At 45.0% G+C, this 144,179-nt stretch overlaps 2 protein-coding genes across 3 annotated transcripts; both read left to right on the top strand.

Moving 5' to 3' along the window:
• Positions 1–28,390: 28,390 nt before the first annotated feature.
• On the top strand, positions 28,391–92,806 carry Cpd (carboxypeptidase D). The gene is made up of 21 exons (XM_051158000.1): positions 28,391–29,160; positions 35,247–35,494; positions 59,832–59,974; positions 61,282–61,451; positions 62,202–62,551; positions 63,417–63,608; positions 65,618–65,785; positions 67,814–67,923; positions 74,743–74,845; positions 75,253–75,395; positions 76,141–76,310; positions 78,989–79,312; positions 80,852–81,047; positions 83,768–83,903; positions 84,695–84,826; positions 85,546–85,641; positions 85,745–85,809; positions 89,153–89,284; positions 89,662–89,847; positions 90,303–90,402; positions 91,931–92,806. Exons 1-21 carry the CDS (start codon positions 28,406–28,408, stop codon positions 92,155–92,157), a joined length of 4,146 nt encoding a protein of 1,381 aa, XP_051013957.1. The 5' UTR covers positions 28,391–28,405; the 3' UTR covers positions 92,158–92,806.
• A 13,397-nt stretch (positions 92,807–106,203) lies between these two features.
• Gosr1 (golgi SNAP receptor complex member 1) lies at positions 106,204–135,168 on the top strand. 2 transcript variants are annotated; one of them, XM_051157996.1, is made up of 9 exons: positions 106,204–106,305; positions 108,613–108,733; positions 113,537–113,624; positions 113,886–113,993; positions 115,798–115,889; positions 118,049–118,123; positions 130,052–130,081; positions 131,110–131,192; positions 135,036–135,168. In XM_051157996.1, exons 1-9 carry the CDS (start codon positions 106,275–106,277, stop codon positions 135,158–135,160), a joined length of 753 nt encoding a protein of 250 aa, XP_051013953.1. In that variant the 5' UTR covers positions 106,204–106,274; the 3' UTR covers positions 135,161–135,168. The 2 variants fall into 2 exon arrangements, with proteins under 2 accessions (XP_051013953.1, XP_051013954.1); XM_051157997.1 differs by having other exon boundaries at positions 108,613–108,727; positions 135,036–135,162.
• Positions 135,169–144,179: the final 9,011 nt, after the last annotated feature.

Below are 144,179 nucleotides of genomic sequence, written 5' to 3'. Positions count from 1 at the left end.
CCCATAATGAAGAGCAGCTTATAAAGATAACCTTGGCTAACCAGGCATGGCAGTGCATGTCTATAATCCCAGCAGTCAGAGAGGCAGAGGCATGCAGATTCAAGGCCAGCCTGGTCTACAAAGTGAGTCCAGGACAACCAAGGCTACACAGAGAAACCCTGTCTCAAAAAAGCCAAAAATATAAAAATAAAATAAATAAAGAAAAAGAAAGAAAAAAGAAAAGGAAGAAAAGAAAAAAAGATAACCTTGGCTAAACAGTTTGAAAGTCCATTGCCATCTGCTCCAAGCAAGTGTCAAGTGATCACAGAAATTTGAAACTGAAAAGATTCTCAAGCCAAACATCAGTGAGGTCTAATATAGCACAGAAAGATCCCTTCCATTTATACTCATCGATTTCTCCACAGATCAATGTTGGATACAATTGCACGGATAGCAGGCACTAACTTAGTCAGCTCTCCACCATGCCCAGCCATTCGCTCCACGTCATCCACGAGCTCTTCTGTGGGGACTTCCTGTATGTCTCCTACTCTGATGAACTCAATGGGGCTGGCTCAAGTTGCTCGGCCCTTCTCACGGTCAAGGAAGGACTAAGCTCCTCTGTCCCTGGCATCACTTACTGAGTCCCTGAGTCCAGGAAGCCCCATGTTGGCATGTGGCTGCAGCCACAGCTGTTGTCTCCACCCACCCATGGATGCTGAGGGAGGCCCTCGCTGGGCAATCCACCTCCAGCCTAGCACAACCTTCTTCAGGAAGGAAACGTACCTTGCTTCATAAAGATCCTGCCCCACTAAGGGCTTGGCTGCCACCAATGCTCTGTAACAGTCTCAGGTACTTGCTTAGTCAGCTTCTTTCTTAGGTCTCGCATAAACACAGTCCCATCCCGACACGAGATAAGAATTCATGCCTACCTCATTCCCACAGGAGTGTCTGCTGGTCTATTGCTTTCAAGTTTCCCATAGTCAGAGGCACCTCACCTGGAGATGACTATGTGTCCCTGATGGCTCGTATGAGCTGACTCATCAGGCTTTATCTTTGTAGCCTTTGCCTGAAGGAGGGAAGGTGCAGCTGTAGTCCTCAGCTCTAACTGATCCCGTGTGTCCCATGTCCCACACCTCAAAACCCAGGCCACCATGGGCTGTCTCACTGCTTGTTTGAAAGTCTTTAGTGAGAACTAAAGAGTTGGCTCAGCAGTTGGAAGCTCTTGCTCTTGTTGGACCCTCACGCCCAACTTGGGAAGGGGGTCGCCGTGAGAGACCACACGAGGCACAACACACTGATGCAAAAGCAAAGGTTTAATGCTGACGCGCCAGGGTCCTACAGCACTCGAGAGGCTAAGGACCCCGAGTGACTGTTACAGGCTAGTTTTTAAAGGCTAAAACCGCAAAGCAGGTGGGGTTGCTTATCAAGCTAGACCATATGGGCATTGGCGTTGGGAGACCTCTTGTGGGGACTTGGGTGTGGGTCCCTAGGGCGGTTACTAGAAACCGTATGAGACCTTTGATAGTGGGGATCTCGCATGTAGCTATTCTGGGAACTAGGGTGTAACTCCTGAGGCTAGCAGTAACGAGAACTGGGAGAAGCCTCAGGTCTTACATTTTATAATTTTATAATTTCTCATTCTCACAGAGGGCCCTGGTTCAATTCCCACTCCCCACCAGGAATACATGTGGTGTGTAGACATACATGCAGACAAAAACACTCATACGCGTAAAGCAGTACTTTAAAAAATTCTCAAAAGAAAAGTTTAGCTGGGCGGTGGTGGTGCACGTCTTTAATCCCAGCACTCGGGAAGCAGAGGCAGGCGGATCTCTGAGTTCGAGGCCAACCTGATCTACAGAGTAAGTTCCAGGACAGCCAGAGTATTCCTTCTCTCCAACAGCTCTGATGCCAGATGTTCTGGTTACCATGGATGCCAGATGTTCTGGTTACCATGGATGCCAGATGTTCTGGTTACCATGGTCCGCATCTCAGACCGTTGTCAACCCCTCTATCAAATGCTGGACCACAGATCTTTCTTCTCTCTGCATGAAAGGACTTGAGGAGTGTCTTCTTTCACTGTGAATTACTCTCCTTCCCTTATTGCTATCTGACTTGTCCCAAGAATTCCATGTTTTGTGGTCCCATAAGGGACTCTACATTATTGGTCTCATCTAAAACCCTTCCCTTATTGGCCCCCAAGCCATATAAAAGTAGGGCAGGATTGCATACAGCTGGTTGATGGGGGAGACAACATGAGATAGTTGGATACTCAGGTAAGGGTTCCTTCCATGACCCTTGACCTCTCCTATGAGGGGAGGTAAACAGTCAACAAGCTCAGCTGAGGTGGTATTCTGTAGGAATACCCCAGCTGAACTCCCAAAGATGGCAGCCGTTTGACTTGGGGGTTAATACAGTACAACAGCTGTCTTTCATCTCAGCCTGCTTTATCATATTTTACACACTTACACATACTTAGAAAATAAAAGTCACTCACCACAGGCTTTCAGAACCGAAGACCTCAACTAACAACGGGGATAAACTATTTCCATACTTGGATCATGCCTGTGATAATAATCATCTTTACATCTATTAGAATCTGACAGTCACAGATGTGAAATGGCTGAATTTCATGAGCTAAAGTAACTAACCCTATAGGGCTATAGGCAGAAAACATCAGTCATTTGTAGTAGGAACAGCTATTCCTGTAAAGCTGAGTTCCAACCTAAATCATAGTAAAGGACCATGCCAGCACATAACAGAGTGGTGCTTACAGTTCAAAAGAGAAATTAAGCAGGCAGGGAAGCAGAGGCAGGCAGATCGCTGTGAGTTCAAGACCAGCCTGGTCTACAGAATGAGTCCAGGACAGACAGGGCTACATAGAGAAACCCTGTCTTGAAAAACCAAAACAACAACAATAAAATGAGAGAAGCCAGGAGTAGTGGCACATGCCTTTAATCCCAGCACTTGCGAGGCAGAGGCAGGAGGATCACTGTGAGTTTGAGGCCGGCCTGGTCTACAAAGCGAGTCCAGGACAGCCAAGGCTACACAGAAAGACCCTGTCTCAAAAACAACCGAGAGAGAGAGAGAGAGAGAGAGAAAGAGAGAGAGAGAGAGAGAGAGAGATTAGTATTATCTAACAGTTTTATACCCAGCTAAATTTCTACTTGTGCATAAAGGCAAACAAAGCACAGCATCAGGCTGGGGAGATGACTCAAATAGCAAAGGGCTCCCAAAGTTTGGATTCCAACACCTATGTAAGACAACAACATGTACCTATAATTCCAGTACTGTGGAGGCAGAGACAGGAGGATCCTTGGGGCCTGCTGGCCAGCCAATCTAGCAATATCAGTGATATCCAAGTTCTGTGAAATCAGAAAGTAAGATAGAGACATCCAGCGTTGACCTCTAGAGTCTATGCACTTGTGTGTATGCATTGGCCTCACCACACACACGCACACTCGGGTGCGAGCATGCACATTTACACGCGCTTTAAAAAATCAGTTTCAAACATAAGTTTATATATAAATAAAACACTTTTTGAAAGTTGCTTGATGGTGAAGTTCAGCCAATGGGAAAAAAAATCCCAGGACCAAAATAACTAACTAACTAAATAAAAAAAAAAAAAAAAAAAACCTAAAGAATACAGACAGTATAGCCCATCATGAAATTTCAAACCATCAAGTTTAGGCAAAACAATGACAGCACAAATTGGAACCCACCTAGATACGTAAGGAAGATTATCTGCAAAGCAAACTGAGGTGGATCTCTGTGTGATGATGTGGCCCTGAATGGAGCCTTAGAATGTAGGGAGAGAAAGGAGACAGTCATTCAATGGACTGGCTCAGCACGGGGTGCCAGTCTGCCCCCATCCCTTCGTTGGAGGGACGCTTTCAGTGTGAAAAGTAGGAGCCTGGGCAGGGTGAGGACCTGGAGGAGCGCTGGTGGCTCAGGGCAATGCCAGTCTGAGCTGGGTGGAGAAAGTGCCCATTACATGAAGGTGATGTTGGTAGATCCTAGGCAGGCCATACGGCCCCAAGGGCTGGGCTTGGAGCAAGACAGGTTGAGCACAGTGAAAAGGAAGTCTTGGTTTTGTTTTGTTTTTATGAGCTGGGGTGGACACTAACTTCACTCGAGCAGCCCGTGTGAGGCCCTGGGTCCAATCTCTAGCATTGCAATTTTTAAAAGGTTTTATTTATTTGCCATTTTTCTGAAACTATGTGACTGATTTTAAAAATACGCTTTGGAGCTGGGTGTGGTGGTGCACGCCTTTAATCCCAGCATTCAAGGAGGCAGTTGCAGGTGGATCACTGTGAGTTCGAGGCCAGCCTTGTCTACAAACTGAGTCTAGGACAGCCAAGGCTACATAGAGAGACCCTGTCTTGAAAAAACCAAAAACAAACAACAACAACAAAAACCAAAAAAAACCCCTGCCTTGGCTGGGGATTTAGCTTTATTGGTAGAGTGCTTTCCGGCATAAACCAGGTGTGGTGGCAATGCCTGTATTTCCAGCACTAAAGAGGTCAAGGCAGGGGATCACACAGTGAGTTCAAATTCAGCCTGGGATACATTAGACTTATTTTCATTCAATGAAGAAAAAATGGTTTTTTTTTTTTTTTTTTTGAAGGTTTATTTATTTTTATGGTATATGAGTGTTTTATCTGCAGGAGTTAACATCATAGATGGTTGTGAGCCACCATGTGGTTGTTGAGAATTGAACTCAGGACCTCTGGAAGAGCAAGCGGTACCCTTAACCATTGAGCCATCTCTCCAGCACCAAGAAAAAAGTTTTTTGTTTTTGTTTTTTTAAGAAAAAAGTTTTAACTCACCAGATTTTTTTTTTTCCTCCTTGATATTACAGATAACTAACTACCTGGGGGGAAAAAAACAACAAAAAATATATTTAAAGTACTGTTTGACACACACATAGAAATTCAAAGTATATCACCTTTAATTGCATAATTCCTTTCAACTTGCTTTCCTAATGTACAATTTTAGGTGTACCAGTGTGGAAATGCATTATAATTTTAAAAACATTTTAGAACTACTTTAAGGATACGAAGAGATAGAGACTGCACATACAGAACCCGAGACCTCTCAGACCACCTCAGCTTGCCACGTCCTGTTGAGGGAAGGACTGTAAACTTTGTCACAGGTGAAAGCAATCTTGGCGGGCTTTGCTCTTGGACACACCATGGATACTCCCTGAGATTAACATTGAGATAGACTGGGTGGAGCCATCCTGGGCCTGGAATTCAGGAAGGGGACCTGGGGACTCCACCTGGACTATTGTTTTTCTAATCGACCCTCAATGGGAGAAAGAGACCACCCTTCACACGTAGAGTGGCAGGCGGAGAGGAGAGAGCAGCAGCAGGCTCAGATTGGGCTTGAGCATGCAGGCCAGAGACACCTAGGGACCCGTCCCATGGAACGGATACCGGAAGGTTCACTCTTTTATCCCTTTAAACTTTTTTCCCTCTTGTGCAAGCTAGTTGGGTTGTATAATAAAGTTTAATTGTTAAAAAGCAGAGCCTACAAAAAAAAAAAAAAAAAAAAAAAAGAAAGAAAGAAAGAAAGAAAAGAAACAGAGCCTACATCCCGTCACCTTGTTCCCCGCCACTACTAACAGGCACACAAAGCTTAGTCACCGTGTGGACTTTCAGAGTTTCTGGGTTGAGCGTTAGAACCAACTTTTAAATTCCTTTGATTTCACACTTGTTATTTTCTTCTTTTTTGTGGTACAAGGCATCAAACCCGACGCCCGTACATGCGAGACAAGCGCTCCACCACTAAGCCACACGCCCAGCCCCCTCAATTAGCTTTCGTTTCGCGCTACCCTGCCGCCACCACACGGATGGAGCAGGCTGCCTCGAGCTCGGGTTGCTTCATTTCCTGTCTTCTGAGAAGCCACAGTTGCAGGAGCCGTGGCTGGGGGAAGCTGGTGCCACATTAAAGGCACGCAAGTTAGCTGCAGGCGGGCCAGAAGAGCAGCGATCTCAATGCGTTAGGCAAGAGTGACCCAGTTGCCTCAGCGGGTCCTCTCGGCCTTCGGGCTTCCAGTAGCTGCCTCTGGGACATTTCCGCACACTTTTCTTCTATGCCTAATGAAAGCGCTTCTAGGACACTGAGAAAAAGATACACTGGGTCAGAATAATGGTTCAGTGGGCTCAGAGGTTTTTTTTTTTCCATCCGAGGTACTCCATCAACTCCCTTTTGTTGTTGTTTTGTTTTGCTTTTTTCGAGGCAGGGTTTCTCTGTGTAGCCTTGGTTGTCCTAGACTCACTTTGTAGACCAGGCTGGCCTCGAACTCACAGCATCGATCCGCCTGCCTCTGCCTCCCCGAGAGCTGGGATTAAAGGCGTGTGTCACCACGCCCGGCCTCCCTTTGTAGCTGTAGTAGTTCCAAACTCTGATCCAAACTGCAGTTGATTGGGAAAAAAATGTTTTAAATTATTAATCTATGATTTAAAAAAAAACAAAAAAACAAAATAGTATAACAGTGTGAGAGAACCCATGCAGGGTTCTCTAGAGTAACAGAACTCATTGTGTGTGTGTGTGTGTGTGTGTGTGTGTGTGTGTGTGTGTGTGTGTGTGTGTGTGTGTGTGTGTGTGTGTGTGTGTGTGTGATGGAGTTTATTAGAATTATTTACAGGTGGTGGTCCAGCCAATCCAACAATGGCTGCTTACGAATAGAAATGCAAGAATCTCGCAGCTGTTCAGGGCATGAAGCTGGCTGTCTCAGCTGGTCTTCAGTTCACCTTGGAATCCTGACGAAGTTGGCTCTAGCACCAGTGAAGGGACGGACTTGCCCGAGAGGACCGAGCAAGGGGGCAAAGGGCAAGCTTCCTTCCTCCACGTCCTGCGCACAGGCTGCAGGCAGAAGGTGGGGCCGAGATCAGCGGTGGGTCGCGTGTCTCCCCACCTCAAAGATCCAAACTAGAAGTGGATCTTCCCACTTCAGATGGTTAAGTTAAACAAAAACCCCTCACAGGTGTGCCCGACCTTAAGAGTTTTAGTTAATTCCAGATGCAGTCAAGTCGAGGATCGAAATAGCAATTATACCAGGTGTCATTGTTAGGAATGGATTTGTATTTACTTTTAGGCTATGTCCCCCATATGTTGTTAATAGAAAAGGCATTTGTTGCGCAATAAAATGCAGGTAGTAAACGCTGGTTGAGTTGCTTCTGGGTCTTCATCCGGCAAAGTGCAAAATAGGCAACATCACCTTTGTCCTGTGCGACTGCTTTTTAGTGCTTTCTATGGATCAGTGGTGTTAAGTTCATTTCCCAAGTTCTTACCATGCAAAATGCAGTCTATACCTGCTAAATACCTCACCCCTCCTCTTTACCTACAGCCCCGCGCCAACGCTCAGCTCTTCACCACTGTGAACGTAACTGCTCCAAATGTATGCCGTGGTTTAGGGTATGACTGAATCATTTTACTTAGAGTTAACATGTAGGCTTGGATTTTCTGCACCTACTTTATTTAGGGTCCTTAAACACCTCAGCCTCACTTCTAACCCACTGCCCAGAGGAAGGGGAGAAAGAATGTTAATAGGAAAAGGGGAGTTTGGACCTGTTTATATGTAGTTCCTTGGGCCAATATCACTCTGCGTTGTCAAGATACCAGCAGTCCAGTCCAATAGCCAACACCAAACAGTCACACAAATCCATAACGATGACACAATCCAGAACAAACCTCCTCAAGGTTCCGCCAAGTTGGCACGGACCAGTGGAAGCAGCCTCTCTGGGACTTTTCTTTCTGTGAAGCGAGGACCAGCAAATTGTTGCACTGCAGGGTAGCAATGCAACTGTCCGGTGGGTTCTATTTATACCCTGCCGAACATCAAGCGTCCTCTCACATGTCTGGTCCTAGCAAAAAAAAGTCACAGGTCTTCTCACAAGAACTGGTCCAGAAAAACATCACGTGACACACCTGAGTCTTCAAAGAGACCAGGAACTTGCATTTCGGTACCGCCCTCCAGGCTCATGGCTGCTGGAACACACGCTGAAATGGTCTCCGCTTAGAGCTAATACCCCGCTGTCTGCATCTAATACATTTTTGTTTTGTTTTGTGTTTTGGTTTTTCGAGACAGGGTTTCTCTATGTAGCCTTGGCCATCCTGGACTCACTTTGTAGACCAGGCTGGCCTCGAACTCACAGCGATCTGCCTGCCTCTGCCTCCCGAGTGCTGGGATTAAAGGTGTGCGCCACCACACCCGGCTCCTAATACATTTTTGTATCTATGCATCTGTCGATCCGTCCGTTGTCTCCGTCTCTTCACCACTGAGAATAATCGTGCTCTAAACACAGATGTTTGGAAATTCTTTTTAAAACCAAACAATAATTAATATACAATCAAATGTATGGATTCCTTTCCTCTCGGTTTTAGGTTTCTTTCAATGACTTATTTATTTTTTGTGCATTGGTGTTTTGCCAACATGCATGATGCCTGTGTGAGGGTGCTGGAATTGGAGCTACAGACAGATGTGTGTTGCCATGTGGGTGATGGGAATTGAACCTGGGTCCTCTGTAAGAGCAGCCAATGCTCTTAACCGCTGAACCATCTCTCCAGCCCTTTAGGGTTTTTGGGTTTTTTTTTTTTGTTGTTGTTGTTTTTGTTTTTTTTTTTTTTGCCTTTTGTTTTTAAACGAAGTTTCAGGTAGCCAAGGCTGGACTTGAACGCCGTCTTCCCGCCCCTACCTTCCCAGTGCTTAGAGAACAGGCCTGCGCTGCCGTGCCAAATGAAAATGTACACACAAGCCGTTTGACACACATTTATTATTGACCACTGTAAATGTCACCCAACCGACAATACTAAATCATCCCAGGAAGTCCCCTGTGCCTCTTTTCAATCAATCAATCAATACCCCCCCCAAACAACCCCTGGCCTGACTTTTAACATGGACTAGTCATCTTGTTAACTTGATATAAATGGAATTCCACAGTGTCTGGCTTCTTGGACTCAACTTAATGTTGTTAGATTCAGCTTCATGGTTATGATTCAGTCCTCTTCCCTGTATACCATTTTAAAAACTCATTGTGTTGGAATCCCGGGTAAGGACATTATTATGCCTAAGCTACAGAAACTCTGTGTGTGTGTGTGTGTGTGTGTGTGTGTGTGTGTCTGTGTGTCTGTGTGTCTGTGTGTGTGTGCACCTGTGTATTGCTGCTGATGGTACCTAAGCATATGCTCTACCACGGAGCTACATCTCCAAAATTCTTGTAGCTACTTTTTCAGATGTATTGATTTTATTTTCTATGGATGAATATTTTGCCTGCATGTGTGTATGTGCATCATGTGTGTATGTGCATTGTGTGTGTGTACCATGTGTGTGTGCATCATGTGCGTATGTGCATTGTGTGTGCATTGTGTGTGTGCATCATGTGTGTATGTGCATTGTGTGTGCATCGTGTGTGTGCATCATGTGTGTGTGTGCATTGTGTGTGTATCATGTGTGTGTGCATCATGTGTGTATGTGCATTGTGTGTGTATCATGTGTGTGGGCATCATGTATGTATGTGCATTGTGTGTGTATCATGTGTGTGTGCATCATGTGTGTATGTGCATTGTGTGTGCATCGTGTGTGTGCATCATGTGTGTATGTGCATTGTGTGTGTATCATGTGTGTGGGCATCATGTGTGTATGTGCATTGTGTGTGTATCATGTGTGTGGGCATCATGTGTGTATGTACATTGTGTGTGTGTGCATCATGTGTGTATGTACATTGTGTGTGCATCGTGTGTGTGCATCATGTGTGTATGTGCATTGTGTGTGCATCAAGTGTATATATGCGTTGTGTGTGTGTATCGTGTGTGTGTGCATCATGTGTGTATGTGCATTGTGTGTGTGCATCATGTGTGTATGTACATTTTGTGTGTGTGCATCATGTGTGTATGTGCATTGTGTGTGCATCGTGTGTGTGCATCATGTGTGTATGTGCATTGTGTGTGCATCGTGTGTGTGCATCATGTGTGTATGTGCATTGTGTGTGTATCATGTGTGTGGGCATCATGTGTGTATGTGCATTGTGTGTGCATCATGTGTGTGGGCATCATGTGTGTATGTACATTGTGTGTGTGTGTGTGCATCATGTGTATATGTGCATCATGTGTGCATGTCTGGTGCCAGGAGAAGTCAGAAGAAGGCCTGAAGCAGTGTTAGAATACTTATTTAATTATTTTTAAATCATATGTGTATATGTACATGTACATGCCCACAGAAGTCAAAGGCATTGGACTCCTCGGGTCTGGAGGTACAGGCAGTCGTGAGCCACTTGACATGACTGCTGAGAACAGCTTTGGGGGCTTCTGCAACAGCGCTATACACTCCAAGTAGCAGTTCTAAGTCGTAATGCTGCAACCATGGAGCCTTCTCTCCAGCCACCCCTTTTTTGTGAAAGAGAGGATCCTGAATGGCCGAGGCTAGCCCTGACTACAGGCCAAGGCTAGCCCCAACCTCACTACATAGCCAAGGATGATCTTGAACACTGATCCTCTTGCTTCTACATCCCAAGTTCTAGCGTCACCACCGTTCACCACCACGCCTGGATCTATGCACTCCTGGGGCTCTGACTCAGGGCTCCGCGTGTGCTGCACAAGCACTCGGCCAGCTCCACACCCCAACCACTCCGGAGGCTTCTGCTCTTATCCTTTCATTTCCTTCTCTCTCAACCGTGCACGAGTTTCATTTTTCCTCACAGTTCACAATTTGGTATTGTCCGCTTTTAGAATTTTAACCATTCGTGTGTGTGTGTGTGTGTGTGTGTGTGTGTGCGTGCATGTGTGTGTATGTGTGTGAGTGAGTCTGTGATTGTGTATGTGAGTGTATGTGTGTGAGTGTGTGTGTTTATTCCTGTGCAGCTTTTTGTTGGCTCTACCAATCAATTACAAAAAGCACTCTGGTGGATTTGCTAGGGAAGAACTTTTTGGATAGAGGCCGAAGAATCACAACTTAGTTTAAGCGGAGACTAGAACTTGTTCAAGCCTCCTGTCACCAAACCATGGAGAGTAGAGAAGACACAGCCTTGGATGGCTAGAACCACCAGGTTCACTCCTTCCCTCACACCTACACCACACACACACACACACACACACACACCTCACCACTTTGTTCTCCACATGAGCTCCATTCACATAGCTGAGCTGGAGCCCCAATCGTGGAAGCCTGTCTTGGGGCAAAGCTAGGCTTTCATTCAGTTTCCCAGCTGCCCCTCCCCCGACAGTTGCCACTGATGAACTCTGACTACCAGGGCATGGGTGATCTCCAATCCTGTCACACAGTGTTTAGGGTGAAGACCGGCCTGTAGCAGCCTTGTTGGGAACTTTGCACAGAAGGTTCTCAAAGAAGTAGCGTATTCTTTGAGATACGTAAAACAATAGAGATTTAATTTGGTTTCCTGTTGCTTTTAAAAACAAGTTTTGTATTTCTGCAAACTCCAAAAGCTTTAGAATCCTGTTCTTTAATCTACTGATAACCACAGGTCAGGGATGTAATGTGGACAACATTTCTAATCTCGGCATCAATCTCTCTCGGAAATGAGCTTATGTAAACCACCCACAAACACACATTCTGTTAAGGCTTGCCTAGGGGAACCTCTCGCTAACTTACAGGGAGGGGAGCCTGGAGAGATGGCTTCTGGTTAAGAGCACTGACTGCGCTTCCAGAGGACCTGAGTTCAGTTCGCAGCACCCACACTGAGCATCTCACACCTGCCTGTAACGCCAGTTCCAGGGGATCCATTGGCCTGTTCTAGCTTCTGTGATTCTGTGGGTACACACACACACACACACACACACACACACACACACACACACACACACACACACTGGTCATGATGACGATGATGACATCTTTAAAGAAAGCAAACTGGGGAGAAATGACTACTGCTATGCAACGTTTTGGGGTGGGGTTTGATTCAACCCGGGGGGGCGGGGTCAAGAATGATCTCTAATTCTAGTGTTCAATGTTACGGTGAGAATACAATCGTATCTTCACAATTTGTGTCCTGTTACCTCCCAGTTTTTCTATGTTTCTCAAAAGTATTAGTGAGATGCTATGGTTCCTGCTACACTCTTCTGGCTTCTGACAGTTTGGTGTTCTCAAAACCTTTTCCATTCTTTTTTTTTTTTTTTTTGGTTTTTCGAGACAGGGTTTCTCTGTGTAGCCGTGGCCATCCTGGACTCACTTTGTAGACCAGGCTGGCCTCGAACTCACAGCGATCCGCCTGCCTCTGCGATCCGCCTGCCTCTGCCTCCCGAGTGCTGGGATTAAAGACATGTGCCACCACGCCCGGCTCACCTTTTCCATTCTTGAATCAGAGCCACCAAGAGTCTTGCAGCACCCTGATGTGGTAGTCCAGTGATTTTATTTTATTTTATTTTTTTGGTCAGCAAGTAAACTGGCCTCTTTAAAGAAAAGTAATTCCACTTTCTATTGCTACCTTTACTCTGTGAACAACCATGGTGGCCAACAGAAATTGATGAAGAATAGCATTGGTGGTTAGAAAGACAGATTCCCCTAAATTTGTTCTTTGAGACAGGGTCATGCTATGTTGCATAAGCTGGCCTTGAACTCTTCATCCTTCTGTCTCAGGCTCCTGGGTACCGGGTTTAGAGGTGTGCACTATCATCTGCACTCAGTTTCATGGGCATTTTTTTTTTAAAGATTTATCTATTTATTTATTTATTTGTTATTATGTATACAGTGCTTTGCCTGCGTGTACACCTGCAGGCCAGAAGAGGATATTAGATAACGTTACAGATGATTGTGAGCCACCATGTGGTTGCTGGGAATTGAACTCAGGTCCTCTGGAAGAACAGACAGTGCTCTTAACCGCTGAGCCATCTCTCCAGCCCTTCATGGGCATTTTTTAAGGAGGGGAAATGTCTGTAACCAGTCACCCCTTAAGGGAGAAAACAAGAGTGACAGAATGTCCGTCTTTAATTAGTAAAATCTCAACTTCATAGTGTAGAAAGGACCTATTTTAATTTTAGCATATAGGTAAGTGTTTATGTCATCCTCAAAATAACATTTTATCTAGATTTCTTTTTCTAGGAAGGGATACCTTCTTTTTTTTTTTTTTTTTAATAGCACTGAAAGCCTCCTAGGTTCTAATTAATCTGACCTGTGTGTTCTTTACTTCCAAATGCCCACATAGAGACAGTGATTAGCCAAGACCTGCTGTGTGAGCTACTCTGTGAATGGGAGACCCCGGAGGGTGTAACTAAGGACCAGGAAATGATAAAGACGAGAGGTGGGGGACAGGGCAGTAAGCAACACTGGAGACTTGACTTCCGAAACATCAGCTGCCTCAGGAAACATGCTGTAATTCCTGCTAATCTTGTCTTATCTCTGCTTGCACACGTTTCTCTAATTTTTTATCTGGATTCATCATCTGTTCTTTCCCCTCTTTGAGGATTTTCCACACGTGACGAGCAATGAGGTAGTAATTGCTTCCCACGAGGTGCTTCGGCAAGCCTCCTGCCCTGCTCAGCCTCGCCGCACGCAGGCTTTCTCCAGGGAGCAGAGCATCACTCTTCTCCCAGTCCTGTGACCGAGCGGTGGCTGCACATCATTCCCATAAATAGCACCAATTTCTTCACCTTCTGGTGCTTCGGCTTGTCCTCCTGAGACGGAGTACAGCTGGCTGGGTAGGAATGTGCTTGTGCCAACTGAGTCTCAGCAAGCATTTCCATCAAAGTTGGAGGCTGATACTATCAGCTTCAGGAAGGATTACCGTTAGTAACCGAACATTTGAACTGGTTTACATTTACATCTTGGTATATGTGGCTAAGGGGTTGTGAGTTGCACTCTGGGGCTCTACAAGCAACAGAACGCAGTTCTGATTTCTTGTCTTTTTTTTTTTTTTTTTTTAAGTTGGAAAATGCTTTTGGCTGTGGGGATGCTTACGTACATCTGGGCGAGAGAACAAACACTTGGTACCATTTGAATGTGTTTGTTGCTAGAGTCTAGGGCCAGGCTCCGCCAAACCTATAAAATCAATATGCGATTCGAGCGAAGCTGTAACCTGGCAAATTCACACCTAAAAGAAATCCGGATCCACACTTATAAATGCTTTAAAACTAAGCGTGGAGAATATTCACTGCAGGTGCTGTGGGGAGTATGAGGAAGGAAGCTCTGGGGACAAAGCCACCACGCCCCAGCTAGGTCAACCATATTAAAGTGCATGCATGGTCCAGTAGTGTTTAATACACTCACCGCCGGCTCTACAGAATTCTATAAAGTTTTATTGTCCTAAAAGGAAATCCTGCTTAGCAGTGTCCCTCCAGCTATGGTTTCATTTTCAGTAGTTTGTTGTGGTTAATTTAAAAGTACAGCTTAATAAATACTTGTTACAAGGCTATAGTTATGACTGCTGGTTTTATCTAATCGCTTTTTACAATCAATAATGACACAGATACAGCTGGGCAATGGTGGTGCACGCCTTTAATCCCAGCACTCGGGAGGCAGAGGCAGGTGGATCACTGTGAGTTCAAGGCCAGCCTGGTCTACAAAGCAAGTCCAGGATAGTCAAGGCTACACAGAGAAACCCTGTCTCAACAAAACAAAACAAAACAAAACAAAACAAAACAAAGGACACAGATACTGGATGATTTTAGAATAAGCCTTTGCCTGGGGCAAGGCAGATATTATCTCTTAAGCTAGCCTCCATTGTCTCCCAGTCTCCATCCCATTCCGTCTGCTTCTAATAATGTCTATTTGGTTTCCCCCAATCTATAATCCCAAAATACTTGCAAAGGTTGTTCATTTTGGCCATCTCTTTCCATGAGGAGCTTCAGAGTTCTTCCTCTGAGCCCACATGGCTCTTTTCCTGTCCCATGGCCATTCTCCTCCTTCTTCCTCCTAGGTCCCCATCTGCTTCCCTCCCAAAATCCTCTCTGTCCTCAAAGGCCCTAGAACCTTAGCCACACCTATTCCATTTGCCTGCCCATGTGTGGCTTTTATTGGTCAAACAGGAACACGTTTTTAGGCAATGTAACTTGGCAATACTTGGGGCACATTAGAAGACAGCAAGCACCAATTCATATCAAAATACATCAGACCAGCCTCCAACAGTAGTTTCAGTTACCATAGTGAACCAAGATACGAAAACACGAGATGGAAAATTCTAGAAATAAGTGATTCAAATGTTTTAAATTGCATCCCATTCTGAGAAACATGATGGAATCCCACGTTGTCCTGCTCTGACCAGCTTGGGACATGAATTATCCTTTGTCCAGTTTCCACGTTGTAGATGTTACCTACCTACCTGTGGGTCAATTGATGGACCCTTGGGTTATCAAATCCTCTGCTATAGGATTACAGTGTTTGGGTCCAAGTAACTTCATTTTGTGTAATGGTGGTCTCAGAGCATGAGAGTAGGGACACTGACAAAATACTTTAGTGAGGAAAGGAAAACAAACAAACAAACAAACAAAAACCATTCAAATGCTAGGCTGGGGAGATGGCTCAGCGGATAGAGTGCATGTCACGCAAACATCATGAGACCCCGAGTAAGAGCTGGGCACAGCGGTCAACATCTATAACTGTAGGGTTGGGAGAGGCTGAGACAGGAGCATCCTGGAGCTCATCTTTGGTTTTAGGCACCTGCCAGGACTCTTAGGCTCACGAGAATAAGGAGGACCACTGACCCCTTGAGCTGCCAATCTCCACATCCCACTGAACCCGGCTTTGTTTCTAATTACGTTGGTTAATTCTAAAGGATAACCAGGATGGAAATTGAGCGGATAACCATGACTTACCAGTAATCTAGTCTTCTCCGAGGCTTTCCTACATAGAGCTCCACCCCAAGCCAACGGTCCACTTTAGAACTATCACATGGTCCCATAAGTTGCCCATAACAACTGAGCTTTGGGGAAGTCATTATCCACAGCGGGGGTAGGGGGGACTTTGGTGGCTTAGCTAGGGTAATGTTGCCCCAGGTACTCTCAGTCAGTCCTCACCCATGCTCTGTAAGGAAGCCCACGAAACTGACAGTTTCACCACGCTATATACTTCCGTGGGATCTTTATGCCCATCTGTTGTCGGTGCCCTGTGTGGGTAAGTAGCTGTTTGTTCACATTTCCCAATGAAAAGGTCACACAACCCCATTCCTAGATATCAGCCGCCACATTCTCAAGCCCCCTGGAGGGTTTGCTTTTTTTTTTTTTTAATGCCTTTAGATTTATTTATTTTATATGTGCACATGTTTTGCCTCCATGTATATATGTGGTGTTTGAAGCTTCCAGAGAAAGGTGACAAATGTGGTGCTGGGTACCAGCTACTTAATCTCTTAGAACCTGTACTCTCACCTGAAAAAAATGAGAATAATTCAGCCCTCCAGGGGTTGTGTTTCAATAAGTTGTAGCCCTAAGAAATTAGCTCTGGTTGACAATGCTCTCATTACAGGGATAATGGCTAGCTAAGGCACGGAGCAGTTGCCTGGTATGCACAGGGGTTAGCCCTGCCCAAAAGAAAAATAGTAAACAAGTAAAATTGGTTTCTCCGTAGGTGGTCTGAGATGATCTGCAAAGAATAGTTCACTATTTACTTGACCTGGCGAAACCCCACAAAACCATGCCTAACTAGAAGCCCGAACTGCCCCTGAAGAGAAGTCGGCACCGAAGGGGGAAAAAAAGAGATTCCAGAAGATCCTAAACATTATGGCATAGTAAAATTCCTGCTGCTGTGAAAAACACTGAGATGAAGCCAGTCTAAAAAGGGAGAGGTTTTACTTTGGCGCACGGGTTCAGTCTCTGGTTGGCTGGCCTCTTGCTCTGAGCCAGCAGTGGTGCCGCAAGTAATGATGGGAGCATGTGACAGAGGCTGCCTGTTCAGCTTGCTCTTGACTCTTGTTCAGAGGTTCATCTGTTCAGCCATCTGTTCTTGACTGCTAGGGACCAAGAGCGGAAGAGACCAGTGTCCCCATATCCCCTTCAAGGGCAAAGGCCCAGTAGCCTACCCTCTTCCATTAAGTCTCTTCTCCTAAAGTGCCTGTCAGCTCCCAGCAGTGCTTTCAGCCTGGTGACCAACCCTTAGCACATGGGGCGCTATTTATGACCTAAACCACGGCAGCACACGAATACGTTCAGCTTAAAATAAACACGAAGAAGAGTAAAAAGACACTGACTCATTCGTAGATGTGCCAGATGATACACACAAATAGGAGCGGGTGTTAAGTGGCAGAACTCAAGGTGGCTACAGTCGCCGCCAAGTGCCATCTGCTGTGGCTGGTCCTGCCATCACCTCCGGCTCTGGAAGGCAAGTGTCCTGTTTTCCGGGTTGCCTCAGAAACAGTAGCCACGGTCTCTGCTTCTTTACGTCACCGGCTCCCGGTGTGAACTCTGTCACCTGTTCATCTGCTTGGCTAACTGTAGGCTATACACCCTGTGCAGGCAGAGCACGCCTGTCATTTCAGTCTGAGGACTGGGAGACCGCCGTGCTGCCTAAAACTCCCAAGGGGGAGGGTTGCCCTAGCGGGGGAGGGGCTTAGATGCTGAACAGCCAAGAAGAGGGCATGTTTCCTTTCAAAACTGTGGCGACTAGCCGGGCGTGGTGGCGCACGCCTTTAATCCCAGCACTCGGGAGGCAGAGGCAGGCGAATCGCTGTGAGTTCGAGGCCAGCCTGGTCTACAAAGTGAGTCCAGGATGGCCAAGGCTACACAGAGAGACCCCTGTCTCAAAAAACCAAAAAAAAAAAAAAAAAAAAAAAAAAAAAAAAAAAACTGTGGCGACTATCAAGCTAACCTGTATGAAATGTATATTGTAAGCTAGTTTGCTATATAATTGCTACTTACTTTGCTGCACTTGCCCCACTGCACTCAGTCAGCCGACCCCCCAATCCAGGCAAGGCACCTTGCTAGATTTTAACACGAGTTAAGATGCTCTGCAAGTCGATGTTTACAGGCGGCCCCCCCTAGGTTCTGTTCCCCCGCCAAACCCTTGATTTCCACTGCAGATCCAGGTGGCTCATGGGAATCAGACACTACCACCCCTAACCCCAGCAAAGCCCAGGCGACGTGACTTCTCCCCGGCCACAGTGATTGGTTCATGGGTAGGCGTGAAACCAGATATTTGGCTCTCTCAAGGGCGCGGTCTGCTTTTCTTGCCAGGTGTGAGTGAGAAGGCAAGTGGCCTTGGGAGCTCCCAGCAGCCTTCTTGGAATCACATGGGGAGTCAGGCTTAGAAGAAAGCAATCGGGGCAGAAGGCAAGGCCAAGGGGCAAAAATAAACTCGGCCGTTGGACGAAGCAAAGCCTGAAGACAAATTTCTCCGTCAAGCTTCTCAGTTATATGAGCAGATACGTTCCATTTATTATTTAAGCAAGATCGAGTTAGGTTTTCTACCATGTACAAATCAAAGTGCCGGATCCCTGCTTCCTTCCTTGTCACTAGGACAGATATTGCCCCCCGCTGGGGCAACCCTCTCTCTTAGGAGTCTTAGGCAGGACTGTCTCCCAGTCCACAGACTGAAAAGACCGAAAAGTTTCCTCTGCCCACACAGGGCCGAATAGCCTACATTTTGCCAAGCAGACGAGCCTGTGACAGAACTGTCCCTCTCGTGTTGGCTCATAGTCTTTCAAAATCACTGTCCTGGTTTCAGGATTCAGTGGCAGTGTCCCATGCCCTGGAAACTAGTTCTAGCTGACATCTAAAATAGGGATGGGTGTGCCGCACATTCGCTGCAAGAGCATTTGCCTAGCCCTGGCTTCTATCCCCAACACTGAGAAGAAAAAAACACCTTTTAAGTAGGCGCTTAATAGTCCTATCTATGGGCTATGTGATGAGTCCAAGGCCAGCCCGGGCTACTGTGTGAGACCTCATCTCTAAATAAAGCAAAACAAATGAGGAACTGGAATAGGGCCCACTTAACCAAAACCAAACCTGAAACGCCAATAAACACATTTCAATTCCCTTTGGCATAGCAGGAGGAAGACTCAAGGGAATTCAGAATTTTGTCAAACAAGCCAACCGTCGTGGTGCGGGCCTTAAAACCCCAGACTCAGGAGGCAGAGGCAGGCAGCTTCATTGAATTTGAGGCCAGCCTGGTCTAGAAAGCAAGTTTTAAGACAGCCAGGGCTGTTTCACAGAGAAACCCTGCCTCGAACAAACAAACAATCTGTCAAACAAAAAAAGCCACAGAAGCAAATGATAACATCAACAAAATATAAAGCAAACAAAACAAATTCCAGTTTTAAATTTTTTTACATGTATGTTTTGTCTGCATGTATGTATGTATGTGTACATACAAGCACCAGCGGAGGCTTGCAGAGGGCGTTGGATCCTCAGAAACTGGAGCCACAGGCAGTTGTGAGCTGCCATGTGGGTGCCAAGAGCCAAAGTCAGGTCCTGTGCAAGAGCCGCCAGTGCTCTAGCCCCTGAGCCACCTCCCTAGGTCCACACCCGGCTGTCTAAACACAGGCTCCTCGCGGGAGCATTTCCTGAGGCAGGGATGCCTGTACACACGATTCACTGGAGAGGTGTCATGGGGAGAAATCTGTGGACGCTTAAAGGAAGTAGGATAAAGGGAGAAAGCTAAGCAGGGAGGGACAAACAAACTCTAACTGCAGTCTGATTCCATAGAAAGTGTCGCCCCATCCAGAGGCAAGGCTGGCCTGGACCGTGGCAAAGAGTGGGCTGAAAGCGAAAGCTACGCCTGTCAGGTCAGAGAAACCTTTCCAGGACATGTACCAGTGGAACTAGGAGGTGGGTTAAGGGCAAGAGTGGGTAAGCCGCAAGGATTGCCGGGCCAAAGTCCATCCTGAGTTTTCCCTTGTTTAACAACTCCCTTTCACTCTAAAATCACTTTCTTTTCCTGCTTGCAACAGAGCAGCAAGGGCATGAAGATTCTGGCTGAGCTGCATGGTCTCCTCATCTTTTCTCTGTCAGCTCCTCTCACTCTTTAAGCTGATGGGGCTCTGCAGTGCCGAGTTGAAGTCTTCAGATTTCTTCCTCTGTGGGCACTAACCGCGTACAGGCTCACCTGCATATTGCATTTCACTTCTTTCTTACTGATCCACTGACCCTTAAAATGATTCTCGCATTCCTACCATGGTTCTCACTGACCTGCGTCTCTGTTGCAGGCTTGGCTGTGATCGCCCTTCATTTTTTTCTCACTATGAGTCATCTGTGTGTATGATATGCATAGACTTCAAGTGGAGCAAAGTACAACGAACCCCGTGGCGTGGTGATAGGGGCACCAGAGAGGTTCCACAGATGGGGCTGACGCCTGCAGCTCCGTCGTGTGTCGTGTATTCTTGCCTGAGCTAGCCAGTAGCAGCCTAAAACTGAGAACCCTTTCAGGGTGCCTTGCTAGCCTGCAGTGTTGCTGTGAGCATCGCTTGGGCTAATGTACTCAAAAGCACACATAACTATAAGGAAATGCTATTACACAGATTATGATTGACATGATAATTTTCTTTCTTACCCCAAACTTGTTTTCAGATGCAAGGATCGGGAGTTGGGTGTTAATCTCAGCTATTTATTGAGTTTAAGGGACAGCCTGGGCTACCTGAGACCCTGCCTCACAAAACAAAAGAAAATTCACTAGTAATCTCTGGACTGCCAAACTCAGTGGCATAGTTTAGTCCTGGTCGCACTTGCCCTCTGAGTAACATTTAGCATAATCACTTCTTTCTCCTTCAAATTCCTTGTTCTCCCTCAACTCTCTCTCTCCCGCCTTCCTTCCTTCCTTCCTTTTTTCTTTTTCTTTTCTGAGCCCGGCAAACTGGCCTGAGCTCTTGTGTAGCCCAGACTGGCTTCAGTCTCTCTAATCTCCTGCTTTACCTCTCAGGTGCTGGGATTACAGGCACCCAGGCCCACACCCAACAATGAGACACATCCTCAGGCTTCCGAGAACTCCTGCTCTGCCGACGTTTCTCCCACTTTCTGGCCACTCTGAGGCTTTCCTCTGTCCACCTGCACACATGGAAGCACCGCAAGGGGATGGGGTGCAGTGTTCACATGGCCCTTTCCGGCTCTCTTTCCTCCCCCGCCCTCTGCCCCCGCCTCCGCGGCAGTCTTGCCTTAAAGCTTAAATGTCTCCCTACCAATACAGTTTCAGCTATTTCCCCATAAGCCTGCCTGTCCTCAAGTCTTCCTCCTCCAGCAAATGGTACTCTGCTCTTTAGTGTTAGTTGATTACCTTAAATCCTGGCGTTATCATTAATTCTTCTAGTTCTGTCACACTAGCCCAGCAATGAATTTTATCATTCTACCTTCAGGATATATTTAGAATACTATTTCTTCTCAACATTTCTGTGTTACCACGACCTGTCCCAGGCCATCTATTGGCAAGGACCCTGCACTGAATAAAAATAAAAAAGGGTGTGTGTGTGTGTGTGTGTGTGTGTGTGTGTGTGTGTGACCTGAGCACTGCCGTTCTTCTCCGCTTCCTGATGGCAATGCAGCATTACCACTTTCCTCACACAGTTGTCACCGTGCTGTCCCACCATGATGGACCCTATCTTCCTTGTATCATCACCCCCAAACAATCCATTTTTCTTTAGCTGCTTCTGCCAAATATGTCACAGCAGGGAGAAGAATAACTAATACGCTGTCTAAAAATTTATTTTGAGTACTCACTTTCCATCTGCCTCTTAGGTTATATAAATTCTCCCAAAGGCAGGCTCTCTTCTTTTTTTTTTTTTTTTTTTTGGTTTTTTTCGAGACAGGGTTTCTCTGTGTAGCCTTGGCTGTCCTGGACTCACTTTGTAGACTAGACTGGCCTCGAACTCACAGTGATCCACCTGCCTCTGCCTCCTGGGTGCTGGGATTAAAGGCATGCGCCACCACACCCGGCGGCAGGATCTCTTTTATGGTGATGGTGATTCAGGCCCCATGCATGCCTATTCCACCAACCAACTACAACCCCGGTCCAAGTGCCTTCTGCTAGTTTTCTTGATTGCTGTCAATAATGTCTGGTATATATGATGCATGTGTAATAAATGCTTATTAAATAAATGGATGCAGTGTGGTTACATTTAAATTGAGACGTCTTAGAGTGGCAACTTTGACCTGTGAAGAGAGCTGCTTGTGTTCAGATGGGGCCACAGTATCTTCCCTACACAGACTTAGCCGTCATCCAGCCTGCTCAACTCACTTGAAGAGCGACTTCGGGGACACCACTTCGGAAATTGTTCCCTTCCCACTGTCTCCTAGACATGCCCATTTCCTCTGAGACCCGGTCTCACCACACACACACACACACACACACACACACACACACACACACACACACATCTGGAACTCAGAAGTTAGAGGCAAGAAGAACAGACGTTCAAGGCCATCCTCGGCTACAGTTGGAGGCTAGCCTCAGCTACAGAAGACTCTGTCTCAAAAGAAAAAAAGCTAACATATGAAGAGGCATGCCCGCTCTGGATTTCACACAGGCACCTCAAGTCTGAAAGCTCTCAAGCCCAATGCCCAATTCCTTTCCCACACTTCAAGCCTCTTCTGCTTAGCTTTTCTTCTGACATCTTTCTTTCTGCTAACGGCAAAGTCACCTTCCTGGCCATCCTGCCTGGTCCTGTCATTTTCCTCTTTTATATTCTTCCCTTTGTTCTTTTTTCAGGCAATTGTTACATGTTGTAAACCCAACAACCTAAATACCCACCCCCAAAGCTTCTTTCCTTATGGTTTATTTATTTTATGTGTATGACTGTTTTCCCTGCATGTGTGCGTGGTGCCTGTAGAGGTCAGACAAGGGCGTTGAGTCCCCTGGAACTGAAGTTTATGGATGGTTGTGAACGACTGTGCAGGCACTGGGAACAAATTTCCAGCTTCTACAAGAACAGTGAATGCTCTTAATTGCTAACCCATCTCTCCAGCCTACTCTTTTTTTTTTTTTTTAAGATTTATTTATTATTATGTATACAGTGTTGTCTGCTTATACACCTGCAGGCCAGAAGAGGGCATCAGGTTACATTATAGATGGTTGTGAGCCACTGTGTGGTTGCTGGGAATTGAACTCAGGACCTTTGGAAGAGCAGGCGGTGCTCTTAACCACTAAAGCCGTCTCTCCAGTCCCAGCCCACTCTTTTTAAAAACAATTTTAGCTGCAAGTGTGTTTTGTTTGCATGTATTTATGTGCACCATATGCATGCAACACCACTGGAGGCTAGAAGGGGGAGGCTGATTGCCGGGACCTGGAGCCAGACAGTTCTGAGCCATCGTGTCCGTGCTGGGAATTGAACCTGGGTCCTCTGGAAGAGCAGCCATCTCTCCAGCCCCAAATCCTTCTGCTTTTCTGAGTTTAGCAGAATCAGCTCTTGTCTAAATGGAGCTTCTCGTTAGCCTACTGCACACACTTGGCACGTTCTTGCTAAAGCATGGGTGTTATCTATCCCACTCTCACAACAGCTCTGTAGCTAACACTACCCCTACTGCCCAGCATGGCGTTCCAGGTCGTTCATTATTTGGCCATCCTACCTTTGTGGCTTTGCCTCTTATTCTTATTGCTTCTCCCAATGTGTTTTCTGTTTTAGCCACTGTTCCCTGTATAATTTGCTGGTCCCTCTCCCTGGAGTGCTCCCCACCCCCCACCCCCACTCTCCTGCTTATTTCTATTAAAAACAAAACTAAGGCTGGGGACATAATTTAGTAGTACAGCATTTGCCTAGCATGCACGAAACTGAGGTTTCAGCCCCCAGGGCACTGGTATGCGCGCGCGTGCGCGTGCGCGCGTGCGCGCACACACACACACACACACACACACACACACACACACACACAATGACGGTTTGTTATACATGTAAATCATCTCAGTTGAGGTCAGCGGTTCCCAACCTTCCTAACGCTGTGACGCTTTAATACAGTTCCTCATGTCGTGGTGACTGACCCTGAACTATGAATTTATTTTCGTTGCGACTTGCTAACTGTAATTTTGCTACGGTTATGAATTGTAATGTGAATTTCTGTGTTTTCTGATGGTCTTAGGTGACCCCTGTGAAAGGGTCATTCGACTCCCAAAGGGTTTCCTACCCATAGGTTGAGAACCACTGCTCAAGGAGAAGAATCTAGAAAATGACTGATAAGAACTGGGTACGGACATCAAAGCCAACGGGCTAATAACACGACGGAGGTGTTCTCTGACTCACCGTAACCACCTTTTCTTTTGTATTCTACCAGCAGGCGTTCGTTTTGAAGATCATGACACAGATCTTTTTCTTTCCTTTTTTTTTTTTTTTTTTTTTTTTTTTTTTTTTTGGTTTTTCGAGACAAGGTCTCTCTGTGTGGCCTCGGCTGTCCTAGACTCACTTTGTAGACCAGGCTGGCCTTGAACTCATAGTGATCCACTTTCCTCTGCCTCCCAAGTGTTGGGATTAAAGGCGGTGCAACCACGCCTGGTTTGCAGCCAGATTTCTAGAGCTTGCCCGCCCACTGCCGTGACCTTGTGCCTCCATGTCTTCAACTTTGAAACTGAAATAGTTGTGCCTGCCTCTTTGGACTGTGTGTCCTCCTGTGCTGTTGCAAAAATGCCCGCTATAGACTTGCCCTGGTGGCGCATACTTGTCATCTGCTGCGTCTGTGTTCTCTGGTCCCTCAGAGGTTCTGCTTCTGAGACAGATCTCCCCTACTCACCTCCCAATGCTCTTGAACTCACAAAGTGGACCTCGTAATAGCTGTGTGCTCCATAAGTGACTGTCAGAATGAGTTTATAAACATGTAGGTGTCATGCCAGACGAGGCATTTACAAGTGTGTGATCATGCTGTCTTCTTTTTTTTTTTTTTTTTAACATTTATTTACTTATTATTATGTATGCAGTGCTCTGCCTGCATGTACACCTGCAGGCTAGACAAGGGCATCAGATCACATTATAGATGGTTGTGAGGCACCATGTGGTTGCTGGGAATTGAACTCAGGACCTCTAGAAGAGCAGTCCGTGCCCTTAACCTCTGAGCCATCTCTCCAGCCCCCCTGCTGACTTCTTAATCATCTACAAATCTTCTGAATAAGGTTGGCTACCCACTAGATTCTGCCCTGTTTTTTAAAGATCCAGATTACTCCCACTCAGCTACTGTAAACAAGAAGCCATTTAAAAAAAAAAAGCATCCCCCAAGTTTGGTTATTTGTGAGCCAGTACTTTTGTGGGAGGCGGAGTGAGAAAGGGACACCTGTCACAAGCTCCCAGCCTTCTGAAACAGAGGGTGGTATTCAGCTGTGGGTAACTACAATGCCAGCCCTCTGCCCTGCTGTTCCCCTTCACGGAGCAGTGACCTGGTCTGTAGCTTTGGGTTTCATGACTTGCCAAGTTGTACTTGGAAGGAAGAAGGCTCCAGCCTTTTCAGAGCCCACAAGTGCACCGTGGGAGGCCGAAAGACACCAGGGAAGGCACTGGCTCAAGTTACATACCTTTATTTCACCAACGTTTGCTTATTTGTGCTTTGGCCACTTTCCCTAGTTGAAGCTGCCCTTCCAGGGTGAGGGGCCATTCAGAGAAGAGAAGGAAATGACAGAGAAGGAAACACTTGATTAGAAGTTAATAAGCCGGGTATGGTGGCGCACGCCTTTAATCCCAGCACTCGGGAGGCAGAGGCAGGTGGATCGCTGTGAGTTCGAGGCCAGCCTGGTCTACAAAGTGAGTCCAGGATGGCCAAGGCTACACAGAGAAACCCTGTCTCGAAAAACCAAAAAAAAAAAAAAAAAAAAAGTTAATAAGTCCCCTGGGCTCCTTTGCTTTGGGTGATTGCAAGAAATGCGCAGTGTGATGGCGGAGCACTCTGAGAGGGGAAGAGGGTCTCTGCAGGGAGTTGGCCTTGACTTCAGATGAGCGACAGCTGTTGTGCACGATGCATGCACGATGCAGCCTGGACTAAGAAGTGGGGCATGGAGAAGAAGTGTTCACAGAGTCAGAGTGACAGTCTAACATCTTCCTATGAGATTTGGAGGGAAGCCGCCCTCTCGGAGGACGGTTCATTAAGAGGCAGAATGTTAAAAGGGGAGGTGACACTTCCCCTCCTCCCGGGAAGCTACATTAGTTCTAGAAGCAAACACTTCTTTGGGTCCAGGAAGTTCCTGAAACTGACCAGATGTACCAGACTCCTCTCCCCTCCCCCATCCCCAAGCATAAAAACAGTAAAGGCTGCAGAAAGACGCTTTCAGACCTGCTAAGCTGCCTGGAGGAGACTCTAGGGGGAGGCAGGGGCCACCTGAGGAACCTAGAAGATGCTAGAAGAATTGACTAGAAGAGGCAGGGTCAACCTGTTGGGGTGGGCTTTTGGTGATGCACCTGTTGTCTTTCCCTCCATTCTGCTCCTGTAAGCAACCCCTACTCGTATTCCCGTAAGTGACCACTATATAACTAATTGGCTCCCCAAGTTGGATTTTAGTGGTGTCTCTGGCATTGGTCCCATATCCGGGGTGAGCAGCCATTTGTTGGTGTCTCTGTAGGAACAGTGTCCCACCACACTGCTGGTTACCATGGCAAAGCACTAGTTCAGTTTGGAGCCAGCCTGCCATCCCACTTCACTCATTGGCATTCTTTCCACTTCCACCAGATCTACTCTTGTTCAAGGCCTGGTCATGCCTTTCTGGAGTGTGAACATCTTGAAGGTCTCTTGGCCTCACGTCTAGGCCTCGATTGCTTATTCCATTCTCCAAGTTACTGCCAGATGGGGATTTTTCTAAATTAGCTTCAAGTCCATCCTTGGCTCTCTCTGGATCCTGGATCAAGTGTAGTGCCCCGGTCTTAGTTTGCAGGGTCCTTCTGTTTTGGCCCCGTGTCCCTGGCTTCTTATTACCTCCACATCTCTGATCCCCATCACCAGCACCTTGGACCGACAAACAATTCTAGAACCTACGGTCTCTGTTCTCAAACTTCGCAACCTTCTGTGTTTGCTTCTCCTTCTACCCGGAATTCTTTCTTTCCCTCTTGGCTCCTTCCCCTTGTCTTTCTGTTTTCCTCCTACTCAGGATGGATGAGATTTCTCTCGAGAACGCCTCCACGGATGTACTGCAGCATTTATCACAGGCTGCACCGAGTCTCTAGCTAGGCGAACGATGCATTGCTTCCCAGCACCCAGCTTTTGAAATTCTGAATTTTCTTTTTATTTTATGTGCATTGGTGTATGCCTGCATGTATGTTTGCATTAGGTCCTACAGACAGTGATGAGCTGCCATGTGGGTGGGGATTGAACCCAGGTCCTTGGGGAGAGCAGCCAAGTGCTCTTAAACTCTGAGTCATCTCTCCAATGCTCCCCACCCCCCAGCATGCAGCTCTGGCACACATTAGTTACTCATAAATACCTGCTAATCCCTGAATTCCACTGGTCCTATCAAGATTCAAGTATAGTTCAGAAAAGAGACCTTTTCTGATGATGATGATAGTTATCACAATTATGTTGTTAGATGGGTTAGAATTTCACACTTGATAAAAGGATTGCCAAACTTTCACATTTCTTCAAACTAAAGTGATTAAAGCTTATTTGGAAGGTTAGGTTTTTCTGGATTTACCCAAATACCCGAGTGGGGAATTACACTTGCTGAGCAGGTATTTCTAGAAATGCCAAATCTATCTCTTAAAAACAGCATTACGAAACTATAGCTATGGGTGTACAGAGGTGATCTAGATGTTCCTACTCAAAATCAGTGCTAGCCGGAGGGCAAGATACTCTAAAATGATTCTCTCTCCAATGGGAGCCGAGACCAGCGCACATAGACGACTGACTGCAGCCCAACACTCTTGGTGCACTGAAACAGACCACATTAACAGAGGGAGCCTGCCACGGCAGTTTCCACTTCATAAAGGAGACATCTAGCCACGCGGCAAATCAAAAATAGAATGGATTGCTTTATGAGGTGCGCCAGGTGTCTCATTCTCGTCAATATCATGCAGGCAGGTGGGCGCAAGCCCAGGAAGAACTCCTCACCAGGGAAAAAAGGTGCAAAGAAGATGAACCTTTGATTCTTCAACGTGGATTCTTTCTAACTTACTGATTTTCTCAGGAGTCCTTGAAATCTTGGGAACCTTTTGATTCTTTCGATTATCGGCTCTAAAGCGTTTAAAGCGTGGCTGAGAAACGGTACAACAAAGAAGGGGGTTAGTGAAAGCTCTCAGAGAAAAAGGGAGAAGAATTTCCGAGGAGAAGCCATAAAGAAGAGACTGAACGCAAAGAGGGGAAGCCCAAGAGCAGATGTAGAAGAGGAAATAGGGAGGCAGGGAGGACAGAGAGAGGAACCTTTAGTGAAGGAAGGGAACGTGACTAAAGTCTCTAGGAACTGGTGGAGTGGAGAAGGCACGCCCGGAGGGAATCGTCCGCTTTAAGGAAGACCCTGCCCCTTCGCGTGACGCCCGGGCATTCCGGGCCACGATTGGCTGAGGCTCGAGGGCGGGATGGGGTTGCTAGGCGCGGAGGGGATCCGGCGGGCTGCCACCGCCCGGAGTGCGGAGCCGCAGGAGTGGAGCGGCATTAGCGGCTCTGCTGGAAGATGGCGAGCGGCCGGGATGAGCGGCAGCCCTGGCGGCTGGGACGCCTGCGGCTGCTGCCGCCGCTGCTGCCACCGCTGCTGCTGCTGCTGCTGCTGCTGAAGAGCTCGGCCCAGGCGGCGCACATCAAGAAGGCTGAGGCGACCACGACGACCGTCGCGGGCTCGGAGGCGGCCGAGGGCCAGTTTGACCACTACTACCACGAAGCGGCGCTGGGCGAGGCGCTGGAGGCGGCGGCGGCCGCGGGGCCGCCCGGCCTGGCTCGTCTGTTCAGCATCGGCAGCTCGGTGGAGGGCCGGCCGCTGTGGGTGCTGCGCCTGACGGCCGGCCTGGGGCCGCCGCCCACCGCCGCCGCCGCCGCGGGGCTGGACGCCGCGGGGCCGCTGCTGCCCGGCCGGCCGCAGGTAAAGCTGGTGGGCAACATGCACGGCGACGAGACGGTGTCGCGCCAGGTGCTGGTCTACTTGGCCCGTGAGCTGGCGTCGGGCTACCGCCGCGGGGACCCGCGCCTCGTCCGCCTGCTCAACACCACCGACGTGTATTTGCTGCCCAGCCTGAACCCCGATGGCTTCGAGCGCGCCCGCGAGGGCGACTGCGGCCTCGGCGACAGCGGCCCGCCCGGGACCAGCGGCCGAGACAACAGCCGAGGCCGCGATCTCAACCGCAGTTTCCCTGACCAGTTCAGCACCGGCGAGCCGCCTTCCCTGGACGAGGTGCCGGAGGTGCGCGCCCTCATCGACTGGATCCGCAGGAACAAGTGAGTGTTGCCTGACTCTGCGCTCGCACCCACGCGAGGAGCCTTTCAAGGGCAGGAGGCTTATTTTCTGACACCCAGTAGGCGCTCAGGCAAAGCTTGCCAGCCAAAGGGGGAGGGGTGGTAGTCGGTGTGGAGAGGGACACCCCGTAACTGGAACTGCTAATAGAGAAGCCTGCCCGGGGCTGTCGTTTGTGCCGTGCGTAGCCAGAGGGGAAAACTTCTTTCTGACATCCTGTCCCTATTTTTGAAGGACCAACGTACGGGAGCAGTGGGTAAGATGTTAAGGGTTCCTAAGTGTGGACCTTCATTACGTAGCTAAGCTGTCAATGTCATCACTAGAAGCACTGTGGCAAGCACTTTCTGTGACTGCGTTTTATCACTTGATGTTGACCACAACCGGGCGACCTAGACGCCACTCATATCCTCTAGACAACACTCATACTCTTGTTTTGCATACGGGGGAAATTGAGGGGCAGACCGGTTAACTAGACCCGGGGGGGAAATCGAAGCGTGGTTACTCAGTGCTCCACAGCCAGGAAGACAGAATATAGCTCAGAAATAGCAAATGACCCCGTCGCGCCCCCAGTCACTTCCTCTGATAGTGGGTAGAAACCGATTCTCCTGCTTTAGTTCTGATTGTGTTTAGGGGAGTTTGGAATAAGGGGAACCCCCACGGGTCAGAACCGCTTGGTTTCCGATGCCAGCTGTGCGCCTTCTCACTGGGGAGCCCAGCTAAGCATTTACGTGGATAACATTTAAGCATTGTGCGGGATTTTTAAGACGTGAGACGTAGAAGTGTGAGGGCCTTCGGAAACTAGTGTGTAGCGAGAGCAGATTATAAATATTAAACGAGGTGTTTATTCAGTTAAAACTTTACAGAAAACTGTTCCCCCTGGCAAACTGTGCGTGAGCCAAAATCTTAAGGACCATCTCTTGTGGACTGTGCTGTGAGTCTTCAGATACCAGTAGTAAGAGAAAGGGGGTATAAAGGCAGATGGTACTTAACTCCAGATGGAATCTGTGGACCTCTTTCCTTTCACAAGCACAGCTTTGCCAGCACATGCCCATTTTTGTAGCTTTATGAGGCAGTAGTTACCATCTTTGTATCTGCATTTGAAGGCTTTTTGATGAAGGCAGATAAAGCAATGTAAAAATGAGCAAAAGAAGTTTGTCTGTGAGACTTGGAATCATTTCTTATGTAGCCCAGGCTAGCCACGGGCTGGCTGTGTAGCCAGGTGTGACGGGAGCTTCCTGCTCCTGCGGTAGCTGGGAACACAGGCATGTACCCCACCCTTGGTGTACGCCATGCCTGCGGTCGGCCCAGGGCTCCATGCCTGTTAGCAAGTGCTGCACCAACTGAGCTGCGTCCTGTCCTCCTGAAATCATCTCCTCTGTGGGATGTCAGTCATGTGTTATGAGGCCTGGGAAATCTGTGGACCTTGCGATGGCTCCAAACGTTTTTTTTATCACCCACCTTTAACTTTAACGTTCAGAAGGTCCCTCGTAGATGCTTAATTTGTTGAAATGTTCTAGGATGGCTTTCCCTTCCACACCATGTCAGATCCCTGCACATCTGCATAAATTTGATTTTGACATAACACTTACCTTCAGGTACTGTGGCGAGCAGGGCTCTTTATTTTATTTTATGTTTGTTGTTGTTTTGAGACAGGATCTTGCTGGGTAGCCGTGGCTGGCCTGAAATTCACCATGTAGACCAGGTTAGCCTCAAACTCAGAGAGATGCTCCTGCCTCTGCTTGTCATTGCCAGCTAAGGCTTTTTTTTTTTTTTTTTTAAAGAAAATATACCACATTGCAGGATTTTTTTTTTTTTTTTTTTTTTTTTTTTTGTCTTTGGTCATTCTGGCCAACATGAAGGATTCCCTTTGGTGTAGGTCACTTTGAGGCTATCCTGAAAGTCTCAAGCCAGAAATTCAGTCTCCGTTTAACTCTTCCAAAGTGGTAGTTGTATCATTTGGTGGCCACGAGTTATGTCAGGATCTGTGGCTTCACTAATAGGAGCGTGTGAGGTTTGTGAAAGCTCCTGGATCAGTAGGTATTGCATGGGGCAGTGGTTTGATTAGCCTAATCAACCCCAAATTTGTGTTGTTGTTGTCTTCAGACATTACTCTAACCAAAAAGGAAAAGTCATTTATAAAATTAACCCAAAATGCATATCCTTTAATGATTAACAGACCATGCTGATATATAAATAAAATTAAAAGTACAAACACACAATTAGAGATTGAGAGACCAGAGGGGTATTAAAAAGAAAAACACAGCCATTAGTCTATATGAGCAAACTACACTTTTTTGTTGTTGTTGTTGTTGTTTTGGTTTTTTTTTTGTTTTGTTTTGTTTTGTTTTTCGAGACAGGGTTTCTCTGTGTAGCCTTGGCCATCCTGGACTCACTTTGTAGACCAGGCTGGCCTCGAACTCACAGCGATCCGCCTGCCTCTGCCTCCCGAGTACTGGGATTAAAGGCGTGTGCCACCACGCCCAGCTCGCAAACTACACTTTTAAATGTGTTTTGAGGAATAAATTGTTTCAATGACTTCCTGATATCCTTTTTACCAGCTATATTAAATTTTTGTTGTTGTTTGTTTTCAAGACAGGTTTTCTCTTTGTAGCCCTGGCTGTCCTAGAACTCACTCTGTAGACCAGGCTGGCCTGGAACCCAGACACCTGCCTGCCCTCTGCCTCCCAAGTGTTTGGATTATAGGCATGAGCCATCCCCTTTTAATGCTGGGATTTATAGTTCAGTAGTGGAGTGCCTCCCTCACCTGTGTGAGGCCTTGAGTTCCACCTCCAGCACTGAAAGATGAGGGGCAGGGGAAAAAGAAAGAAAAATTTGCTGTTATTTTGAATATGTAAAACTCTAAGACTTATTTCTCTGGTTGGTGAAGGTTGAATCCCAGGGCCTGGAAAATATTCTACCACTGAGCTACACCCCAACCCTTGGGTGTACTTGTAAAGAGTGTCATCATGTTGAGGTGGATACAAATTATTTTTTAGTATTGTTGTATATTGAGGTATAGTTTTGTGAGTCTTTATTGTTATTCAGATATCAAAGCCTCACAAAGAGGCTATTTTTACGGCTATGGGAAGAAAATAATGTTAGAGTTTTTTTTTTTTTTTAATACATAAAGACTCTTATTTTAATATGATGTATTTAGCATCTTCTTTAAATCTTATGATACTGAAGTCAAGCATGAGAAACACTTAAGGATTTGAATGGGAATCTTAAAATATCTTTCAAATAGGATTGAAATTGATACACAAAGCTGCTTTGACAAAGATCCTAAAGAGTAGTCTTTACACCTACTGTGACAAGTACTGCTTTGTTTTGAAATTGTCCCCAGAAGAGTGACATTGTATCTTAAAAGCATAGATTACTAATATATTCTGGTCACAAAAGTAATTAAGATGTCAAGTCCTCTTTATGATATTTCTGAGAAATGTTGTAAGAAACGTTGAACAAAATAATCTGTTTAGTAGAGTTTTAGCTTAACAATATATAAAATAGCATACCCCACTTACACGGAATCCTCAGGGCTTTTTTGTTGTTGCTCATATGTATTCTTTGTGCCTACAATAGTATTCACCTCATAGTTAATATGTTAAAAATGTTTGCTGCTAAATGAAGTGTCTGAACCAGAAGAGCCTTTTTATAGTTTTCCCAAAGTCAATGAAGGAAAAAAAAAAAATACTTGAGTTGTTTAAAAAATACAACCAGGAAGCAAATAGCTAGGTAGAATTAGAAAAGTAGTGTGCCACCTTCATTGTTGCTCTGTGTTGATTTGTCACTCAGAGAGTGGCAGGGGAAGTCAGAAACCGAATGGAAATCTGACCCGGATGTTAGACGGCTCCAAAGAAATGGCCGTGTGCTGAGAAGCTAGCACATTCCTGAGAGGTAGATAGAATATTCCCATTTGATAGATGAGAGAGAAATGGGGATTTGGAGGCAATGACTTCTGATCACATTCCTGCTGAACAGCAGCCCTGGGCGACATTTGTCCAGCTCTAAAGCTTGTGCTAACACCACTTCCCCAAATGGCGTTCTCTGGGGTCTGGAAGGGCACTAATGAAAATTGTATTCATTTTAAACTCATCTCCTTTGTCGTCAACTGCCTTTACCATCATTAGCTAAGTTCTTTCTTCTGTTATAAGTAACTGTCATTGTTTGCTTGCCTCAGAGATGGCACTGGTCACGCCTAAAGTAGTCTTTCAGGTTACCCGTATGATAGTTTGGGTTTTATTTCAAACATATAGAAAGAAATGTTTAGAATCTCTAAACATCAGTTTATTTCAACTACAAGTAAGGAGGCTCAGGAAAATTCTAGTTAGAATGCAAAGAGAAAATACTTAATCTGTATGTAGTAATGGTCTGAGCTGTTACCTAAGGGGAAGATGCGCAAATAGGATGTCTATGCCTTTACTTTTAGTTTCCTCCTCAAAAGGAGCTCTTGCGATTTTTCTATGTCTATAAATTGAGCCACATTAGTGGTTCACTTAGAAGTAGAAATGAGGCTGGGGCTGTAGCTCAGTGTAGCGTGTGGTTGACATGAGCATGGCTTATTTGATCCCTAGAACTGATCCCTGCCCCAAGTGGAAACACACACACACACACACACACACACACACACACACACACACACACACATACACACACACACACATACACACATACACACACACACATATATTAAGTAGAAGCAGCCTTGTCCAGATCAGTCTCCTAGTCAGTGGCCCAGTCAGAAGCCTCCGTGGGTGTAGCAGAGGATGGCCCTGGTGCGCTGTAGCAGAGGATGGCCCTGGTGCGCTGTAGCAGAGGATGGCCCTGGTGCACTGTAGCAGAGGATGGCCCTGGTGCGCTGTAGCAGAGGATGGCCCTGGTGCGCTGTAGCAGAGGATGGCCCTGGTGTGCTGTAGCAGAGGATGGCTCTGGTATACTGTATTGTTTTTCTCTGGAAGAAGCTCATTGTATCAGGTTGTTTTTCCCTGAATCTTTTCAACTTTGAAAATATAATTTGGTATAAGGATTTTGTGAAATTGTGTTTTAAATGAGATGCTTTAACCTAAACATTTTCTTTGGGCAGTAAGTATACAGAACATAATGTTATTAACTTAGCTGTTGTGTTCAACAAGTACTGATTAGCAACTTTTGTTATGAAACATGAGCTTGACATTATGCTATATGAAATCGTCACTTCTGTAGGTGGGGGGGCAGGGTTTGAATTCTGGCAAGTTCCTGTAGGTCAATCTAATCAATGAATTTGAAACTCCTCGCATAGGGCATTTCCTAACCCTGTATGTTAGTGCTGTATTATTCAGTAACATGTTCAACGATGGAAAACTCTGTAAAACACTGTGGTTAACTGGAAATGCAAAAGCAGCCCCGTTTTTACGTCTTGCTTATTGGTTGTTAGAGATCAAACCCAGGGCTTATGCATGGTAAGCAAGTACTCAGCCATGACACTATAGCTTTAGTTCTGAAATTTTAAGTAACTTTTTCTATTTATTTATGTGTATAGGGGAGTACACATGCCACATGTGCGTGTGGAGGTCGGAAGATAACTTACAGGACTCAGTTCTCACCTTCCACTATTGTGGATCCTAGGGATTAGATGACGGGCACTAGGCTTGGTGGCAGGTATACACTGAGCTATCTTGCCAGCCCCAAGATAGGCATTTCATTTATGGATAGGTCATCACTTCATAGAGTCCGTTGTAACCACGTGCCTAGCGTGTGCCCAGACTCTGGGCTCATCCTCAGGACCGACTGACTTGACTGACTGAGTACATAAATAAAAAAGGATAAAGAGGAGCCAGGCGTGGTGGCGCACGCCTTTAATTCCAGCACTCGGAGGAAGAGACAGGCAGATTGCTGTGAGTTCGAGGCCAGCCTGGTCTACAAAGCGAGTCCAGGGCACAGAGAAACCCTGTCTCAAAAAAAAAAAAAAAAAAAAAAAAGATGAAGGAAGAAAGAAAAAAATGAGTTCATTTAAGAAAGGTCCTGTGGAGTTTTTAAATGCTTGGTATTTTCTGTGTCTTTTAAAGTGATGTGTAATTTGATTGTGTTTTCAAAGGTTTGTGCTGTCTGGAAACCTGCACGGCGGCTCAGTGGTAGCAAGCTACCCTTTCGATGATTCGCCTGAGCATAAGGCCACTGGAACCTATAGCAAAACCTCCGACGATGAAGTCTTTAGATACCTGGCAAGAGCTTATGCTTCTAACCACCCCATAATGAAAACTGGTGAACCCCATTGCCCAGGAGATGAAGACGAGACTTTCAAAGATGGGATCACAAACGGGGCACACTGGTATGATGTGGAAGGTACGCAAAGCCCTGGGACCACTGTGTCTCCCCTCGGGTGACTTGGCTTTCTTATGTGTATTCTGTGGAAGGTAGGCAAAGCCCTGGGACCACTGTGTCTCCCCTCTGGTGACTTGGCTTTCTTATGTGTATTCTGTGGAAGGTACGCAAAGCCCTGGGACCACTGTGTCTCCCCTCTGGTGACTTGGCTTTCTTATGTGTATTCTGTGGAAGGTAGGCAAAGCCCTGGGACCACTGTGTCTCCCCTCTGGTGACTTGGCTTTCTTATGTGTATTCTGTGGAAGGTATGCAAAGCCCTGGGACCACTGTGTTTCCCCTCGGGTGACTTAGCTTTCTTATGTGTATTCTGAACGTAAGAGGAAATGGTAGAGTTCCAATTTTCAAAATGTTAATCTTTGTATTTTTGAGGTTTCTAAAAGTACAGTAAAACTGAAAGACGACCACAGAAACATGCACATATCCTTCATTGAAATTCATCCACTCTTCTCTTATTCCACATGCTTTGCCTCCCCACCTACACATGCCCCTGCACAATCTTTCGCCAGATCCTCCAAAAACAGTTTGCTCAGCACTTGTTCTACCAAGCATAGATGGTCTTCTGTCACGCACCATTACCATGGCTGAGGAGCCAGCAGGAAGTCGGTGCTGTGATCCACATGCTGCCTGTAGTTTCCCTAGTTGGCCCCAAACCATCCTCTGTGGCTCCCTCTTCTTCAAATCCAGGATCTGGTCAAGACTCAGCCATTGCATTTGATCTTGTGAAAAGTCCAGGCTGGGGCCAGCAAGATGGCCCAGTGGGTAGAGGCACCTACAGCCAAGCCTGACACCCTGAACTAGGTCCTTAGGACCCACAATGGTGGAAAGAGAGAACCAACTCCTGAAAGTCACCCCCGACCTCCACAGATGCACCGTTGCATGTGTGTACCTACCTACCTACCTACCTGCCCACCCACACAAATGTAATTGTAATGAAAAAAAAAACTCAAGTTGTTGTCTTATAGAACATTCCAGTTTTTACGTTTGTCACGTCCCATATTATAATTCAACTCCAGTTTCCCAGTAAGATCATTGTACAGACTATATCACTTGTCAGGGGACGGAGAGCCTAGCAGCTGTGTCTTAAGTTGTTGTGACCACCCGATCTTATTGTTTACATAAAGGCATATATTTGCTGTTATATTTTAATCTGTGGACTGATCATGGAATTCTGGCTTGCTTTTTAATATAGTTATATACATAGCTGTGTCTGTCTGTCTGTCTGAATGTATGTATGTATGTATTTAGCAGAAAATTTGCCATCTTGATTTTTTTTTTGCATGCCCACACATGTGGGTGCCTGTTTTTGTTAAATTTTTATCATGCTGGGAATCAAACTCCAGAGGTCCAGTCAACCTAGGAAAGTTCTTTACCACATTGACTCGGCCACTCCAGCCTTTGTTGTTGTTGGTTTGGAGTCTCATGTGGCTCAGACTGGCCTCGCACTCCTTCTTATCATCCTGCCCCAAATGTCCTAGGTGCTGAGATCGCAAACTTACAGCATGCTGCCTGGCCAGTTTTGCAGTATGAGGCTCCAGTGACAGTAGCAGCAACCACAGGGTTATCAGCCTTCACTGTCCATCCTCAACACACTCCCATCACCTCAGCCACTCAGCAACGGCTCGCTGACAATCCCCATGACTCTCCTTTCTCTAGTTGCAGGAAACCACTCATCTGTTTTCTATCTTTGGGAATTTGCCTGTTCTAGATGTTTCACGTGAAGTCATAAAATATTTGTGCATTTTATGCATCTGGTGCGCTTCACTTAGCATAGTGTTCTCAGGGGTCACGCATTCTGCAGCATGTACCAGAACAGCGTTCCTTTGTGCAGTTAGATGGCGCTCGTACTCGCTCCATATAAAATGCATACGTGTGTGCACAGGTGTGTAAGAGATTGTGTCTGCTCGTTCTCCATTGATGGCACTGAGGCATTTCTGCCTCACTGTTGGGAGTGATGTGTCTGAGTCCTTGTTCTCAGATGCATGGACAGGAGTGCAATTGCTGGGCCAAGTGTTAGTTCTGCATTTGGCTCTTCAGAGGATAGCAAACTATTTTCCATAGAGGTCATGTCATAATATATAAAGGTTCCAATTTTTCATAGAATACTTTTTTTTTTTTTTTGGTTTTTTTCGAGACAGGGTCTCTCTGTGTACCCTTGGCCATCCTGGACTCACTTTGTAGACCAGGCTGGCCTCGAACTCACAGCGATCCACCTGCCTCTGCCTCCCGAGTGCTGGGATTAAAGGCGTGTGCCACCACGCCCGGCTCTAGAATACTATTTTTATAGAATTATTAAGGTCTGGGTAGATGGCTGGGTGGCTACAATGCTTGTGGGCAAATCTCCAGAGCCCACAAAAGCCTAGATGGACACTGTGGCCCATCTGTAATCTCAGAGCTCTGGACACAGAGAAGGGGGTCCCTTTGGCTAGCGAGGCTTGCTAAATTGGGTTTAGTAAGAGACCCTGCCCCAGTAAATAAACTGGGCAGTTAAAGAGGACACCTGATGTCAACCTCTGGTCTCCGCACACATATGCTTGCACACCTACAAACATATGCACCTGTATGCATGTCCCATGTACAAATACATGTGCCTACATGGATGTGCACCACACACACCTCATTTGTTTGCCTTTCTTTTAGAAGTCATGAAAGCGGGGCCAGAGAGATGGCACACGTGTAAGAGTGCCTGCTGCTCTTGCAGAGCTTGGATTCCTAGTCCCCCCATGACAGCTCACAGCTGTCTGTAACTCCAGTCCCAGGGAATCTATAGCCTTCTGGCCTCCCAAGTGCAGCAGGTATTCAAGTATGTGCAGACACACATGCAGGCAAAATAGCCATGCTTATCAAATGTAAGTAATTAATTAAAAGTCATGAAAGTAGCTGGGCGTGGTAGTGCCCGCCTGGAACCCCAGTACTCGGGAGGCAGAGGCAAGAAGATCTCGTGAGTTTGAGGCCAGCCTGGTCTACAAAGAGAGTTCCAGGACAGCCAGGGCTAACATAGAGAAACCCTGTCTCAAAAATCAAAACAAACAAACAAACAAAAAGTCATGAAAGTAGCTGTTATCTTAAAAATTTCAGAATAATAAAGCACAAAATTTAGACTGGTTAAGAATATACAGAAGTGGATCCAGGAAAGAGCATTGAAAGAGAAATGTAACTGAAAAGGGGGCCTTCAGGTTCAGTGATGGATCCACTGTGGAGCCCTGGAGAGGAAGATGCCTGACATCCTCCTCTGGCCTCCTCATGCCTGTACATGGGTGTGTACGCCCTCGCTACACACATAATGAGGGCACACATCATCCTCACACAAACAGTGTGCAGAAAGAAGCTGGGCATAGTGGCACACATGTAATCCCAGCACTCAGGAGACTAAGGCAGCAGGATCACAAGTCTGAGGACAGCCTGAACTACACAGCTAGACTGCCTTAAAAAAAACAAACTTAAAAAAGTACCTATCCAAATGTCATTAGAGCCTATAGTGAAATGCTACAGTCCCATTATAGAACGTCTTGTGACATATCTGCTAATTCGCCTGTATTTAAGCCTTTGTTTACTTTTGAGACAGGGTCTCACTGTGTAGCTCTGGCTGCCCTTGAACTCAGTATGTAAACCAGGCTGGCCTCAAGCTGAAAGAGATCCACCTACCTCTGCCTCCCAAGTGCTGGGACCAAAGGTGCTGTCATGCCTGGCTAATCACTTTGATTTTTTTTTTTTTTTTTTTTTTTTTTTTTAATGTCTAGCTGCACATACTAGAAATGAGCTCTAGTTTGAGGACTGAATACCTTCTAGAATTTCCTGACCCCCATGTAGTTTCTATTCATATTTCCTGTTTAACAGATATCCACAAAAGGTTGAAATATCTAGTATCTAACCTTTTCCCTGGTTAAAGTTGGACATGATTTGAAAACCACTGAAACTTTTGATAAGGAAGCATACTTTACTGTGCAATCCTTACATTTCAGTCTTTAGTAAATATTTATTAAAATCTAATTTTGTGAACCAGTAGTGTTGTGAGTTGGTTATGTTATCTTACAAATTAGAGCTATTATTTAAGCTAATGGGATAACTGATAATTTACCTTATTTTATTTTATTTTTTTTAGTTAAAAAATTCCTTTAAAGGTTAAAAAATAATTCCTAATTGGCAATTGAAGAATATACTAAAACACACTGTTTGAACAGTAATCATCCTGTTTTCAGGGAAAAGAATGTACCTTGCTACATAGTTACAGAGTATTTCATTAAATCAGATGCTGAGTGTTTCTGTTTCTTCCCACATCTGAGGAGCTAAGCTTTGTTGCTGCCATTGTTCATTGTTCCTGGAGCATGAACTTCAGTCTTGTTTGCGCACCAGTCAGATGCACTGTGCTGTTTCTACAGTAGCCAGCTTCTCTTCCTGCCGCAGCAACTGCTTCCTAAAGAGAAAGCCGTGCTGGCTCCAGCAGCTCGGTCAGGGCAAAACCATGGTGCTTATCTCCTGCAGGACCACAGGAGGATGCTGTAAAGCCTGTGACTGGGCATATTTTCAAAGCCGATGCCCTGGAATGGCTTCACTAACACTCTGTGTGATATATTTATGAATTCCTGCTCAAAGACGCATAATTGTCTTAGAGCTGAAAGTGACAAATTGATCTAGTTTTATTCTTTTTGCTTTATAGACATCCAAGGACTCAAAGATGAAATAACTTATGCCGCATAACTATTCACTTAGAAAAATGGTCCTGACTACCTGCCACGTCCCATATTCCGCAATAGGGACACAGTCAGAGCAGAGCAGACACAGTTCCTGCTTATAAGGATCAGAGAGCAGATAAGGGCTGTGGGAGGGGGTGATCTGGCTGCTGCCACCTTTACCTTCCTTGCCAAGGCTGACTAACATGTCGAGCTGCCCATGGGTAGTCCTTGCTTCTCTCAACGTGCCTTTCAAATCCACAGGATCCATCTGGGACTGGCGGTCCAGGTAGGCCTGTGATTACACGAGCCTAGCCAGGAGGACGATTTTAAACAGCATGGTTTTTGATGTTTTTGAGACAGTACTAGAGACTGAACCCAGGATTTTGTGCGTGCTAGCAGCATTCTGCCACTGACATCCCCAGCTCTCCTTTAAAGTTTACATTTTTTAAAGATTTATTTTTATTTCATGTGTTTTGAGTGTTTGCTTGAATGTATGTATGTGCACCATATGCACTGCTGGTGCCTGAGGAGGCCAAAGAGTGGACTGGATCCCTGGAGCTGGAGTTGCGGACAGTTGTAGGCTGCGGTGTGGGTTCTGGGAACTGAACTTGTGCTTCTAACTACGGAGTCATCTCTCCAGCCTCTAAAGTTTATTCTGAAACACGGTCTCACTAAGTTCCCCCAAGCTGCCATCAAACTTGATCCTCCTATCTCAGCCACTTGAGTAGCCATCTTGACAGGTTTTTTTTGTTTTTTGTTTTTGTTTTTGTTTGGGTTGGTTGGTTTTGTTTTTTCAAGACAGGGTTTCTCTGTGTAGCCATGGCTGTCCAGGACTCACTTTATAGACCAAGCTGGCCTTGAACTCACAGAGATCCGCCTGCCTCTGCCTCCCCAAGTGCTGGGATTACAGGCGTGGGTCACCATGCCTGGCCTTCTTGACAGTTTTTAAGACATAAAAATTAGCTGAAGGTTTAATATGTATATTCCAAATCATATTTAATGAAACTGCACTGTAGTTTAGGTTACCCTTTAAAGAGTTTCTGTCTTTAAAGACTGGGGAGATAGCGTGAGCACCTGAGGTTTATGTGAAAATGCCAGGTGTAATGGTCTCTGGCTTATCCCAACACTGGGAAGGCAGAGACCAGAGGGTCCTTGGGGCTTGCTGGCCAGCCATTCTAGCTTAACTGGTGAGCTCCAGACCCGTGAGAGACCTTCCTCAAAGGTGGACCATGCTCTTGAGGATGAATTAGAGGTTGTTCTTTGGGCCTCATGTATACGTACAACCACAACAACACACACACACACACACACACACACACACGCACACACAGTTACACAAATGTACACACACATACATGCAAGAAAGAATTTCCCTCTCTACATGTATATAGTTTAGGAAAGGCAAGAAACCTAAGCCAGTAATTGGAACAATTTTCAAAGTCAGAGATCTTCATACGTTTTAGAAACAGTCTAGGGCAGGGCATGGCTAGATTTTATTTTCCCGTAGACAGAGGCATAGAGGTTAAGATCAAAGCCTTGGGATCTGACAGTCCGGTCTGAGTCTCAAGTCTGTGTGTGCGTGTGTGTGAGAAGTTAGTTGACCCTGGACATGTTAGTGAGTTCTTTCACCCTCGATCCCTGTGTGTAAAGATAAGACTCTATGACCAGCTTCATAGGCTAGGAGCTTCCACTGAGAACTCTCTCAAGCACTTAGCTTCGTATCAGGTACTGTGACTGCTCATCTCTGCGCGAGTTTCCACTTCATCAGGACAGGACTTCAGTTTTATTTGGTTTTCTGTTTCCATGACTTAGAATCATGTCTAGTATATAGAAGGCAAATAGTGCATCTTCTTGCAAATTGTTGAATAAACGAATTCTTGTTAACTGAAAAAAAAAATGGGTACATAGTTGCAAGCATTAGACACCTGAACTTTGGACTCAAAATTAATTAAAAGATTTTTCCTACATTTACTCCTACCTTGAGAAAAATAAGTTTGCCTTATGGTAGGTCTTAATGTTTTGTTTTAATTTCACTAGTATCCTATAATATACCTTTATATGGATGCCTATTTGTCTCTGCACATGAGTACTACTGTCTGGAGGCCGGAGTCTGATCCCCTGTCTGATCCCCTAAAGCTGGGGTCCTGGTGGGTGTGAGTTGCTGGCACGGGTGCTCAGAACCAAACTGGGTCCTCTACAAAGAGCAACATGCACTGATCGCCACTGAGTATCCATCAGTCCCCCTTTGGTTGCTTATATGCATTTCATCTATGTGTATATGTGTTAAAAACTTAAAAAAAAAAAAAAAAAAAAAACTCCATGAGACAATACTTAACTGTGGGGCAAGAGCACTTAATGTAGCACATGGCAGGCCCTTTGTCCTCTCTCCCATCACTGCAAAAAGCTGATACTAACTTTGTGGTGCTGTTTCTTCCAGTCTGCTCTATGTCATTTGTCTTAAGTGTTTCTACACCCACTAACATATCTTATAAGCCAGTAGTGGGCAATGGCCTCCAGCTTGAAACAGCTCTCTGTTTATGATTGCTGACAGCTGCCACAGAACCAAACTACTTTCAATTTTTTCTCTAATGAGAACAAAACAGCTTAAGATTTGCATATAACTTTCTCTTTCTTCTGTTCTGGCTTGTTTCTATACCTCAGTCATTTATAGTGAAGACTGAGTTACAATTTATCTTGGGTTGTTTTCGCTATAATTTGAATGAGTCCTGAGATAGGAAATTATCAGAACTCTAGTCACCAGACTCGTGCTGTTCACACGTGGAGTGTCCTGTTAGGCCAGCTGCTGGAGTGCTTCATAGCTACGGGATTTTGTTTTTTAAGTCGTTGCTAACTTGGAGCTGAGCCTTTTCAAAACAGCAAGTATGGGTTTTTTTTTTTTTTTCCTCCTTCCTTAGGAAGAAGAAGAAGACATTCCGTTGATTTATCGAGCCTTCTTCCCACTCTTTTCATACACTTGTCAGAGTTTTGAGATGTGAGCCGATGCACATCATGTAAACAGAGCAGCTTTGTGTAAGTGTGAAGTCTGGTCATGTGGACAGCCATTCTTCCTCTAAAATGGCCATTACTCTGAGCAGCACCAGTGTGCTCTACATGCTGACGTGCGCTGGCTTGCAGTAGCTTGCTGCCGTGAGGGGAGGAACACAGTGTTATCTATGTCATGAAACAGGACATTTCCAGAACACTGGCATCTATAGCAAGGAAGGAAATAAGCAATGCACAATTGGAAAAAAGCACAGTGCCTGCTACTAATAAAAGATGAGTCCGTAAGGATCGTAAGGACTTTAAAGTGTGTTTCTATCGGTAACTGTTAGATCGTGAAGACTAGTGGATCCGAACAGCACGCAAACTAGTCTGACCTGAATAACGTGTCCAGGGCGCTGCCTCCTAGCTGGTTTCCTGAAGTCTGTTGACAATCTGAGGTAAAGTTGTCAGGCTTAGGAGAGATGTGTTAGGGTCTAATAAGTGTGGCTTTTTAAAACTTTGTTTTTAAAGCTATGCAGTAGAAACAACACAACACACGAAGGCAGTCTGAAAGGGCTCTTCTGTCCCTGCGGGTCCCACATTTGGGGAGGATCAGGTCTGAACTGCAGCAGGGTCTGCCTCTCCAGCCTCACCTCCTGCCTTTCCTGTGCGCGGGACTCCTCGTCTTTCTCCAGCAAATCTGGGACCTTTACAGGTCAGCATGCCTCTAGCGAGCCTCCCATGTAGTCACGCCATGCCCTGCCGTCGCAGAGCATCCCCCCTGAGTGCAGTGCCTGCGCGCTCACGTTAGGCAGGATGGCACTGCTCATTCCAGAGTCCCCTGTGTCTGACTCTGTGTGGAAAGGGACAGAGTCTTAGAGGAAGGAGCCGAGGGAGAGTTTTTATAGTAATTTGGAATGTGATCTCTTGGTGATAAGGCCTTTATCTATAGTAATACATGGAAATGGAATGAGAGGTAGAAGTTAGGCACGAACCATAACCAGGAACTTGTATGGGTCTGAGCTGGGTCCTCTGCATATACGTTTTGGTAGTGTAGCTTGGTGTCCTTGTGGGGCTCCTAACAGTGGGAGCCGGGGCTGCCTCTGACTCTTTTGCCTGCTTTTGGAATCCTTTTCCTTCTACCTCGTCCAGCCTTAGTAGGAGGGGGTGTGCTTAGTCTTGTTGCAGGTTGAAATGCAATGATTGGTTGACATCCGAGGAGGCCTGCCCTTTTCTGAAGAGAAACAGAGGAGAAGTGGATGGGGGTGGGGGGCGGGGTCTGAGGCTGGGAGGAGAGGAGGGAGGGAGAACTGTGGTCAGGGTGCAATATATGAGAAAAGGTTAACTAATAAGCTAAAATAATAAAAAAAAAATCGTGCCAGAAGAACCAAAGGACTGGTCACCGGCCAAGTGTCAAGGAGAACCTACAGAAAAGATTCATCCCACCCTGACCTTGCTGTGGGAGAAGTGACAGCAGAGGTAGTATTTGGTCTTCCAGTCACAAGTACCAAGAAGCTGTGAAGAAATAGCTTCTGACTGGGTGGGTTCCCAGTGAAAAGAGGCTCGGGCTGGAAGGCATGGGAAAGACGTATGTCAGTCACAATTTTGAAAATTGAATCGATAGTGTTTCCTGGCGTAAGTTAGTTGCTTAGAGTTAAAATCCGACTAGAACATAGATGGACAGATGGGTGATTTGTCACCTCCAGAGTGGAAAAACGTTTGTAGCAGTTTGTACCAGGAGGCCGTCTTTTTTTGTTTTGTTTTGTTTTGTTTTGTTTTGTTTTTTTGTTTTTTTCGAGACAGGGTTTCTCTGTGTAGCCTTGGCCGTCCTGGACTCACTCTGTAGACCAGGCTGGCCTCGAACTCACAGTGATCCGCCTGCCTCTGCCTCCCGAGTGCTGGGATTACAGGTGTGCGCCACCACGCCCGGCTCAGGAGGCCGTCTTAAAGGAGCACCTACAACTCAAACATTAACTCTCAGCCTGTGCACGTTTAAAGTATGACCGATAGTGAAATTTGTGCTATGAAGTGCCTTTGGTCTCACCTCGTCTTGTACATTAAAGACCCGGTTGACGCTTTCTTCCTGTTTCTCTTCCTAAGTCTGAGCGCTCTCTAATGTAAAAGGAAAGAGAAAGGTAAAACCATATTCAAACAGCACACTTGCCTTTACTTGAGTCATGAGTTTGCTTTTGTGGGCTGCAGTTCACCCTCCTGTGGAGCCTGACCTTTTAGATCAGCACACTTGTGTACTTTGTGATGTGATGATGGGCTCAGCCGCTGTCGCTGAGAGCCACACGCTCTGCTGGCTGGGATTCATCTCTCCCAGGGTTTCAGAGCTCATGTCTACAAATTAGATGTTTTCAGTCCTTGACCCCTTTGCTGTGTAATTCAGATGATCAAGAATACTTTAATAAGGAAAAATACAATTCAAAGATATGAGAGAGTGTTGACCAAGTGGGAACGAGAACAGGCGGACTGTGTAATTAGTTAGTTCTGTGGAATCGTGTCCTTAGCAAATATGTATCTAGTGGGAGTGATGAAGGAAACGGATGCAGACGTAAGTTACCTGAGGAGAAAGAACAAGTTCAGGTAGGAATTAGACAACTTACATTTAAAGACAAAATTGGGGGAGTTTTTTGTTTTAAGGTCACCTTATACTTCCGCTCATTTGGTTCAGTTTTTCTACTTAAACTTTTGTTGTTGTTCTTGTTTTGAGCTTTGTTTTTTGAAACGGGTTCTCTGTATAGCCTTGGCTGTTCTGGAACTCACAGTGATCCACCTGCTTCTGTCTCCCATGTGCTGGGATTAAAGGCGTGCACCACCACACCCAGGTTTTTTTTTTAACTTTTTTAAAAAATGAATGTCATTAAAAGTATCTTGAGGAATGCAGAATTATCATCTAAATTGTGAGAATTTCTTACTACCTTTTGAAACTCCGAGGAGTCTGCCCTTATCTGAAGTTAGGCTTTCCCAAGCTTTAGTTACCAGCCATCAGTCGTAATTTGAAAGTCTTCAATGGAAGGGTCCAGACAGATAAGAGCCATAAGCTTTAAGTTCTGCACGGTTCTGCATGGCACGATAGACTCTGACGTCATTCTGCTCATATCTTGCCTGGGACATGACTCATCCCTTAGATGAGGATAGCTACCCTGTGCATGCTGCCTGCCCAGTAGTCCCCAGTCCAAGTGATGCTCACCCAGCAGCCCCAGCACCGTGTCATCCCAGCACTGCCTCACAAGAGGGAGACATCGTGAGGGGGCAGCACATCCATATGCCTTTCAGTAGAATATTTTGTTACGCTTGTTTCATTTTATCAGTTGTTGTCACTCTCTTACGGTACCTAACTTAAAAAGTAAACATGCCGTAAGAGAGTAACAACAACCACCGAGAAAATAAACCAAGTGCACTCTACTGGGATGCTGCTTGAGCCTTGGGAGAGGGGGAGGTTGCTGGGGTTTTAGTTGTTGGGTTTGGCAGGGTTTCTTTGTGCAGTCCTGGGTGTCCTGGAAGTCTCTTTGTAGGTGAAGCTGGCCTTGAACTCAGATCTGCTTGCCTGTCCAAGTACTGGTATTATTACAGGTGGACACTACAATGCTCTCCTTTTTAAAGCCAGATTTCAGTAACAGGGATTTGTTCTGTTTTAGGGGTGAATTGAGTATCTCAAAGCATATGAAGATGAGTTGTGACACAAAGAGTAACGGCTATGAGTAGATCATGTGATCAGAACCTTTGGCTACCTGTAGCAATTAATACTGCTATTGGTAACAATTTGTTGTAGCACTGGGCAAGTCCTAATAGTTACTTTGGAGATGGCTTAGTTAAGAGCACTGGCTGCTCATCCAGAGGACCTGAGTTTAACTTCTTGTGGTGGCTCACAATGGTCTAGTATTCCAGTTCTAGGGGATCTGACCCCTCATCTCTATGTGGGCAGTGCACACACACGGTCTACAGACATACATGAAGGCAAAAATACTCCTACACATAAGCTCTTAAAATGAAAAAAAAAAATACAATTGTAAGATTCTAAAGCTGGGCATGGTGGCGCACGCCTTTAATCCCAGCACTCGGGAGGCAGAGGCAGGCGGATCGCTGTGAGTTCGAGGCCAGCCTGGTCTACAAAGTGAGTCCAGGATGGCCAAGGCTACACAGAGAAACCCTGTCTCGAAAAACCAAAAAAAAAAAAAAAAAAAAGATTCTATGTCATTTTCATTTATTTGAATACATTTACAGTAACTTGAAGTTTTTTTTTAAACTTCTGTGTTCTGTAGGATATTATTTTGTTTAGAACTGCTCAAATTTAAGATGAAAACATTTTAATATCAGCTCAATGCTTGTGAAGTGGCCTAGGAGGACAGCTCAGCAGCAGAGTGTTTGCCTAGCATTTTTAAGCCTCTGGGCTTGCACCTCAATACCACAAATTTATGAACTGTTGCATATTTTTCAGTTTAGTATGAACAAGTTGAAGCTCATTGGCTTGTATAGCCCCCTAAGAGACTAAGTGGCCATAGAGGCTTGCTGATTACAGCTATTAATAAGACAAATAGTGGATCCTTTCTACTGTCAGTAAGGTGTTTTACTGCCTTGAGGTATGCCTGGAGCTGGGTATTTTACTCCGCAAATTAAAATTTTCTTTGCCCGTATGCAGCTGTTATAGTGAAGTCTGATGGCTCCCCTTTATGGTGAGCCAACTTACGTACTAGCCTAAAAACAAGCACATGTCTTGGCTGACTTTGGCAGTGGCGCTGGTGGCAACATCAGATCTACTTAGAGCTCAGTGGCTGCTTCCTGGTACAGTGAAGGCTAGCTTTGTGTGGATAGGTCTAGTGTTGATTTAAAAAAAAAAAAAGATCAAGACAACAGATCCAAGCCAACTGCTTACATTTCTTACGATTGTTCATGAGGTCTTTGACAGTTAGTATCAGAAAAGCAAATGTTACATTTACCATAGACGTCAACTGATGCTTATTCGTGTCATCTCGCACACATACAAAATCTTAAGTTATTCATAAGTCATCCAGTAGCTCCATATGTTTTCAGATCTTAAGGTAGTTTTAGAAGAAATTCCTAAATTATGAATTGAAGCTGGTGACTAAAGACTTTTTGATATTTCTAAGGCAGGATAGCTTTTTTTGTTTTTTGGTTTTTTGGTTTTTTGGTTTTTCGAGACATGGTTTCTCTATGTAGCCTTGACTGTCCCGGACTCACTTTGTAGCCCAGGCTGGCCTCGAACTCACAGCGATCCGCCTGCCTCTGCCTCCCTGAGTGCTGGGATTAAAGGCGTGCGCCACCACGCCCGGCTTTTCAGGATAGCTTTTTTGATGTTTGGCCTTGTGAAATAAGTTTGTTTCCGGTTCTTCTGTCTGATAAGTCATGAGTTTAGAAAACTGTAGATTAAGGTAGATAACGCATCCGTGAATTACCTTCTGAAGGTAGAGGTAATGAAAATGCGCTTTCCAGCCGGGCGTGGTGGCGCACGCCTTTAATCCCAGCACTCGGGAGGCAGAGGCAGGTGGATCGATGTGAGTTCGAGGCCAGCCTGGTCTACAAAGTGAGTCCAGGATGGCCAAGGCTACACAGAGAAACCCTGTTTCGAAAAAAACAAAAACAAAAACAAAAACAACAACAACAAAAAAAGAAAATGCGCTTTCCTTTTATGAGCTTTTATCAAAAAGAAGCTGCTTGTTAGGTCTCCTCCTGGTTTCTACACTTCCACCAAGGCCAGAGAACACATTGAGCAGGATTTCCCTTCTTTAAACCTGTTTGTTTCATGACCCAGGAGGAGGCATGTCTGAAGCGTGTTTATGCATGGTGGGAAAGCTTGTGTACCCTGCGGATGATGGGCGGGGCAGTATAAGCCGCCTTTAGACCTAGTTAGTTCCCAGAGCTGTGGCTTCTCTAGTTTCTGCTGACCTGTGTGTCCCTTTGCTGTGTGATTACTGACAGAATACTGAAGTCTACCTGCTCTTCCCACTTTTATCAGTTCTTGTTTTCTGTATTTTGAAGTCCTGTTTTAGATACTCAGTTGGGGTTATAGTGTCTTAATGGAGTAGCCCTTTTAGCATATAATTTTATTCCTCACATTTTATTTCTCTGAAGAGTACTATTGTTCCTCATTGTTTTTCTTTGTTTTCTTTCTTCTCTGCCTCCCTCCCCCTCCCCTCCCCCTTCCCTCCCCCTCCCCCTTCCCTCCCCCTCCTTCCTCTCTCCCCTCCCCCTCCCTCCTCCCTTTCTCTTCCTTCTGTTCATCACTGTGGTGCTGGAATTTATCCTAAGATCTTGCACATGCTAGGCAAGCACTCTAGCCGTGACCTAACATCCCACGCCTTGCATCGCTTTGTGAATGTGTGCACATGGCATGTTTTCCCAGGCTTTTTGTTTTTGTTTTTACTTTTAGCTTATCTATGCCTTGTATATGAAGTGATCTGATCTCCAGCACTGAATGTTAATTCATTTTGATAATTTCTTTTAGGTGATGTAATCTATCACTCTAGCCTATGGGTTGCCAGGTGGTTTGTTTGTTTGTAACATTTACATTGATTATATAATCACTAGTAGGCTTGGATTTAAATATAATTTTAATTAGTGTTCCTGTTATACTTCTAGCTTTGGGAGCTTGGGGTACAGCTATATTTTGAGATAGGCTATTTTTATATAGCTCAGGCTGATTTTAAATTTATGATCCTCCTGCCTCAGTTTTCTTATTTCTGAGAAAGTAAAGTAGTTTTTGTGTTTATGTCTACTAGGAACTGCACCCAGCCCTTGCACATGCCAGGCAAGCATTCTATTACTGAGTGACTTTGCTAACCCTTGGCTGTAGAGACAGGGTCTCACTGTATGGCTGTAGAGACAGGGTCTCACTGTATGGCTCTAGAGACAGGGTCTCACTGTATGGCTCTAGAGACAGGGTCTCACTGTATGGCTCTGGCTGGCCTCAAATTTGAGATCTTCTGAGTGCTTGGATTACAGATAGCACGTGCCACCCCACCAGGCTAGAAATAGTTTATGTAGTTCCCACATAGTTACATCTGCTGCTTTTTGTTTGTTCTTGATTTCTGGGCATTATTTCTCTTTTACTTGAAGAACTTCCTGTGTTAATTTATGTTAAGATCAATTCTCTGGTTTTCTCTTACTGGATGTCTGCTTTGTCTTTCTTCCTGCAGGATATTTTTTATTGGATATAAAACCCATGTTACGAGTGGTCAGGTGTTATTAGTGTTTTGTTGTTTTGCTTAGCACTTTAAAATATTTGCCTTATGCCTCCTGGGCTCTAGTTTCTGCCGTGAGGCCACAGGTATTTAAATTGTCTTCCTGAACATTCCAGTATTCTCCCTGCACTGGTTGTTCTCTGGCTGCTTTCAGGGACTTTTAAATTTGTTTTTGTCTTTGAGAAGTTTAGGGATAGATTTTATTTTTTGATCTTTGCCAAATGTGTGAAGTGTTTGGCCACACTGTGGTAGTTTCTCTCACCTGAAGCTCCAGCAGCAATGGTGCTTGATGAAGCCTTTTAACATTGTCCACAAAACCTCCTCCCTCCCTCCCTCCCTCCCTCCCTCCCTCCCTCCATCCATCCATCCCTTCTTTCCTTCTTCCCTTCCTTGTTTAGGTCCTTTTTTCATGGTGGTTTTGTTTGTTTGTTCTAGCAGGAAATGGCCTAGCTAGATTCCACGGTAAGTTCTGACCCGCCTTAGGTGGCGTGTGATTCCAGCGTCAGCTCAGCTTGCAGAGGAGGGTGGTGCTGTTGAGCTCTGCCCTCTGTGTCACTCCAGCCAGTCCTGGAACTCTTCTGTGCCTCAGTTTTCAATGATTTGGCTGTGCTGCCTCAGGACAGATGTGCGCATCTGGAATATGGTTCAGGAGCCGGGACTTGAAAGATAAGCTTTTGAGACCCCGCGTGAGCATCCTTACATTGTCACGTTTCCAAGTCTCTGGCTTCATAGGTTTCCCAGCAGAGACGATAAATATGTACATGAAAGGTGCCCCTTCGTGGGAAGGGATGTGCAGTGTTATTGGTCGTCAGGGAAACACAAATTAAAATCACAGTGACATACCACTGCACATCTAGAACGCTAAGACATTTATAATTGGCCGGTTACTTAGGAACGTATCTAGGTAAATGCTGGCAGGATTGTGACTTTTCTCAAAGTTAAACGTAAAATTACTTTATGATTTGTTCATACTGTTTGAGGCTGTTTACTAGAAGGCATGAAAATGCTTCCACTGTAAAATCTATGTATAACTTTTAAAAAATAATCACACACATACACAAAAATAAACATTTGTGTATCTATCACGTCGAGACTGGATGGGCACGCTGTACTATGTCCACACAATTATAGTCTTTATGCTAGTGTTTTAAAGATATTTATAGGCTTTAGGCAGTTAAATTCTATTATTTTCTTTAATGATTTCACATTTCATAACATAATTAGAAAGGCATTCTTCTGAGAATATAGAAGCATTCATATTGGCCTCTAGCTTTGTTTACGATTAAATTTTCTATAGATTAAGGAGTTCATTTGATATGACTCATGGTAAAGCTTTTATACCTTTTAGGTAAATACCTTCCAACATATGAGAGAGAATATGTGCCTTACTTCTTCCTGAGATTGTGTGACCTTGCTTAACATTATATTTAATATTTATAAATTAAATTGGGAAATTTTTGTATCTTTACAAGCGTCCTAATACTCTACGTCTCACAGTAAGTTTTATGATACTGATATGTGTCATACATTTTATTATATTTAATCCTATAATATTTGTTGTTACTCATTTTCTTTCACAATTTTTGATTGTGGTAAAGATGCTTTTTATGTTTGCTTTGGTGTGATGCTGGAGTTTGAACCCCGGGCCTTGCTGCATGCGCTTCTAAGACTGAGTGCCTTCACCAGCTCCCAGGTAGCATTGTTGCTGTTTGCTTTGTTCGTTAAGATAGGGTCTCGCTCTGTAGACCAGCTGGCCTGGAAGTCAGAGACTCACCTGCCTCTCTGCTCCTGAGGGCTGGGATGAAAGATGTGTGTCACCACTCTCAGCCCTGAAATACTGTTTTTTTGTTTGTTTGTTTTGTTTTTGTTTTTCAAGACAGGGTTTCTCTGTGTAGCCTTGGCCATCCTGGACTCACTTTGTAGACCAGGCTGGCCTCGAACTCACAGCGATCCGCCTGCCTCTGCCTCCCGAGTGCTGGGATTAAAGGCGTGCGCCACCACGCCCGGCTCTGAAATACTATTTTTAAGTTGTCCTTTTTTATTTCTGATGCCGTTTTACATGGCTTTGTGTTTGTGTTTAACCTAAATATAGTTTGTCAAAGGAAAACTTAGGGCATACATGTCAAGATGTTGACACTAGGTTCTGCACTGGGAAGCTAATATTGATGTTCTGTTAGGCTGAGGTGCACTGCTCACTGAAGTCTCTCCTTAGCCTAAAGGACCTACAGAAGGAAGCTCATCTCCTCTGGTGCCCTCTTCTGGTGTGCAGCACAATGCAGGCAGAACACTGTATATATAGTAAATAAATAAATATTAAAAAAAAAAAAAAAAAAAAAAGCCAGGCGTGGTGGCACAGGCTTGTAATCCCAGCAGTTGGGAGGCAGGGGCAGGCGGGTCGATGTGAGTTCGAGGCCAGCCTGATCTACAAAGTGAGTCCAGGACAGCCAAGGCAATACAGAGAAACCCTGTCTCAAACCTCCTCCCCCTCGCCCCCACATACACAAAGAAGGGGGGCTCATCTCCAAGAATCTGTCCTTTAGTTTTGTATTGTTTGTAGAGTTATGTGTTAAATAATCAGTATTTAAATGTGTGATCTATAGGACTAGAGACTAATAAGATATACTTTCAAATCTTTAATTTTTAAAAAAATATTTTATTTATTTTACGTGTATGAGGATTTACCTACATGTGTGTAAGTGCACCCCTGTGTGTGCAGTGCCTGTGTCAGATCCTTTGGAGCTGGAGCTACAGCTTAGGGATCTGGGAACTGAAAGAGCAGTGAGTGCTCCTCTTAGCCGAGGGTCTCTTCTGCCCCTGATCTTACTGTTAAGAGACTTCTGTCCTTTCCTGCTCACTACCCTGAGGATGTACTTGTGCCATTGCTTAGAACTGGCTACTACTTAACAGTCCTATAAAAGTTACATCTGAAAACCAGATTAGGTAACATTCTATAATGTTATATAAACTTGATCCTTCTGCTTTAAAAAAAATATTTCCCAAATTGCTATTGAAATAAAATAAACAGCAGATAAAAGAATGCTTGTGTGTTTATGTGTATGTGTGTGTGTGTACACATATATATGTATGTGTATAGATATAGATATATATTAAAGTGCTGCTATTATATTGTTACAGTTTCGTTGCCTACTGGCATAATTAAAGTATGAAGTGGCCATATTTATAATAAAGTAGCTGTTAAATTTCACTTATGCAGAAAAGATGAATTCATATTAATATTACCCTCACATTGTTATTTTCCTATATTCTCTGTTTTGTTTCTTCAACAAGGCTAAACTTTGGCTAGCAATATTTTTTAACTTAAACTTTTTTTATAATAATCTTAGTTTAATCTCTTATTACACCGTGGCCATTGTATTGTTATCAGTAATACTAGATGAAATAAGCCAGTTGTGAAGAAGTGGAATTCATGAGGCAGTGGCTAGGATCAAAAACAGGATGGCAGTTGCCAAGAACCTAGGAGAGAAGAGAAAAGAGGCTTGTTCACTGGGCACAGGCTTCCGTTGTGCGAGGTGAAGACGCTCGAGAGCTCTGTCATATAACAGCGCGAGTGGAATCGTTGGTAGTCTCTGCTGGGCTGCTATTACAGGGTACCCAAGGCTTAACAAGGGGAGGTGGCTTATTTACCTCATGATTTCAGCAACTCTGATGGGTAATCTTAATTATAACCTGCTTGGTGGCTTGAGAAACACCCAGGAGATGAGGAAAGCACACTTTTGGGTGTGTCTGGAAGGTATTTCCAGGACTGATTAGATTAGGAAGACTCTGACCTAATGAATATATTCATAATCTGATGACATTACTAGGAGGTGGTAAGACATTATTAGGGCCTTGTTGAAGGAGGGAGGGCACTGAGGTCATTCCTCTCAGGGCTGTATTCTGTACCACTACTTTCTCATCACCTGGAGGCAGAGAACCTCCCGGAGCTGCTGTTCCCACCACCCAGATGTTGTGCCAAGCATCGAAGTCCACACAGCCCAGAACTGAAATTGAAACCATGACATCAAATAAATGATTCTGCACTAGTCTGTTCTCTCAGACATTGGGTCACAGTTGTGAAGACGTTCCAATCCGACAGCGGCCTCTGCTGTGAGGACCCTCTACACTAGACAGTGATAAGGCAGAAAAATAAAGAGAGCCAGCCACATGCAAAAGAGAGCAAGGCAGTGGTGACCCGCCGTGTGCGGACTCTTTCTGAGAATTAAGGGGATTCCATCAGAACTGTCAACCCCTCCCCAGGGCAGCACCCCAGGGACCTTATTACCTTGTGTTAGATTCTACCTTGTGAAGGCTCAGTCACCTGTGACCTCCCCACACTGTGGACCAAGCTTCCAGAACACAAGCCACTGGGGGACAAACCACATCCAAACTACGACAACAGATAACATCATAATATACACTTAAATATACTTAGGGCACTAAGCTTTATCTTGCAAATATATTCTTTAACAGAGTAAGACCAAAATGATAACTTTTTTGCCGGGTGTGGTGGAGAAACTCTATCTCGAAAAACCAAAAAAAAAAGTTTTTTGTTTTTTTTTTTTAATTTTCAGTAGTTTCTATTGTTCTTAGAATAAAATTCTAAGCTCGCTCTGCTCGGCGCCAAAACCCTGTGTGACCCTCCATTGCTAGCGCTGCCCAACCTCACGTTGAACCTTTTCTCTTCTGTCAGGTGAAGCCACTGTAGCCATCTTTCCCATTTCCCTGGCCTGACAAGTCTTGCCCTCTGCCTGGAGTGCTTTCCTCTGTGGCTTCTATCCAGCTGCTTCTGTCTTGTCTCTCATATTCTGGCTCAGTAATGCTGAAGTGACGAATTACCTGGCAGACGCAACTAAAGGAACAAGGAGTCACTCTGACTCTGTCTTAAAGGGAATGCAATTCATCATGGTGGTGGGAGGGCGAGGCATAGTCACTCTGTGTGCAGTCAGGAAACAAAGTTAATGCTGGTGCTGCTCATACTCAGGGTGAGCCTTCCCCCCCTTAGTGTACCCCTTGGGAAGCCCCTCATAGCCGTTTGTGAAGGCTGACTACCACGTGCTTCTAAACAGATGCCAGTTGACAAGGAAGATACAGTCATGAAGCCCCTCTCCAGAGGTGTCATCCTTGTCACCAGCCTCTAGCTGTCACTCACATCACTCTTAGTCTCTGTGAACCATCTGATGCTTTCCAGGTTTGTCTAAGAATGCATGTGATCTTGGGGTACACCTGGTCTGTTCGTACCCATACCCCTGCACCTAGAACACTGCCTGCCATGAACGAGTGAGTGCCCTAGTCTTAAATAACCCCTTTCCAGAAGCCTTACCTTTGAATTTTAAAATGTTTTCTTGGATATTTCTATCTAAATGTTCTGCAGAAACCTGAGACTCAGACTTAACCTGCTCCAACCCTAGGCTGTCACCCCTCCGTCCACTCTCCAACCCTAGGCTGTCACCCCTCTGTCCACTCTCCAACCCTAGGCTGTCACCCCTCTGTCCACTCACCAGCCCTAGGCTGTCACCCCTCTGTCCACTCTCCAACCCTAGGCTGTCACCCCTCCGTCCACTCTCCAGCCCTAGGCTGCCACCCCCTCAGTTCACTCTCAGCCCTAGGCTGTCACCCCTCCGTCCACTCTCCAGCCCTAGGCTGTCACCCCTCCGCCCACTCTCAGCCCTAGGCTGTCACCCCTCCGTCCACTCTCCAGCCCTAGGCTGTCACCCCTCCGCCCACTCTCCAACCCTAGGCTGTCACCCCTCCGTCCACTCTCCAGCCCTAGGCTGTCACCCCTCCGCCCACTCTCCAGCCCTAGGCTGTCACCCCTCCGTCCACTCTCCAGCCCTAGGCTGTCACCCCTCCGTCCACTCTCCAACCCTAGGCTGTCACCCCTCCATCCACTCTCCAACCCTAGGCTGTCACCCCCTCCATCCACTCTCCAACCCTAGGCTGTCACCCCTCCGTCCACTCACCAGCCCTAGGCTGTCACCCCTCTGTCCACTCTCCAGCCCTAGGCTGTCACCCCTCCGTCCACTCTCCAGCCCTAGGCTGTCACCCCTCCATCCATTCTCCAACCCTAGGCTGTCACCCCCTCTGTCCACTCTCCAGCCCTAGGCTGTCACCCCTCTGTCCACTCTCCAGCCCTAGGCTGTCACCCCTCTGTCCACTCTCCAGCCCTAGGCTGTCACCCCCTCCGTCCACTCTCCAACCCTAGGCTGTCACCCCTCTGTCTACTCTCCAACCCTAGGCTGTCACCCCTCCGTCCACTCTCCAACCCTAGGCTGTCACCCCTCTGTCCACTCTCCAACCCTAGGCTGTCACCCCCTCCATCCACTCTCCAGCCCTAGGCTGTCACCCCTCTGTCCACTCTCCAGCCCTAGGCTGTCACCCCTCTGTCCACTCTCCAGCCCTAGGCTGTCACCCCTCCGTCCACTCTCCAGCCCTAGGCTGTCACCCCTCCGTCCACTCTTCAACCCTTGGCTGTCACCCCCTCCATCCACTCTCCAACCCTAGGCTGTCACCCCTCCGTCCACTCTCCAACCCTAGGCTGTCACCCCTCCGTCCACTCTGCCCAGATCCTTCTGTCTGTAGCTGAGCTGTTCAGGCCTGAGGTCCTCTCTGGCTCCCCCACCTCCACCGCTCAGCAGCCGCTGTCAGTATTTCACTCATGTCCTTCCCTCCCATCTGGTGGCCGTCACCTTTAGGTCAAATTGCTCTTTGCTTGAGCTGTTGTTTAAAGTGCTGGAATGGGCTGCTTATCTCCCCATCCTCCTAGCGCTTGTTTCATTCTCCTTTCTCTCTAGCCCTCTTTTCTGGACCATCCATTTATGAGGCCACTTTTCTGTTCAGAACAAGCGAAATCCAGTCTTTTACGCCTCTTATTTCCTGGAGTCTTTTAGACCCAGCTCGTTCTTCAGATTGAGCGCCCACTGGATTCCTATGTGTTCATCTTGAGGCTTACCAGTCACTAGTTACTGTTCAACCAACATGCCAGACCCTGCCCAGTCCTTTTATAACTCCATGCCCACAGATTCTTCTGACTCTTCAGACCCCTTTTCTAACTCAGAGTTACCCATCTTTCTTTAAGACCTAACAGGAAAAACGGCAACAACAAAACAATTCCCAAGAAACCTTTCTAAATTTCCCCTCAATCCTAAAATTGAAACAACAAGTATAGGCCCATAATATCTCATTGCTGGTTCTTAAAAATTATGGCAAAATATACATACTGTAGAAATAAACATCTTAATAATATTATTTTTGTTTCTTGTGTTGCCTGTATGACTATGAGCGTGTCATATTAGAGGAAGTTGTGAGCTGCCATGTGGGTACTGGGAATTCCCACCCTGGTCCTCTCAAAGAGGTGTTCTTAACTGCAGAGCCATCTCTCCAGCCCAATATTTCTTTCTTTCTTTTCTTCTTTCTTTTTCTTTTCTTTTTTTTCTTTTTCTTTTGTTTTTTTGTTTTGTTTTGTTTTGTTTTGTTTTTTGGTTTTTGTTTGTTTGCTTGCTTTCAAGACAGGATTTCTCTGTGTAGCCTTGGCTGCCCTAGAACTCAGGCTGTGGACCAGGCTGGCTTTGAACTCAGAGATCCACCTGCCTCTGACTTCCAAGTGCTGGCATTAAAGGTGTGCACCACTATTGCCTGGTTCCTGTATTTCTTTTTTATTCCTATAGTTGTTCCCTCTAGATTGTAGACAAAGACTCGGCCTTTGCTAGGAATCTAAACGAGCAGTGGTGTGCTTGTCTGTAGGTCCCACGGTCCTCTCCCAGCACCTCAAAATTAATTTAAAAATAAGATAAACATGAAACCCAATGTCTTGCATGCAACCCTTGAAATTAATTTAAAAGCTTGTCCTTGCTTGCAAGTATTTGATTTAACATGGATGGACATGAGCGTATTCGGACTTGTTTACTGTGTCGTCAGCGCCGAGTCTCTTGGGCTAGGATGCTTGCATTTCTTCATGCTGGCTAAGCCCTGTTCTTTGGTGGACATAGCAAGCTATGCGTTGGACAGTGACACTGACTTGTCTGTAGACAGAGCTCAGAACTGTCTCCCTCTCTCTCGAGTGTTCTCTTCTTGCCTTTCTTGTATAATCAAACTAGCACGCATTCTCAAGCGCCACAGAGTCTGAGGGTCTGAAGTCCTATGTGATCCTAAGGCTCACATTTTGCCAATGAAGACCCGAGAGTCTCAGCCTGTAAAGGGCAGAAGAGCTGCCACTCAAGGACACCTCTTAGCGCTCATCGCTGAGCCATCCTGCGTTTAGCTTCTAAGATGTACCAAGAGCTGGAGAAAGGTAACCCTCAAGTGCGCATCTGTATTTTGTGTTGCCAGGGGGTGGAGCCAAGATCTCTGGGGACAGCTGAGAGAGGACCTCTGCTTTGCCAGGGACAGGTACCAAAGAGGATTTTGACGAGTTCTAGGTATTAACTCAGCTAACCTGAGCTTTGGGGTATCTTTTCAGGAATAGTGGAAATAACTAGGTCAGGGCCTGTCCCACATGCAGGAAGGAGTGGGAGGCTGCTGGGTCTCTACATGTTTGCCAGCCCACATTGTAGGAGCAGGTGAGCTCACAGAGAAGTTGTGCTCTCCCTCCACTCAACCTCCTAAAACAAGACGTGAGAAAAATCAAGTGGCAGGAGTGATAAGGTCAAATGCTTATGCACAATGAATGTGTGGGCTTGTTTAGGAGGAAAGTGGGAAAGATGGTGGCTATGCGTGCTTATCTCCTTTCAGGCGTGTCCCCATTAAACGCATTTCAGAAGTGGCTGCTCCACCCTAGGTGGAGTCTTTGTCTCTTGCCATCTTCTTTTTTTTTTTTTTTTTCCCGAGCCAGGTTTCTCTGTGTAGCCTTGGCTGTCCTAGACTCACTTTGTAGACCAGGCTGGCCTTGAACTCACAGAGATCCACCTGCCTCTGCCTCCCGAGTGCTGGGATTAAAGGCGTGTGCCACGACGTCCAGCAGCTATCTTCTTGATAAAGGGAATACAACGAGAGTAGTAGATGCTTATTAATCTCTTTATGCCTAACTCTCACATATGTAAAATGGGCAAAATAGTAAAACGTCTACAACTTCTAGAAATACTGTGAATATATAAAAGTTAGGATTGGTCTGAAATTGTAAGCAACTAAAACAGTTTTTATTAGTTGAGTTGATCATTCCTCATAGCTGCTCATCCTACCAGTTAAATGTATTTCTCATATGTCTATATGTATAGGAATACATATATGTGTTCCTTCTATATATGTGTATATATAGAATTCCTTCCCAGTGTGTATAAACCATCCTTCTTAGTTTATGTAATTGAAGAGCCTTCTTCACTTTCAAGCAAGTTAATAGAAACAAAAATGTGTACATGGAAAAATCTGGATAATTTAATTTCTTTAGTCTTTGGGGGTTGGATTCCTTTCCCTCTGTAAATAAACTTTTGTTTCCCCTTCACTTGGCAGGTGGTATGCAAGATTACAATTATGTCTGGGCCAACTGTTTTGAGATCACATTAGAATTGACTTGTTGCAAGTACCCACCTGCTTCCCAGCTTCGACAAGAATGGGAGAATAATCGCGAATCTTTGATCACGTTGATTGAAAAGGTAAAAACTGCTGACTCCAAAGTTTGGATTTAAAAATAACGGGTTAAATAAGGGAGAGATTTGGATGCACATGAGTAGCAGCCCAAATAGTATGTTCTTTATCTCATGTGTTTTAAGATTGTGGATCGGCCAGGCCGTGGTGGCACATGTTTTTAATCTCAGCACTCCAGAGGCAGAGGCAGAGGCACAGGCAGGCATATCTCTGAGTTTGAGGCCAGCCTGGTCTACAGAGTGAGTTCTAGGACAGCCAGGGCTATACAGAGAGACCCTGTCTCAAAAAACAAAACAAAACAAAAAACCCCAAAACATAAATAAATAAACAGGTAAACAAACGAATGAATGAATTAATGGTGTAGGCATCTTTAGAAATTATTAGTTTATAATCTACTAGAATACACAATCTCCACCTTTTCTACCCTAACCCCCCAACCCTACTTCCATACTTCATGGAGGCTTCCTTTGCCAATCTCAGAACGCTTTTACAAATAATTGGCCATATTTGTAGTGGGGGAAGGAGTGTTTGACATTAACAAGCCCTGAGTTCAATTCCTCCACCACCAAAAGCCCCAACAAATTTGCACCATCAGGTTACCAATGCCATGTGTTCATATTTGCTCGACACCCTTTACCACTGTGAGTATGGATATCAGTTTTAATGCAAATATCAGAAAAACTCATGCAACAATTGATTGTGCCAGAAGTTATAGTTTGGAGAGAAAATTCAAAGCGTGGCTTTAAAGAAAAGGAACTTCAGAAGCATCTCAGGGCTATAGAGAGTTTTATAACTTAAATTTAGGATTAATGCTGGGGCTGGCGGGCTAGCTCAGGGGAAGAGCAGGCTGTTTTTGCAGAGGGCCTAGGATTGCTTCCTAGCACTGACATGGCAGCTCACAACCAACTGTAATTTCATGCCAGGGCATCCAACCTACTTTTCTGGCCTCTCTGGGTCCCAGGCACACATGTGATACATGAAGGCCAACACACACAAAATAAAAATAAATATTAAAAAAAAAAAAATTTAGTCCTTTGCCTGTGTTTTGTTTCAACTTCAAGGGATTAAAAAATACTTTGGTTGCTAGACATGGTGCTGCACACCTTTAAGTCTCAGCACTCGGGAGGAGAGGCAGGGCATCTTTGTGAGTTGGAGGCCAGCGTTGTCTCCATACAGAGTTCCAGGCAAGCCAGAGCTACATAATGAGATCCTGTCACAAAAAGAAGAAGAAATTAGTATAGTAGTCTCACGGTTAGAAACTCCAGCACCAAACTGATTGCCTCGTTGCCTCTAAGTTTTGACTTCTGTCTTTTAGGTTCACATTGGAATTAAAGGATTCGTTAAGGATTCAGTAACAGGGTCTGGGTTGGAGAACGCAACCATCTCAGTGGCTGGTATTAATCACAATATCACAACTGGAAGATTTGGTGATTTCCACAGACTACTCGTTCCTGGGATTTACAATCTTACAGCGGTTTCAACTGGGTAAAAGTTCTAAACGTTTCTTAATTACAGTGTCAGGCCTCCCTCTAGATGTAAGACAAAACCTACCAAATGTGGGTTCTGCTTTTCCTCATTTTCTGGTCCTCCCCCACCCCCTTTAATAATGATAAGTACTATCACAGAGTGTGTGGTCACACAGTCCAACAGTGCGAAGCATCACCCTGACACTGGGCTGAAGAAAGAGTGTCAAAGCTTTACAAGAGGCTCAGCTGTCAGAGGCATTATCTCAGTTAGTTGAATCAAGTAGCAGCAGCCCACAGCTCTGTAGATAGAATTTTAAGACCTGTCTTCCCAGCTTTCCGATGCATTAAAGCAGTGGTTTTTCACCTGTGCAAACCTTTCTGCGCAGGCACTTCATGAAGATTTCACTGATACCCTTTAATTCTGAGCTTTGTGGTGAGAGGAAGAGAGGAATGCCAACCTGGCAACGGCTGCAAAGATGGGCAGCATGTGCCCTGACTATCACAGCCGCAGCCGGCTTGTCCGCCCCTTTGCGTGTCACAGCAACATTTCTGGCAAACATTCTAATGTGTGATACCTAGGAAGCTTGTGAAAGAAATAATCCAGGATTTCCTGTGAAATAACATTCTAAGATGGCTAAATTTATGCAGTGGTCTTGGTTTAGTTTTGAGTTTTGATAGACCACTAAGTGCAGGAAAGTCATTGTGTTTTTATAATGCTAAATCATTGTGTGTCTTAACTTCAAGCCACCTCCATTTCCAATTTTTTAAGGTATATGCCATTGACTATTATTAATATAATGGTGAAGGAAGGACCAGCCACGGAGATGGATTTTTCCCTTCGACCAACTGTGATATCAGTAGTTCCTGAGTCAACCGGGACTGTAGCAACTCCAGGCACAGTCGCTGTCCCTAATGTTCCTTCTGGAACATCATCCTCCCATCAGCCAATTCAGCCCAAAGACTTTCACCACCACCATTTCCCGGATATGGAAATCTTCTTGAGAAGATTTGCCAATGAGTATCCCCACATCACCCGTCTTTATTCACTGGGAAAGTCAGTAGAGTCCAGGGAACTCTACGTGATGGAGATATCGGACAACCCAGGTGTCCACGAGCCAGGTAATCGGATGGCCTTCCGCATGCTTGCAGTAGTGCCTCTCAGAGCTAGTGTTGTGTCACTGTGCTTTGTGCAGAATGTCATCTGTATAGTGTGTAACTGCAATTAAGAACACCTGGTCAAGCCGGGCGTGGTGGCGCACACCTTTAATCCCAGCACTCGGGAGGCAGAGGCAGGCGGATCGCTGTGAGTTCGAGACCATCCTGGTCTACAATGCGAGTCCAGGATGGCCAAGGCTACATAGAGAAACCCTGTCTCGAAAAACAAAAAAAAAAAAAAAAAAAAAAAAAGAACACCTGGTCAAAAAAGAGCCAATCTGTTCCCAAAAAGAAGACGCACTTGGGAATCCATGTCTGCATGGTATTTAGTAGGTTCACAGATTGGATCCGCTCAGCTGCGTCCAGTTTGGCGTGGGGCTATACATCAGTGTGCATTAGACACATCTGTCTATAGATACACCAGATGTGCAGATGTATATACTTTGAGCCTGCTCAGACATATACTCTGGTAAAGAAGCCACAATATGGGGGCTGGAGAGATGGCTCAGAGGTTAAGAGCACTGGCTGTTCTTCCAAAGGTCCTAAGTTCAATTCCCAGCAACCGTATGGTGGCTCACAGCCATCTATGATGTGATCTGGTGCCTTTTCCAGCATGCAGGCACACATGTAGGCAGAACACTATATATATATAATAAATAAATATTTTTTAAAAAGAAACCACAATATGCTTAAGATTTTTCTTGATGTTGGAAAATACATGTTTACTTAATATTTTGGTTCAACATTTTTATATATTAGGGAAAAATAAACAGATTCCATGTTAACTGAAGAGAAAAAAAAGTCTTCCATATAATGATTTTGTTTTCAGGTGAACCAGAATTTAAGTATATTGGAAATATGCATGGGAACGAAGTGGTTGGAAGAGAACTGCTATTGAACCTCATTGAGTACCTGTGCAAGAACTTTGGCCCAGACCCCGAAGTGACGGATCTGGTCCGCAGCACTAGAATCCACCTTATGCCGTCCATGAACCCTGATGGGTATGAAAAGGCCCAGGAAGGTAAAGAAGAGCTGGCTATTAGAGTCTAACCTGTTGGTTCTTGTGCAGCTTGTTATTTGGAATAGAGAAGAAGTTGAACTTTATTCGTGGGATTTGTGAGTGATTTTGGCTTTTATGTTACTTAGAAAATAAGGCAAACTCTGTATTATGTGATGAAACATACGTATATAGTGTGTGAGTGTGTGTGGTGTGTGTGTGGAAGGCAGAGGTTGATGTTGGGTTATTATTCAGTTGCTCTCCACCTTATTTTTGAGCGCCTGGATTTGCTGGTCAGTCAGCTCTGGGCTTCTGCCCAGCTCCGCCCCCTAGTGCTGGAGTTGTAGATGCACATTACAGCGCCTAGCTTTTTTTTTAAATGTATTTGTGCTTGCACAGCAGACACTTTACCAGCTGAACCATCTCTCCAGCTGTTCATCAGAGGTGTTCTGTTCTTACTCATCCATATGCCAGGCCTGCTAAGGTGCTGCTTTTTCTTTTTCCTGCCTCGCCTAGGCAAGCCTGTCTCTCCTGAGGCAATGCTGCAAGGGCTGGAAGGACAGGGCTCCACACGTATCTTCTACAGGACCCTAGGAGATAAGAATGTGTGTCTTCCAAACCTATGAGTCCATAGGGAACGTTTAAATATTTGTCTCCCATTAAGGGTTTGATAATTTCACCTATAATGAACTGATAATGGATAGGTTAGCAAGGAAAAATTAAACTTATTTTTATTTATTTATTTTTTTAAGATTTATTACTTATTTATTATCATGTATACAGTCAGTGTTCTGCCTGCATGTACACCTGCAGGCCAGAAGAAGGCATCAGATCACATTATATAGATGGTTGTGAGCCACCATGTGGTTGCTGGGAATTGAACTCAGGACCTCTGGGGGAGCAGTCAGTGCCCTTAACCTCTGAGCCATCTCTCCAGCCCCTAAACTTATTTTTATATTCAGAAACATGGAAACCATACACGTGTGAGTCTTAAGGGAGAGCTAAGCAGTTGAAGTCTATATACACCTAAGCCAGAGGGGCTTGGGTCTGGTTGGGTGGGAGGTGCTTATGGGCTGTGGATGGTTGAGGAGAGAGTGTTCACCACCAGCAAGGGTCTGCTAGGTGACAACTATCTGTGTTCACCTCTGGACCAGGTGTCAGACTCCCCATCTCTATTTAAGGGATGCCTTTCCTAGGCATAAAGTGGGGTATCAGGCAGAGAAACTTTCTTTTTATAAAAGGACAGCTTTTCAGAGCTGTCCCTGTCTCTGCAGCCAACTTGAAGTATGCCCAAGCAGTCTGTTTACTCTCCCACAGCTGCCCCTAGCAGTGACCCCTGTGAGTGGCAGACACCGCAGTGTAGACATGCAGGCACAGGGTGGATAGCTCACACTGAGTCGACGTGGGGATCTCATACAGACAGGCTCAGGCTCAGGTGCTTGGCTTCTCACTGTTGGCAGCATTACAGACCCCCCTCCTGACGCCTCCAACCCTTCTGAAAGTTAGAGGTGGCTGCCCCTTCACTTGCAGCTCTTCTCTCATTGTAATGACAATAATTAGACTTTTACTCTCAGTAAGAGTCTATACAGTTAAGCATGAGTTGAAGTTTTCCCCTCTATTTTGTTAAATACCCAACAGTATTCTCTATTAACTCAAATGTTAGCACACCACAGTTTTCTTTTTGCTGGTCTGTTTTCTCCCCAATAACTCCAGGGGTCGCTTGTGCCATTATTAACACTTGAGCTATGCTTTAGTATCATTTGTGTAATTGGATTTTTTTTCCTCCCAAAGATTGAGCAGAGGACAGACGTTAAAGAGTAATGACTTTACTACTGTAAGGATCTGGAAGAGATTAAACACACACACACACACACACACACACACACACACACACACTTTTTTAAAAAGATACATTTTACTCAGTAAGATTGGTAGCAGGGAGCCTGAGGTGCTTTCATGTTCAGGTGCCTGAAGTTGTATGTGTTTGTATTAAAAAAAAAACCTGTCTTAAACTTTAACCCTTTATCATGCAGGAGATTCGATAAGTGTAATTGGCAGAAACAACAGCAACAACTTTGACCTAAACCGAAATTTCCCAGACCAGTTTGTTTCGATCACCGATCCCACCCAGCCCGAGACGATTGCTGTGATGAGCTGGGTGAAGTCCTACCCATTTGTGCTGTCAGCCAATCTGCATGGAGGTGCGTAAGGCAGCCCCCTCTGCCAGCAGGCAGCACTTGCTGAGAGTGTTTGAAAACCCTGCTCAAGTCCTATGTGCTTATATAACCCTCGGCTTTCTTCCACCGTGTCCTCTGTCACTGCCTCTGCCACAGAGCACTTAAAGCCCTTCTCCTTCTCACCTTCCTTCCTTCATTCCTTTTTTATCTTGCTTTCCTCTTTCTCCTCTTTCATCATGAAAACCAAGCACATTTTCTTTATCTCTGCCCCACCCCCTTCTTTCCAGATATCTAATTACTTAACTGCAGTAGAGTGATCTCATTCTCAGTGAGGGTTTGGGAGTGTCTATGTCAATGTGACTCCTCAGGAAGGAGTCAGTTGAATAGAAGGGAAGGTCAGTATGAAGTAAAGCATCGCAGCTGTGCATCTGAGCCCGTAGAGCACCTGCCGAGCGTGCGTGAAGCCCTAGAGCGTGCTTTACACGCTCCCTGAACTCCAGTGTGGAGGCCCACAGCTTCAGAATGGCTGTTCTAACTGTAAGAGGTTCATTGACATGGGTAGGCTTTGGGTGTGGCTAATTTCACTGTGTGATATTTTTTATTTGCAAGTTCTTTATGATAAAGTTTTAATTATAAGAATGATAAGAGTGGGCCGGGCGTGGTGGTGCACGCCTTTAATCCCAGCACTTGGGAGGCAGAGGCAGGCGGATCACTGTGAGTTCGAGGCCAGCCTGGTCTACAAAGTGAGTCCAGGACAGCCAAGGCTACACAGAGAAACCCTGTCTCAAAAAAAAAAAAAAAAAAGAATGATAAGAGTAAGCTGGGCAGTGGTGGTGCAAGTGGACTCTGTGAGTTCGAGGCCAGCCTGGTCTACAGAGCAAATTCCAGAACAGCCAGGGCTGCATAGAGAAACCCTGTCTCCAAAAACAAAAACAAACAAAAAGAGACAAAAGTAAAACTGTTAAAACTTATGTACTTCTGTTTTTAGATCTGATAGATTAATCAGACCAGTAAACTCCAAAGAGCTATCTATTTTAAAGAGCCTTTAGATTTTGTGCACGGGCATTATTTTCCCACTTGCTCACTTTGATTTTCCTCAGTACTGTGAGGAAAGCAGTGGTGGTTGTGGTTGTGGTTGTGGTTGTACTAGGCTTGGGGGTTGGCGCCAATGCCCTGTGCGTGCTAGGCAAGCTCTCTGTCAGGGAGCCACATCCCTAGTCTCTGTTTCTCATTTATGGTAGGATAATTGGCCTTGACAAATTTCATGGCTCTCCCTTCTGTCTTACCTTTTCTGTTGCTGTGATAAAACACCGTGACAAATGCTACCTAAGAGAGAAGGGGTTTTATCTCAGTTCACAGTTCTGGGTACAGTCGGTCCGGGCAGGGGGGTCTCAGGCAGCAGCAGCTTGAGGCGGCCTCTCATTTAGGATGCAGCTAGCTCAGCTAGCTTCCCCCAGGTCCTATCGGGGTCACAGTCAACGCCTTCCGTTTCTGGCTGTGCTGTTGTTATATGATTACGCCATGCAACGTGTCCGGTTTGAGGAAGTTTATTTCAGGGAGGGGAAAGGGAGAGGAGTTAGGGCCTCCCGGAGGAGGGGTAGAGGGGGATGACTGGACATGTAGACGGACAGACAGACAGACAGACAGAGGGGACAGAGCCATGGGGACATGTGGACAGACGGATGGATGGGGACAGAGCCATGGGGACATGTGGATGGGCAGGCAGATGGGTGGGGACAGAGCCATGGGGACATGTGGACAGACAGAGAGATGGATGGGGACAGAGCCATGGGGACATGTGGACGGGCAGGCAGATGGACGGGACAGAGCCATGGGGCAGAGAAGGACAAGGACAGAGAGATGCGGAGAGAGGGGCGGCGGGCGGGTCCTTTTATCCCCGTACACACCTGGTGATGGCGGGCAGGTGATGACATAGGAAGTAGCTAGGACCCTGAAGGCAGGCTAGCTGAATCACTAACAACTGAGAAAGCTTGTTTTGAATTGTTGATCCATTTTGAAACAGTCAGCGGCCTTTTCCTGTTTCCCTTGTAGGTTCTTTGGTGGTTAACTATCCTTTTGATGATGACGAACAAGGAGTTGCCACATATAGCAAATCACCGGATGATGCCGTGTTCCAACAAATAGCACTTTCTTATTCCAAGGTATGTTTGTGTTTGAACAGCAGATGCTGGAAAGTTAATTCAGTGAAAACTACCTTAAAGCATTCAAGTCAAGTGCTCTCATAGTGAAGACACCTGTGGCTCTCCCCCACCCCCATTCTTGTTTTTCCCTTTTTCCTGTTTCCCATCTCACTTTTGAACATCTATATCTCCTTCTCCATTAAGTTTTAAACTCGTCATGTTTTCTATCTGTGGTTTTTAACTCAGGACCCGGAACATAAATGATGTCGGCTTATTTCACTTGATGCATATTTAATTTATAGGCCCAGTAAAGTAGGCTAAGGCAGAATTGATGAGTTAAGTTAAATTTTATTGGCATACTGCCACACCATACTTGACAAATAGTTGCTTTCTCTTTGAACATTTGAAAACAGGCCGCTCTAGTTACTGTACCAACACAAAAGCCCTGCAACCGTCTCAGTACAGGAAAGGTTGAACACGTGTTACAGAGGCCTTTTAGGCCTGTTGAACCTACAGTTTCAGTCTCTGGCTCCCTATGTAAAGTATTGCCAGTTGGTCCAGCGGTGCACGCCTGAACCCCAGCCTTGGGAGCTGGATGATGAGGCAGAAGGATGATGATTGGGGGACACTCTGGTAAAGCAGGTTCCGAGCCAGTGTGGGCTATGAGACCTCGGCTCAAAAGACAAAACAAAAATCACCAGTAACTCATTTAAGGTATTTAAAGTTTACCATAATGTAAAAAGGGCAAACAAGATCCTATGTTTTTAAAACTTCCTATAATGGGCACAATTATTTTTCCAAATCAAAATATTAAGACAGTGACTGGGACTTGCAGGGCAACAACATGCATGATGTCCTGAGGTCAGATCCTCAGCACCCACACAGAGGGCTGGGTGTAGAGCACGTCTGTAAACCCAGCCCTGGGAAGGCAGCCAGGGAGACTCACTCCGCTCAGAAAATAAGGTGGAAAATGATTCAGAGAGGACAGTCTTCAATCTCTGTTCTCCACATACACATTAGTATAATGAATTACACTGACTTATTTTTAACCACCACACACACAAAGAATTGTCAAAGGGTATGTGTGTCTGGAATTTTAATTTAAATAGTTCTAAGAAAAATTCCATGCTGGGACTAGGTATAGTAGTTTCCAATCTTGGTCTACTGATTGAGTCTGTGATTTTATTGGTTATGGATCATAAAGGTTATTACTACAGCTCTGTGCTCTCTAATTATAATCTTCTGTCATTCTACCTTCTTACTCACTCCCTCTCTGCAAACGGACCTTGTTTGAGTCATATTCAGAGTTGCTAATCAAATAATACAGCTGTTTATTTTACCATAAAGAATTGTTGCCTTGCTGGGCAGTGGTGGTGCACGCCTTTAATCCCAGCACTCTGGAGGCAGAGGCAGGTGGATCGCTGTGAGTTCGAGGCCAGCCTGGTCTACAAAGTGAGTCCAGGACAGCCAAGGCTACACAGAGAAACCTTATCTCAAAAAACCCCAAAAAAACAAAAACAAAAAAAGAATTGTTGCCTTCTATTTGGGTATGGCATATCTGGGGGGTCATGCATACAGTAATGAGAATATATTATACCATCTGTCAAAATCAAAATTAATTGATCAGATTGTTTACATATTCCCATCATAATCTGTACTCATTTGCTATGATTTCACAATTCTTTGCCTTCATTTATTTCCTTAGACCATTAAACTTTTTTTTTTTAAGTTATTTATTATTATGTATACAGTGCTCTGCCTGCATGCACACCTACAGTTCAGAAGACGGCATCAGATTACATTCTAGATGGTTGTGAGCCACCATGTGGTTGCTGGGAATTGAACTCAGGACCTCTGAAAGAGCAGCCAGTGCCCTTAACTGCTGAGCCATCTCTCCAGCCACCAGACCATTAAACTTTTTAAGTTTATCTTTCTCCCTAACTTAGACCCATAGCCATTTCTCTCAGTGATATCCCTAAGGATCTTGCACACATCATTTGACATACCAATATCTCAATACCCAGTCCTCAGCAGGTAGCGCTGTCTTCATTTGGTTTCTATAGCCTTGATACAGACTGTGACCAGAAGCAGCATCGGGAGGAAAGGGTTTATTTGGCGTATATATCCTGGGTCACAGTCCATTGAGGGAATCCAAGACAGGAGCTCACGGCAGGGACCTGGAGGCAGGAGCTGATGCAGAATCCATGGGGAATTGCTGCCTACTGGCTTCCTCTTCATGGCTTGTTCAGCCTGCTTTCTTATACAGACCAGGACCACCTGCTCAAAAGGTGGGACCACCTTCCCAAGGGGTGGCACCACCCACGGTGGTCTGGACCCTCCCACTTCAATCATTAACCAAAAAAAAAAAAAATGCTGCCGTGCACAGTGGCACATGCCTGTAATCCCAGCACTTGGGAGGCAGAGGCAGGAGGCTCACTGTGACTTCGAGGCCAACCTGGTCTGTAAAGGGGCTAGGATAGCCAAGGCTACACAGAGAAACCCTGTCTCAAAAAGCCAAAAATCAAAAACAAACAACAGCAACACCAAGAAAAAGCCCTGTAGACTTGTGTACAGACCATCTGACTGAGGCATGTTCTTAAATGTCTAGCTTTATGTCAAGTTGACAAAACCAGCCAGTACAACCACCACTGTTCTCCATCTTGTCATCACAGGTATAACCCAGAATAGTCACACAGCTGTGGCCATCTGCTATCTTCAGTGTTTCTTCACTGACCACAGCCAAGTCCTCAGTCCTGGGGAGCAGTGTCACATTTTGCTACTTGGCCTCCCAACTTATTTCCCACTTCATCCGATTCCTCTTATTCTCAATAAGGAACTTTGTATTGAACAAAAGTAGAACGGCATAAACTGGTGTGAGTTCATCCAGATTCAGTCTTCACAGCCATCATTTGCTGTGTCCTGCCTGTTCTCTCTTCCTTTCTTAATTGCACTGCATCCCACCTTCTGTAGTGTCTGTGTCTATCTTCTGCTGTCCCTGGGAGAGATGATCATTAAAGTTCCCGCTCTTTGTTCACACAGCCTTCTTGTTCTTGGCCAGTAAGTAACTTATGTAAAAGTAAAGGTCCCCCCCCCCCAAAAGTCAAGGCTTTCATAAACCTTAATAAACACCCACAAAGTTATCTCCCCAAAATTTCATCTTCATGCGTGTAGATTTCTCCAGTATGAATAGTCTCAGGAGGTTTCTGGGTGGCTAAAGTGAGTGATGGCTGTATAGTAGTCATCCTCTGAATATTTCTCCTCAGGTGGTACAGATCTTTATAATCACCAAAATTCTACCCTTAGTATTATGAATGATCTTGAAAATGCAAGTAACTGAGTTAACCACAGGACTGGCAAGCTGGCTCAGCAGGCAACAATGCTACCTGGTGATTCGAGTTCAGTTCCTGGGATGGACCCAACGGTGGAAGGAGAAAACCAACTTCCACAGTTGCCCCCTGACCTCTATACATGCAAACAAGAAAATGTAAAACAACAATAAGAAAGATAGCACGACTTGTGCACCCATCCCACGTTGCCTATCAGGAGGGCTATGCAGTAAGGAAGAGCTAAGCAAACCCATGGAAGGAGGCAGGTTGTAGGGTTGGTGTAGAGAGGCGCCAGTGAAGAGCAGGCCAGAAGATGGAGTCTAAGATACTGAACAAGTAATGGAGCAAATGAGAGTCCTGAGATTCTGAGGACAGTGTCAGATGCACACAGTTTAGGGGATCTGGTGTGATGTAAAGGCAGATACCGTTTAAAAGGACCGGTGAGCTAAAGGGAGTCCTGAAACTCACAGCTTCTAGGGTAGAAAGAAAAGGGGAAAGAAATTAAAGGTGCCTTCTGGCAGTTTGTTAAAGAACAAGAAAAAGAAAAAGAGAAAATTGAAGGGTTGTATGAGACAGAAAAGTACTGTAACCCCCCCCCCACACACACACACCCAAGAAACCCTCATAACTTCACCCTTCCCAACAAGGGAAACAAGTAAACAGCCTCACAAGTGTCAGACTTCGCTAAACTGACAGAAAAGATTATAATTAAGCTAAGAATCATGTAAAAGAATCCCATAATATCATAAACATGAAGAGAGGGAAATATCTACAGCAAACAAATGTAAAAATTGGAAATTGAACTGTCACATATATAGCCAAGCAATAGTAGTCTTGTAGTCTTTGATTTTTATTTTTTATTTTTGGGGTTTTTGAGACAGGGTTTCTCTGTGTAACAGCTCTGATTGTCCTGGAACTCTCTCTGTAGACCAGGCTGGCTTCGAACTCACAGAGATTCTCCTGCCTCTGCCTCCCAAGTGCTGGGATTAAAAGAGTGCGCCACCACCACCCAGCTTGATTTTTTTTTAAAACCTATTTTATTTGAAGTTCTTTAATGCCTCTACCTCCCTTGCAACCCACTGACCCTAGGTAGGAGAGAAAGAAGGTTAGTAGGAACAGGGGATGTAGACTTTTTTAGACTCAGTTCCTTGGGTCAATTCCACTCTTGGTCCTCAGGACTACCACAGTCCAATCAACCAGCAAACAGCAGCAGCAAGTGTGAAACGTTCTCTGGACTGTTTCCAGGAGCATCTCAAAGTGAAGCCAAGTAATGTGAAACGATGCAGGGCAATCTCAATTATCTGTCTCTCTCTCTCTCTCTGTCTCTCTTTCTCTGTCTCTCTCTTTGTCTCTCTGTCTCTGTCTCTCTCTTTGTCTCTGTCTCTGTCTCTCTCTGTCTCTGTCTCTCTGTATCTGTCTCTCTCTTTGTCTCTCTCTGTCTCTGTCTCTCTGTCTCTGTCTGTCTGTCTCTCTCTCTGTTTTTGGGCTCCTATTTATTCCCTCCCAGAGTCAGGATTTCTTTCAGCTGGCAAAAACCATGCCCCTTTCACAAGGCAGTTTCCAGCTGACAGAGATCACGTGCCCTCTCGCAAGCCTGTTTTCAGCAGTGGATACAACATTTCCACATCCCACACTTAGGACCAAAACAAAAAACACATTCACACAACACAACTGAACTTTTTTAAAGAAACCAAAACTTCCACTACACCCTCTTACACCAAAAGGCAATCAGCAAAAGAAAGTTCTAAGCTGGCATGCGGAAGAAATTAGGTATAACCCAAATATATGCTGAGAGTGCAAAGCAACATCTTCAGTTGGTCAAACTATGAAAAACAAGATGGGGAATCATATGACTGACAATATGCAGTTTATTAATCTTTTTGTCATTTATACTTTTGACGTCTAGTAAACAAAGGTCACAAGGCGCTCTGCCTTTTTTTTTTTTTTTTTTTTTTGGTCTTATTAGTCTTAGTTCTACTTTCAGATTTATGAGTTGTTTTTAACTAGTTCAGGGTCTGGTGTAAGGGAGGTGTCTAGAGTCATTCTTTAGCATGTGGTCCCCACACCGTTTGTAAGATTATTCCTTGCCTGCTGAAGTGTGTTGGCATCCTTGTAAAAGAGCAGTGATCAGAACAAAGTTCTTAGAGCCACCTTCCCCGGCTCCTTAAAGCTCTGAGAGTAAGTCAGTATGTTAGCAGTTAATGCCTAGAACAGTGATGTCCAGTTTATGGTTTATTCTAGATGACCTTAGAAGATGGAGGAAGAATGCTAGAAATCTGCTTAGATTTCTTTAAAGTATCCTTTAACTTTTATATGAATGTTTGTAATGTACATATTGGTCCAATAGTAGACTAGTGCGTCTATGAACTGTATAATCTGATGGGTAGGTGGACATTGGTGGAAGTTGATGGCGTCAGAAGCCTAGCAGATCATGGTGCTAGCCTTCAGCAAAAAACCAGAAAGCAAAAGAGCATGTGGCTGGGTGTGGTGGCTCATACCTTTAATCCCAGCACTTGAGAGGTAGAGACAGTAGGATCTCTGAGTTCAAGTCTAACCTGGTCTACATAGAGAGTTCCAGGACAGCCAGGACTACACAATAAGACCCCCCCACACACACACACAAAAGCACATGTATACTTATTACAATGATCTAAAATTATGGTTTTTGTGTGAGTGCAATGGGATCACAAGCCTCGGTGGGCAGAGCAAGTTTCTAATAGGAGTTTGAATATTTTAAGGTTAAATGGCTAATTCTCAAGGTGATAGATAAATTTTGTATTTTTCTCTTTGTGCTTTTTTTGTCCTTATTTTCTGTTGCCAAGCTGGGAGGTGAAGCTTTGACCATCTTCCCCAGTCAAAAGCCCTCTTCTGTCCTCTGGATTTCTATAGTGTTTATTTGTGCCCCCCTCAGAACTCTAAGTGATTGCCCATGTACTTTATGCTTGGCTCCAGCCTGGATACTGTTCATGCCAAATGCCAGGCTGAAAACACTAAGACACAAATGGTATCAGGAGTGTTGTCCTAAAAGAAGAAAACAGCTGGAGAAATGGCAACAAATAAATAAAAATAAGGAAAGCATGCCATTGTCCCCACTCTGCACTGGAATGTTTACTGGCTTGGTCTTGTGCAGACAGCCACAGCTGCTGCCACACCCAGCTCTTAATTTTAGCTTTTTTCTTGTAACTGTATGTGAATGTATGTTGTGTGGGATGGAGAAAGTGGTTGCATTGCCATGGAGTTCAGAGGACAACTCTGTGGAGTCAGTGTGGATCCCAGGGTTCAAAACTTCGACCTACACAGAGTCAAAATCCAACTGATATAGAAAACTATATATTGAAAAGTCTCACAACTTCCTGTGGCCGTGTTCTCCCTCCTCACACCCTCTTACATAACCCCTTTGGTAACTTTTTAAAATTGTTGCCTGTATCCACCCAGCAAACTTTTTTTTTTTTTTTTTTTTTTTTTTAATGTCAATGCAAAGAAGTACTAGCAAAGATTCTTTTTTCTTTTTCAGGAAAATCACCAGATGTTCCAAGGTAGACCTTGCAAGGATATGTACCCTAATGAGTATTTCCCTCATGGGATAACAAATGGAGCTAGTTGGTATAATGTGCCAGGTAACCACCAAGGCCTTACAACGTGGGTTTTCTATTCTCCTGAATGGTGCTGCTTGCTAATGATCCCTTTCAATTTTGAGAAAGAACTGTTGTGTGTTTTTTTTTTTTTTTTAAATGCTCAAATGCTTTAACACAGTGCAGTGACTGTTGAACTGCTCTTCAAGTTCTGCGTAGACACATCACACTACAGCCTGACCAGGGGATGGTCCAAACCGTTGTGGATCTTTCTTGTGCTAATGGGTTCTTTATGAACGCCCAGCATCAAGAGCCCTCCCGTGAGCTACTGCTGTGCTTCAGTTATGCAGAGCCAAGATGGTCTGGTTTTTACTAGGAATGATTCTCACCTAATAGAGTCTAAACTATTTAACGTGTATTCAGAGTGATGCATTTTAACTCCTTGTCTTTAGGTGGTATGCAGGACTGGAACTATTTACAGACAAATTGCTTTGAAGTAACTATCGAACTAGGCTGTGTGAAATACCCATTTGAGAACGAACTGCCAAAGTACTGGGAACAAAATCGAAGGTCTCTGATCCAGTTTATGAAGCAGGTAAATTACTCAGGAACAAATGTGATTCCCTCCAAGACCAAAACGAGCCTTGTGTACATGAGGCTTTTATATTAGAGTGTGTCTTCAAAGTAGTCCATGGGCGTGAGTGCTTGTCTGCATGTGTGCATGTGGACAGTGTCCACGAGGCCATGTGGGTGCTGGCAAGCAAACCCGGGTCCTCTACAAAAGAAGCAAGTGCCCCTTAACCACTGAGCCATCTCGCAGCCCCACAGTATACCTTTTCTAGTTCTAATTTGTTTTTAATATATTTGCCCTATTTCTGCACTCCACTTTGTTTTGTGTATTTACCTAGAAAATTCATGGCTATAGATGAGTTTATTTGTCTAAATGGGGAAGAGGAAAAAGGTGATTAAGCAAAGTAGCACACAAGCAGTGTCTATAGACATGGTGTGTGATGTGAGGTAATGTGTTTGATTGTTGTATCTCCTTATCCTTTTCAGTGTAGAATATTCTTCCTTTAGAAAATAATCCATTCAAAACAGGCCTGCCCCCCGCCCCCCGCATGTTTTCTCTCACAGCACCCTGAAGTCGGCCTAATGTCCTAGGGTTTAAAGTGTTCTTGTTGCTATGCTCTTCCCATGGCCTCTTCACAGGCTTTACTTGGACCCTAACTTCTGGTCGCTCCTTTGTTTACATTATTAGCAATGTGTTGTTTTGGATGTGAGCTTCCAAAGTAATTAGATGATCTTTCCCCTTAGACTCCGTATTCTTGTCCTTTGTTCAGGTCCATCAGGGTGTCAAAGGGTTTGTTCTCGATGGCACAGATGGAAGAGGCATACTGAATGCCACGCTCAGTGTTGCCGAGATCAACCACCCAGTGACTACTTACAAAGCTGGAGATTACTGGCGCCTCTTGGTCCCAGGGACATATAAGATCACAGCATCTGCCCGAGGGTAAGTGGTGAGTGCATTCAAATACAGGGCTTGGGAATAAGGCAGACATGGCTGAGATGTGCTTGTCAGAAGAAGGGAGGAAAAGGCCAATGCTCATGTTCTGCTGAGTAAGGTCACGCCGTCCCACAGAGAACACCGGTCTGTGTTAGTTCCCTTTTACAGCTTTGCCAAGCTCTCACGTGCACTCATTTTTTTGTGATAACATTTATATCACTGCTTCCATGAAACTTTGTGGTGATAACAGGCTCTGAGTAAGCCATTTTCCTCTTTATGGACTTGTTTGCTTTTTTGACAGAGTCTCCTATAGCCCAGGCTTGACCCCAAAACTCCTGGTCCTCTCAAGTGCATGCATGCCCAACTAGATTTATTTATTAAAAATAAGAAAATGAGCCTATGACTTTTATTTTATTTTATTTTATTTTTCAGAAAACTAAACCAATCTGGTTTTCTTTATAGTTCTTTATAGCCTAGAATTGGATTTTTGAGGGTTTTGTTTTGTTTTGTTTTGTTTGTTTTTTTTGTTTTTTGTTTTTTTTGGTTTGGTTTTTTTGTTTGTTTGGTTTGGTTTTTTGTTTGTTTTTGTTTTTGTTTATTTATTTTTTGAGACAGGGGTTCTTTTTTTTTTTTTTAATCTGGCTATATCCTGTATTTACTTTACAGAGCAGGCTAGCCTTGAACTCACAGAGATCTGCCTGCCTCTGCCTCCCGAGTGCTGAGATTAAAGGCGTGCGCCACCATGTCTGGCTTTACAACTGGCATAGAATTGGAAACACCTAATCTGAAACTTCTTTGTTGTTGTTGGCTTTGTTTGCTTGTTTTGTTGTTTTGGGTCAGGAGCTGGTGACGTCCCGGCTGAGCTTCCTGATTCCTGTGTAGTTAAGGTTGACCTTGGATTTCTGACACTCCTGCTCCGCTCTCTGGAGCGCTAAGGTTACATGCATATCACCACGCTCAGATGGTTTTCTTCATGATTTGACAAGAGTAGGCACTACCACAGAATAGTCCCTGCAGCCAGGCTTTTGACTATTGGGGTTTTTCCTACCTCCCTACACCACCCCAATCCCTTCTAACCCCCCAGCTCTAGGTAGGAAAGAAAGAAGGATAGAGGGTTAGGGGAGCCATAGATCTCTTTAGACTACTTCCGGCTGATTAAGGGTGCCGAGTTCCTTGGGAGAAGTCCAATCTTTGTGGGCAGGATATCTCCAACCAGCAACCAGCAGCAGCTCCTCCAGAGCTCTTCTGGGCCCCTAGAGTCATATGCCCTCTGAAGAGTCCTCAGAATGCCATGTGTAAACCAGCTTCAGCCAGCAAAACCATGCTTCTACCAGAGCATGAGCCAAACCATAGCCAGCTGCTGTTGTCAGTCTGAAGTAGCCCTGTATCCCACACCTGGATTGAAACAAAACCATAGTCCCAACACAACTGGGTTTTGTTTGGTTTGTTTGTTTGTTTGTTTGTTTTGGAGACAAGGTTTCTCTGTGTAGCCTTGGCTGTCGTGGACTCACTTTGTAGACCAGGCTGGCCTCGAACTCACATCCATCCCCCTGCCTCTGCCTCCAGAGTGCTGGGATTAAAGGCGTGTGCCACCACACCTGGCCACAACTGGGCTTTTAAGAAACCAAATTTCTCACTACAATTCCCCTCTTGTTTGTAGCCAACATCTTTGTAAAGTTAGTTTGACCATCCATTGGAGGAAAGCTAAATACGTGGAGACCCTTATAGCCATTAGTACCTTTCTTTTCACCTAGAACAGAGCATTTAACTATCTAGTCGCTCAGAAATAGCTCAGAAGCCCACACTATTGGGTTATTCTTTTTTCTTCTACTTTGGCAGAATAATTAGAGAAAGTGGAACAGCAGAGTAGCTGAGAAGCAGGCAAAAATCATGTCTTTGGTAGGGAATGCCCTAAGTTGCTACCTAAGGCTTTTCCACCCACATACCTTAAAGGCTGACAGGTGCATTCAGATGCTAGGAGGCGCTGGGTATCTGCAGTAAGTGTGAACTTCCATTCGAAATCCTATTTTAACTTTTTATTATCTTAAGTGTATAAATATTTGCCTACATGTATGTCCGAGCATGCCCACAGTGGCCTACATCTATGTCCGAGGATGCCCACAGCAGCCTACATGTATGTCCGAGCATGCCCACAGCGGCCTACATGTATGTCCGAGCATGCCCACAGTGGCAGAAGAGGACGTTGCATCTCTAGAACTGGAGTTACTAAATGATTGTGAGCCACCATGTGGGTCATGGGATTTGAACCCAAGTCCCCTGAAAGAGCAGCTCATGAGTGCTCTTAACCACTGAACCATCTCTCCAGCCCCTGAAATCTTTGTTTGTTTGTTTGTTTTGAGACTGGGTCTCTCTATATAGCCAGGGTTGTCCTGGAACTCACTATGGCAACCATGCTGGCCTCAAGCACAGAGAACTGCCCACTTCTGCTGGGATTAAAGTTGTATACCTCCATGCCTGGCATGAATCTTAGAAACTCATTCATATTATACATTCACATGTGTTTGTTTGTTTGTTTTTAATAATAAATTAACTCAAAGTTGAAAACTTGACTCCTTTGAAACCTACATCACATTTCTTCCTTGGATTCTTCATTCTCTGCCCGTCTGTTTCCCAGTTCTTGGATACTGAGAGCGTATGGGTCTCACCTGTCTGCTTTCTTATAGGTATAACCCCGTTACCAAGAACGTGACCGTCAGGAGTGAAGGTGCTACTCAGGTCAACTTCACGCTTGTTCGATCTTCAACAGATGCAAACAGGGAATCAAAGAAAGGAAAGGGGGCTAGCACCAGCACTGACGACGCCAGCGACCCAACTTCTAAAGAGTTTGAAGCACTGATCAAACACCTTTCGGCTGAGAATGGCCTGGAAGGCTTCATGCTGAGCTCATCCTCAGACCTGGCTCTGTATCGATACCATTCATACAAAGACTTATCTGAGTTCCTGAGAGGACTTGTAATGAACTACCCACACATTACAAACCTTACCACGTAAGAGCACCTCGTTTTTCTTTCTTCCTTTAAGCGGGTCCATCCGTGCTTTGCCACATCGGAATGCATCTTTTACTTACTTAGAGGTATTTGGGGGATCAAATGTATGCAAGTTGGAGTCTTATTTCACAAGGAGATTTTCTGGCAATGAATCTCGTGTATCGGCAGAAACCATTTGTTAGGTTAGCGATGCGTAGACTGCATCGCTTCCTCTGACTATTTTCTGATGCTTGCTGAGGTCCAGCTGCAGACTTGTAGTCTCACTAAGTGCTGTTTAGCTTCTTTATTTTGCTGAGGGCAGTGGACAGCTGTTGGGTCGCGTACAGAAAAGGCCTGGTATTGTCACTGCTTTGCTCTGGTCTGCCTATAGTCTCACACTTGAAACTTTAGATTGTGACCCTGGAACAGTCCACAGCGCATGTCACACTGGTGGGTGGGGCAGCTCTTCCTTCCTTTCTGGGCTTCTCTGCTCAGCTCCCCTGTGTCACTCCAGGCGTTCCTTCATGTCTTGTTGCATGGCTCCCGCGGTATCCATGAAGAGCTGACAGCTGCGCTTTGCCTGCTGTGGGAGGGTGTTTGTGCCACGAGCACACAGCTGCCTCTGTACACCTGCTCAGCGTCACTTAGCCCTTTTCTTTCTCACTCACCTCATTTCATTGATTCTTTTAATTTTGACAGACACTTTAGCTTCTTAAATCCTGATTTATGGTGTTCATAGATGCAGAGCGATATTTAATTTGGCAGAACCAGTTAATTTCCTTTCTTCAACTGACTTTAGTATTTCTGCCTTGTTTGGGCTTTAAAGTCTGCCATACTATTCCATACAGTTTACGGTCTCCCTACTTAAACGAAGCCCAAATTGGGCATTATTCTGCTAGCTACTTTTTTTAAAAGCTCACTTAATTTTTTAACCCTTCTAATTCAAGATGTGCTTTTGAAAATTAAATGTTTCCTGAAAACACAGCCTATCTACCATTGGTAGGGACAGGCTTTTTAGGTGGTATATCCACAGGCACTAAGTGTCATTGGATGAAAACACAATGACTTTTATCTTATTAATATTTTTCAACTTAACGCTAATACGTTACTCCAGTCTAGAGCTGCTCACTCTTCCGTCACAGTAACAAAAGGCAGCCTTCTGCTCGAAGCTCTTGTGAAAGTGCAAATCTGATCATTTATTTTGTTTCTGCTGACTTAGCTTTTACTGTCAAACTGACGTTACACTTAAAGTATAAAGTGTTATTCATAAAGATTACTTTAGGTTTTAAAAGGAGAGACTCCTACAGTTAGTATATTTAATATTTCCATAATAAGAATTGAAGTGCGTCGGTGTAGAAGACAGAGCCAGGGCCGTGTACCGAGCGTGGGGACCGAGCCTGGCAGGAGTCATGGAGCCGCCCCTGGGGCTCTGGCACCGGGCTTCTCTCACGGCCTCAAGGGGGTTATGCTTGGCGTCTCCACCTCCACCGTTAGTTTGAAAGTCCGTAAGTTAAGTTTAATGTAGCACTTGATTGCTCACTGACTTTTTGTTTCTGGAAGTTTGGGACAGAGTGCTGAGTATCGCCACATTTGGTCCCTCGAAATCTCCAATAAGCCCAACATATCAGAACCTGAAGAACCAAAAATTCGCTTTGTTGCTGGTATCCATGGAAACGCTCCAGTTGGAACTGAACTGCTTTTGGCTCTGGCAGAATTTCTTTGCCTGAATTACAAAAAGAACCCAGTTGTTACCCAAGTAAGAGACTAATTTGTTTTGCCATATAGACAAAGGCTCCAGAGTCGCTGATATCAGGGCGCCGTGGAAAAAGTTTAAATTTCTTACTAGATTTTACACAGAAGCACCTTTAGTACGTTGTGTACTATAAGAAAAAAAAACAAAAAACCGAACTGGGCGTGATAGCACACACACACGTAATCCTAGCACTCGGGAGGCAGAGGCAGGTGGATCACTGTGAGTTCAAGGCCAGTCTGGTCTACAAAGCGAATCCAGGACAGTCAAGGCGACACAGAGAGACCCTGTCTCGGGATGGGGTAGGATGGGGGGAAAAGAATCATCTTTGCATATACTCATTGTTCATGGTGTCTTTCTAGTTAGTATATTTCTTTGTATATGTTGAGACGCAAAGAAGAAGAAAATATTGAGAGTTTGCCATCAGTTCTGTAAGCTGAGACTCCTTTAAACCTTACCCACAGTTCTGTATGTTCTAACTTAAAGAACCGCCATTCTCAATTACCTATAAATGAGTCACTATATTGAAAAATAGAGTGAAAGACGTAATTCTTTTTACCTTTCATGTAATATATAAAATTGTTGGGGATCTTGGCTGCAATAAATTATATACTGACACAGCATTATCTAATTTAGGCATCTGTGGCTATAGAAAGGAAGCTTGTCCTACGGCTTAGTCATACACAGTGAAGAAGCCTTGTTCTGTGCTCTTTTAGGGAAGGGGGGGGGCAAGTACAGTCAGTAATTAGCACTGCCTACTTCTAATTTAGGAAAGGTGCAAAGAACTAGGACTTGTTTGCTATACCTGACCGTGCCAAGCGCTGTCACCCGGGACTTTATACACAGTGCCACTCAGCACTCATCCTTTCAAGGATGGGAATCTGTCACACAAGTGGAAAGTGAATGGAGGTGTTTGTTACTTTACTAAACATCCAAAGCCAGTCATTAGTAAAACAAATCTAAACCAACATATAAAGTCTATTGTTTTTCTTGTAATTAAAAACAAACAGAGCCCAGTGTATCTTGCTTTAAAGTCCATGCAGTGTTGCTACAATATGCCACCTTTCCCCAAAGGAGCTGGGAAGGAACTGGTATTGATCAGGATCGGAAAGGACCTATGTGATTAGATGAGATCAGACTGGATTAAAAATTGTCTTATCATCTTCATTGACAACTTCTTACCCTTGTTTGTTCTTTCTTCAAATGAGATAATGAAATCCCTGACTGCATATTAGAAATACCCAAAGCCTTGAAACACCAGTGCCTGGACTTCATCCCCAGGAGGCAGCAATATTTCTTTTATAACTCCTTATTCCCCAGGAATTCCTCCCCAGGAATAGACTGCCACAGCTTTAGGCTGTTTGTTTGTTTGAGACAGAGTCTCACTATGTAGCCAAGGTTGACTTTGAACTTGCTATAGAGCTCAAGTTGGCTTCAAACTCCTGACACTCCCACCTCAACTTCTGAATGTGGGGTTATCATCAAACTCAGGGCCTTGTACATGTTAGGTGCATGTTCTACCCAAGCCCAGGTTGTTTTTAACATATAGCCAGGCTTGTATCTACTGGGCTGATGGTAATAAGAGACCATATCATGAGGGAAATGCTTAAACAGGAATCACAAAGCTTCTGAAGCCAGTCTGGACACTGGAACCTGGCAAAAGAGAAAGAGGTGACGGGATGCAGAGACCTGGTGAGTAGGTCTGTGGTGAAGCATAAGCTACCTTAAACCCTCCAGAAGGCAGATTGAGGAGCCAGTGAGCCAAAGAGCCTAACGTCTTTTCAGAAAGAAAGGGTTTACTGTACCTCTGGCATAGAGGGGATGAGAGCCCGTCGCTATGGTGAAGGCCTGTGGTGTTCAGGAGGTGGCCAGCTACACTAGATCCGAAGCCAGGAAGCACAGTGGTCTTCTGCTTGCTTCCTCCTCTTCCCCTCTTCATTTTGTCTGAGACCCTTGTCCTTGGGATAGTGGCACAGACATTGAGCATGGGTCCATAGTCACACTTCCCTAATGACACCCCCACAGGTGCATTTCTGGGGTGAGTCTGAATGCAGTGAAAATGACAGTGAAGATGAGTGTCCTGCTATCAGAAATAGGTAGGGTGAAGAACCTAGGAAATTACTTCATGTCACATGTATAGGCATTAGTGCCTATGGGGCATATTGAGGAGAAAGTATAGCAAGGCAGATAGCCTACCTAGGGTTTTTGGACATGCTGTTTTCCACTCTCCTTGTCTGAAAAGGCATTTCTATTTTCAGATTTTATAGTCCACTTGTAATCCAGAAAATAGTCCCACCGTTTCTACTAAGGCAGTGATCCGCAAATGTTTTCTGTAAGGGCCAGACAGTATATAATTAGGGTTAACAGCCTCAGACATTGTGTAGCTACTCAATCTCATATTATAATACACAAAAGTAATTAAACATAAACAAATGGGCTTGGTGATGTTCCCATAAAAATTTACACAGAAAAGCAGCCAGCAAGCTGGATTTTCGTGTGTCAGGAGTGCTTCTGTGACTCCTATTCTTTGTCACCAAGAGGTCATGAGGAGTGTTAGTTATGCAGTGTTGTCTCCTTTCTTTTAAAATTTATTCAAAGCAAATGAGAATTTTACATTTTAGTTTCTATTAGTGTTCTGCCTTTTAAAATGACATTTAAAATGAAGGGGAGAAGTACCTGTCAGGTCCACATAGAAAAACGAGCTTTTGGTGTCTTTTTTATTTCAGTTGGTCGACAGGACTAGAATTGTCATTGTCCCTTCTCTGAACCCAGACGGGCGAGAGCGAGCACAAGAGAAAGACTGCACCTCAAAGGCCGGGCAAGCAAATGCCCGCGGCAAAGACCTGGACACAGATTTCACAAGTAGGACCAAACTTTAGGCCATTTAGTTGGTACTTTGGACATGAGTGTTTCTGAGCTTGGAGACTGGTCAGCCCACCTTGTGGATGAGTGATGGGTGCTACTTGTCTGAGCTGTGAGTGTGAACTATAAATCAACCTAGACATCCAGAAAACATTTTGAACATTTTTCTTTCACTTTGCAAAAGTAATTAAAGTTTTGCGTTTTATCTTTTTAAAAGAAACTTAGGATTATTGGGGTGTTCCCGGCCCTCTCTGCCCTTCTGACTGTGGACACACGCACAGCATGTGTGCACGCTGTTGTGTATAATGTGCTAATGTGCACACATTCTCTTCACTCTGCACAACTTGGAGTAACCGCCCTCTGAGAACATGTCTTGCTGGCTTGAGGCAGCACATGGAAAGACAATTACCCACAAGTTGGGTTTTTTTTTTGGGGGGGGGGTTGGTCTTGGAGGGGGTTGTTTTGTTTTGTTTTTGGTCTTTTTGTTTGGTTGGTTTGGGTTTGGGTTTTTCTAGATAAGGCTTCTCTGTGTAGCCCTGGCTGTCCTGGAACTCGGTCTGTAGACCAAGCCAGTCTTGAACTCAAAAGATCCACCAGCCTCTGTCTCCAGAGGGCTAGTCGCAAAGGTGTATGCCTCCACCAGCTGGCTGCCCACGGGTTCTGTAAGCCAACATTGTGGTGGAGTTCAAATAGAATGGTTCTTTATACTTGCGCTAAAATTTAAAACTTAATATTTTGTATTTAACTGTTCTGTTTTTGTTGTTGTTTTGTTTTTGTTTTGTTTTTTTAAGGTAATGTCTCCCAACCTGAGACTAAAGCCATCATTGAAAACTTGATTCAGAAACAGGACTTCAGCCTTTCCATTGCTCTAGATGGCGGCTCTGTGTTGGTCACATATCCGTATGACAAGCCGGTCCAGACAGGTGTGCTGAGTGCCAGTTCTCACGTGCTGTGTTTCAGTAGTGAGCAATTGATTTGCTTCATGCTCAACTAGTCAGCCGTAGACGACAATCCATACTGCACATGAACAGTTCAGGCAGGCTGGAGAGGGAAGACCTGGTGGCGGCCACGCTGTGTTGAGTCGCAGCCTCTAGTCATGTCTGTTCAGTGCTGTCTACAATCAGGCTTTGAGAAGTTCATGTTTGTAGATTTTGAGATTGTGTGTTATACACACAAAAGTGAGTGCCAATTCTCATAGAACAGTCTACCCGCTCCCTCCCACTTGACACCTTGCCCAGTGGGTTGTGCCCTGTGGTAAGCTAAGCAGCTGCTTGTTGACTCTTCTCCAGGTCACAGCATATGCAGATAGCTTGAGTTGTTTTCAATGCAGTGTGCAAGGGGTATTGTTATTAGGCCCCAGGTGTCCATAATTGAGGTACAGTAAAACCAAAAGAAGACCGTATCTTCTCCTGTTGTATAAATTCACCATTAGTATTTTTTTCATGTAAAGATGTTTGCTTGTAAGTTTGTTTGTCTTGGACTAAACAAAACAATGTTGTTATTTATGGAAACTCCTCAGTAAACTTCAGTGGGGTGCAGAACTTACTAGAAGGAGAGGAAGAGGACTCAAATACGCTATGCTTAACTTGAACAAAAGTCTTTTCAGTTTTTCCACTGACTTTCAAATTTCTCTTCTTGGTAGTGGAAAACAAAGAAACTTTAAAGCATTTGGCATCTCTTTATGCAAATAACCATCCATCGATGCACATGGGTCAGCCCAGTTGCCCAAATAAGTCAGGTAGGCGTTTCCTCTACCCCGGGGTTTCCTGTTTTGCTTGATTGCTTTTGGGACAGCGGAGCCTTTTGGTCTTGTTGATCATGTTTCCCAATGGTTTTTATAGACGAGAACATTCCCGGAGGAGTAATGCGTGGAGCAGAGTGGCACAGTCACCTGGGCAGCATGAAGGTATGTTTTAGAGAGCACAGTTAGAATGGCCTTAAGAATGCTGGTCATGGGGCTGGAGAGATGGCTCAGTCGTTAAGAGCACTGGCTGCACTTAGAGAGGTCATGAGTTCAATTCCAAGCAACCGCATGGTGTCTCACGACCATCTATAATGGGGTTTAGTGCCCTCTTCTGCCATACATGCAAATAGGACACTCATATAAGTAAATATTTTTTTAAAAAATGAATGCTGGTCATCCAGTGAAGGGAGAGGCACAGTCTCTAAGACAGGAAAGTGACTCATGACTCCCTTGACATGCTTAGGTCTTGAATTAACCTGACAGTTCTTTTGTTTTTGTTTTGTTTTTCTTTTTTTTTTTTTTAATTAATTTATTTATTTACTATGTATACAGTGTTTTGCTTGTGTGCCAGAAAAAGCCAACAGATCACATTATAGATGGTTGTGAGCCACCATGTGGTTGCTAGGAATTGAACTCAGGACCTTTGGAAGAGCAGACAGTGCTCTTAATCGCTGAGCCATCTCTCCAGCCCTTTGTTTTGTTTTTCAAAACAGGGTCTCTCTGTGTAGCCTTGGATGTCCTGGACTCGCTTTATAGTCCAGGCTGGCCTCGAACTCACAGAGCTCCTCCTGCCTCTGCCTCCCGAGTGCTGGGATTAAAGGCGTGCGCCACCACGCTGGACAGGTCTGCAGTCGTCCTTTTGCTGTTAGACTGCTTCGTTACAGCTTTGTAATACTTTTCAAAAACGGGGATTTATAGTCTTCTTTGTTGTTCTTAAGGATTGTTTGGGGCAATCAAGGGTCCTTACAACTCCAGATGAATTTGAAACTGTCTTTTCTTTTTCTGCATAAAAGACTGCTTGGATTCACTTAGTGGTTGTGTTGAGAAAATTGACTTCATTTGCATTTCTTTATTTTTTAAGGATTTACTATGTGGGGGCCTTGAAAGCTAGTTCATCAGTTAAGAACACTGGTTAGAGCCAGGCGTGTTGGCACACACCTGTAATCCCAACACTCAGGCAAGCAGAGGCAGGTGGATCGCTGTGAGTTTAAGGCCAGCGCAGTCTATAAAGTGAGTCCAGGACAGCCAAGACTACACAGAAAAACCCTGTCTTGAAAAACAAAAAACAAACAAACAAAAATCCCACTGGCTGCTTTTCCGGAGGATCCAGGGTCAGTTTCCAGAACACACATGCCGGGAACATGCTGGCTCACAGACACCTGTAATTCCAGTCCAGGGGATAGGATTCCTGCTGATCTTTGTGGGCAGTCCACACATGTGGTGCACATAGATACATGCGGGCAAAACACATACATAAAATAGATCTAAAAGTTTTTTGTTCAAAAAATTTACTATGTGGGAGGCATTTTTCAGTAACATGATAAATAAAATATGTTCCAAGGCCCACTGAACAAGTGGCTTTTCAGAATTAATTGACCTAGAACAGAACATTTTTCCACATATTATAAAATTTTAAAGACAGAAAATACTTACCTAGTCAGAGCCACAGCCCTCCCCTCCCTTTATATGGAGATAGAGATACAGAGACGGTGAAGCAGGATGCTCAGAATAAGGAAGCAGCATACACAGAAAGGCCACTTAGCAGTTTATTGAGTGGCCTTTCCCAGATAGAGACAAGAATGAAAAGAATTTGGGGCTTTAAATTATTAAGTTTTAATAAGGAATAGAAAGCTACTAAAGATTTTGAGTAAGATTATAATGACATTGAGTTGTGTTAAGGAGAAATTAGGATATTTTGGAAGGAGACACCGCAAAGAAACTAGTTTGAAATAGTCTAGACAAGAAGTTATAAGGGCTTTGATTAGAATAGTGACTATAAGGTAAGAATCGAGTGTTAAAGTTCTAGTTTTGATGATATTGAACTAGAGTTGACATGATTTGGAAATTATGGATTATAGTGAAAAAAAAATGGAGTTTCTGGTACAATAACCATAAGGGTGCAGTAGTGGCAAGAATACGTTGGCGGTAACCAACAGCTCTCTAATTGGCCTTAAGACCGGCTCAACAAGAGGGAAGCCATGCCTAGTCCTACAAGCCCAGCTAACTACCAAGGGTTATTGAAATCACGGCTCTTGGAGGAAAACCGACAACCAGCACTTCCCTGGGCCAGCATAACCCTTAACTACGTCCTAAGCGTTTGTCCTTATGCCCACAGACAAGTGTGGTCCTCATGCCTCCTCAGGGAAACCTCTCTTCACAGCAGAGGGAAACCATTACAGAAAGCCACAACCAATCAAAATGTAGAGCTGCAGAGCCCAGTCCCAATAGACACATCTAGAAAACAGCTCCAGCACTTACAGGTCTAGAGGACATTTCAGAAGAGAGAGCAAGATTGTAAGAGGCAGAGAGGATTAAGGACTTTGCTGTGAGGCTGTCTCCTAGGGATGTCAGACGCTAAACCATAAAAAGATCACCAACATGGCTGCCTGACCGTGGCCTGAACACGGACAACTACAACAGACCTGCCCACGTGCATGAGGGGACCACAGGGCCTCAACCCTGCAGTGGCCTACAGGCAACTTAGAAATGCTTAGAGTTGGAGAAATAGTATTCCCTAAGGAACAGCACACCAACTGGTTATCCAATACCACAGCAATTGGTTATAGCCTGCCCCGGAGAGACACATGTTACATTTATATAGACTGCTCAGTCTATATAATGTTATATTGAGAAATCTATATGCATAAACATATGTTTAGGTAATATGGGTAACAGCAATCAATGAGAAAAGAGGCCATGGATTTGAAAGAGAGCAAGAAAGGGCATAGGGAGGGTGTGGAGAAGGAAGAAATTATATAACTATGTTATAATCTCAAAAATAGAGAAAAAAGTTATAACAGAAAAAAAGATTATGATTATGTTTCATGACGATGTGCAAAAGAGCAAGTTTCAGGAAGATGGCAGGCAAAGTTCTGCAGAAGTGGCTCTTGCGCTTGACTGGGTGCTCTGCTGTGGCAGTTGCCATTGTCACAGCGGGCTCAGACTGAAGAGGTCAGGCCAAGTGCTTGTCCTCCACCTCCAGGGCTGTGGGAGCAACAGTGGAGTCACAGAGTGGAGAGGCAAGCTGGCTCTCCATGTGGACTCAGCAGCTCAGCAGACCCCAGTAACCCTCATCTGTTCTTACACCATGGGAAGTGCTGCCACAGAGTGGGCCAGTCATAGCCACTGTCCTCAGGGGACCCATTATCACACATGATGGTTTATTTATATTTGTTGTAAGATGCATCACAAATACTGCTTACTTCACCCATTTTCTTCCCAGTTACTCTGTTTTACAAAATGAGTTTTTATATGTACTAATTTGATTCTGGACTTTATATTTCAGGATTATAGTGTCACCTATGGTCATTGCCCAGAAATCACAGTGTACACAAGCTGCTGCCTCTTCCCAAGTGCAGCTCAGCTCCCTGCCCTGTGGGCCGAGAACAAGAAGTCTCTTCTTAGCATGCTGGTGGAGGTGAGCTTGCCTTTAGTTGTTTGCCTCTGGTACTGGGCTTCAAACCCAGAGCCTCAGACATGCCAGGCTTCATCATCTACGTATATTCAACAAAAACCTTCATCAAACTTTTTTTTTTTTGAGACTGAGTTTGTTAATTTGATGACAGTGGCCCTGAACTCTGTTTCCTGCAGCTACCTCCTAAGTAGCTAGGATTATAGAATGTGCCCTATTCATAGCTGTAAGGGTTTTGTTGTTGCTGTTTTGTGTAGCGGGTATGTCTGCACATGAGCGTGCTCGTGCATGTGTGCTGGGTTGATTTTTGATCAAGCCTCAAGCTATTGCTTGTAAAATACCTGTTGAATTGTGAAAACTTGAATTATGTTAATTTTTTTCAGGTCCACAAAGGAGTCCATGGGTTGGTTAAAGACAAGACCGGTAAACCAATCTCTAAAGCAGTCATTGTACTCAACGAAGGAATAAAAGTGCACACAAAAGAGGGGGGCTATTTCCATGTGCTTCTAGCTCCCGGAGTCCATAACATCAATGCCATTGCTGACGGGTACCAGCAGCAGCATTCCCAGGTACGGAACTCAGGTGGATTGCAGAAGTGCTTATGTTAATAAAACACTTGTGTCTTATTTTGAGACTTTTTCTAGAAAGCATGAGAGGATAAGGAAATAAAAATTATGCCCACTTCTTCATTACAGTGTCTATTATCTTTTTGTTGCCAGAGGTGTTTTTCTATTCCTCAGCAACAAAAGAATAGCTGGCATAGCATTTTGTGTAATATAGATGACACTAAGTTACTTTTCCTGGTTTGCTTTATAGGCCCAAAGCATTAGTGAAGCAGGGCTGCTGTGTGCCATAAGTGGCTTTGACATTTTTAATTTTAATATTTGGTGTGCAGTGCCAGCACAGGCCAGAAGAGGGTTTGAATTCCTGGATTCCCTAAAGCTGGAGTCTGGAGAGTGGGAGCCCCCATCTCTCCATGCCCTATAAGTGACGTTTTTATGATTCTTGCACTTTGTCTTTGTAGGTCTTTGTGCATCATGACGCAGCCAGCTCTGTGCTTATCGTCTTTGATACAGATGACCGGATATTTGGCTTGCCAAGGGAACTCGTGGTAACTGTGTCAGGTATAGACGTTCAGTTTTTTTTGTACTCAAGTTAAAACCAGTTCTGTTTCCTTTGAGAGTGGCTAGACCCCACAAACACCTCTAGCTAATTGCCTTTTCCCTAGAGTCTACTTAACTAAACCTGATTTTCCCAAGCTATTGCTGTCCTGGGTGTTCTCCTGGCTTGACCCTAAGTCTTTCAGGTTCACAGTCAAATTCACCTTCCAAGCTCACTACTCTAGCTCACACAGTTACCATTTTCCCATCATAACAGTCCTCACCATAGGGACATATCTACATTCAGTGTTCCCCACCAAGACAAAAGCTCCAGGCCACAGAGGCTGAGCTGATCCCCAGACCCTAGAGCTGTGGTTGGCACAAGTGGATCTTACCGGATATTCTTGAATAAGCAAATGTTGCTTTATATCAAGATCACACTGGTTGTTAGAACTTATATTTGGTTTTTCAAGGTCCAGGAAAGAGGAAATGCCCCCCCCCCCCAGGGTTAATTTGTGCCATTGTTTGAATTACTGAAAGGTTAAGGGGAAAATACGTGGAAAAAGCAGTGTTCCACTGTCCTGCGTCTGCTTGACGCAGGTAGAGAATCTTGCTATACAAGCCTGATGCCCTGAGAGTCTCAAGGTAGCCTGAGATACAGTGAAACCCAGTCTGGATGGATGGCTGGATGGGTGGATGGATGGCTGGATGGGTGGATGGATGGGTGGATGGATGGCTGGATGGATGGGTGGATGGATGGCTGGATGGGTGGATGGATGGGTGGGTGGATGGCTGGATGGGTGGATGGATGGGTGGATGGATGGATGGGTGGGTGGATGGATGGGTGGATGGGTGGATGGATGGCTGGATGGATGGCTGGATGGGTGGATGGGTGGATGGATGGGTGGATGGATGGATGAGATAGATAGAAAGAAAGAATAAATGAATGAGTGAATTCTGGCAAGATGGCTTAGCAGGAGGGAGATCTTGCTACACAAGCCCGCTGACCTGAGCTCAATCCCTGAAGCCCACAGTAGAGAGAACCAACATTTACAAGTCGTCCTCTGCCCTCTACATGCATGCATGTGTGCACACACATGAACACACAAGATAAATAAGCAAAATGTAATTTAAACATTTTTAAGTTACAAAAGTAAAAGGAAGAAGAAGAAAAACAACAATCTGGGGAGCTGGGAGTACAGCCCAGTGATAGAGAGCTTGCCCTAGAAATAATTCTCAGGGAAAAAAAAAAAAAAGAAAAATGATCTTGGAAAAAAAGCACTGAGGTATTGAAAATTGTCTTCAGGTAGCAGAAATGTAAAGGTGCTGGACTCTGAGTTTCGCTGCTTTGCTTATCAGTGGCCTGGCTTTGTTGAGATGTTGGAGATTGGGCCCCAGGCTTCCTGCCTGCCAGCTAAGCGGTCTGCCGCAGAAGAACATCTCCAGACAAGCAAATTGCTCTTAATTGCATGAGATTAAAGTAAATGACACATTATTAAAAGTGCCATCAAAGTGCTGCTTGTTAACACCCCCATGTGGTCTTGTCGGACAGGTGCCACCATGTCAGCTCTGGTCCTAACGGCTTGCATCATTTGGTGCATCTGCTCCATCAAGTCTAACAGGCACAAAGATGGCTTCCACCGGCTCCGGCAGCGTCACGATGAGTATGAAGATGAGATCCGCATGATGTCAGCTGGCTCCAAAAAGTCCCTCCTAAGCCATGAGTTCCAGGATGAAACGGACACAGAGGAGGAAACACTGTATTCTAGCAAACATTGAAAAGCACGTTTTGCATATCTCCCTGCATAAGCACCAGGCAAAAATGGCAGCTCCTCTCGGGAGACAACTGCAGTGAGAAGAGAGATTCCTTCCTCCTTCAAAGAGCTTTGGGAAGTTAACCTGCTAAATATCACAGGCAGTTCTGCACTTCCCTTCCTTAAAATACTCTTAACCTTTTCTTTAAAAAATCTGATTTCTGTTTATGCAGCAGAAGACGGGACAGCCACTTTGTTTTTCTTTTTAATTTAAGATGAGCTGTTCAGAGTTTATATAGTAACAGCATAAAGCCATCTAGTAGATGTATTTCACACATCAGGTATTTACTAGTGGCTTTAGTTTATTATCTTTATTTTAAAGGCCAAAAGAATCCAGAAACATTAAGGCAGGGACACCAGTCAGACTCTGACATAAAGCTTTAAAAACTCGAGATTTTCTCCATCTCCTGAGGAGTTTTCTTCTCTGGTTAGCGATAGCTGGGGTTTCTCTGATTCAGGTTTAACGGCGGCTGGATAATTCCTAAATATATATGGCATTAGGAAATGGAATAAACGGGCTTTCATATTTGCTTTCTACCTGCTTCCGAGCTGGATCAGAACTGGTGAGCTGTGCTTTAAGCAGGATTTTACTACCTCTCTTGAAAGGGTTAGCCAAGTTCAGATGAGAACTCAGTGGCGTCGCTGTGGAGGCGCCACGTGTCCCCGTGAGTAGAGGTGAGAGGGAGATGGAGCAGAAGTGGCCATGTCACCTGTCTTACCCTATGAGACCCATAGGTGCCGCTGCTGATCTCTGGGACGCGTTCTTCTAGGAAAGCCTGTTCCTCAACGTTTCCCAAATCCCAGCCTTTTTCCGTGTTGTACACCTATGGTTTCCATCTGGTCCCACACCTAAAGGTTCCGAATTCCACTGATGAAAATATCTAGAAATGGAAGAAACCTATGTGTTCATTCTTAGTACATTTGGATCCAAAATGTCTACCCTTGATGCTCCAGCCTGCGCCTGCACCTGCGATGGCGTACTGTTACGGAAATAGCGGGGCCTCTGCATACAGGGCTCCTCAGCAAGTGATTCGGTTCTTCATCCTGATGATTCCTGTGACGGTCTTTTTTTTTTTTTTTTTTTAAATCAAGCAATTATGTTAAAATTTTCAGTTAAAAGCTTTTTAATATGGCTCTCTCCATTTAAACAAGTCAACTGAAGGACTGCCATGCGATAGGACATTGGTGTGAAGGTCTCTTCACTGCCAGTCATGCAAAGACCTGACGATTTGCATCTTACTGTGTCTGTCTGAATGCTGTTCGGTGGAGTGATGCTTTTTGTAAGTGTGAATCTTACCAATGACGTAACCGTTTAATATCTTTGAATGTTTTAATGGCCAAGTTGCTGCTGAACTTGTACTAAATCAGGGGATCAAAAAACTAGCTCTTACCTTTCCAAATTGTATTCATACCATTGATGTACCAGTTTCCCCACACCCTCGGCTCACCGAGGCCACCGGGCCACGCACGTGGTGAGGAACGCGTCGGAGTGGCTGTATAAAGTCGAGACCGTGGTGAGTGGAAGGGACCAATGAGGTCACTTTCGTTGGCTATGCTGTTAGACGGCTGGGTCCAGCCATTCAGGAGTCAGTCCTGGCGTCAGCGTGCCTGAACCCTTGTTTTTGCCACATGAACGAGAGTTGTGAGAGTTAATGCTAATGAGGGGCACATGATTCCACTTCCTCTAATAATGCTTCGTGACTCTCTAAATGATGATGTGTATTGCTCTTTTCTCAGCTTTATTCTTAAAAGTGCCAACTCAGAAAACCAACAAGGGGCCTGTGGCTGGGCCCTGCTTGGGACTTTACAGCCAGGAACCAAGTTCGTGTGACAGTCTTCATTTTACTCGTGTTGGTGTTCACTAAAGGACACGCTGCACTTGCTCTCTGGATTCAGTGTGTCTTTCACAGTGCATCCCATCAGCCACAGGCCACGCCTTCCTAGTATGTAAGGGACTTTTTTTTAGAAATGAATATGCAGAATAGCTCTTAGTCAATCTTTTCCTGAAATTAAACCCAAATTCTGCTCACAGTTTCGAGTCTTTAATGAACTTCTAGTGCATTGAGCTGGAAAGCCAGGCCTCCTCACCCCATCACTATGAACATGAATGTACAAGCCCCATGACTACCAAAACTGTCTCCTTGGCGCTGCCTCCTCTTATTTGTGGAGCCAATCTGGTCCTAGACTGCTTCGGCAGCGGAGGGCACTGAAGCCATACGAGACGGGGAATGCATCTCTTGAGCTTCTCCTGGGGACTTTTCCATGTTTCTAGTGTCGCAGACCCCACGGTCGCAGGATTAGGCAACTTGCTCCAGTCTGAGATGTGCCTTTCCTTTGCTCACAAGGCATTGCTTTGTCCTGGTGATGAGTTTGTAAGTCTTCTTCCCTCCCTGAGCCTTAACAAAAGCGGCACGGCGGCCCAGTGGTGCTCAGAGTGTCTGCCCGCGCGTGCGCACTTGTGCTCATAGTTTGGTGGGACGATCTCAAGCAGCTACTCCAGAACTCCAGACGGTGATGGGATCTGGTACCGTGAAGAACACTTGCCATTCTCGCTGAGGGGATTGGCTTTGGGACTCTGTCACCTTTGGGAAAGGAAACATTGTGTTTTGGCTCAGTGTGCTTAACCTGTTAATCTTTGGTAATTTCATCTGACCCGTTAATCTTTGGTAATTTCATCTGAAGGAGATTTGCTGAATTAGTGAACATTGAATTTAAAACTTAATTATGAGTGGGGAAAAAAAGGGGGTAGTGTTTATGCCTGAACTTGCTGTGCTTTTGAGCTAGCACCAGGTCACCAGTAACTACGACTCACTGCTCCACTTGTTTCCGCTTCTTCCCAGCATTAAATCGATCCGTTGGCTCGCCAGACTTGCACTAGTGCCGGGTTTGGTCCTTGCTCTCTCCAAAGCTCCTTGGCTACGAGTGTGTTATGGTGTCCTGCAGTGTGGGTCTCTGGCGGGGATTGTTTCACAGTAGCAGCCTAGCATTTCCCCCCAAATTCTTCCTTTATTGTTACTACTAAAAGCCCACTAATGGTTAAATATTCAGTGCTCTTTCTGTTTAGCAACTTGTTGATAACTTTAGGTTTCTGATTTATTTTAATTATAGCAGTTTTGGGGGTGTGATTAGGGCCTTTGATTAATGTCAAGTGAACTTGGATTTCTAGTTCTTGAAGAAAACCCTCCCAGTACCCACTTCTCCTTTATATTTGGTTTTTTAAAAATTCATTAATGATTCCAGTTGACTCTCAGAACATTATCCCGGTTTCTTCTGAAATTTGAAAGTTGGTTACCATTTTAAGGCAATTGGATAGAAATTATGTAAATATAGACAAGATGTGTATAAATGGCGTGACATGAATGTTCTAGCTACATTCTATGCTATAGATTTTTTGGAGGTATGACATGGTATTTTTTATGTTCTTTTTACCTCTGTTTTTTTTTTTCCAGAATATTTCCCCAGATCCAAAACAATTCATAGCTCTTTATAGGACACAACCAACACCTGTTCATCTTAAGTGCTTCAGTCTTTTGGTTTTATTTCATGCACTGTGCCTTCAAATGAAAATTTTAAAAGGGACTTTAAAAGAATTGAATAGTAGTTTTAAAACGTTAATCTGTGTAATTTATGTGAAATCTAACTGTAATGGGGTCTTTGTTTTTTATATGTAAACAGATCTACTAATCCTGTATAAAAGTTATTTTACGATGTTTGTCTTTCTTTGTGTGTTGCCTCATAATCTTTATTCAAAACCAATAGACCAAAGAAAGTTACAGCTCTAATTTTGAAAGTTTTAGGTTTAGTTTTTCTACCTAACGAGTAGAAAATAGTACCAAGGTTAGACTATAGGAGCCACCTGTAAACTGTTCCCAGCTTTATGACTTCACTAACAGAAGGTTTTGAGCCAAAAGCACCCCCAGCTGTGTAGCTCATCCTGAATGGTGTGTTCAGCCGCCCCACAGAAGCACCACACAGCGGCAGCACAGGGCTCTAACCCTGCGCCCGCTTCTCGTCTGCGTGTGTGCTGCCTTTTGCACCAGGAAAGCCTGAGAGCTTTTAACTTGTTTGTTAAAATCATGCTCCTTGTTCCAGGTGAAGCTCAGTCAGAATAACCTGTCCTGGCATGTCAGGCACGGTGATGAGTTCAGTGTCTCGTGTTACTTAACAAGTTCCCTCAACATCGCTGCTCCCACAGGGGGTGGGGAAGTAGAGCTACCTAAGAAACCTGGGCTGTGCTGACAGGGAACTCAGTCCAGACTAGAGGAGCGGAACCTGCAACAGACTGTGCTTCAGCAGCGTTTAGCATCTCTCAAAGCCTCCTGAGGGAGTTTGGAGAGGTTGCAGCCTGGCCCAGCCTGTGACTAACGCCATGTGCGATGTGACTTTAAAGTGTACTCGGTTTCACGTCTGTGGAGGAACAGTCTTCAATAGGATGAGAGTGTGGGCTGACTGAGATGCACTTAGCATGGTATTCAGCTTAAAACTGACCCCTAGAGTAACCAGTGCTGTTTTCCTTCATTTGTTGTTTCAGTTTGGAAGTATGTTGTCAGCTATACAAGCAAAGATTTTTTTTTTTTTTTAGAGGTCATGTTTTCTATTGAGAAGACGTATTAGACAGGAAAACTTGCTGTGGTCCAGGGTTGTCTGAAGTCTGACAAAAGTTTAATTTTCCAGGTGTTTTGTACTTGTCTTTAGGTGAGATTGGGTTATATTTATACTTCTTTGGTAAAGGCTTGTTTAATCGTTTGAAATCCTGTCCTGAGTTTTACCGTTTTCTCATGCCTAAATCCAGAAGTCTTTTGGTTGGTTCTATAAACATAATCTACTGATTGTGTCCAGTGTTTCAGATGTCTGTAATTTGTTACCAGCAATGTAAATGCAGTAGTCACTGCTCGCATGCTTCTCAGATCCGAATAAATGCCAGCACCCAGGTCGGCATGTCTGTCTCCTCCTCACCTGCATCAAAAAGGCCAACTTTATTGCTGATTCTCTATTACTATAGATGTTAAGTAACTCTGTCATTAGTCACCCAAAACTTAAAAAGCAACAGAACATGATAAAGCGCAACATTTAATGTTACACTTTTCACCCACGCGAGCAGTAATATGTTTAAAACACGCATGCTGCTTCTTGAGTACTTTTGGCTAGGGTCAAAATGGAATTGTTTTCCCGTTAGTGTGTAAACAGACGTCAGTGAGATGGACAGGAATGACAGGCCGGCCTCAGTGGAGTGGAGTGAAGAGGCGTTAAGGGTACTGTACAGTTTGGATCCATCCTGGATGAAGACTGCGTTAGATCAAAGGCATCACGGCAATTAAACGTGATACTCTAGCTGAGCATGGCCGCGGCTTTGATCCCAGCACTCAGGAGGTAAAGGCAGGCAGACCTTGATGAGTTCGAGGCCAGTCTGGTTTACATAGTGAGATCCCTTATCTCCAAAGGGCGGGGTATTATGGGTACCTCAACTTCAGCCAAAATAATGTATTCAAATAGAAGACTGTGGAGAGTCAAGACAAAGTCAAAGCTGTAATAGAAAATAAGAGCAATAGTTGTGGAAAAATTTAAGGTGGACTGTTTAGAAACGGTACAGAATAAATGCCCCGTTGATAATGTGTATTATAGGCTGGGATTGTCATCGACACGAAGCCAAGGTGAAGGAGGGATGAGGAAAGTTCAGGTTGCTGGGTCTAGACTGGGGGTGTAGCTCAGCGGTAAAGCGGTGGCCTACCATGCACGAGACCCAGGGTTCACGGTTCAGACCTGAGCACCACCTGTCAGGATTCCGAGTACTTCCTGTGACTCCAACATGCGTACACACTGTCATTTGTGATGATCATATCGTTTCTGGAAGAGCCCAGCATGAAGCAGGCTTCTGATTTAGGATCTGAAAAGGCAGAAGGAAGCTAGGGTTAATCTTAAAGACTGAGCACGGGATGAGGGAGGTGCGGGCAGGTTGTGGAGACGGCTGAGTTAGAGAGCTGCTGGGGAGTTGCAGACATACGATGCGGCAGAGAGAAGGCAGAATTGACCGCTGAGTTTTGTGTGGAGGATGTGGGTGTTAAGGGGATTACAAGGAAAGCTGTGGATCGTTTTCTGTTTAACAGGGCTTGATTGAACGGACTGGGCATAGGGCATAGGACAGCTAGAACCTGGCTAGCTGTGCAGAACTCAGTTCCTGTGGAAGGTATCGCCATGGTAGAGGCAGAGGGAACCTCACAGCTTTGTCAGCACTGTAAAGACAAACCGAAAAGCGTTCTGTCTATTTCAGGTGTTGGCATTATCAAATACTGTAGGTCAGGAAACAAAAGATGGCGCCAGTGGAGAGTATCACAAGAAACTATAAAGTAAGTCTGGAAATGAAACATAAAAAAAGTACAATAAGAGTTGGCCTAGAAGATAGACGTAGAAATTCTTGGCTCATTCCCAACAACAACAACAACAACAACAACACACACACACACACACACACACACAGAAGGAGAGATAAACCTGTTTTTTAGGATTCCAAGTGCGGGATCGGAACGGTCTCGTGAAAAAACAGGTGAGGTTAATTCACTAAAAGAGCAACCACCTCGTGTAGGAGCTTAATTGTTGTCAGCTTAAAAGATCCAGTGAACAGACTCTGGGAGGAGATATATAAATGAGCCCAGAACTGGAGGCGGGGGCTTTTTGGAGACTTGGGATAGATTTGGCTGCTCATCGCTGTACTTTAAGACTACTCCTAGAGAGAACCACTCAAGGGAAGGCTTCGGAGCTGTGGCTCCTGCGGAGGTTCTGGGTTCTGGTTACCCCAGGTTCCAGCGGAAGAAATCCTGCGGCTCACGCCCGGAGAATTGTTCCTCGGAATTGATATCCTTGAGGTTTTTGTTATTGTGTCCATTAATCCTCATTTCCTATTGTTTTGGTTAGTCGGTAACTAAGTTGTTAATAAAATATATTGGATAAGAAAATTGAGCTTACACACACACACACACACACACACACACACACACTGAAAGTCTACTTTTCAGAGTACTGGCTAAAACCCAAGCGATCCCAACACAATCTATAGCGCGTCCCTCAAGGGTGAAGATGAGCATGCACACGGCCGCCTAGCAGCCCAGTTGTCTCACAGCATTTCATTACAGAATAACGCAAAACAGAAAAGGGATGGGCGTGGTGGCATGCCGGAGACCTCCGTAGTCTAAGGCAAAGAAGCAGGAGGGTGGATAACTTGAGGCCAGCCCGGGATACACAGCAAGAACCTGTCTCAAAGAAAAAGAAAGGTGTATTATATAGAAGCCATATACTCTTGATATAATTTGAAAGTAGAGATTGTTAGAGTCAAATTTAAAACGAGAAAAATACCAGTTTCCACCCTCCTGTCCCACCACCAGGCTGGGGAGCAACTGCAGGGAAGACTAGAGGAATGTCAGCCAATGGATGTGACACTTCCAGTGCCAATCAAGAACAACTGCCAGAGAGACACGCCTGCTGCCATCTCCAGGGTCTAATAGGGCTGGTGGCGATTTTGCCCAAAGGATTTTTACACAGCCCTAGGTATATAAGAACAGCGGGTAGGTATGCAGATCAAACATCCAGTGCTAATCAGTCACAAAGAATTGATTTTAAACAGTTTTTGGTACACATAGATTCACCACTAAAGATGAGAACATGTATGTGCTAATGAGGTAAATACACTCATTTATTTTCACCTAAATCTTGGCTGACTGCTGATCTGCAGGCACAGTATCATCAGTGCTTTCCGGTTTTAGGATCATCAGAGCTGCGCACGAGCCGCTTTGATGAACAGGCAGCACTAGCAGCCTGAGTGTGGTCAGAGCCATCCCAGAAGTTGCTGGGAACCTTTCCTAGTCCCAGCTACTCAACTAGCAGTTTTAAAGGCCCAGGTTCTGACACATCACGACCCAGGAATAGGATGCTCACGACCCAGGAATAGGATGCTCACATGCTGGAGGTGACAATAGGAAAAAAAAAAAAATCAGATCTTTCTTTTCCACAATTAAGCCATTTTTCATAAGGGCAGAGAACTTCGTGTAGTAAACACCCTGTACTTGCTAACATAGTCTCCAGTCTGAGCTGGGGTGCTTCCAGCAGCACTCTTTGCCCTTGTGTAGTGTGATGTCGTGCACAGTACAAAGTGTGGGCGGTGTGCTCAGAGCCAAAATTGTGCTGAGGCGATTTAAGAAAGCATGGGCAAGCACAGCCCCAGCTATTTTGGAATCACTATACACTTGATTTTGAGTTAGTTCTTGGTGATGGCATGTTCAGAAACTTTTTACCACTGCCCAGTTGACAAAGCTCATGCTTGGTTACTGGGCCTCATGTGGACTCACCACGTGGTTAAAGCATGTCCACGTGGAGCAGGACCACAGGTGGGAAGATGGGGTGTCAGAGTAAGTGTGATCTGAGGTGGGCAGGAGTGACATGGACAGGCCGTCCTTGAAACGTAGCTTCTAAGGAGACAGAACACACGAGAGAAAAGCAAAAGCCATGACTTGGAATCCTGTCAGAGGAGAATTGCAGAGTTGGAGCGCTTTCACCCCTGTCACCAAAACCAAACACCTACTGAAGTACTTGAGCTTTTCTCTCTTGACAAGAAACCTCAGCCATGAAAATAAGACCTGGATACCAGGGGCTGGAGGGCTGGCTCACTGGTTAGGAGCACTTGTTGCTCTTGCAGAGGACCCAAATTCAGTTCGCAGTACCCGCCGGGCATGGTGGCACACTCCTTTAATCCCAGCACTCGGGAGGCAGAGGCAGGTGGATCCCTGTGAGTTCAAGGCCAGCCTGGTCTACAATGCGAGTCCAGGGCAGCCAAGGCTACACAGAGAAACCCTGTCTCCAAAAAACAAAAAAATCAGCTCAAGCTCACAGTACCCACATGGTGATTGACCATCCCTAACTCCAGTTCCTGGGGATCTGACACCCTCCTACCTTAGGGCACCAAGTATACACAAAGTGCACATGTCTTTTTTTTTTTTTTTTGGATACAGATTTAAAAAAATAAATGGCAGATAATGAATATGTGAAAGAAATACAAAATAATTTACAGACAAATTACAAATAATATAATTTAGTTCTACTTGTAACTCTGGGTGGACTGAATTGAAACAGACTTTATTACAAGCAGTTAGAAAAGCTGGCTGGACGATGTGGCACAGCCCTTTAATCCCAGTAGATGAGAAACAGGCTGATGGACCTCGGTGAGGTCAAGGCCAGCTTGATGTATGTACAGAATTTTGAGACAGCCAAGGTTACATAGGCCCACCATGTCTCAGGAAAAAAAAAAAACTGTTAAGAGCGTAGGAGCCTAAGCATTTGCTTCCTAAATGGAGGTAGGAAAGCATCCCATCGAACAGCGGAGAAACCACACGAGTGCGGAACACCAGGTTTAGACCTAGTCACTGGTTGAGTGACAGCAGTCCAGCATGTCATGCAGTGGGCACAGGTACACATGTTTTCTGTTAGAAAATGAATGGCCGCACAGTAAAAGTAAGGGCCAGCCTAAGCAGATCAACTTTAACAGAGACCGTCACTAGGTATCAGTTCCACCCACAGTGGGCGGGGCTGCCCTCCCCGACTGCCTGCTAGAGAGGGTGGTAAGTTCTAGATCCCAGAAATAGCTCTGTAGGGAAAGCACAGGCCACATGGGCCTGAAACCTGAGTTCCACCTCCAGAGCCCATGTCGTCCCTCTGACCTCGACATGCATGTTGTGGCAGCCGTGCCCACCCACACCCACAGCAATAATAACAGCAAATATGGATTTCCAAAAGAAACAACACTAACCGGAGTCAGTGGGTGATGGTAACCGTCCAGGCATCCAGAGCTTCAAAGAGACAGCATTCTACGGAAAGTTACCTATCAAAAGAAAAGTCAAAGGAAGCCTGTGTCGGGTTAAGACGTGTAATCCCACAAGTTAGAAAACTGAGGCAGGAGGATCACTGCAAATTTGAGGCCAGCCTGAGCTGCATAGCTCAAGGCCCCCTAAATCAAGATTGGAACATGCATCTCAAAAAACAAACAAACAAAAAAAAAAAACAAAAATCAGCAGCGGGGGTGGGGTGGGGTGGGAATGGGAGTGAGGAATGCAGGGAGCAGGAGGAGAGCTACTCTGTTGCCTGAATGTCTGAAGCCAGAGAAACCTACGTCGTGGGATATAAAACAAGGCAGGGAGGGGGGGGGGACATCTACGCCGTGTCCCCCAAGCAGGGAACAAAGAGCAGAGGCATCTTCTGTAGGTACCCTGAGAAGAATTCTTGCAGGCCCATCACCCCAGCTACTCAGGAAGATCAAGAGTTCAAGGCTTAGAGGATACAGAATACATTTAAGACCAGGCAACTTAGTGAGACTCGTACACACACACACACACACACACACACACACACACACACACACACACAAACACACACAAACAAATGAACAACAAGCAGCTGGTGAAGGAAGGGGACGTGGAGACAGTGCAAGCACGAGGACCTGAGCCTGACTCCCCAGCACCCACATAAAAATGATGGGGGACTCCCCAGCTCTGAGAGTAGAGAGACAAGAGTCCTTGGACGTGGTGGCCGACCAATCTAGGCAAATCAGTTCAGTGAGAGACCCTGTCCCCTAAAACAAAGTAGAGAACCACTGAGAGAGAGAGAGATAGGAGGATAGAGAGAGGAGGGGGAGAGGAGAGAGGGAGGAGGGGAAAGCTGGAGCTGCGGCTCAGCGGTAGAGCAGTGCCTCAGTGTGGAAGCCCTCTGTCTGATGCCCCCAGCATCGTAGGGAAAAACCCACTCCATCAGCACCCTGAACCCATGTGGCCACCTGTTCCAAATACCGGAAACCACACCGTGAAGGTGCGAAAGCTACCACCCGGGATGAGATGGAACTCCTCTGCCAAGGAATATCCCACACTATCTATCGCACCTCGCCTTGCCCTTCCGCTCCTGAAAACTTTGCTCAGGAATAACTCAGAACGCTGCAGATTACCACACAGCGCTTGCTGATTCTGCATCTGTGGGTTTGTTCAGCATGGACTTCAGCGGCCTGGTGAGAGGCCAGCAGTCTCCGGGACAGCTTCCCAGAACACACCCAGTGCCAGCACCAGCTTCCTTGACTCCTTTATGGATTAGTGTTGAAGACCTGCTGAGCCAGGCACTGGAGTGGGTCATCATCAGCTAGGGAGCAAAGTCCCGTCTGTTTGTGTGGTGTGACAGGGCTTCCTTACAGGTGATGCAAAGCCTTAGTCTGACTCCTGCATCTTAGCTACCCAATAGATGAGGAAATTAGCCATGGCACGGGATGAGGTTACTTTTGGGGGTCCTCAGATCAGAGCCCTCTTTTTATTTGGGCTCTTCCCTGCTGTTAACCTTGCTTGGTATGTGGTCTAGCCTTTGGTCCTCAGCTATTACCTGGAGCTCCTGCCTCCTAGTCTGAAAGAGAATCCAGCTTCCCACCTTTACACGTCGGTCATTTTTCCCAAGAGCCCTTAGGGGCAAACGTTATGAGTTGTGCACGGTCTCGGGCTGGGAGCTTTGATGAGAGATATTTTTCTAAACCTCTTGCATGCCGTTAGAATAACTGGTTCTGTCTTTTTTTTTTTTTTGGTTTTTTGAGACAGGGTTTCTCTGTGTAGCCTTGGCTGTCCTGGACTCACTTTGTAGACCAGGCTGGCCTCGAACTCACAGCGATCCACCTGCCTCTGCCTCCCGAGTGCTGGGATTAAAGGCGCGCGCCACCACGCCCGGCGGTTCTGTCTTAAACACCTGCTAGCTACGTAATGGGGGGCCACACATATTTAGTGCAGGTGGCTCATTTTGCTCTTACATATTCCGTCTCACCAGAAATGGCAAAAAGTCCAGACAAGAATCTCTCTAAGCCAGTGCCTCTCAACCTTCTTAATGCTGCAACCTATAATATTGTGGTCACCCCCAACCATAAAATTATTTTCATTGCTACATCGTAACTGCAATTGTGCTAATGCTATGAATTGTAATGTCATTATCTGTGTTTTCCAATGGTCTTAAGTGACCCCTGGGAAAGGGTTGTTCAATCTCCAAAGAAGTTGCAACCCTCAGGTTGGAACCCATTGTCCCGGCTGCCCTGGAACTCACGATGTAGACCAGGCCATACTCAAACTCATGGAAATGCACCTGCCTTTGCCTCCCAAGTGCTGGAATTAAAGGGGTGTGTCACTACGCCCAGCTACAAACAAACTTGTAATGAATGAATTCAAAAAGAGTCCCAGCAGTTTCCACAAGGAAGACGCGAGGCAGTGACTGCAAAGTTTCAGATCTGAAAAACCCAGTAATTGAAATAAACTCACCAAACAGGTCCAGCGGCAACATGGTGGGGGCAGAGGAAAGACTTGTCTGTCCATCCGCCTGAAGACAGAATAGCTGATAGTCTCCAGCCAGGACAATGGGAAACAGAGTTTCAGAAACGAGCACCCAGGGACCTGGGGAGACGCTCGGTGTCCCAAACAAAGAATGAAAGGCAACAGCCAGGCTACTTTCAAATGAGCATCCTTGTCAGGAATACGGCAAGAGGATGTAAAAAAAATGTAACTGCAGCAAACAGGAGACAGTAGAGCATGAGGTCAGACACTTACATCATCCAGGAGAGGGACTGAGGAAGCCTGGAGAGCAGAAACAGCCGCCTGGAGACGCTGACCCACAAAAAGAGTTCCAGGAAGAAGGTCTTCTCTTAGGTCAGACTTCCGGTGAGCCATGGCCACCACAGGCATCGATTGTTACATCGGGAAGGCGACTGAGCGATCCGCCTTCCAACTGTGACCAAGAACACAGTGTTTTGTCTTTTACTCTCCTGTTCTCTTGGACTTGGTAGTTTTATTCTTTGGGGCATTTTGCTGTCTGACCTTTTCTTTCTCACAGAGCCAGCCAGTCAGTCCATGTGCAGACATGGGGTCTTGTGAGACACTTTGAGACATGCTTGGGTATGAATTATGTGGATGTGGGGGGGATACGGGGTGGCTACGTTATCTCCACCGCCCCTTCTCAATGATCTTAAATAACACCCAACAATTTATTAGTATAATGCATATTATATTTAGCCAGTGAGGTGTTTTTCATACAAGCATAAGGATGTGAGTTCAAATCCATAGCACAAATATGAAAAAAACAGGCGTGGGAGCGTATGTCTGTAATCCCAGCACTGGGAAGGGCAAAACGGGGGCTTGCTAGCCAGCTAGTTTAACCAGTGAGCCTCAGGTTTGGGAACATGGGAGCAGTTAGCACACTCTTTCTACATTTGCTGACCGGAAAGGAGAGGGCTGAGGCTTTGTTGTAGCTAAAGGGAAAACAGCTTGTGAAGACAGACAGACGCTGGACAGTGGAAGATGGAGGGGCGGAGGTAGAGGTAGGATGTGGAAAAGAACTGCTGACTCTTGAGAAAGGAAAATGCGGATTGAAGGTATTTTTATTATTATTATTATTATTATTATTATTATTATTATTATTATTATTTTAAATTTAAGATAGGATTCCATTTATCCTTTGCTGGCCTTGAACTTCCTATGAAGCCAAGATTGACTTTGAATTTCTGGTCTTCCTATCCGCACTTTGTGAGTACTAGGATTAAAAGCATGCGCCACAATGTTCTGTTTATGGAGGGCTGGGGATAAAATCCAGAGCCTCTTACATCTGTCTAAGCGGGCATCTCGCCCATTAAGCGCTACACTCCCCGGTCCCAAGACATCCTATTTAGGGGACGCCGAGAGACACCGTCTCTCTCCTCTCAGTCACCTGCTGAAAGGAGGATGACGCCGAGATGAGAGAACTGAAGGTTGAAGGTGCAGAAAGATGTGCTACGAAGACCACCCGGAACAGAGTGGCTCATTCAGGCCGCCTTACAAGCTAAACCACAATGTTCAACCGTGCTGCTTAAAGCTGTAAAATAACGAACTGTCCGTCAGGTGGCGGTCTCTACGGAGGCTCGCGTATCCCATCAACCCTGGCGCTGGGGGGGGGGGAAGGGGGGGTGGCGGCGGGGCGGGGGCGAGGAAAGGAGGCGTGGAGCTGACTCTCTAGCCCTCAACGCCGCTACTCGTCTGTCCCGACTGACGTTGGACAACAAAGATGGCGGCGGGAACCAGCAATTACTGGGAAGGTGAGGGCGAGGCCTCCGGGTGGGTCCTGCTGGGTTCAGAGGGGACTCAGAGAAGGCTTGCTCTTGAGGGAGGCAGCAGATGGGAAAGCCAGGCCTCCCTCGGAAACGGGCATATTGCGGGACGAGGTTGTCCGAGGGGGAGCCCCGGGGCCTGGGAACTTGGGGAAGGGGCTGGACGGAAGGGGTTGGGGTGAAGTGGAGGGAGCCGAGCAGGAGGCGCCTGGGGCTCCGGGTGGACGTCTCCGTCGGGTGGGGAGACTCCGAGGAGGAGGCTTCGGGGACGAACTCTTAGGAGGAGAGTGCCAAGCGACCATGTCCAGAGCCCGGAAGACGAGGAGTCAGAACCCTGGAGTTGAGGTGACTGTCTGAAAACTAAGAGCGAGGAACTTAGCGCCGGCCTGGGGGATAGTTTGGAGTGGAGTGTCTCCTCCTGGGTCCCTACTGGCGACTTGAGACGGAGGCTACGTCGACAATTGGGCGACAGGATCCTGAAAATAACTTTACCTTCTGCCCTGGACTCCAAGATCGGTTTTGTTAAAATGATAAAGTCAAAGGGTTCTAATTAATACGTTTCAAGAAAACATTCAGTCGTGCTTGCTTAATTACTGAAACTCTGTGCACTTAAGTGAGGTCATATGAGAAAAAAAAACTTTCCTAGCCCACGATGATCACAAAGGTGAGAAATGGCTCCCATTTTTATCATTAACTGTTTGCTTCCTTACTTTTTTTTTTTTTCTTTTTTTTTTTAATCTGTTCCCTCTTTCCGTCCATTGAAACCCCTGGGAAGTAAGGTATTGTTACCATCAGCCAGTTGATGTTTTCCATTAGACAGAAAAAATAACTAGAATTACAGAGAAACATGCATATAGTTTAAAACATGTATTTAAAATGCCCATTGGAAATACTTGTAGTAGCTAGAATTTATTTTTTAGTTTTGTGTAAGTGGCTACTGGTATCTTTGATAGTCATTAGGCTATGGATTTTTTTTAAACACTGTGCTGTGTAAGAATTAGTGCAAGCCATTATTGGCAATATACCTTTGTGCCACAGGCTTTACGCATGTAAAGAAAAAAAAAACCTGAAGGTAGAGGTTTTTTGATTAACAGAATTGTCAGTAAATCCCAGCGACAGTAGGTGGCTGACCTGACGTTGGGAGTGGGATTTGGTCTCCGGGTAGATACACTCCGTCACTTAGTTCTGCTTCCCGCCTTTGATTGCAAAATATAGTGAATCAGTGTTTTCATAGGCTTTAGCCCTGAGACACTCTTACATTATTCCTTCCTGTGTTTCAGTCCTTTCATTGAACTCCACTATGAATAAGAATATTCAGATATACACACACATATGTATATACATATGTGTGTGTTTGTGTGTGTTGTATGTGTGTGTGTGTGTGTGTGTGTGTGTTCCAGGCATGGCATTTTTCATTCAGCCCTTTAGAAGCCAAGCTGTTATACCAGCTTATCTGTTTGCTTATACTTTGAAAACATATGGGTTTTGGGACTTTTTTGTTTTGTTTTGTTTTGGTTTCGGTTTTGGTTTTGGTTTGGTTTTTGAGACAGGGTCTCTCTGTGTAGCCTTGGCTGTCCTGGACTCCCTTTGTAGACCAGGCTGGCCTCGAACTCACAGAGATCTGCCTGCCTCTGCCTCCTGAGTGCTGGGATTAAGGCACCATGCCCAGCAAAACATATGTTTTTTTAAAAAACTTGTTACAGTTGTATTTTGCCTTGTTCATAGTGCATTGTCCCTGACTCCCAGAGTGGTGGGATTGCAGGCATGCACCACCGTGCCCAGCACACTGTTCTTAACCTCTACTTACCTTCCCCACAGTGTTTTTGAAAGATCAATTTTTATTTTTTGTTGATTTGCTTTTTCTTTGTGTTTAATTGCTAAGGTATTTTGCCTGTTTGAAAAGAATCCCAAAATCCTAACACAGCTTCAAAACATAAAAAGAAAACTCTGGCTTCTTACAAAGTTAGCTGGTAAAAACCATTTTCACTTCTTTGTGATTTATATTCTTTCCTTGTTTTCCTTCAAGTTACAACTTTTGGTTATTTCTGTAAAAGTAACCTCAGGGATGTTCCAGCATTGGTTGTCAAGCTGTCTTTGAAAGGAAAATGACAGGTTGTGTGTCCCCTGCTACCACTTCCGTCGTTATGCCCGTCTGAAAGTTAAACTTACTTGAACAATTTATTTTCTTGGGTATGTCTTCTTTGGTTTCTGGGGAACTAGATCAGAAATCAGTACATGCTGATTTTTCAATATCTACTGATGAACTAATGATTTACTTTTGTAATTTTCTTAAAGATCTCAGGAAACAAGCTCGGCAGCTGGAAAACGAACTTGACCTGAAACTAGTTTCCTTCAGTAAACTGTGTACGAGCTACAGTCACAGCAGCGCCCGAGACGGAGGCCGCGATAGGTATAGGTACTACCGGATTCCCTCGTTTGCCTTAAACTAAGTCATGTTTTCAAAAGTAAACTGAGATGCGGAACCCTATGACTTGGTCTGCTGGGGGGCTGTTGACAGGTCGATCTCTTTGTCATTGTCTCTGTGTGTGTTATCTTATTGGAATTCTTTGTAATTCTTGAGACTAACATTTACTTGAGCTCTTTAGACAAAGCTTGTAATAGCTCAAGAAGATGAGTTTATATCAATAATAAGTTTCTTAAGCCAGGCCTGTGCTCCCGTCCCATCACTTGGAGGCCAAGACAGGAGACACATGACTGGGAATCCATCCTGGGCTCCATAGCAGATTAAAGAAATTTCCGTCTCAGTTAGTCCAAGGAAATGTCTGCTTTGCCCACAGTGATTTTTGTTTCCTTTTTGCTTTTTGAGACAGGGTTTCTCTGTATAGTCCTGCTGTCCTAGAGCTCACTCCGTAGACCAGGCTGGCCTTGAACTCATGGAGATCCGTCTGCCTCTGCCTCCCCAGAGCTGGAATTAAAGGCGTGTACCACCACCACCTGGCTGAGTTTTGCTTTCTAATTTCTGAATGAAACTGAGGAGCTGTCCAGATACAGAGTGTGCAGACCTTTTTTTCTGGTGTTTATTTTAGAATGAATGAATCTAGTGCAGGACCCTCCCCACCGTGGAAGCTAGCTTTTTTGTTTGTTTTCACGGAAGCTAGTTCTAATGTTTGATTTGATTTTTTTTTTTTTGAGAACCTAGCATATTACAAGTAAAGGAAGATTATATTTTTAAATCTATGATTACTTTAAGTTAATCATTTGTTTAAAAAAATCAGGAAATGTTTGAGATACTTAGAAATCTAAGGAATAGCATCAAGAACCCTTTTTTGTTAGCGTTTCTCTCTTTTTTTTTAAGGTATTTTCTTTTTTTTTTTTTTTCTATAATTTATTTTAATTTTATTTTATGTGCATAGGTGCCAGGGTGTCAGGTCCCCTGGAACTGGAGTTAGAGACAGCTGTGAGCTGCCATGTGGGTGCTGTGACTTGGTCCTCTGGAAGAGCAGCCAGTGCTCTTAGCCACTGAACCATCTCTTCAGCCTCTTTTTTTTTAGGAAATAATCATTGCAAATTCAAACAAAGCCTCTAATAGCATCCCACGTTATCATCCTCATTTACCTGTAAATGTCACTGTTTTGTTTCATATCTTGATATTTCTCGGCAATTCATAGTATCTTACAAAGGCTATTTTGCAGTTTGCTTTTTTAATTTAACATTATCTTTGAGGTTCAGCTATGGGTGCACTTAACTCAGTCTGTATTTGCTATATATATATATTAAATAACTGTATTAGGATTTAACTATTTGATGGGCGTTTCTAATTTTTGCTAATTAATAATAATTTTAATAGCTAACGTAATCACTGTATTGAAAGTTCTGTTCTTAGAGCTTTGTATAAAAGCTGTTGTGAATATTTTCATCCAGACTATACGTGTATATATATACACACACACACACACACACACACACACACACACACACACACACACACACACACACACACACACACACACACACACACACACACACACACACACACCCCCTAGCAGTGAGATCATTGATAGCACAGTTATCACTTGTAAATCAAATCTTATTTTTCAAAGATTAATTGAGGGTGGATTTTTTTTAGTTAATAACAAAACTGAGCTTGAATCTAAACTTATGCCCTCACTCCAGAACCTACTATATAATGTGTGTGCGTGTGTGTGTGTGTGTGTGTTCCAACAAAAACTTCTCACTATCACAACCAAAATGGTGGTCCTTTTTTCATAAGGGCCTATAGCTTGCAAAGTTAGCAGGGCCATCTGTTGACCTTGGGACCTAAACAGAAGTTAGCAGCATGTCCCATGGACCTCGGGGCAAGGTGTTGCTTTCACTTATTTCACTCACCAAGTAAGAAGAGTGAAGATTTTTTTTTCTTTTTTAATGAGTACATTTTCTGTTCAGAAAGCACTTTTTGTTTTTTCCTGGATTTAAGGCTCACATTTGGTTTTACCAGTGAATATGCAATTTTAGAACTCAAGTCTGTCCGGAAATAGTATCGCATGATGATCTTTCTGTGTTCTCTGCTCGGGTTCCCTCTGAAAGAAGCACTGTCTTGGAAACAGTGAGTTCCGCTGCAGACTGGGACTGAGTCTGCCTTCTCAAGAGAGCCTAAGGTTGGTTGTGAGGTGCAGGCTGAGGCTGGAGCCCTGTGGCAGGGACTGTGTTCCCCAGCACTGGGGAACAAAGTAAAGACTGTGCGCGCTGAGTGCTCTGGCTGATGCCCGGAGTGGAAGCATGTCGCACAAATAGTCAGCAATGGCCAGAGCTGTGCTTTCAGGAATCTGCAGGGTTTTATATGTTGAGAATCCAGAGCTGAGGGTCATCACACACCTATCATGTGAATTAAATTGAACTGAACCCTAATATTGCAGAGAATGAGTTTTTGACTATTTCCCTGAACAGCTGTACTGTCCTAAGACTGGTGGATATGAAATATCCAGTGGTAGAGAGCCCTGTTGTTCATCCTTTCAGCAAATATTTAAAGAACATAACTAGTCACTATTTGCCAGGTGCTGGCATATGTCTATGAAAAGACAGGCAGTGTCCTTGACTTGTACTGGCCCACTGTTCTTTAAGTGTATCTGGGAGGGAGGGTTTGTGTTAGTGGTACACAGAGCGCCTTTCTTAGGAGATGCCCTCACAATCATGGCTCAGCTGTGACACAGTAAAGAACTGATCCCAACCCCCACACCAAGCTGCACTCAACCCTGTTTCCTTCTTATGTCTGCTTCCCAAGTGCTGGAACTATAGGTGTTTATCACCATGCCTGGCTAAGAATTAGATGTTTTTATGTCATGTTGCAAGGTGTATGATATAAATGGGAATGTTTGAAGAAGAAATAAAGCTTAAGACCTGCTTAATCATCTAAAATAATCCTTCTTAATGCCTGTGCATGCCTATAATCCTAGCACTTAAGAGAGGGGGACAGAAAGATCACAAGTTCCAGGCTAGCTTGGCCTGTGTATATAGAGCAAGCCTCTGGCTTTAACCAAAAACAAACAACCTCTGGGCCTGGAGAGAGAGGCCAACAGCTATGAGCGCTTATTGCTCCTTGCAGAGGACCCAGGGTTGATTCCTAGCAACTACACAACCAACTCACAGCCGCCTGCTGCCCTCACCTGGTCTCTCCCAGCTCCTGCGTGCACGGGACGCACATACACTCACACAGGCAAAGAAGCACAACCATAAGTTAAAGTAATCCTGTAAACATTTTTATTAGCTACTTTTTGGCTGTTTCACTGATTGGTTTTATTATGAAAATAAGCATATGGCTTGGCAGTGGTGGTGCACGCCTTTAATCCCAGCACTTAGGAGGCAGAGGCAGGTGGATCGCTGTGAGTTCGAGGCCAGCCTGGTCTACAAAGTGAGTCAAGGCTACACAGAGAAACCCTGTCTTGAAAAACCAAAAAAAGAAGAAGAAGAAGGAGGAGGAGGAGGAGGAGGAGAAGAAGAAGAGAAATAAGTACACAAGGGGAACATTAGTAGTGAAAGTTCTTTTTGATGTTGAGTTGATGACTTAACCTTTGAGTTGCCACATTCATATGCTATAGAAGGGCGGGGCTAGGTCTTCACTCAGGTTGGAGAGTGTAATTCATTTTGTTTGTGTTGGGAATAACTGATCTGTATTATATTGCTCGTGTGACCATATGTATAGTGTGGGTTCCTAACAAAAGTTCTTGGTTTTTCAGAAGAAACTAATGAAATTGAGAATTTGAGTCTGTTAGACATCTTTCATCTGTAAAACGTCAAGTTTCTGACCAGCTATTTTGATATAAAGAGACGTTAAACAGGTTTTTGTAAAATAGTATGAGATGAGTGCACATTGTGAGTGGGAATACGGAGAGCTAGTGTGAGAGCTGGCTGCACATGGCTGTAGCCTGAATGCTGTCTCCTGAGCCTTCATAACTGCTTATCTAATCAGCTCATTTAAACCTGCTTTATTTCTGGATAAGAGTCACTAAAGGAAGAGAGAATTTAAAGGCATAAGAACCCATAATTTTGGAGAAAAGCTAAAGATTATTTCTCATAGGCCTCATAATGTAATCTATAGCCTATTTCCCCCCTCACTATTATAAGGACTTTTTGGCTTCCTTTTCATTTCTTGTTCTTTCATTTGGAGAATAGTAAACAGCATTTGGAATGTCTTTATATTCATTTATAGTTTGTACTGCATATAGTATATTAGACGTGTGGCATTGTTTTAATAGAAAAACAAAGTCATAATTAAATTTTTAAAAGTTGCATTTATTTATATGGAGGGACTAGAGTACACACTGCCAGAGGATAACGTAGAGGAGCTGCTGGTTCTCTGTCTCTGCTGTGTGGATCCCAGTAATTGAAATCAGGCATCAGGCTTAGCAGCAAGCAGCTTTATCCACTGAGCCATTAAATCAGTCTTTAAAGAAAAAGAAGGAGGGCTGGAGAGATGGCTCAGTTCTTAAGAGCACCGCCTGTTCTTCCAAAGGTCCTGAGTTCAATTCCCGGCAACCACATGGTGGCTCACAACCATCTATAATGTAACCTGATGCCCTCTTCTGGCCTGCAGGTGTACAAGCAGACAACACTGTATACATAATAATAAATAAATCTTTTTTTAAAAAAAGAAAAAGAAGGAATGTTTCGGGGTTCATTTGACCTCTGTAAGAAAAATTACCGTATTTTAAGGGTGTTTTAAAGGTCTAAGTAATGGAATTTTTAAAATTCAACTTCTCTTTAGTTCCGACACAACACCCCTCTTAAATGGATCAAGCCAAGACAGAATGTTCGAGACGATGGCCATTGAAATTGAACAGCTTTTGGCAAGGGTAAGTGCCCTCAGGTAAACAGTAGTTTGCCGTTTGTTAGATATGACTCTTCGTTATTTTGTTCATTGAAACCACGTGCATTCAGGGTGTGTTCCTTCTCTGACCCCCTGAAGTGTCTCCAGATTGTAACGTGTTCTTTGTGGGAGTTATGGTTTGACTGGGTCTTGTCTTGTTTACTGTCGGCAAAGAGAGCTTACACGCAAATAATTTACTTGAGCTGTTTTTAGTGCTTTTCAAAATATTTTCTTCTTTCCTTTCTAGCTTACGGGAGTAAACGATAAAATGGCAGAGTACACCAGCAGTGCCGGGGTCCCCTCGCTGAACGCAGCACTCATGCACACGCTGCAGCGACATAGAGACATTCTGCAGGTGACGTATTGGCATAATATCTTTATGGTATCAAGGTAACATGGAAGAGGAGTAATTAACTGTTTAGAATATCATCTTAGCAAATATCAAAAGTATAACAAAACAACATAAATATTTAAATATTTATTAGGTCGTATTAAAATATTGAAGTACAGATTGGGAGGCAGACATTTTTATTACCAAGTAAGTTAATCAACCATATGGTTTAACTACTCTTTAAAAATTGGTACACAACTTTAAATCCTAGCACTCAGTACAAGGACAACCTAGTCTCTACAGTGAGTTCCAGGTCAGCCAGGACACATAGTAAGGTCTTGTCTCAAGGTGGTGATGGTGGTGGTGATAGGAACAGGGTGAGTTCAAATCCCTAGAACCCATATCAAGATGGCCACGTGTATGTGTGTGTTACCAATAAAAATTAGATGGCATGCAACAAATATGATATGGGGAGATTTATTTGAGGAAAGGGAGAGGAGTTAAGGCCTGAGGCGGCCATGAGGCGGGGTGGGGGAAGTGTGTCTTCAGAGACAGTGCAAGAGTAAGAGTGTAAGAGACAAAGAGAGAGACGAGGTAGCAGGTTTGGCTTTTTGTCCTGGGCCTCTGGTGGCGGCTGCAGATGATGATGTCAGACGTTGCTAGAGCAACCTAGAGGCAGGCCATTTATATGCCAACATTGTGTACCTTGTGGGAGATGGAGGCAGATGATCCTCTGACCTTGCTGGCCAGCTATCCTAGCCAAAACAGTAAGCTTTAGATTCAGTGAGAGACCCTTTTTCAAAAAACCTGACTGAAGCCAGGTGTGGTGGCGCACGCCTTTAATCCCAGCACTCGGGAGGCAGAGGCTGGTGGATCGTCAAGGCCAACCTGGTCTACAAAGTGAGTCCAGGACAGCCAAGGCTACACAGAGAAACCCTGTCTCCAAAAACAAAACAAAACAAAAACAAAAACCTGACTGAAAGCAATAGAAGAAGTTGCCCATGTTTATGTCTGGCCTCTGCACACATGTGCACAGGAAACACATGCACACGTACATGTAAAGGATAGGAGGTTTTTTTGTTTTTGTTTTTGTTTTTTCCATTTCTTGACTTGGGATTGAACTCTGAGTAGGCTTGGCCATCTTGTTGGTCCACAAATAGAAATTTGAGTACGGTGGCCTGTAACTATAATCCCAGCACCCACCAGGCAGAGGCAGGTAGGTTGCCACAAGTTGGAAGTCAGCCTGGTCTGTGAAGTGAATTCTAGGCCAGCCTGGGCTACATAGCGGGGTCTTGTCTTGAGGAAAGCAACATCAGGAAGGAATAGAAGTACATTCAGGGGTAGAGTTGGTGGTGAGCGTGCACACGGCCCCATGCTGAGTCCTCAGGAGTGCAGGTGCATGCCCGTGCCCTCACTCACACACAACCAAGGACCAACAATAATTGCCTAATGCAAACCTGCGAGCGTTGGGTTAGAGCTGGCATCATGACCGGCGGCAAAATGCGGAAAGCTTTCTCACTAGAGAGAGAGGGTAAGGAATGCAGCTCAGGGGTAGCATATACACAGAGCCCTGCTGGTCAGACCTACAGTCCCAGCCCTTAGAAGAGGCGGAGAATCACAAGTTCAAGGCTAGACCGGACTGAGTTAAACCCTGACTCAGGAAATAAAAGAAGGAAAAAAGCAAAACAAGAAGAGGTACAAACACCAGAAATGTCTGACGTTGTTTTGGAGTTTCTTACTGGAACAGTTAATTAAAAACAACAGCAAAATCTGGGAGATAAAAGTATATTAATAGTTTGTGTTGAGACTGGATGTTGATTTATTTCAGGATTATACACATGAATTCCATAAAACCAAAGCAAACTTTATGGCAATACGGGAAAGGGAGAATCTCATGGGATCAGTACGAAAAGATATTGAGTAAGTTACCTTTCCTGTTACTGTATAGCATGTGTATGAGGGTTCAGGCTGTGCCTGTGGGTAATTGCGAGTAGCAAAACCAGGATTTAGATGTCAGGGTTTCTGATTTTCATCCCGTTGTCCTTTGTGCCTTGCTCCAGTATGGGCTGAGTCTACTTTGCCGTCTTCCAGTCTTCCCGTGAGCCCTTGCCAACCTCGATCTTAAGCATAGCTTGAAAGATCCTGCCCCATCCATGCTAAGAACGGCATGACTGCCACAGCTGAAGGGTCCGTGTCCAGTCTCTTGCTTCACTCTGCTGCCCTGGCACTTATGTTAGCATCCCTGAAATCCTGAGCTATGTTTGCATGGGGGCAGGCATTTCCCAGTTTAATACAAAGTCAAAACCTTATGTGAGACTAAGGACCTCCAGCGTTTTACAGCCATCTCGGTCTGCAAGATTTGTTCTTTTCTTCTATTCCTCCCCCTCCCCATCAACAGCATAACCTAGCATTCTACATATATTTCTAAGTCCTGTGGAGTGTCTGATGCTGAAGACTGCCTCTTCTGGTTTTGTTTTCTTGAGGAGTAGGTTAGGCTGGCTTTGAGCGTTTCTGTCTCTGCTTCTGAGGGCTGAGATGGCAGGTGCGTCTCCGCCTAGACAGCTTTCCCATTTTGGACTATCTAGTGATGCTGCCGTGGTGCCGTTTGTGATAGTTTATGATGGTTATACCAACTAGGACACACGCTCATCACAACCAGTATGTGGAACGTGTGCTCTGAGAAACCTGTTCCTAGAGAGCCTCTCTGTGTGGCATTAGCAGGCCTGGGACTTGCTGTGTAGAGCAGGCTGGCCTCAAACGCTGACTCCTAAGAGCTGTGAGAAAAGGTGTACACTACCACGCCTGACCTATGTACTGTGACAGCTTAATAGTATGACAGTTCTGTTGACTGGAATGCATAAGCCTTGTTTAATGTCTGTACAGTTGCCTGACACACACATTTTGAAGACTGCAGTCAGAACCAACGCAAACACTGGCCTTTAATAACTATACATTTGTGGGAGCCACTAGAATATAACTTCTTCATTTTTGAAAAATTTTGATAAAAATTCATTCCTTCATTTGTTGTCTGAGTACCAGCTGTGGACAAGGCATTCTGTAGATGTTGATGTGAAAAGGCCAGCTTGGCCTTGAAGGAGTTTATCATCAAAGTGCCAGAGGTGACCTTGTTAGTGAGGTAATGTACTAATACAGGGGTTTCGTTTGTTGGTTTGGTGGAGGATTTTGTGCTGTTTTTGCATTCTATATAATCCTTTTCCATTTACTCCCCTTTTGGTTCCCCGGTAGTATTCTTCTGAAAGAGGTAGCTGTCGTTAGGTTACCTTACAAATGTAGGCCCTGAGAGGCTTCCTGAGATGATCTGGCTGCAGAGCGGTGTCATGTAGATGTGGGAGTCCCTGCCTCTCAGCCAGCCTTCAGGTTTTGTATCGTGACCCTCTTTTCTTAGACATTGGCACAGTTCAGGAATTTTTAAAACAATTTGTTCTTAAAGGCCAGGTTTGATGGCACACGCCTTTAATTTCAGCACTTGGAAGGCAGAGGCAGGTAGATCTCTTAAGTTCAAGGCCAGTTTGGTTTACAGAGAGAGTTCAGGACAGCCAGAGCTACACACAGAAACCCTGTCTCAAAAACAAAACAAAACAAAAACAAGAAAGAAAGAAGAAAATGAGAGTTTTGATGGCAGTAAGGGTCACTGAGTGTGCCAGGATTGAACAGTTGGCCTGCAGTGTTCCTGAGGCTCCGGCTGATGAGCAGGAAGGATAAGTCAGTTCCGTAGCCTTCTTGTCCCATGTGCCATGTACTAATTAGTCCAAAGTTTTGCTTCTGTTGGAGAAAATGATACAGAAGTTAATACACAAAGGAAAAGTAAGGTTCCCTGTTAAGAAGCTTGGGTTGTTTTGATGAAAATCAGAAAACCCCTAAATCTAAACTGGAGAAGCATTTGTCTTTTACATGTGTGGTAGTAGTGTTTTAGGGAAATTCAAGCATTATATTGTGATTGTGTGCTTGAAACTACAGAGAGCACAGTCTGCTCTCTTCTGCCAGCACTAGGGTTAGTCCCTTAGCCTGATGCTGCAGGACCTTCTAAATGTTCTTGCGTTTTCTTGCCGTTGCTCTAGGTCATATAAAGGTGGGTCTGGTGTAAACAACCGGAGAACTGAACTGTTTTTGAAAGAACATGATCACCTTCGAAAGTGAGTACTCCCCGCTTCCTTAAAGACACGGTATTACATAGCAAGGACTGTGCTGGCGAGAGGGCGCCCTGCTCTGAGTGGATCCCGTGGAAATGGATGGCAGCTCAGCAGCCATAGGTGAAAGATGCCCCTCGCGGATTTCACTCTGCTCTTTGTGTGTCTTCTCTTTTAGCCAGCATACTGCTGTGCTGCAGTTATCCCTGCTGCAAGCTACTAACGTATCCGTAGTAATGGCACTGACAAGTGATGCCTGAGTGGCCTCCTGCCACAAATGCAAAACAAACAAACAAACAAAGGATGCCAGCAGAAAACGATTGAGTGTGTATGTGTCTTAAAACAAGCCCCACATTCTACTCCTGTGTCTTCTGTTTTCCTCCATGACTTTTTTCTTGTTTGTATTATGTGGTAGATCTTAAGGGTCAGAATAGTTATCTGTGAGCTCAGCGTGTTAGCCCTTGAGTTCTGTAATAGTCAATGTTAGGAATTAGTTTGCTATTTGCTACTGAATGTCATTAATTGGTTATGTCTGATAAGCTTAAGGTACTGTTGAGTTCATTTGCCGTTAAAGGCCACCACTTTAAATATCAACTGTTAAAATCAAGGCACAAGGGCCTGGAGCAATAACTCGGTGATTAAGAACACAGCTGCTCTTGCCGAGGACCTGGGCTCAATTCCCAGCATCTACATGGCGGCTCACAACCATCTGGAACTCCAGTCACAGGGAATCCAGTGCCCTCTTCTGGCCTGCACAGCCACCAGGCACACATGTAGATGCATGTGTATGCACCCATACACATAGAAATGAAATAAAATGAAAACACAGGGCAGGGTGTGGAGGCACATGTCTGTAATCCCAGCTGCTTAGCAAGATGAGTCCAAATGGTTGCTCTGGCTCACCACTTCAAGATCACTCTAAGCCACAAGAGTAAGAGTGCATCTCAGCTGTACACACACACACACACACACACACACACACAGAGAGAGAGAGAGAGAGAGAGAGAGAGAGAGAGAGAGAGAGAGAGATCAAAGAAGTCATGATTCTTCTAGTGTTAGAACTGGTTATTTTTGCTTTCATTATCTATCTCTATGTGTGTGCACGCATGTATGTGTGTGCACATGTATGTATATATGAATGAAGAGGCCTGAGGGTGGGAATAACCCTCCTCTTCCACCCTGTTCATTAAGCAGGGTCGCAGCATGGCTAGCCTTTCTGCCACCTTGCTCTAGGCAGCTTTGCCTCCTTGTTCTGAGGCTTGAGTTGCAGGTGGTCCCGGACACCTCCTAGTGCTGTCCATGGGCTCTGGTCATCGTGCTTCCACGGTACCATCTCTACAGCTCCTTTTCTTCAGTTACACGCATTTGTGTACTATGTGTCCCAGCGTGTACATGGCGGTTGAGAACAAGTTCTGGGAGTCTACTCTCCCGTTCCACCACATGGGCTGCAGTGATCAAGCTCAGGTCCTTAGCCTGGGCAGCATGCTGAGCCATCTCATGGGCCCTAGTTGTTCTTTTATTTGTTGCACATTATTGATTGGCACAGGGGGCAGTTTCTTCCAGAATATGTTTAGTTATAGACCTAGATAGCCTCGGTAGTTGTTTCTGTGTCGGGTAAAGATGACCATGAAAGAACTTTACATCGCGTCCAAAATTATATCAATATATTCCTGGAGTGTTTCCAAGGTACTATATCCAAATAATAAAATATACAAATTATATTGCATTAGTGTTTCTGTATTTATTGCCTCAAAAAGGACAAGTCATCTGGTCATAATAACACAGGCTTATATATCCCAGCATTTAGGAGACTGAGACAGAACTTCACTAGTTTAAAGCCAACCTGATACACATAGTGAGTTCCAGCCCAGCTTAGGCTAAGCAGTGTGACTTTCTCTCAAAAAAGTAAGAAACATCAGCCGTGGTGGCACACACCTTTAATCCCAAGCAAAGGCAGGCGGATCTCTGTGAGTTTGAGGCCAGCCTGGTCTACAGAGCGAGTCCCAAGAGAGCCAGGGCTGTTAACACAGAAAACCCCTACTTTCAAAAACAAACAAACAGACAAAAGTAAGAAACACGAAACATCAGAAATATAGTAGTTTACTTCAACATGAATGATTTGGGCTGGAGAGATGCCTCTATCTATGTAAATATTATTGCGTAGGCATGATGACTTGAGTTCATGTCTCCAAAGCTTATGGAAAACCAAATGCAGTCGCCTGTGTGTGATCTCAGTGCTCCTACAGTGAGATGGGAGAGGAGATGGGAAACATCTGAAGTTCATGGGCCAGCTAGCCCGCCATGTACAGCAGCAAACAAGAGACTCTTTCTAAATGAGCTGAGTGGTGAGGACTGCACCCAAGGGTGTCCTCTGACCTCTGCACATACACTTACGCCCCCCCCCCCCACCATATGCACGCATATCAAACATACACACATACATAAGACAAAAAGTTATTTGAAATCCAGCAAGATGGCTCAGGGTTAAGGTACTTGCTGCGCCAAGCATGATAACCTGAACTTGATCCCAGGACCCACATAGTGGAAGGAGAAAAGCGATTCCTACAAGTCGTCTTTTGATTTGCACAAGTGGATTGTGGTATGTGCATGCCCACAATCACACATACATGTGCACACATACATGTGCACACAAAAATAAGTAAGATATATTGAAAAATATTATTAAATTATTGATGTCTAAAAGACTATACCAAAATAACAATTCACATTAAGATTTTTATTTGAGGACTTCAGAACATATTGTACATTATATTTTATAATACTTTTTCAGAAAGGTTTGCATTTATTTTGTTTACTCACAGTAAATCTTTTAAAAGTTTGATACAGGAAAAAAGTGAAGCTATTTAAGTACAGTTAATTTGTTTAAAGTTTAAAAAAAAGGATGAGAAAATAGAAATTGGGCTGTATCTTGCTTTCATTTCAAAGTACTTTATATGTATTTCTTTCAACATTGTTGTGAAATAAAGAAACTTAGAAACTTAGGCAAGAGAAAGTTGAATGGAACAGGGTTGCAGTATAGTTTAAGAGGGACTGTTAACACCTAGAAACAAGGATGTGGTCATTACTTTCAGAACACTTTCCAAATGCGTTTGGTCTTAATTCACCCTCCTCCTTCGGCTTTCCCAGATCCACCTCCGCTTCCTTTTCCACTCAGATTTGTGTCATTTTTTTTCTCCCATCAAATATTGTTGGCTGTGTGTCCCAGCACTGCAGCGTGGTCTGTTTGTCATGGGCTGCACCCTTTCCTGCCCAGCAGCTGACAGGTGTCAGTCGCTGCTCATTAGGGCCAGGACTCCACTCAACTGCCCTGTCTGTGCTGCAGTTGGTCTGGCTTGGGCTTGCACAGATCTTGGGCATGTGTTACAACTGGTGTGAGTTCACTGTGTGTCTATCCTGCTGCATCCAGAAGACACTGTTTTGTAGTCATCAAGCAACTCTGGCTCTTACACTCTTTCTGCCCTGTCTTCCACAACGATCCTGAGCCTTTGGAAGAGGGAGCTACCCTGTGGGATATATGCAACCCCTGTAGGGCTGCAAATTCTGTCATCTCTCTCTCTCTCTCTCTCTTTTTTTTTTTTTTTTTTGATTTTTTGAGACAAGGTTTCTCTGTGTAGCCTTGGCTGTCCTGGACTCACTTTGTAGACCAGGATGGCCTTGAACTCACAGCAATCCGCCTGCCTCTGCCTCCTGAGTGCTGGGATTAAAGGAGTGCGCCACCACGCCTGGCAATTCTGTCATCTCTTATTCTCTGTATCTTGGCCAGTTTTCGGTCTGTTTTTAATCATCACTTACTACAAGCAAAAGCTTCTCTTCAGAGGGTTGAGCAGGGCCTTAATTTGTAGACACAATGATACGTCATTAGGAGTTGGCCTGATATTATTATGTCCGTTTATCAGAAAACAAAACAAAACAGGGGCAGAGGAATGGCTCAGTGGATAAAGGCATCTACCACCAAGCTCACTCAGTGGGTTGTAGTTCTTCCTTAACCTTTTGAGTGATAATGGTGACAGCTCTGAGTTATCTCGATTGAACTTTCACTTGTGCATGCTGTCATTAAACTAGTCAGACTTTAATAATAAGGGATCTCTTTCTCTCACTCTCTCTCACACACACACACACACACACACACACACACACACACACACACACGCATGCACACACGCGCACACACACGCGCGCACACACACACACACACACACGCACACACACACACTTAAGCTGATAAATAAAAGCAAAGTGTAAGTTACTTCACATGTGGCTGAATTAATTTCAGAGTTTATTGAGGTGATTGTTTCCAGGCTCCTTCTTGCTAATATGGGGGTCTAGTTTTTTGATTGATTAATTAATTGTAGCTAGTGAGGGGAAATTGTCTTTCTCCTTAATTACTATAATATAATAAATTATATTATTTTCAAGCATTAAACTCAGTATTGAATACCTGGAATCCCACTTGATCATGAAATATTTCTTTTCTGGAACTGCTGGAACTAAGGAATTTTGCATCATTCTGAGGAAATCTAATCTAGTTTTCTGTTGTGGAAATGTCTTTGTGTGGTTTTATTAGGAGTAATACTGTCCCTCTTAAGTGGCTTGGGACGTGTCCCTTTCTCTGTTCCCTGAGTTTGTGCGGGCTTAGTGTTGCTTCCTTCTTCAGTATGGAGAGTTTACCAGTGAATCCATCCAGCTCAGGGATTCTTTGTGCTAAGATTTTCCAGTTATAAAGTGTGTGGGTGTTCATAGATAAAGGGTGTGAAGTCCGAATGTCCCTGGGCCAGTAGGTGGCTCACTGCAGTCAGCTCAGCGAGAGGCACAGATCGTCCTCTGCCAGAGGAGCTGGAAAACCACCAGAGAGAATGTGATATGTTCAGGGCTCCAGTGAAGTTTTAGCCGACTACAAACCGTAAACATAGGTGGAGTGTGCGTCGCAGAGCCTCTTACGCAGTCCACTTACTGAAAGAGCTCTTGCTCTGATATTCCCCTCTTCCCCAAGTCTCTCAGATGAATCAGCCTTTTCTGGGCCTATAGCTCCCTCCCAAGTGGGGTCATCTTACCAACTTAACTCCATTGCTTCATCCATGCCACGTTCTCCCTTTGCAGCTAGCTGCCTGCCACACGGCTTGTCCCTGTCACCTCCTCATGCTTTTGCTCAGTTTTATCCACTGTTTTAATACTTTTTCTTCCTCTCCTAGGTAGGCATTGTTCATTGACATGCTTAGGGTCTGTGCTCACTCGCCCCTCCTCAGGGAGGCCTTTCCTGGGTCTCTTAGCTCAGCTGGTCACCCTTGCTCTGGCTTCTTTGTTGTTTCCCTCAAAGCACTAAGATGGTGTATAGTGCTTTGTTCTTTGTGTCTTTTCCCTGTCAGATCCTCCTTGAGCACAGGCTCATGAGGAGAGCTTAGTCTACCGTAGCATGTTGGGATCTCCAGCCCCTGCTGTGTCATTAACATTGAACACCTAGTTGCTGGGTGGATCAGTAGTTATAAACAAGGCTCTTGGTTTTGCTTTCGTAAACATGAATACACATACCCTAGTATAGAAAACTTTACTTATTGAATTTATTGAATACTTCATATACATATACAAATATGAAATTAACATATAGGAAATATTCTTCATGTAACCAGTTATCTTTTACTTTGTAAAGTGAATTCCCTGTAAAATCCTTTTAAAATTTTAAGTTCTGGGACTGGAGAGATAGCTTATGGTGAAGAGCACTTACTACACACCCATGAAGACCTGGATTCAGCCGGGTGTGGTGGCATATGCCTTTAATCCCAGCACTCTGGAGGCAGAGGCAGGCAGATTGATCTGAGTTCAAGGCCAGCCTGGTCCAAAAAGTGAGTCCAGGGCAGCCAAGATAACACAGAGAAAAACCCTGTCTCAAAAAAACCAAAACCAAAACAAAATGACCTAGATTCAGATCCCAGCTCCGGTAAGTCACATGTACCTGTGACCAGCACTGGAACATGGAGACAGGAGGGTCACCGAACTTGCTGGAAAACCTGAGCCTGGTACCTCAGAGGAGTAGGGCAGAGAGTGGTACAGGAGGACGTCTGACAGCCTCCCCTCCCCTGGCTCACATATGCTCTAGCACGTGCACACATATGTGCTTATACCACACACACACACACACACACACACACACACACACACACACACACACGGGTGGGGGGGGGAGGGAGGAGAGGGAGGGAGAGAGAGAGAGCTCTCTATGTACTGACGAGACCAGACTCGGAGAGGATATATAGGTCGCCGTCTCATAACTGTTTAATAGTACAGCTTTTACTAAGCACACTTCCTAACGTTTTGGTGTTTGTCTCACACCTCACTGCCTTCCCTGTGAGCTGTTTCTTTAAATTTTTATATTTGTTGTAACAAGGACCATCATGGCCTAGTTTTACAGGTAACTGAAAGACCAGTTGCTCTGAGAAGCACACATCACTTGGCTTCTCGTGTTTTCGCTTTCAGAATGGAATGAGAGCTGAGTTACATGAGGATGAGTGCCATTAAAGTTAAGTCACTTTGTAAGGTTAAAAGCCTTGTGAAATTGCAAAGGGTTATTTCCAGCACTTTTCAGAACCATTGTACAAAGCATGTCATACTAAAATAAGGTTGATTGCGGTATTTAGTTGATAACTTTTTCTTCTATTGACCACGTAGCAAGTATGATTGAGAATATTCTCTATTCAGGTTACCTTAGATCTAACCATGCCTATCAATAAGGAAAGAGTTGGTTTATTGCCTTTTAACTGTTGCTTATTTTTCATATGACATCATAAGGTTATGTTTAGAGTTTTGATATTTTGAATTTAATTTTAACTTTTACTAGCCATGCCATTTGTACAGGATTGCTAAGGTAATGCGTGTCTGAGGCTTTGTCAGCCCTTTCCGCATATAGAGTACGATTAGCAAAAGTAAATAGTAGGTCTGTACATATAGCCAGCCATTGGAGGCTAGGCTCACAACCAGACGACAGGAAAAGTAAGTCCTAAAAAAGAAAGAGATTACACCAACAACCCTTTGTATATGCTGTGTGTGTGTGTGTGTGTGTGTGTGTGTGTGTGTGTCGCACGCGCGCTGCATCAGTACAAGGATTACAAGTGTGTCTGCATTTTTATGTGGGTGCTGGGGATGGGGTTCAGCTTGCACAGCAAGCACTTTGCCAACTGAGCATCTCCCCAGCCTCCAGTTTTGTTCAACAGAAATTGAAATACTTTTAATGTTGGCATTATCTTAGTGAAATAAAATTGCAACTCTATTAATGGACTATGACCATTTAAAAATTATTATAATATAGTGACCTTTGCAACAAAGCAGTGGTTTCATCGCAAAAGGTTTCTGTGGGGCGGGAGAGAAGGCTTGGAAGTTAAGAGTGCACACTGCCCTTGCTGAGGACATCGCCCAGTTAGACGACAGTGAGAGGAGAGCCAGTGCTTTTGACCTCTGCAGCACCTGCGTTCAGGCACCTGTGCATGCACACACTTACAATAAAATAACAAAAATCAGTCTCTTAAGTTTTCTGTATGGTTGTATTGTAGCTGTGTATTAAGTATCACGGAACTCATGTTTTATAATGGTCAGATACAGCATCTACGATTGAAATAATATAGAATCATGGCATTTAAGGATTTTACCTTCCCTTTCTTGAGTATTTACGAACTCCATTACCTCATGTAGTTCTGCTGAGCTGGATGTGGATGTCATGTGCTGTGGGCTGCTGGCAGGGAAGGCCCACTCACCCCTCTGCACAGCGAGCTTACGTCAGCCTTGCTCCTAAGTTCTATCTGCTGCTTGCTGTTGCTCACGTGCTAGCTACAGTGATACCAGTTTATGGATACACATACATATTTTTGTTGTGTGTGTGCATGCGTGAAATGCTTACAGAACACATACTTGATAAAAACTGTTTATCATTGCTATGACCACACACCAGGCAGATAAGACTTTAAAGGCATCAACAGACTTAGTTTGGCTCATGATTTCAGAGACATCAGTTCACTGTGACAAAAGGGACATGGTGATAGTTGTCCCCAGACAGCACTGCTGTGAAGTGAAAACCTGGGAAGTACATTGAGGAAATTCTAGGGCTATCAGTAACCATGGGCTTTGAGCTGTGCAATAATTGGCAACTGGTGGCTTTTGTTTCATTATGTGTCTGTCCTTTCATGGGGCATCTCAGGGTTCCCTGTTACAGCTAATTTGTCTCAGGTGGTCCAGTTATTTACAATACTGAAATAAGTGGCAAAGCAGAGTGACTTGGTTTGCCAAGGATGACCCTGAGCTTCTGGTCAGGGTCTACCCCCAAGAACTAGATTTATAGCTTTGTCTTTTCTTTTTTCTTTCTTTTCTTTTCTTTTTTTTTTTTTTTTTCCTCCCAAGACAGGGTTTCTCTGTGTAGCCTTGGCTGTCCTGGAACTTTCTCTTGTAGACCAGGCTGACCTTGAACTCACAAAGATCTGCCTGCCTCTGCTTCCCAAGTGCAGGTATTAAAGGCGTGCGCCGCCACCACTTGGCTGGCACATGACTTTCTTAAACAAAAGACTTCAAATGGAGGCGCTGTTTCATAATGCGGGATTATACAAATATGGTTATAAATATGTGTGTATGTCCTGTGGAAAACTTACAAAGATTATAAGGATTACTTCAGTGCTAATTCTGATTGATACTTTATTAATGCAAGAAGTGTCTGTTACTCATTTATTCGTTCATTTATTAAGCATTTAATGATTCTCTCCTGTGTGCTAGGTACCATACTAAACTCTAGGGAATCAAAGATGCATCAGACTCAGTCTCTACCCCTGGGACTCCTGCTGCTTAGAGGAGTAGTAAACAAATCAGTACCCTCTGGGACAGTGGGTTTTCTGAAGCTTAAATGAGAAATAAATGTGAAAACATTTTCTTCTCTATAGCACAACGGGTCTCAACCTTCCTAATGCTGTGACCCCTTAAAGTAGTTCCTCATTTTGTGGTGACCCCCACCCATAAACTTATTTTGTTGCTCATTCAAACTACGCTGCTACCATTATGAATCATAATATAGATATCTGATAGGCAGGCAGTCCTCAGTGACCCCTGTGAAAAGGTTGTTCTACCACCAAAGGGGTCACGATGACCCCGGGTTGAGAGCCACTGCTGTAGCACACTATCTGAAATACAGTAACTATTATATTACCGAGTGAATCGATGTGAGGCCATAACATTATAATGTAAAGAAGAATTGGTTTTCCCTGCATGCACAGCTGTGTCTGGGTGAGCTTCATAAGGATACAACTTTTGAGCTAGACGTTGAGATATGTGAGTGGTTTATGTTAAGAACTATGCAGTGAGAGAACAAGAGCTTAAATGCATTGTTGAAATAAAATTTTCAGCCAGGGGTTACAGTGGATGTAAGCATGTTTTTGTTTTGATCCCAAGTGTGGGATGTGAAACAGACTTGTCCACTAGAAAGGGAACTAGCTCTTGCTGGGGGCATGATCTTTGCCAGTTGATAAAAATCCTGGTGTGGACCCTGAGAGGAGAAAAATAAAGCCCAAAAAACAGAAAGAAGAATAAGAAGGAAAAAGAAAGAAATAAATAAAAAGAAAGAAAGAAAGAAAACTATGCGGGTTGGACAAAAAGCTACATGGCTTAGAGCACTCGCTGCTCTTCCAGAGGACCATGTTCAGTTCCCAGCGCCAGAGATCTGATACGCACGCGCGCACATACACACACACATACACACACATGCACACGCACACACACACACACATTTTTACGATTTTAGAATAAAAGGAGATCCTACACTAAAGAGCAGCTAAGAAGCCTCAAAATGCCTTGCTCTAGAGCAAACCCCTTTAGGCTCATGCATTTGTAAGCTGCTTTCATTTAGAGTACTTCTTGTGAGCTTTATGGCGTGAAAAGTCAGTGAGACGGGTTCAGACAACCACGTGCTTGAACCTTGACCTTACCATAGTTTGGGTGGAAGAAAAAAATATTTCTGGGGAGCTGGAGAGATGGCTCAGAGCTTAAGAGCACTGTCTGTTCTTCCAAAGGTCCTGAGTTCAATTCCCAGCAACCACATGGTGGCTCACAACCATCTGTAATGTAGTCTGGTGCCCTCTTCTGGCCTGCAGGTGTACATGCAGACGGGGCATTGTATACATAATTAATAAATAAATCTTTAAAAAAATATTTCTGGTTAGCTCTTACTCAATATGTTAGATTGGGAAGTGCTTCCTTCCTGCTGTGTAGAGTGCTGTGGTTCGTCTGGTTTTCCGGGTTTGCAGTCCTGTTTGCTTACCTACTGGCTTTTGTTTGTTGGCCACAAGGTCTCATGTATGCCAAGTGGGCCTTGAACTCCTTATCCAGCTGAAGATGACCATAAACTTCTGACCCTCCTGCCTTCACTTCCCAAGGGTCAGGTTACAGAGAATACTACTGCACCGAGCTGACACACCCTACCAGCTGAGCTACGTTCCAGCTGTCCAGGCCTTCAAAAACACTCAGATGACAGAAACTAAACGGAAACTGAAGCATTCCATTTCTCTTACAGCTAATCACACCCATTGACTCTAAATTCTTTATTTTACCTACTATAATCTTTGATCAAAATACTTTGAAGTAAGCAAGGCATGGTGGCGTTCGCCTGTATTCCCAGCACTCAGGCGCCAGGGCAGGGGGATCTCCTGAGTTCTCGGCTAGCCTGGTCTGTGCAGTGAGTTCTAGGACAACTAACTGGCTTTTCTTGTGTGGGGGGTTTTTTTTGAGACAGGACTTCCCTGTATAGCTTTGGCTGTCCTGGACTCCTGGGCTTTGTAGACCAGGCTGGCCTTGAACTCACATTGATCTGCCTGTCTCGGCCTCCCAAGAGCTGAGATTAAAGGCGTGCATTACCATGCCCGGCTAAATTCTCAATTGTAGGGTGTAGGCAAAGTATTTTTGGCATTCTTATGGAACTCATCTTTACTGAGCTTTCTATCTCCTCAGTGTTGGGTTTTATAGAGCGAATAGTCATTCTTTTGTAAGGAAGTGGCTGGAGACGTGCAAATACTTATTTCTGTGCTACTCCGTGCCTTGCACCTGCCAATCACTTTCTGATGTCAAGATGCCCTTTCCCAAGCTCGGCTCCCTGTGCATCCTCCTGGAATGGCTGGGTCTTCTTACGTGGTGTGAGGCGTCGGCAGTGTGCACACTGAACATCCAAGGGGTATTCTTTGCACATTCTTGGATTCTAAAGTTCCAGGGGCTGAGATTTGTTTAGTTTTTCCTTTTAAAAGAAGGGACTCCGAGGCTTGAATACTACTACTTGAGGCATCAGAACTGTCTTGCCGCCTTGTCTCAACAAGTCGGTTGTCATTCTGACCTTTTGTGTGGATAATGGTGACAGCTCTGAGTTATCTGGACTGAGCTTTAACTTCTTGATGCTGTCACTAAAATTAGCCAGACTTTAATAATAATAAAGAAACACACACACGCACGCACGCACACACACACACCACACACACACACGCACGCACACACACACACAGGCACACACACACACACACACAGGCACACACGCACACACACATACACACACGCACACACACACAGGCACACACACGCGCGCACATAGGCACGCACACACACACACCACACACACACACAGGCACACACACATACACACACGCACACACACACATACACACACGCACACACACACAGGCACGCACGCACATATGCAGAAGATGTAAAGCTGACAAATAACAGCAAAATGTAAGTTACTTCACATGTGGCTAGATTAATTTCAGAGTTCAGGATTTTTCTCTGGATGCTGTAAAAAAACCTTAATTCATCTATATACAGAAATGGTTGTAAAGTTTATACACTTAGAAAAATAAGAAATGCTTTAAAATACATTTAATAATTACAAATTTTAAAATTTTCTTTTTCCAGCTCTGACCGTCTGATAGAAGAAACAATAAGGTAGGAATAGTTTTTGTTTTGCTTCTTTGCTGTCTGCACGCTGACTGATCAGCTCACGCCAACCCTGTTGGCTGCAGTGAAGGTCAAGTCCAGCTCCCTAAGATAAGCCTTTCACTAGATGGACGTGCATGTCTCCTGTGGCCTCCTTTATAAGGGACAGCTCAACTTCTCAGGGACAGCTCCATGAGGTAGACACTGATCACTACATACCCTCTCCAAAACAAAGCAGAAATTAAGGAATTTGCCTGTGGCCCTGTGACTATTAACTAATATTTGGGACTGGGATTACCAAGTTGGAGTCCTTGTCACTTTGGAGCCAGAGCATTTACACCTAATCACTGCTGAGACAGTGCGATGGCGTAGAGGGTTTGCCTGCCCCCGATCTCACCTCCACATCCACAGGGCCTACATGGTAGAAGGAGAGAGCCAACTCCTCACAGCCGTCCTCTGACCTCTGTACGCGCATTGTGACATGCAGAGGCTCACGCACACTCACACGCATGCACGGATGTGCACAGACGCACTCATACATACTAGGTAAATTAATTTTTTAAGTAGGTAATTATGTTTAGTTCATAACAGTGGTAAGAAATCTGAAGTTCCAGTAAGTATATCAATGATTTATTGTTTTTTAAAGCATTATATATTATATGAAACATTTTATCTCTTAAGTATTTGAAACTTGAAGTAATAGCCTTCATTTCACTGAGCTCAACTCCCGATGATGGGATGAGCTAGGAAAGTATGTCTAGATAGGCTTTATGTGGTACTGGAAATCATGCATATTCAACAAGGTAATAACTTAATGTAGCATCCATTCTCCAAGGAATACAAAGTGCTTTGTGGAAATTATTTTTTAATGCCTATCCACTTGTGAGTCCAAGTGCACATGAGACAATGATAGTTAGTGCCCCTTTACAACAAACAGAGGCCTATATGGTTGGCTCAGAGATTGTCCTTATTACAGGTTTGAAGCAAGGAAGTTCTCTGCTGCCAATTCAAGTGTTTCTCTTTTTCTCTTCTTGAAGCATTGCTATGGCAACAAAAGAAAATATGACTTCACAGAGAGGAATGCTCAAGTCAATTCACAGCAAAATGAACACTTTGGCCAGTATCCTTTTTGAAATCTGTTGGTGGAGTGAAGGGTTTGTTTTGTTTTGTTTTGTGTTTTATGGGGTGTGAAGCAGGTCACTAGCATTGGTAGCAGTAGCGTGCCCCTTAGCAGTTGCATCATGGGAGAACCTCCTTACTTCATGATAACTCATGTTTAGTGCCATTTCTAGAGGACAGCACACCAAAGATTTAATTACAGAGATTTAGATCTGTAAAATCATCCACAAAATTATAATTTTTTTATTTATTATTATGTATTACCATGCTCTGCTGCATATACACCTGCAGGCCAGAAGAGGGCATCAGATCACATTATAGATGGTTGTGAGCCACCATGTGGTTGCTGGGAATTGAACTCAGGACCTCTGGAAGAGTAGTCAGTGCTCTTAACTGCTGAGCCATCTCTCCAGCCTTACAAAAATATTTTTTAAAAGCTCTGGCTCCACGTTATCCCTCCCTGATTGTGTTGTGAACCACCCTCACACTGGTTTAATTTGCCACTTGGGAGGACAGGCCAGGTGCAGGAGCGTGGAAGGGAGCGGGCACACTGTACAGGGGTGCTGTGCCTGTTGGTAGGATGTGGGGACTGCACAAGCCAAGGTCAATGGAGTCTCTGTTTGTTAGTTGTGACCTCTACTTTTTAAATCTTTAGCTTCTCAACTTCAAATAGGACTGCCTCAGACAAGCTCAGGGTGGGGCTTCTTGCCAGATGACCATGAGGAAGGACTCATGATTTTCAGCCAGGTCCACAGTAATTTAAGGGCACTTTTATCCTGCTACCTGTTTGCCTAAGAAAAAGGGTGTCCCCAGTATTGCTTGGTGTTTCCAATCCTTTGCCAATTTTCTTATTAGTCTAGTGTAAAACCCCTCATCCCAAGTCACTCCTAGCTCGCCCGGTGGTGTGCAGTTTACACAGCACGGTTCTGTTCATATCTCATTCTTTCAGTCCCAAAAAAGGGAGAAAGTAGGAACTTCATCATTTTGCAGTTAAAGAACCAGGCTCTGAAAGTGGACTGGCCCAGACCCACCAGGAGTCTGTGTGGGGCAAGTGGAGATTCATGTTGTACATTCCCATGGTGTTTCTCTCTTTGTGTGCATGGCATGTTTCTATGGCACACATGTGGAGGCCAGAGGGCAACCTCAGCTGCCAGCCCTCATCCTCCACCTAATTTGTTTGTTCTTTTAGTTTTTGGTTGGTTGGTTGATTGGTTTTTGAGACAGGGTCTCTGTGTAGCCTTGGCTACCCTGGAACTCTGTAGACCAGGTTAGCCTTGAACTCATAGATACCTGCCTGCCTCTACCTCCCAAGTGCTGGGATTGAAGGCGTGCACCACTACCAGCTTTCCACCTAGTTGGAGACAGGGTTTCTATTGTCCCGTTGCTTACAACAGGCCAGCTGGCCATTCAGTTTCTAGGGACTCTCCTGTCCCTACCTCCCCTCTACCCACAGGAGCACCAGAGTTACAGATGCTTGCGCTGTGCATTGACACCCCATATGAGTCCTGAGGACTCAGTTCCTCACACTTCCATCCCCAGCACCCAGTGTATTTTCCGTGAAATCAGATCACACTACACCACACCCCTCCCTCCCCCTCCCACCCCTGTGATGTCTGTGTTGCCCAGTGTGAGTTTAAATCTCTAGGACTCACATAAAGGTCAATGCGTGGTGTGAGACACCTGCCGCACAGCCATGAGGACTGGGTTGAATTGTACCAGTGTGACCATCAGCAGGGCTCTGCCGTTCCCCAGTGTCTCCTCCCTCTCATCACAGGGCTTTTTTTCTCTGAGTGAGCCTGGCTCTCAGGCAGGATCTCTCCTCATGATGTCCGAGATGGCGGTGACACAGCTTGAAGGCCATAGGAAAAGGTATAAACTTTCTAACAGCTGTCACCAAATCCCCAGCCTAAACCAGTGCCCATTCCTAGCCTAGCTACTGGCCAAGGGAGGGACTGTTTGACTGAGTATAAATGCTTCTGTCTGCAGAGCCTGAGTTCAGCCTAACCCCCAAACTGGATTATTAGATCCCAGAGAGGCGTAGTCCCCAGAGATAACCTAAGCAAAAATGTGTCCACTAAAGTCAGGGTTTCCTGATGCCACAATTTTATTGTATTTTCTAATCTATGTGTGTGTGTGCACATGCACACGCACACACATTCATGCACACTCACGTGTAATAGTCAGAAGATAGTTTAATTGGAGTTAAGGTAAACTGCCTGGTGTGGGTTGTGGAAACAGAACTTAAGCCTTCTAACAGAGCAGCAGACACTCTTAACCTCTGAGCTGTGAGAGGCAAAGTATCAGCTCAGGACCCTAAGACCAAGTTCTCAAACCAAAGGACATGTATTTGCCCCAGAGGGACAGAGGGCAGGGAGGAAGAGACAGACAGGAGACAGAGGACAAGGGAGAGGGGCCAGGGATACTCGTCCTGAGGACGGACAAAGGATGCCTCTAGGTAGGAGACAGACATGACACATAGGGAAACGGCAGTTTATAAAGGTAGAAGGGAAAGCCTGTGTTCGCACAGGCATGTTAATTAGGGGAGCCGAAGGGGGCTTTGATTGCTGGACTTAAATACTTCAATAGCTGGACATTTGAGGTCAGCCTCAGGAGGAGGAAGTGGCCGGACAGGGGCTGACCTTGGTGGCTAGCTTCAGGCTTGTAGCCTAACAAGACAGAGGGAATAGTGGAGAAGGACAGGCCTGCCAGAGCTGTGCTCGAGTTGGCCAGGGTCCCTTCAGGCCGTTTATCTAGCCCCTGGTGCTAAAAGTTTATATCACCAAAGGCGTTGTTTATCCCTGCACTGGACAAGGAAAAGTGAAGAGTTTTCTCCGCAGAAGTTTTTACTTATAAAAGGTTTGTCCATTTGATACTTGTGTCCTGACCGTGTTTCTCTGTCAGTTGTCGGGTTTTTTTTTCCATTCAGAAATATGCTAATGCCAGTTCTGTGTATTCATGTATTCTAGACATTGAAGAAATTGTACAGCCCTGCTCATACAACATTACAGTCTGTGGTACATGAGCAAATATGTCCCTTGAAGAGTCATAGGGAGAATACACCGACGCTTGTTGAGGAGGGCATTGCACATTCATTGGTCTTTTGAACTTGATGTAATGTCTTATCAACAGAAATGCGGAACAGCGCAGCCGCTGTGGTCTACACAGGCAGAGTGTGTGTGAATGACTTGACATACTAACTAAAATATGAGTGGAATGTTATCAGAGTCCAAATTGGAATTGCCTAGTATCTGTCTGCCTGCCTGCCCCCCCCATGCTTTTTTGTTTTGTTTGTTTGTTTTGAGACAGCTTTTCTCTGTGTAGCCTTGTCTGACCTGGAGCTATAACTCTGTAGACCAGGCTGGCCTTGAACTCACAGAGATCCACCTGCCTCTGCTTCCGTCTCTCGTGTTTTCCAAATAGAGCAGCCTTTAGCCCATATTCCTGCTACAGTGTGCTTACCACTGCAAAGTAAACATAAAATTTAAATAATTCATTAGTGCCCCATTACTTGAGTCCTAAGATTCCTTCCTGAGGCACAGAGATTCAGGTTGTCTTCAGAACTCCTGCCTCTGAGTGGAGGGGCTACAGACAGGAAAGGGAAGGAGGAAGTGGGAGGGCCTGGCCACTCCTTGCCCTGCAAAGCCCACTCCTGGCAGCTGTCTTCTCTCCATTGTTCCTTCTCGTGCACTTTCCATGCCCCGGGTGCGTTGAGTTCACCCCAGTTTGGGAATTTCTGTTGCTCCTCTCTTCCCCACGCTTTCTCAGCACTTGCTGTTTGTGATTTCTGTGGCTTTTCATTAAAGAGGCTTCTCTCAAATACGACCTTAACCAAGGTTTCCCAAAGACCGCTTTCCCGCTGTCAACAGCCTGATACAAAGGATCAACCTTAGGAAGCGGCGGGACTCGCTCATCCTCGGAGGCGTCATTGGCATCTGTACCATCCTGCTGCTGCTGTATGCGTTCCACTGAACGCCCAGGACTCTGCCCACCACCTCCAGCCCTGACCCCAGGAAGGAGAGCGCCTGTCCCGGCCGTGAGCCTGCCAGCCAGATGATTCTAAACTGCCCGTGGCTCTGACCTGGTCGGACTGAGCAGAAGCCACGGTTTTCCTGTGCTATCTTTTCTAATACACAATACTCTGTTTTTAATTTTAAAAACAACAACAGAAGGTTTCAGCCGCTTGTGTCTCCCTAGGAGGTAAGCAGGCAGAAGCCGGGAGCCTGGGTCTCAGTGACCGGAAGCCTGATGACCAGTGGGCCTCCCAGCTGGACTGCTCACGGCACCAGGCTCTCTACATCCAAAGATGGCTCGCTTTCAGCCTCAAGACTGGATGTAAATAAAAATTATTCTTGTCCTTTCATTTAACACTTGTGATGAGAAATCAGCTGTCATATGCTGATACTCTGTAATCTGTGTCCCTAACTTTTGGCAGTCAAGAAAACTTCCATTTCCCACCAGTTCGGTAAGAAGTTGATAGGCCAGCTTCATGTTTGAGGTTGTCTGAAATGGAGAGCACTGGAGAACAGGTGTGACTTTTCTGTTTGAGTTGTGAGCCCTGGGTCAGCTGTGTGGCTGCAGGCACGGCAGAATGGCGGGCCTTGCAGACAGAGCTGGTCGTTGCTTTATTATTTCTTCCATTGGGTTAATATTTGCTTCTACATGATAAAAATTGCACTTCCACTCTGACAAATAGCCAGTGTCTGTCACTGCCCTTAGTGGTCCCTCATCACGTGGAGGTTAGTACTAGCAAGTGAGGGAGGGGACTGGTTCTCAGTGAGGTCCACTCAGGAGCCACATGAGAAGTTATTGAAGGTGGCCCTCCAGGTCATTCCGCTGGTCAGTGCTAAGCAGCTTGGGGCAGACAGTTCAGAACTGCAGCCTGATGGCCCAGGAACTCCGCCCATGCAGAGCTAGTCATCGCTCCTCTGCTAGGTTCCTCCCCACTCCAGGCCACGGTGCCACTGTCGTGGGCACCTATGACGTCTCCCTGCACAGCGACAGAATTGTAATGCTTTTCAAAGTGAGCCATTTCTCAGCATCTGTAAATTGATAACTTGTCTCACTAAACTAGCAGATACTTTAAGGACCTCCAGCATCTGTGCCCACCAAGAGAGAGAGAAGGCTCCTGGTCCCCACTGGAGTGTACTCTGGCACGTTGTCCATGGCAGTTAGAGGATATTACAGTGTAGCTCTTCACCATGCCATGGTGTGAGGGTGGTACCAGTGAGCTGGCTGGATAGTCTCAGTGCTCGGGGATAGACTGACACTCGGTCTGGGACTGACTGAGAGGTTTGTCAATCTGGTGTTAAGGTGTTAGTATGTTCTGGGTATGAAAGGTATTTGATATATTTTTCTTAATTATGGGGTTTATTTTTCTAAATATGGGTTAATCTGCTTCTTGACTGGGCATACCCTTAAAAGGAAATTAAATTTCCCCCTGTGGACCTTAAGAATCAGGGACTTCGGTTTGTTAGATTCTCTTGGGAGAACAGAACTTCTCTTCCCTGACACTTTATTACCTTTGATTTTTTTTCAAAGGCCTTGATTGGCGCTTGTGCCTCAGCCAGACTTTATGGGACTTTGGTTGTTAAATAGTGGGCATATATAAAATCTGAAGTATCATAAATAAAGTTATTTATTTAAATATACCACCAGTCTTTTCTACTGGTTTGACTACTTGTTTCATTCACGAAAGCTGATGAATGATCGTAAGCTAGGACTTGGCCTGTTCACTGCCGGAGGCCACAGCACAAAGGCAGATGGGCTGCGTCCGGAGGCTGGACTCAGATGAACAGGTAGAATTATGATGCTATTTTTTTTTTTTTTTTCATTTTGAAAGTAAACCTGTTCTTTCAAGCTGTATATGCTGGGGTCAGGAGTCTGACTGACCTCCCAGTGTGGTGCCCCAGAGGGAGGGTGGTGCCGCCCCTTCCGGTCCCGCCCTGTATAGGACCCTGAGTTGCCAATCGGAACTTCTTTCTGATGACATTCAACTTTTTTCAAGTTTGTTTCTCCCATTTTGAGCTATCCTTACACACCTAGTTTTCAGGCTTAAGAGTTGGCAGTTAAGAATTTCTGGTCAGAGCCTGTAGTGAGGGTTTTTTGATTTGTGCTCCCAATGAAATGTGTCTTAAGAAATATTTGTTCCCTTAGCCATTGTTTTTTACAGAACACCTTTAAAAAATATTGTTAGTAATCATTCAAACCCCCCACCACCACTTCATTAAAAGGTATGAAAAATGGAAACAGCAGGTAATTCCAAAGTTTTGTCTTGAGAGCATCTCACTGTTTATCCCTGGCCGGCCCTGAGCTCCTGCCTCAGCCCCCTGAAAACCGTGGACTGCTACCTATGCAGACCACCGAGCCTGGCTCCAAGCAGCAATGTCCACCATCTGTCCTTGGTGCAGCAGGGACTTAGTAGATGGGCAGTTCCTTGTCCCTGAGCTCCACAAGTGTGGTCGGTGGGTTACCTGGCTGGCAGCTGTTCTGTGACGATGCCACCTTTTGTTTTTCCCTTCTCCCTGATACCAACATTTACTTTTTGCTTCTTCTTGGTACTCAGATCAGATGTGGGATCTTACAAGATGCAGACAGGTGGGGAAGAGCTGCTCTCGAGGACACTTTCGTACCTGGGACCAGACATTACCTGAGTGCGTGCTTCCACATTGGCTGTGGATGTGTGAATGGAAAGCATGCTCGCTGGTCTCCTGACAGTGACCATGGGTCCTGTGGAGGTGAGGCACCCTGACTTCACACCCACCGTTACTGTCGTGTCTCACTGCTGATGATCTCAGCCTGAGGGAGTGGCTTCCGAGATGAAGTGTCTTTTTTCATTGTCTACATACGATTCTTGGAAATTCATTGAGTTTTCGACTTGTTATATTAAGTTGCTGGGACAAATGGCCATGCCCAAGTCATCTGTGGCAAATGTGACAGCAAACATACCTACTCAAATGAACGAATGTACACCATGCTTCTTTTACAGTAGGAGTCATTATTTGGTCTAGTCTCCAAAAAGACATAAGATTTCCCACTGTGGTCTCAAACTCTTTGGTTCCTCTGTGTGCCCGCATGCCCCTTTCTCGGGGGTGATCTGGGACAAGCAGCAAGGTCTAAGCATGAGAAGCTGGGGAGGCTGAGCCATGTCTTAAAAGGTCTCCCCACCCCTCACTCTTCAGATCTAAAATTGTAGTACCAAAATATTTGTACCACATTCTAGTAGCTTTTAGAGATCAGGGGAGAATCAGTTCTGATCATACTTTATTCGGATGGGAGACAATTCCTCATGACAAATGCCAATTACAGATTTTTTTAAAATCAATTTTCCAAATGCACTTTCTAATTTTTTGCTTTTAAAATAGCTTCTTGGAACCAATATTATTGTATTTGTACTTAATTTTGTTCTCATCTAAATGTGCATTTTCTGACTGTATAGAAGAAACTTTGTTATATAATTTAATAAATTAAGTATCTAAATAGACATGCCTGTGGTTATCTGTACTGGCGAGATAACCTTGAGCCTTCTAGGATTGTGATGTCACTGCTACAAAGACCTCTCAGGATGCTCCAAGCCTTTGTAAGAATAGATGGGTGATGTTTGGCCTCAAGATTAAGGAGAGGGGCTGAAGAAATGGCTCAGTGGTTAAGAGCACTGGCTGCTCTTCCAGAGAACCTAGGTTCAATTCCCAGCACCCACATGGCAGCTCACAACTGTGTCATGCCCTCTTCTGGCCTCTGGGTAACAGGCATACTCTGGGTGCAAACATACATGCAGCTAAAGAACCCATACGCTTTTTTAAAAAAAGATTTGTTTATTATGTATACAATTCTGCCTGTGTGTGTGCCTGCCTGCCAGAAGGGGGTGCTAGACCTCATTATAGATGGTTGTGAGCCACCATGTGGTTGCTGGGAATTGAACTCGGGACCCCTGGAAAAGCAGTCAGTGCTCTTAACCTCTGAGCCATCTCTCCAGCCCCCATACACTTTTTAAAAAATAAGTGAGAATATCATAAAATGTCAGGGGTTATGATGAAAGTCTAAAATGTGTATTAGAGTCAGAAACTATGTCCTCATACTTCTTAAATGGCTTTTTGAACTTGATTCTTCAGAAAATGGAGCTAGGCGGTGGTGGCGCACACTTTTAATCCCAGCACTTGGGAGGCGGAGGCAGGCGGATCATTGTGAGTGCGAGGCCAGCCTGGTCTACAAAGTGAGTGCAGGACAGTCACGGCTACACAGAGAAACCCTGTCTCGAAAAGAAAGGGGGGGGGGGTCAGGGAGTGAGGGGGGGATAGGGAGAGACTCTATCCCAAACAAAAACAAACAGAAAACGGAAATACATCATTTCCTAGGCCCTGAGCCAGACGTTTTTATTCAGGTTTTCTATCTCTTCATTTACGCTAACACTGCCAGGGCTGCCGATAGCCCAGTGTAGAGCACTTGCTGAGCTTTGAGCCCAGCACCTCAAAAATCACTAACAGTGTAATATATGCAGTCCATGTAGAGGACACTCAGCCTTGCAAAGTGCACTGGTGCTGTCTTCAGTACTAGTTAAGTAACTGCAGGACTGACCAGAGGACACCCTGCTCCCCACAGCAGCCCACACGCCACTCCGTCCTCTCTGACCGTGGTGTTCCTCCTGCCTCTGCACTGCAGCCATTCCCTCCAGTCTGCCAACATGGCTTCTCAAGTGCCACCTGCCTCCTCTTTGGAGATCCTGACCCACGACCCACTGTGTGCACACTCCCATGTAAACACAAACAAACCAGCACCTTCCTGTGGGTGTGGCCTTTTCATTTCATAGATAGGAAACAAAACCCGAGCTTTGCTCAGTTGCTGGCTGGTGAGAGGATTTGGGTCTTGAGGGCTGGTTTTCCCAGCTGTGGGTGGAACCCAGGGGTTTGCACATGTCCCCAGCTTGAGAGCTCTTTAATGTCTTTTTTTTTTTTTTTTTTTTTCTTTTCTTTTCTTGATTTTTCAAGACAGGGTTTCTCTGTATAGCCTTGGCTGTCCTGGACTCACTTTGTAGACCAGGCTGGCCTCGAACTCACAGAGATCCACCTGCCTCTGCCTCCTGGGATTAAAGGCGTGTGCCACCTCGCCCGCCTCTTGATGTCAAATCTTAACACTAGTTTCACAAAACCTTTTAACTCTAGCTGCCTGATTAATAAGGAAAATATGAAAAAAATTGTTGACTTTGCTTAAAAGTAATTAGAGCTGGATTCGGTGGCACGCTGTTAACCACATTATAAGTTACATTTGCTTCTGAGTGGTGGACTACTCAGTTACTTGCTCAGAGCATAGCTTCCCTCGCCCCCCCCCCCCCAATCCCCCGCCTGCACTCTCTCTTGCTGCCATCCATCCGTCTGTCTGTCTTCGCCAGCACCAAGCCTTTCTGGAGGTGAGCCCTCTGACGGCTGCTACTGTTGCCACTTGCTTCGCTCTTTTGTCACAAAAGGCCCTGAGCTCTGCCCTGTGCACCCTGCTCTCACAGCAAGAGATGGCTAGAAAGTAGCAAGCCTATTGCTGGACGCTCAGGACAACTTTCTTAGCCAGGAGAACAAACCTCCTCCTCCTCCTCCTCCTTCTCCTCCTCCTCCTCCTCCTCCTCCCTTCTAAGAGGGACCGCCACCAGTCAAGCCCAGCTGTGTTGAACTTTTGTGAGCAGGCCCAGGTAAACTCCTGAAGGCAGTGGCAGTTTGGTTCAAAGGATGGCCGTAGCCTGTGAGTTGAGACCCCATTGAGGGTTAAGCAGTCCTTTCACAGGGGTCACCTAAGATCACCGGAAAACACAGAGTACTAACATTACCGTTCATGACAGTAGCGGAAATGCAGATATGAAGTAGCACTGAAAATAAGTGTGTGGTTGAGGATCACCACGACATGAAGAGCTGCATCAAACCGGTCACGGCACTGTATTAAAGGGTCATGGTTGAGAACCACTACGCCAGACAAACTCATCTTGATCTTAAACTATGTCCAGTCTCTGCAAGGGGTCCTGAGCCTTGAAAGCAGCTAAATAGAAAGGTAGGAGCCAAGCACAGTGGTCTTTTTTGTTTTTGTTTTTTGACACAGGGTTTCTCTGTGTAGCCCTGGCTGTCCTGGACTCAGTTTGTAGACCAGGCTGGCCTGGAACTCACATCAATCTACCTGCCTCTGCCCCCTGAGTGCTGGGATTAAAGGCGTGAGCCACCACGCCCGACTGAAAAACCCTGTCTTGAAAAACCAAAAAAGAAAAACATGGGGTACAGCTACAGTATTAACCTGTGATTGTAAATACAAACGTGGGAATACACCTTACATGACTTAACCAAGCAATAGCAATAACTTCTCCACTGGAGCCTATGCCTTACCCAGTCACAGGCTTTGTCTCCGGTCCCAGTACCAGAGGTGGCTTTCCCAATGTGCATGGGGCCTCATATCCAATCAGAAGGTTGGTTGGTTGTGTCCCTACCACTTGAGCCATTACTGTGCTGCTTGCCTGGTGCTTTCAGTGTAAAGCAAACAGGATCCACAGCAGAGTAGGAATTTGGACTTTAATTCTGTGCGGCATCCTTAGTAGTAATTTCTGGTCCTACAGGAGCGAGCTCACAGCAGCCCCATCTTAAACTTTATTTCTCCAAGTCCTGCAATGAAAATATGGTAATGTCTTCAGCAATGTGGGGCTTATCATCCAGTTAGCCTTTGTTGTTTTAGGGGCCAAAATCCCTGGGGGAGGGGCTGGAGAGATGGTTCAACAGTTAGGAGCACTGGCCACCCTTCCAGAGGATCCAGGTTCACTTCCCAGCACCTACACAGCAGCTCACCATGCTAACTAGTTCCAGGGTGTCCAAAGCCCTCTTCCATTGCACGTACAGGGTACATATACATACATACAAGTAAAACATTCATAAACATAAATTCTTTCATTTTTAAAGATGTATTTATTGTTTATACAGTATTCTGCCCACATGTGTGCCTGCAGGCCAGAAGAGGGCACCAGATCTCCTTATAGATGGTTGGGAATCACCATGTGGTTGCTGGGAATTGAACTCAGGACCTCTGGAAGAACAGCCAATACTCTTAACCTCTGAGCCATCCCTACAGCCCCAAATCTTTTTTTTTTTTTTTTTTTTTTTTAAGGAGCCCTGTTTTTAAAATATCTCTTTGGGAGGTCACTCACCCCAAGCACTGGGATTCTTAACAGCCTCAGGGCTTCTGGGAGCATCTGTTTCCACTCTTACGAGATACCCTTCTCCACAGCCAGCACTGCAGGATTCTCCCAGTCACCTGGGGTGGGGGTGATCACTTACACTTCACACAACCATAAAGCTCCCAAGAATCCCATCACAGCACCACCTGCCCTTTTTTTTTTTTTTTTTTTTTTTTTTTTTTTTTTTTTTGCACCTTTGTGAACCAACAGCCCATGCTAGCTTCTTCTGGTAGATGCACATGTGTCTCCAAAGAGTTTTCAAATCTGCAACACCCTCAAAAGTTAGCGTTATGCTACGACCGATATACCAGAACTTCCTCAAAAACAAAGAAAAAACCAACAAAAACAAGAAAACCTATCCCAGAGGATAGGTGTTAGTAAAGTGACACAGACAGTGCAGCAGTAACTGAATAATAAAGTTACAGATAACCTTGCTGCTAGCGTCAGGAGAACTCAGAAGTATACAACACACACACACACACACACACACACACACACACACACACACACACACACACCTGCCACCATGAATTCACTGGAGCTGGCTCATGCTTTTTGGCTGTGCCCACAGCCAAAAAGAATGAGGCCCTGCCTCTTGCCCCTGCTGGCTTTGGTACTCAGGCTGGCTCCTGGGGCAGAAGGCGTTGTGTTAGAGCTATGGCATTAGCCATGCCCATTGCTTCTTTAGCCACTGCACCTGGCTGCCAGGGAACCCCCGCCTCAGCGGAGTCTCTGCCCTCTGTCTAGCCGTAGTCTGATGGGATAAGTGCCAGGCCCTGAGACAGGACTCATCTACTCCTGTATTATTTTTCCTGGACGCCTTCTGTGAGCTGCTCTTATGGCGTTGTAGTCTTCTAATAGCTCCTTAGCATAGAATTTGGCTCTCAAGAAGCCGGGCTATGAGGATTTTTAAGAATTTATTTATTCAATTTACATCCCAATTGCAGCCCCCTCACTCCTTTCCTCCCGGCCCCACCCTCCCACTCTCTTCCCCCTTTCTCCCCTCCCCTCCTCCTCAGAGGAGGGGAGGCCCACCTTTACCAACCCACCCTGCACATCAAGTCACATCAGAACTAAGAGCATCCTCTTCCACTGAGGCCAGACAAGGCAGCCCAGATAAGGGGAAGGGATCCAGGAGCAGGTAACAGAGTCCATATCACAGACAGCCCTGCCTCCACTTGCTAGGGGACCCATATAAAGACCAAGCTGCCAATCAGCTACGTATGTGTAGCGAGTCTACATCCAGCCCATGCTCCCATGGACCTGGGTTAGTTGACTTTGTTTGTTTGTTTTTGTTTTTTCGAGACAGGGTTTCTCTGTGTGGCCTTGGCTGCCCTGGACTCGCTTCGTAGACCAGGCTGGCCTCGAACTCACAGCGATCCTGCCTGCCTCTGCCTCCCGAGTGCTGGGATGAAAGGCGTGTGCCACCACCGCCCAGCCCATTGGTTGACTCTTATTGGTCTTTTGTGGAGTTCTTGTCCCCTCAGGTCCCTCTATCCCTTCCTCCCAGTCTTAACCCCAGCATCTGTCTGTCTCAGAGGCACACTCCATGTTCTCTTTGAAACTGGTTGCCTTTGGGCTGTGCAGACATCAGGTCCACACTAGACCCCTAAGCACAGGGTGATGATTCCTTATGGGAGCTGACTGTTCCCTCCTGGGATGAGTGAGATTCCCCAAGTGAGTCCCAGATCCACCTTCCCAACCTTGCTCATCATGACAGAGCTGGGTGTGTATGGTTTTTCACTGCCACAGGTCCTGTTGCCCATCGCACCATGCCCTCATGTCTTCACCTGTGAG

Source organism: Acomys russatus, chromosome 16 (assembly GCF_903995435.1).
Source record: "Acomys russatus chromosome 16, mAcoRus1.1, whole genome shotgun sequence".
In the NCBI taxonomy this organism is placed as follows: Eukaryota; Metazoa; Chordata; class Mammalia; order Rodentia; family Muridae; genus Acomys; species Acomys russatus.
This window is presented reverse-complemented; position numbering and strand designations above follow the sequence as displayed.

Excerpts from the sequence above, each read along its gene's own strand:
- Cpd (XM_051158000.1), top strand. The coding sequence starts at position 28,406 with ATGGCGAGCGGCCGGGATGAGCGGCAGCCCTGGCGGCTGGGACGCCTG. Across the intron at positions 59,975-61,281 it reads TGATCACGTTGATTGAAAAG|GTTCACATTGGAATTAAAGG; the intron begins GTAAAAACTGCT and ends TCTGTCTTTTAG. Across the intron at positions 67,924-74,742 it reads TAGCACTTTCTTATTCCAAG|GAAAATCACCAGATGTTCCA; the intron begins GTATGTTTGTGT and ends TTTCTTTTTCAG.
- Gosr1 (XM_051157996.1), top strand. The coding sequence starts at position 106,275 with ATGGCGGCGGGAACCAGCAATTACTGGGAAG. Across the intron at positions 108,734-113,536 it reads GGAGGCCGCGATAGGTATAG|TTCCGACACAACACCCCTCT; the intron begins GTACTACCGGAT and ends ACTTCTCTTTAG. Across the intron at positions 113,625-113,885 it reads TTGAACAGCTTTTGGCAAGG|CTTACGGGAGTAAACGATAA; the intron begins GTAAGTGCCCTC and ends TTTCCTTTCTAG.